Source organism: Tyto alba, unplaced genomic scaffold (genome assembly GCF_018691265.1).
Source record: "Tyto alba isolate M040663 unplaced genomic scaffold, T.alba_DEE_v4.0 Super-Scaffold_27, whole genome shotgun sequence".
In the NCBI taxonomy this organism is placed as follows: Eukaryota; Metazoa; Chordata; class Aves; order Strigiformes; family Tytonidae; genus Tyto; species Tyto alba.
Window position 1 is genome coordinate 3,790,095 of NW_024881301.1, and position 105,960 is coordinate 3,896,054.

The following is a 105,960-nucleotide window of genomic DNA, read 5'->3' on the forward strand; positions in this document are numbered from 1 at the left end:
TAGCTTCTGATTTGAATAAGGCAGTACTGACCTTGAGAATTTGCCTGACATCTAAACCAGCACAAATAAATTAAACAAAAGCAAGCAGCTAAACATTGTCACCACAGGTCTGTTTTGCACTGCTCCCTGCACCATCTCGATGCTGCACTTCGTCCATGATCCCAGATCATCCACTTGGCTTGGGAACATCCAGGCTAGGGAAGCCCTCACATCGCACTGCTCATACGCTGGTTGCCTTTGGCTGTCTCCAACTTGTCTCAAACGGGCACAGAGACAGCGAGACATACCCCTCAGCTGCCCCTCAATTCTGTTGAAATGTAAGTCCAAATATTTCTTTTCAAGCAGTGTCCAAGTCTTTTTTACTTCACCTCTTGGGGGACTTGCAAAAGCTCATTTGAACTCCAGTGTCCCTGTACCGGTGCAGTGGCCAGTGAATGCTTTATGTTACAGGCACATGCTGCCTCTCAATGTAAAAGTGGAATCCTTTCTGCAGAAATTTCCATATACCATGAAGCTGGAAAAGCATGGCCAATATAGAGCAAATAAATCTATCTGCATGTGGACTTTGACTGGTATCAAACTGGCTCATTTATTGCCACAACTCTTTGCTGGGAGACTTTTGTTCTGCTGTAGAGCTGCTAAATTCCCCTTGAGTACTATTAGTGTTGCTGCTTTTTATGTCTCTCTCCATGACACTACTCAATGAAAGTTATAATTAACTCAGAGGAAGTAGAAGGGGATGGACTCTGTCTGTTTAGGGGGAGACGGGTGCAGAACGGGAAAAGATAATGCTAAATAACCTTTGGGCTTTCTAGTATCCCCTGAACACTTGGTCCTTGATTATTTTTTAGACCTCACCTGTCTACTGAGAGGCAGCCCAAAGCCTGTTGCCAGCTGCAAACAACAGCAATCAGGACTAATTTTCAGGGCTGAGGGAGGACTTGAATAATTTGACTTGTAAGACCTTTGTGCTGGCCTTCTGCACAAGACTGGTTTTTAGCCTTGGAGAACTGCAGAAGCCACCCCTGGCTGAGATCCTAGTATCAGAGGTGAAAATGTGTCTGCTTTCCAGTAACGCTGGTCAAGCCAGAGAAAAATTTATTGCTTAACTATTAGAGATTTAAATGTCAGATGCAGGACCTATCCTGACTCCCAGTGACTCCCACATTTGTGTATACGCAGATAAACTGGAGGGTTAGTATACAGCTGAGGCATGCAAAGGCAGGCTGAGAGAGGGTAGCACAGCATTTCTGAAGGTGCATGCCCATAGACAGGATCCTGGAAAGATTTCTTACATTTTTTAAAGTATTGCGTTGTAGAAGAAGAAAAGGGTTGAAAAACTAGCAAACTAGTGATCACATTGCACGTGCTTTGGACACGGAAATTATTCCTCTAGCAGCAAACAGTGAATGCTAATAGGATCTTAGTGATCTGCTCACAGAATCTTTGGAAGTCATCAAGAAAAAATAAAGTGTCCTTACTGACTTTGACAACTCTCCTGCAGGTACTCACAGCCATGAGTAACTTTATACAGCTGAGTAAACCTACCGAGTTCAGCAGGACCACTCACATATGCACATTACTCACCTGGGTCTCAGTAATGTAAGCTCACAGTCTAAATAGTTCATAGTTCTGAACTATTCAAAAGTGAGTTTCTGAACCAAGAAGCCATTTGAATAACTAGCGTGCTATTTTGATCTGCATTCTAATTTGAAAACTCATCATTATTTACATGATAAACATAAATGGTGCATTTGGAGTTGTTATAGTCCATCATGTAAATCCGTATTTAAGCATTATGAAAAAGAGGATTTGTGACTCAGTAGATCATATTAACTGTAGAGCAGATATTGCTGTTGATCAAATCTATTTTCTTACTGCCCAACGTGCATCAAGTCCATGTGATAAAAAATCCTTATGACATATTTACTGCTCTGTGAAATGATGTGGTCATTTTTAATTTCTTTGTATTTTTCCTATAATATTCTAAGCAGCTTGGCATTCTCTGAGGAGAACAGCAGTCTTACTCTAGATGGCCCTGCTTTGATCTCAGCTAGGTGATTGTGAGTGATGAGCTCCCAATGGTTTAACAAAGGTTCCCACAAATATTTTGCCTGCCCCTCACTCAGTGATGCCTGTGATGTTCTTTGGCCATGTCCTCCTCACAGAAAAACATGTCATCTCCATATACTCCTTTCCCAGCCAGAAAACATCAGCTCCATACTCCCATTTCCCCTGTTCTGAGCCATTATCCCACTGATCCATCACACTTGCTCATCTCAATAACCTGGTAGCATTTAGAGCTGGTCTCATTGCTCAGCAACTGTTTTCCAAAGACGATTCAGTAGAAATTAAATTGGTGGTCTCTTGTCACCACTGCTCCCTGGGGCACTTAGTTCTCCTGCTAACACTAACCCTACAGTGGTGGCTCAGACAACTGCTGGGTCTGCCCTGCCACAGGAATAGGTTGTCAAGAGGCAGACTCATTTTTCCTTCTGTTCCTCAGGTTGACAGTCCCATGGAGGCAGATACAGTTATCTCCCAAATGCCAGAAAGATCTTTACAGCTGATGCTGAAGGGAGAGACAACAGGTCTTCTGTCTTATGCATGGCAGTACACGTTTTTCTTGCTTCATGCTGGGCCAAAAAGACCAATTTCATTCTTCTTGATGCTGCTGTCAATGCTGCATCAACTACATGTGCATTCAGACAGGGCTTTACATGAGAGATCAGCCTTAGCATTTGGCCATGAGCTGGAAACTTTCCTTCTTGTTTTCACTTCAGGTGCAATCAAAAGATATCTGCAATTCCTGTGACTTTATTTATATGGCACAAAATTTTTAGGAACTGATAGTGAGCTAATGTTTTCAGGATACTCTTAACCACCGCCATGTTGTGTATATTCTCCAAGTGTGCTTAGAAGGGGGATAGAGGCAGATTTTTATCCCCTCAGCCTCCCGCAGCAGAAGGGATCTCGATTCTTTCCACTCTCTCCACTTAGGTCACATTTTTAAGGCTTGTTTTGCCAACTAAGGGGAAACAAACTTCAGTCCAGATCATCAAAGATTTCTAGAAACCAATATACTTATGAAAACCGATGCTTTGTTATTAAAATTGAGATTATCTTTACAAAGTCCCAGTGGTTGGTGCTGGTAGTCAAAGTCTGTAGAAGACCCGACAAATCCCGTTTTCATTTTTGGTGAGGACAGCAAACAGTGGGGTCCCACCCCATGTGCTGCTGTGGTTTTTTTACCTTCTTGGGTGAAATCCCAGTCCAAAACTGGGAGATGAGTCAGAGAGAACTGAAGGAACAAGGAAAAGGTAAAACAAATGAAATGGCAAAATAAGGGCAACATTCTGCCTAGCAGATGTTCAGTATTCCTACAGTCTCATTACCTTTGTTTAAATGTTTGAATCAATGCTTTTAGTTTAATAAACAAAACAGATGCAAAATTTGCAGCTAAGTGTTAGGAGTGAATGTCAAGGCACAGCGAGCAATCTGCATGTCCCCTGGGACTGTGTTTTTTGGTCCAGGATGGGAAACCTGTTGTTAGAATTGTTCCCAGATTATATCCCACTGGCCCTGATTACCTTGATGTTGGGGAAATGTCTCGAGGGACGTGAATTGCCTAGAATCATTTGCAACAGCTGCCAGCAACTGCGATTCTATGTTATTACAAAAGCAATCTCCCTTCCTGGGAATTTGATTTGCAAAAATAGAAGAATTAATAGAAATAGAAAGAAAGGTTTTAAAATAAGATCGGTTTCCAAAAACCAGGCACCCTTTTTGACACAAGTATCCCTTATGCTCTCAAATGGGAATAATTACAGAAGTGACTGTCACAAGATGGTACCTGCTTATGAAAAATAAATCTCTCCCTTGAATTTAGGCAGGCTCGAGTCAATATTTCTTGCAGAAGAAATCTCTCCTTTAAGCTCAGTATATTTTCTGGAACAATGGATATTGAATTGTGTCTGTTAATATAATCACTTGACATCTACCGTTTTGTATATTTCGTGTTCCAGTGAAACCTTCTCTGTATTGCTAATGAAATAATTTTTTTATGTTCTCAATAATCATTATTCTCTTTAATGAAAAGTTAGGGCAGATCTTTCAGTCCTTACATGTGGGAATAATTTCTACCCTCACATTACTTTCTTGAGTAACTTAAGCTGACTTGAGTGAATTAAAGTTTTGTAGGGATGGCTTGTTCATAACTTAAGTGCTAATTGACATCTATTTCAGAACATGACATTCCGGAATAAACCCTACTTTAAGACATTAATGCAATTACAGTTTTTATAACAATGAGTATAATTATGTTTTGGGTAATAACTAATAAGTCATTGCAGTGGAATGTAAGATAATGTCTCCTGCCAGCTGCCTTCAAAAATCCTCTGTCAGAGACAGTGAGAAAGATCTGTCCTGAGTCACATAAAGCATCTCCCACAAACATGGTGAAATAAAAGAACAAGAGACACAATACTTCTGTCTTTTAATTTTGAGGCACTACTCATTCTAGTGCTTGGAAATTTTTGAGTTCTAGTATCACAAATGAAACAAATTGTTTCATTTCAATGCCTTTGCATCAGAAAAAGAGTCAGGTCCAGATGCAGCGGTCAGTCTAATAAGTGATTAATAGTTAAAGTGAGCCGCTAGTACTTTATTTCCTATCCCCTGCTCTGCCTCCTCTTTAACACTCAGGTAACTGTCAGAAAGGGACCCAGCTATTACAGATGACAAGGGGTAAATGCCTTCATGTTGTCCTCCAAAGGTTAAGGTTTACCAACCTCAGTTGGAAGCCACAATCTCCAATAACCATTAATCCACTAAACTCCAGTACGAGTGAACATATTTATGGCTGCAGTCACTAAAGGGTGAAATAAAGATTAGTTTTTAGTTAGGAACGCAAAGCTTTTTAGATCAATACAGACCCACTGCTGAAATCAATCTAAAGTTTGGAATTTTTAAGTAAAGATTTACTGGGCTTCCTTGTACAGTTAATTTTCCAGAGGGGGAATAGTCTCAGCAATGTTACATAGTAATCAAATTGAGTAAACACTAGTCAGTTCGTAAACTGACCTCAGTTATGCGCATAGCAAATGAGTGTACAGCAATAAAAATACCCATAATGTGGATAGTAAATTTTCCAATAAACAGGTAAAGCCAAAATGCACATATAGACTAACATGATAAAATATTAGTAGCTACATTTGCCTATTTGAAAACATAAATAATCAATAGACATTAATAATGAAGTTGTTCGTGCGTTTCTTTATTACTGTGCATATTAAGTGTTTCAATTATTTCTACTTAGTTTGATAGATAAATGTATATGCACATTTTATGCCTTGAAAAGAATATAGGATTACTCTTCAAAACAAAAGCTACTGTTTAGATGAAAGAACAAGTGGACTGGAAATACACAGCTTGTTATACCCCTCTGCTGTTCATGTTTGATGCATGTATACAATTTATTATGCAATTTCTTGAGATTTGACAAAGTAATTGTCTGGCAAACCATAGCTTTAATGATGGTTTTTCTGCTTCTTACAAAAGGTCTGAAGGTAGTGTAGGAAAATGACTTAATAGATCAGTGTCTATAAATGCTGTTAATGCGTATTATATATATATATGTGCGATGGTAACCCAAGTTATTTTCTGAGTTACCGCACAATATGTTGTGAGATTCCATGTGGTAAATTCGTTTTTTGTCATCAGAGCTACTGCGTGAAATCTTATATGTTGAGCTGTAACTTCCAAAATAACTCGGGTCACTGCCCCAGCTTTAGTCTTGGTGTCTGTCACTGGGAGCTCTTGACGGTGGACCAAGGGCTGTGAAGAAGCTGGGATGTTATAATAGCGCCATGGTATCTTAAAAAAGGCAGAATTTCCATTGTTAATCCCATTTTAAAGGGCCTGTCGCTTGGCAGTTAAAATCCATTCAGGTCTGAAACCAAAGTCAAGGTGCAATATATAAATTTCCTTTTAATCATACTCGCTTTAAATCATGGAGGCTATTCTTGAGATAAGGAGCACAGAAATCCTAAAGTTTTATTATTTTGAACACTTTTGCAGTCTGTTGTAACTAAAATATGTCTAATTTTAAGAAATGAAATTTCTCAGCAGAGGGATGTTCTTCATTTCACCTGTCTCCCTGTTTTATCATCGGTAAAAGACTATTGGCCAGATTCATAGCTTGTGTGAGCAAGTACTGGGTCCACCAGGACTGTCCCTTTACATCACCAACGAACCTTTGTCTCTGCTGATGAGCTATACTCAAATGAGGTTAAAATAGAAACCTTTTTTCATTTTTCTCCGGTGTCATTTCTCAGCCCTAGGATATTTGGGATGTTTATTTATATCTTGGTGTAAATGAATATGAGGCATTGGGCTGACAGGAAGATGTTATCTCATGAGTAATAGGTACCTGCAAATCACCCAGGCAACTTGAGCCAAAGAAGAAAAAAAAGAGATAAAGTTCTGGTGACTGGACTCTGCCATCAAGTATCACTTTATTCTATTTCATCTCAATTTTTCAGAATTAATGATATCTTTTTTGCCTCCCATATACAGCTCATGAATGAGTTTGTTGATAACAGGGAAGACTAAAGTCTCCTCTTAAACCTCTGGTACAACAGAAATAGAGCTCTTATTGATTTCCTCACATTTCCCATTTGGCATTATGGAAATACTTGAAAAGGTGAGGAGGGAACAATTTCCAGGTTGGCATATCCTTCACACCAAAGCAGACCACAGATGATCTGCTCGGATTCCAAGGCAATGTCACTCAGAGACAAATGCAAGGACATTTTTATTATGCGAACTAGATGCTGGCCTGAAACAGCTGGTTGGTGACACAGAGCCCTGCCAGCCTTTCAGTGATGACTTCTTTTTGGTTTCTACTGCCTGGGCCAGATTCGAACCAAGAAGCTGGACACAACTGTCCACTTTGCTGAAAAGCAGAGAAACACTTCAGCAAAGGAAAGGGGTTCTTTTTCTGCTCCCATTTTCTCCCCATTTAGAGTATCTGCTACCAAAGTTATATCTTCCCTGATGAAAAAAATATAATTTTGACAATGCTTCATCAACCTCAAGTTGCTCATTTGCAGTTGGACCTAGTGGAGACAAAACAGAAGTCCTTGTTTATCTGGGTAGCTAGTCAGATTAAGTCGGGGCCACTACTGGATTTTACCAAACTCACCCTCACCAGCTAATGAGGGTCAACATCAACTAGGTGAATAATGCTTGACTTTCACTGGCTACATAAAGTTAAAGATTACCTGGTTTTAATCTCACAAAGCCCTGTCTCCATACTTTGTGTTTCGTTTTTTTGTTTGTTTGTGGTTTCTTTTTTTTTTTTTTTTCTCTCAGCAAACTGGCTATCTTGAGTGAGCAGGTTCTGACTTTAAAATATACAGTTTGGAATATGGGAGAGAAACACACATTGACTATTCCACAATGGTGAATAGCTCTGGTTACTGAGAAAGCAATGATACATGATCTCCGGAGGGGGATCACCTTTTTCCCCTCTGCAGCAGAACAAGCCTGTACTATGTAAGCACAGCCCTACCATTTAAGCAGCCAGGTCGGAAGGTGCTCTGTGTTATCTTAGAAAGATGGCGTAAAGCAAGGGGAGACTGCAAACCTTAACTCACATTTCCTTTGCTTTTTTATACTTATGTTTAACTCACGCCCCCAAAATTATGTTAATGAATAAGTATCTTGGTAGTCCAAGTTAATGCCACATTTTATTTTACATCATTATTTCCTCACAAGGGAGTTGACATCCAGTGAGTCCTCTCTGCTACATCCAAAGGGAGAAGACAATCTTGGGACAGTTGAAATAGAGCACTACAGGGAAGATTTCTGTCCCCAGAGCATTTAGATGTGATGGAGAACAAAAGTCTTTGTCAGCAAACTGTGCTTGAAAGAGAATTAAAAATTTTTTCGCAACTCCTCTCCCTTAAAAACTGTTAGTGCTCCCTTGGGCTTTGTGAGAGCCATGTTAAACCTATGGATTATGCTTTACTTCAGTACAAAAATGTACTCTAAATTTAGCTACTGCAATCCAGCTAGTTCCCATTGCTCTGAAGCTCACCCCTTCCCCTGTGTGTTTCAAAATGCTGCCTCAAGAAACCAAGCAACTGGGGTGAAGCACTCTCCCACTTGGAGATGGCCCCTTTCAAAGCTTGACTGTGACTTTAGAGAAAACATGGTGTTATTTGCCACCAACGTATCCTCCTCCTAGATTTGCAATGAGTCCTGTGTTCACCAGGCTGGGAGAATTCAGCCAAACTGAATGGTAAATGCAGACATATGTCCCACATCAGGAAAGCATTCCCTTTCAAGAGAGCACTTAAGGATATGCTTTAAGAAATGCTTAAATGCTTTCCTGAACAGAAATGGACTTAAGCACAAGAAAGTATCCCTTAATTGGGAGTATGGTGCAGACACAATCACTAAAGCTCGTATTATGTGCCTGAAAATCGAGTCCCGGAGCGTAAGCTTTTCCGAGTGATGGTTAGAAGGTTCCTAGGTTGTAGCATGGTTCTGTACAGAAGGATTTGCTTAATCCACCTTGCTTTTAGATTGCAATTTCCCCAAGCTTAGCTGCTTCTTTTAACAGTTCTGAGTTCTGCCCCCCCAAAGTTATTTTAATAACGCTTTCAGAGGCAATACCTTATATTTTGATTTTTCAGCAGCTAGTGGTTTTCCATGAACTTTATTCATGTCATCTTGATTGCACAGCATTGCATTGAATGACTTTTTTATTTTTTATGTAGTTTACCCTATTGCCTTTTTGGGGACTGTGAGAGGAGGAAAAACGGTTTGTTTTTTGGTGCTCTTAGGATCACTCATTTAGAGCCCTATTTAGCAGCTCCCAGACCACTCCCATCAGAGCTTGGGGTAAGCAGGGCAAAAGTCTGAATACTTAATGGCATTATGACTCTTTGTTACAGAAAAATTTCCATTCTGTATACATTCAGGCACAGAAACAATACTTCTCAATATGCCTGTGTATATAAACAAAATCAGTCAGTATTCCTGGAGGAATCTCAAAGCACTGGGCAAACATGGATTAACCAGGACAAAACACAGGTGATCGGGATGCTTGTGACACCTCGGGGGCCAGTTGTGACAGTCCCTAGAGCCACACAGTTGCAGCAGCGACTAGCATAGCAAGCACAATAGTAGCATTCAAAAAATACCCAGCTGGGGTTGGAGCTGGGCAGATGTGCTCAGCAGGTCCAATGGACCACAAGCTGGGAGAGCCTTGGACCACACTAATGAAAACCCTTTTTAGCATTTGTTAACTGAAGCACAGAGATATTAAAGGATGCACCTGGGTCAAGGTTGTTACCATCTATATTATTAGACCCAAGAAAACTTTTGATTTCAGATCTCTCTCCCTCCCAGCTCCTTGCAATGCCTCACATCTCAGTTTCCAGGGAAAGGGCCTCCTCAGGGAACAACAAGGCACCAGTGAGCTTTGTATGGTTCTCAGGCCCTAACCCCGAAGCGCACAAGCCAGTGTAGGTACAACCACTGTGGGAATCCAGACGTCCAGGCTCATGGGCCCTGGATCTAACAACCACCGCTGCAACCTCCAGAAATCTTCCACTCCTGCCCTACTCCTAGGCTGAGACTACCTGGCAATGGATGAAGTGAAGTAGTTCATCTGTACTCCAGGAACAGTGAGGCTGTGATGCCAGGTCTACCTTCAGAAGAGTGAGCCTACAAGCTTCCACGTCAAAAACTTCAGGATGGATTATACAACAATCTTCAGCATGAGTAGCAACGTTATTGGTAACACCCAATACTGCTGTTGCTCATCTATTTGCATAGTGCTTGTGCATAGTGCAAAAGGGACCCATGTTATCAGATCTGTCCAAACAACTGGTATGGCATGTTGCCCAACAAAACCGATCCAGCTTACCTCTAGTCTTTACCCATCTGGAAGGCTCCCAAGAGAACTTTCTTTTCCTGAGGTGAGGGATCCCATCCACATAAAGGTGACTCCGGTGAGCACTATCATCTCTGTTCTACCCTTTGAAATGCAACAGTGGCAGAAATGTAGACTGTTGAGAGAGTTCAGCAGGCCAGACAACATGCTCATAGGCAACTTCTGTGTCTCAAACAGCGGGGGCAGCTGAAACTCTGTTTCTGACAGCAGTATCAATGACAAAGAGGCAGGTATTCAGAATTGATACTTATTCTTAATAATTAAGATACTGTGCATGTAACTTAATTTCTGAGCTGTGCCAGTATATCAGTGTGTTTTGTTTGCAACAACAAAATATGCAAAAAAATCCCAAAACATCAGTTGTGCAGGGGTATGTTTCATATTACAAGCACAGAAAAGAAAGGAGTTCTAAATTTCTCTTTTTTATATAATTACTCTTACTGCAAAGTATTTACCTTGCTTATGTACCAAGTTTGTTTCCTTGGATTTTAATGACAATGCCTTATACTGTCTTGATGAAGGCCTCCTCTGCATGAGGACTTCTTAAGTTGCAAGATGTGACTCGGTTCCTTGTGCAGTATTGACCTCCCTACTACAAGTCTCTGCAATGAGGCTTCAGTAAGTTGAGAGGTCTGCAGAGATGGAAACGGATGAGCTAAAGGAAATCAAGTAAAAGCATGACATCTACGAACCTTTGGCTTTGAAAAGATGAAACCATGGGATACTGCCTGCTGTTCTCTGGAAATTCTGCTTATGGATAGAGCCCTGTACTCACAATAGGGAAGGCTTGGGAGTTAGTACGTGTTCAGTGCCTTGGGGGAGACGTTCTTCACTCCCAGTGGTTTCCCTGAAGTCTGTGATGGCTTTAGGCTTATAAACTAGACATGAAGTCGCTATTTAAACCATGTGGCAAGTACATCTAGTTTTGCTCCAAATCAAAAACCAGGTAATTTTACATGGTGCAGGTCTAGAAGTAACTGCAGATGAAAGGAAACACACAGTATTTTCTGCAGACAGCTGCCATTTGTAAGAGATGAACTTTAATTTTCTACTTTGCAGATAAAATGTGTAAAATTTTGAAAAGCATCCAAGAGAGTTAGAAACTTTGAAGTCTCCCTTCAAAAGTGTGCAAGTCCATTTAGAAAATACCATACCGTGGACTTTTGGAAATATTTGTCTAATGTAATTCATAAGTGACCACAGTTCAAATACATAAGTAAGACTGAACTTTATTTCAACTTCAGTTAGTGTAGCAAAGTTAAATAAAAATTAACCAGATCTTTTCACTAATGAACAAAACATACCAGTATGCTAGTCTCAGAAACTTGCTACACATTGGCATAGAGGTATTTTGGCAGCTTACAATGGTATAAGAGTGTCTGACACATCAGTCACTGAAAACTGATACAAACCCCCATGGGGATTATTTACAGCCATTACAGCAGTAAAGTTCAGCAGCACAATGATGTAAAAATTGTTCTTCCCATCTACTACAGTTGGGAGACAACACGCATCACTGAAGACACCAGATACTATTGAAATGGAAGCATCTTATAACTCATGTTTCTCTTCACCTGAACAGAATCAAAATCTGGGTGGCCAGCAGGGTACAACTGGGAGGAAGGGGAAGAACAGTGGGAGCAAAACAATGAAAATGGTTTTAGAAGTGGCATATGATGGTGTCATTATTCTTTTGGGAAGAACACCATGCCCTAAAACACCAGCTGCCTAATTTCTCTTGGTAATTTCTTGCAGAAGTAATTGATGTCCAAGGGAGGAGGAAGGGAGCTATATGGTGAAGAAAACCAGAAAGGTATGACAGAACTTCTTCTTTTAAGGTCACCAGAAAATAAATAAAAGCAAAAACTGCCGTGATGCCTTTCAGTTCCAGTCCTTTGCATTCCTGAGCAATCTGACTCCAGCTCTGTAAATGCACTGGCATCCTTAGCCAAGTCAAAGAGAAAGACCATGAGACCTGGCAATCAGAGTCCCACTCCTGGTGTGTATTTTAATTAAGGAGAGCCTGAGTATTATCTGGGAAAGGGGATGGGGCTCGTCGATTTCACACCAGGTAAAACTTTCTGTAAGTGCTCGCTCCAGTCTCCCTTCATGAGCATTTCATTCAAGGGCATACATTCTACCTTTTTCTTCTTTTCCTTTTTTTTTTTTTTTTTTTTTTTTTTTTGACAATTGGAGGTTTGACGACAGAACAGAGCTATAAATGTGAGGGTGCAATATATCATGAGATAAAGTGTGGTGACTATGTCCTCTACCAAAATGCCCCTTGGTGGAAAGAAAAAGCTCAAAATGCCTACAACGAGAATTCCTTCTGCTTCTTAAAACCATAAGGGAGCAAAAACCAAAACAAAGCCCCAACCTATGAGCTGTGCTGTGCGTGTTTCCAGGGTATCAGCTCTGGCAGAAAGTTGAAAGGTTACATTTGAGAAATAGCAGCTGCTTTTCTGCCATTTGATTCAGGCTTCTGCATTGCAAAGTCTCGAAACCGAAAGACAAATCTGACAATATGCTAATCTTCCAATAAAAAAAAAAAAAAAAAAATGTGACTTCTGAACCCTTATCTGTTGAAGAGCTGACAGTGAAGTTCAGAGACGGTTGTCTAACCAGACAAAACGATAGAGAAAATATGCCTTCAAACAAGATCATAAATCTTGAACAGTGCAGGGGAACAAATGTAAAGGGAACGTTTTACCACTAACACCATTTAGTGGCCTCACTTTCTTTCTCTCCCCTCCAGCCTCATCATACTTGCAAGGAAGGAGGATGTATCCTGTCAAAGCAATAATATAAATACAAGGGGGGTGGGGTGGGGGTGACAATATATTGGGTACTGAAATCAAACATTATTTCCATCAGACCCAGTGTGTGTGGGGGGAGCAGAGACACAAAACAAATACTGTGCAACCTGAATACAACAGAATTATTCCCCCCCCCCCGCCCCCCCCAGCAACACACACACATTCGCACACAAAAAGTTTGCATATTGCACAGGGCGCTTGAAGATCATAAATCTATGCATGAGAAAGATGTAGTGGAAATTTTTGGGGGGATTAGAGTTTATTTTTGTCATCTCTGTGAGACAGCTACTCATTCATCCAGATCACAGCTAAGAAAAAAGCTGGTCACAGAAATTAGCAGTTTCAGCTCAGCAGCAAAGTCGCCAGCCTGTGAAGGCAGAGAGAAATTGACTAATTAGCAATGCGCACTAAAACTTGACGGTTCTTTATAGAGAGAGAGAAGAGAGAGGGAGAGCGAGAGGGAGGGAGGCGGGGGGGGGGGGGGGGGGGGGGCCTCGCTTTTTCCCCTTCTTTCTTCCAAAGATGTTTGAAATCGCAGTCATTTACGCTCGACAATTTTTACAATAGCCTTGAGCCATAATTTTGCGAGTCTCTCCAGCATCCATCCCCCTGTATGGTCTCTCTCCACTGGCCATGCACGACCGTTTCTCTCCCCAACCGTGGATTTCCTATTACTCTCGTTACGACTCACTGAGCCCCAGGCCCAAGGATAATGATGTGTTGTTTCTTGGTAGCATAATTTGTCACACGTACATTTTTTCTTCTTCTTCTCTTGCAGAAAGCTCTGCGCTCTCTCTCTCTCTCTCTCTTTCTCTCTCTCTCCTTCTCTCTCTCGTACATTTTCTTGCTGTTGCTAATTCATGGTGATCAAATGATGTACGACAAAATAAATTGTAAAGAGTGACTGCTCCGAGTTGGGAACCAGAAGGTTTTTTTTTTTTCTTTCTTTCTTTTCTCTCCCCCCCTTTTTCTTTTTTTTTTTTTTTTTTTTTTTTTTTTTTTGGAAGGAGCAAGCAAACCTTTAAAAAGGAAGGACAATTGATTTTTTGGGGGGGAGCTTAAGTGAACCTTTACTTTGGCAGCTGGTTGTGGAGCAGGTAAGTTTCTGGCCTTGTGTCTAACCGTCTCTGTGCATTTTCTTGTGTCTCCTGATTTGTTTGTTGTTGGGGGAGAGGAAAGGGGTGTCTGTGTGTGCGGGTGTGTGCGCTGGAAGTGTGTGCGGGGGGGTGGGGGGCAGTTGTGTAACGAACGCGTTTGCAGAATAAACTCCGATTGCAAGAAATGGGCAAAACGAGGAAGAAAGAAGGGGAGGGAGAAAGAGGAGGAGTGTGTGTGTATGTATGCGTGTGTGTGTGTGTGTGTGTGCATGTATGTATGTCTGTGTGTGCGCGGTGGGGAGGGGGGGATTGACCGGGTCCACTTAAAGGGAGAGGCTCCGGGAGGTTTCTGTAGCCGGCGGCGGGGCGCGGAGCGGGGCTGAGCGGCGCCGGGGCAGGGGAAGCGGCTGGAGGGAGCCCCTTGCTGTGCCGATAAATGGGGCGGGGGAGGGGGGGGGACGGGGGGGGGTGTGAAGGGAGGCAGAGGAAGCCCAGCGCTGGCGAGGAGCGACTGAGCGCGCTGCAATGGCAGGAGCAGGTCTCGGCGGGATCCCGCTGAGGAGGAGGAGGAGGAGGAGGAGGAAGAGCGGCGGCGGCGCTCGGCGGCGGGGCGGGATGCGGCCAGCGCGGGTCGGTGGCTGCGCAACCCCCGCAGGTGCGGCCGCAGGTCGGGGCTGCCCTGCCGACCCCCCCCCCCCTCCCCCCGGGCCGGGCAACGGGGTCGGAGGAATTGGGGGGGGGGGGGGGGGAGGTTGGGGGGAGGGGGTGCAGCGGGGCCCGGTCGCACCGAGGGTTCGCCGGGCAGGGCCCTGCTCCCCGCCCGCCCTCCCCCCCCCCCCCCCCCCCCCCGGCCTTCCCCCAACTTGAACTTCACGTAGTTACCGGAGTTACGGCAGCGGCACCGTCTGCTGCGAGGAGAAGCGAGTCGGGCAGGACAGCAGCGGACGGCCGCTCCTCGGGCCCGGGGCTGCCGCCTCTCTCCCGCCCACCCCCCCCCCGCCTACCCCGGGGTGCGAAGTATTGCAACACCCCCCCCGCCCCGCCGCCCCCTCCCCCGCTGGGGCGGAGAATGGGGGCTCGACTTCGGTGCCGGCCAGCCCCCGCCCCGGGCACTCCGCACCCGGCCCCCCCCGCTTCGCGGGGACGAAGCGGGTCCCGGCGCCGCCGAGTTGCCGAAGCGGGCGGGAGGGGGGTCGGGGGCTGGCGGCGGGCAGGGCGGCAGGGCTGCTCGCCTTCCCGGCAGAGTTTCAGACACTTGGTAGTTTCTCTGGGCACCGCGGAGTTTGCGGGGGGGGGGAGCTTATTTTATATGTGATTGCTTGCTTCGGTGTTTGGTGGTCTTGTTTTTTTTTTTTTTTTTTGGGGGGGGGGGGCTCAGCTTTCAAAACGTCCCCGGCCTCCTCGCTCCTCCCCTGGAGAGCAGCCTGGTTTGCACCGAGGAGGGAGGAGAAAGGGGTGGTGTATGTATGGTGAGGGGGGGCAGGGGGGAAGGCCAAAAAAATAAACCTCCTCCAGCCCTCCCAAGTTGCGGCCCCTCCGAGCGAGCCCGTCCGCGCTCGGGGCGGGGGGGGGGGGAGGCTCGGCGGGCAGAGGGGAGCCCGTCCCCCGGCTGCTCCCCCCGCCACCCCTGCGCACACACGGCCGGGATGCTCCCTCCGGGCCTCTAAAAGCTCTGTGTTTATTGTTGTGTCGTCCCGTGTGTGTGTACCCCCCCCCCCCCCCTTCTCCTCCCCACCCCTCTGCCCAGGTTGGAGGAGGGTTTAAAAGGCAGGTGTGTCGGCGGCCGCTCGCCATGTCCAGATCCGGGGACAGGACCTCCACCTTCGACCCCAGCCACAGCGACAACCTGCTGCACGGCCTCAACCTGCTGTGGAGGAAGCAGCTCTTCTGCGACGTGACCCTGACGGCCCAGGGCCAGCAGTTCCACTGCCACAAGGCCGTGCTGGCCTCCTGCTCCCAGTACTTCCGATCCCTCTTCTCCAGCGGCGGCGGGAGCGGCGGGCACCCCCACGCCCTGGGGCTGGGGCCCGGCGCCCAGGACGGGCTGGGGGGCCCGCCGAAGGAGCCCCCGCCGCCGCAGCCGCAGGAGGAGCCCGGCACCCCGTCCTCCTCACCGGAGGACAAGCTGCTGGCCAGCCCGCGGGCCATCAACAACCTGGTGCTGCAGGGCTGCTCGTCCATCGGGCTGCGGCTGGTGCTGGAGTACCTGTACACGGCCAACGTGACCCTCTCGCTGGACACGGTGGAGGAGGTGCTGTCGGTCAGCAAGATCCTGCACATCCCGCAGGTCACCAAGCTGTGCGTGCAGTTCCTCAACGACCAGATCTCGGTGCAGAACTACAAGCAGGTGTGCAAGATCGCCGCCCTGCACGGCCTGGAGGAGACCAAGAAGCTGGCCAACAAGTACCTGGTGGAGGACGTGCTGCTGCTCAACTTCGAGGAGATGCGCGCCCTGCTCGACTCGCTGCCCCCCCCCGTCGAGTCGGAGCTGGCGCTCTTCCAGATGTCCGTGCTCTGGCTGGAGCACGACCGGGAGACCCGCATGCAGTACGCCCCGGACCTGATGAAGCGCCTCCGCTTCGCCCTCATCCCGGCGCCGGAGCTGGTGGAGAGGGTCCAGTCGGTGGATTTCATGCGCACCGACCCCGTCTGCCAGAAGCTGCTGCTGGACGCCATGAACTACCACCTGATGCCCTTCAGGCAGCACTGCCGGCAGAGCCTGGCCAGCAGGTGAGGGGATGGGGGGGGGGGGAGGGGGCCTTCCCCCACAGACGCCCCCCTCGGCGGCTTTTGGCCGCGGGAGTCCCCGCGGGGGGTGGCGGCGGCGGCGGGCAGGGACCCCGCGGGGGCCGGGGCGGGGGGGGGCGGCCGCGGCCCGGGCGGCGGGGCCGAGCTGCCCGCCCCCAGCGCCGCCAAACTTTCCGTTCCCCGTCCCCTCGGCCCGGTGGCGGGGCCGCTGCGGCCGGGGGTGGGGTGGCGGTGGGGTGCGTGTGAGGGGGGGGCGGTTGTTGGCGCCCTCCCGCCCTCAGGCGTTGCGCGGGGAGCCGGCCCGGGCAGGGGCGCGCCGAGGCCTCCTCGGGGGCGGCCGGCTCGGCCAGCGGCCGAGGCCGCGGGTCCCTCCCGCGGCGTGGGGCCCCCGGCTGCGGCCCCGCGTGGAGAGCGGGCCCGCCCCGCTGCCCGGCCTCCCGGCGTGCCTGGTCCGTGTGGGGCTGGCGGGTGAGACGTGAGGCTTCGCCGTGAGAGCGGGAGCCCGCGCCTTGGGAACCTGTTGTGATTAATTATTACGTGCCATCTTTATTTATTCCCCCCTCAGTGTTACTCCTTAACAAGGAGTTGCATCTTCAGGGTGTTTTGAGCTGTAATAGCTAAGTCCTAAGTCTAATCAATTATTTTCATAAAGAACTGCATCGTTCGTGCACACCCTGGTATTGCTGATGTTTGGGTGATGCCCATATCGTGCGTGGAAACTTGTGACTTCGTAGTCCTTACGTCTATGGCATGTCAGTTATTTTCGTTTAATAAGGTAATGAATCATGATGTCAAAGATTGACAATATGAGGTTGGTGTTAGGAACTGAAAGCACAGCATGTAGTTTAATGAGCAGTAAATATACCCGAAATGAAGGGGGATATTTTTCTCCTGAAATATGTTTATACTTCATCTAATTCAAAAATGGAAAGATAATACCATCTCTTAAGTACAGTGGCACGGTAGCACAGAAATAAAAGCACACTTTGTATTATTCAGCTTTTTAACTAATAGATGGATATTATTAATGACTTAACAGCAGCAAGAAAAACTAGAACATCATTAAATATTTTAGGTAATACACTCTGTTAGCACTAATGCAGAATATTCTTTATATCTTCATGTAATGGGTATCCTGATGATTTAACTTTGGAAATGCTGTGCCTTCTTTTATTATCTCTGGCTAGCTCACTCTGTTAGTGTTTTGTTGTGCTTATCACCTTGCTGTCTAACCAGTCCTCACTCCGAAATCCTACAGTAGAAAATAAATACCAGCATTTTGCAGCGTAAACTATTTTTGAGACGCCCCCGTTGTAGCTGGTGCGTACCTTTTGCATTTCAATATTCAAAACTGTTGACTTTCAAAAAATGCAAACCCCACCACCTCCTTCTCAGTCGAGACTCTGCACGCCGCCTGGGGCATGCCGGGGCTCGTGTCCTGGTGGATTGCTGAGATACCAGCCGGCTTGGTTCAGTGAAGATACCTTCCAGCTTCACTGGTCCATGTCATTTGAAGGATATGTAGTGGTGTTCTGACCACTGAATGCTTACAAGTGTCATGGATGCTGCAAGAATCTGATACTCCTGGTGCTGGGAGCTGGCGTTCCCTGTAAGCGGGAGTGTACACAAAAGGATTGCACTTTAGGTAGACCCAGATTAGATTCTAAGTTGCGCTTAGTTAATGACTTGGGGGATTCCAGATACCGCAAATACCATTTTTTTTTTTTATTTGTAGTAGGACTGCACATCTGTGCAGACAGTGGTATTTCAGAAACCCTTAACTCTAGTGGGTGAAAACGTACCGTCACCACCTCAACTTTATCATGTGTTTAATGACAGCATTGTAACTAGCTTATCTTGATTGGGTTCTCTGGTGGTGGTGAAATCGAAGCAAAAACATTTAGATTTCTCTTATTTATAAACAGGCATTAGAACTTACTCAAAATGTTGGAGATGTTGCAATATTCTGTGATACAGAATGCAGTTGGTATATTTTCATTTTTGGTCTTGGATAACATTCCTGGGAATTCATGAAGGTCATGAAGGCCCATCTTTGAACCTTAATCACCTTAAGATTTCATCAGTCTGGCTAAGTGTACCAATGCCTTCTTAAACATGAATGAAGAAACAAAAGAAACATGCCCAAAACTATAGACATTTCCAGACTTGTCCTTGTTACTTATAGTTCCTCTAAAGTTGACGTTTTAACAGACTGACATTCATTCAGTAATTTTTTTTTTAAGGGAGAAAATCTACAGAGAGTTCCTTAAGTTATTATTTTGCAGAAGGGAATCTTAAAAAGTAACTGACAGTGAAGTATGTTTGCAAATAGATAAGAATTATTACACAGAAAAGGACATAAAAACTTTGATTACCTTTTCTGTGAGCAATGGTGACCTTGATAATTTAGAATTCAAAGTTTAATGAAAGGTCATTCACAACAGACTTATATGTCTTTAGAAAGAGATTAACTATTCCTCTTGTGCAGTGTGATACATACTGCACAGTACTGTATGGGTTGGTGAGAAATACGAGCAGCACAGTGCCATAGCCACCTGGTTACTGTGTAGTGAAGAAGTTAGGAGAATTGCTCTCAGAATTAGAACTTGCCAGTAACCTTTCTGCATTTTTAAGAAGAACATACTTTTTTTTGTAACACGCTACTTAAAGAAAGTATGTACACATATGTGCGTACATATCCATATGTGCATTACCACTTTGGAGTACTTTGGAGTCCGGGCTACTTAAATTGCTTAAACAAAACAAGTCTAATGGGAAGCTCAAAATGTGTTGATTCTCCTGTAAAATGTAACTGTAAAAATAGCACTGGTTGTTTCTTTAAGTTTGTTCTTTATGTGGTAAATCACAGGTGCTCGCTTTTCAGACAAACTCAAGTTTTTGCTGTTGTCAGGGCTGGAGGAAAGCAATTTTGGATTGTTAGAGCCAGTCTGTGCACTATGAGCAGAGTTATTTATAAAGTTTGTGCTACAAATGCAGATTCTGCAGTGCAGGTGATGCTGGGGCTAGTAGGTACCTGGGTTGTCTTTTGTGCTGCAGTGAAAAATACTGTTTACCTGCAGGGAGAGCAAACTTTTTTTTTCATGAAATTTCCTGAGAGAAGGTAACGCTTGAATGCCCTCATGCATTTTTGCAAAATGGTTTTTCAAAGTACAACAACTAAATGATCATCTTTTAAAAACTTGAGGAATTACTTTCTTGACTTGAGAACCAGTCTGAGGCTTAGGACTTTACCACAGGGGGCGGGTGTCTTGGCTCTGATCTGGCATTTAATCAGGTGCTCAACTAAGCAAAGTTAGTAATTCTGTTGACTTTGATCTCCCTTTTCCAGGTTAGTGCTGGACCTTTCTGGCCTCTCTGATCCTCACCTACAGTAGGGCGTCCACACACAAGCCACTATTAAAGGCTCTCGAGGCATAGTCAGTTTTGACATCAGTAGGAAAAATCCCACTTACTTTCAGCGTGGAACAGGTTGGCTCCATTATAGTGACCCTGAACTTTAGTCGTAAAAGGTGTTTGTCTGTCCCGGAGAGACACAGGTAACTCTGTGCTGTGTCATGTTTTCTGTAGTTCTGGGAAGAAAACGCATTTAGATAGAGGAATGCTTGTCTTCCCATTATTTATTTGACTCTTGCGACTTTGCTAGAGTATTGAGTTGACTAAAATGTCTCTGTGCTTTATTGTGTAATACAATATATTTTATATAATACATGGTATGTGTTTTCAATTTTTAAAAAGTTCTGGGTTAGAGCATTACCATGATTCTGGAAAGAATTTCACATTTTAAGATCAGTGAGCGAGTGAGAATTATTATTGCTTCCATGTTTACTTGCAACAGTGAAAATGGTTAAAAACACATCATTGCTATGAAACGCCTAGCTTTTAACTTTAATTTTGCTTGTGCTAATGCACAATATAGCTGTAGACAGAGAATGGAGCATTATAGAAAAAATATTCAAATTATGGGGCTTATTATTAAACGTTTTACCAAAATATTGTTGCCTTTTTATAGAACATTGCCATGATTTTATGGTTTTGCTCGCCCGTAAGTATTTGCAGTGACTTCTGTTCCAGACAGACATGAGAAGGTAGGCTGGGTGGGAAGAGGCAGCCCCTTACTGCCTGGGAGGTGTTTGTCGGCTGCAGGACACACGCAGCTTCTCTTGGCACCAGTGGCAGTTTGGGGTGGTCAGCTCCTTCCCAGATTTGCCGGCAGAGCAGCAGTTAGATGTCTGTGCAGCTGCATCAGGTACCCTAAGGCAGAGGGGAGTGAGGAGACTAAAGCTGGGAGAAAGGGGAAAATGCAGAGAAAGAAAGGAATTGAGATACCCCAGGGGAGAAACAGGGTGTAAGTAGTGGAAGCAGAGAAGTACAAATGAGTGAAAAGGGGAGAGAAGAACAGTTTTGAAGGGAGAAAAGTGTACGAATAGGATGCCAGACAGGAAAGGAGACAAGCAAAACAGAAAAGACCCTGGGCGGATAAATAGAAGAGAGGGAATGAAACAAAAGGAAAAAAAAAAAAACCTAATTCTTGGCAGAAACAGTGTCTGTTGTCAATAACAGCTGAGTGTTTCAGTTTGTGGAAAAGCTGTTTCAGATGTGGGGGAGGAAAAATGGACAGGGATGAACCAACTGACCTGAGATGGGAAAAGTCATAGGCAGGAAGTATGGAATTAAAGAGCAAAAGAAAAAGGAGGAAAATAAAAAGACAAAGAGATAAGAAGGGTAAGCCTGACCATGCTGTTTTCTGGGTTCAGCAAAGTCCCAGCATGTACAGACCCAGCTGTTTTTCTGTACTTCAGTTCCCTGGACTGCTAGACCTTGGGGAGATTAGAAGTGCAAATTCTGGTCCTGCTGAAGCTAATTGTAGAGGTTTTTATTTGTCTTTAATTTCAGCAGGGAGAGAGTGTCGTCCAGACTGTTTGGTGTTAGGTAAATGTTAGTGAAAGTGACAGCAAATTAAACAGTGATGGGTGATGAAGATGGTATGACCAGTTTCACTTATTAGGAAGGTGGTAACTGCTGATGAAGAAGGAAAATGTAAAGTGATGAACAGTGTGAGACGCTAGCATTTATGTGGAAGACATATATACCCAGTCTGTTTTACTTTCTACAGAAGAGATTAAAAATTTGAAGAAACTGGTTACATCTCTTGGCAATTAAATAGTTTCCTTCTTTAATACACTATTTGTCTACAAATCTCGCAGACTGTAATTCAATTTGACTTCTTTTTCTGCTAAGATTTTTGTACGTTCTCAGTAGGGCATGTTTGGTGGTTGTAAAAAAATGTGCTTGTTTTTTGACTGAAATACATTGTTGTCTGTTCTAATAACAGCCACCTGCCTGTCTGCTTGTGATCCTGACCCCAATATTTGGATTTTTAACTAATATTCATACTCATGGTTAATTGTGAGAAATATTTCAAACCCCAAATTAACGTCCAGATAAAAACATGCCTTAAAACATATGTGAATTACTAACATTTGCATTACAGTGTGGATGAAGTGAATGTGAGCCTCCGGTTTATTTCAGTGGGGTTTAGATCAGGTCTTACGTGCCTGAATTAATATCAGGAAATTGTGCTTGTGCCAGGAGTCTCTCAGCTGAGCTGCAGAAGGGAGACTGACACATTAGAGGCTGTGGGGAAGTGAACCAGAGACCTGTAGTCAGTTTAATCCTAGTTAGTCTCACCTACTTGCCTTACTTGCCTTACGTGCATTCATTTGCCTCTGGAGACAGGCTAGTGCTGAAGTGTAAATGGAGAGATGTCGAGTATCCAAGAGGGAGGGAGAGCCTGGAGCTCAGGTTACTGCCCAAGACACAGCATCCTTGTCCTAAAAGGACCTCTGTGGGCCAGGACAGTCCTTGGAGGCTTCTTAAAGACACATACATCCTGACTAGTAAAATTCTTGAGAGCTGTGGTGGCATAGGTGATAGCCAGTTTCTTGGCCCAGGTATAGTTCTCGTGAGGAGAAACATAATTTATGAAGAGCATTTAATCACCTTATGGGCATCTGCCTTTCCAACAGCTGTAGATGAAGAAGGGCTGCCAAGTACCATGTGCAGGTACTCCCCTTCCCCTGCAAGCCAGTGTCCCGGTCAGAGGTACTAGTTGGGATGGTCTCCTTTGTGAGCTGCCACCCTCTCCTGATTTATGTCCTTAGGTGACACATAGTCCCAATACCGCCAGCTCCTTCCCCACCTCCCTTCCTCTTTTGCTCCAGAACTTCATTTTTCTCAAATTCCACTACTTCAAAGCCTTTTGAATGTACAAACTACTAATTTTCCCTTACAGTCTGCCTCATAGGCTCCTCCTTGCTCCCAGGACAACCAGACAGTGCTTTTCCCCAGACCCAACCTTCCTGAGCTTCACCTTTGCCTGTCTCTTCTTTTGAACTCTCTGGTACCATGTCCCTGGCCCCTCAGTGCCCCTTCCCCCAGGCTCCCTGCCTCACACACCAGTGCTGACTGCTCCAGACCTCTCAGCATGGATCTCCAGGGGCTGCTGCAGTTGGTTGGGCTGTGCTGCTCCTCGGCTTTCCGTCACCCTGCCCCTTTTAGCACTTGAAGCCGCTTTAAGTATCTGCATCTTCAAACTCTTTTTCCAAGAGGGGAAATCTTTTGCTGGATTTCAAGCGGTCTTGTTCTAGAGGGAAAATGAAGTTTAAAAAAGTAATCTTACTAAGCCACTCAAACTAAGGGCAAAGTGCTTGGGAAAATGGGAACTTCTTTCTCAAATGCTGTACTTGTGAAAAAATGCCCCTTTCAACCACCTGCGACAGTCTGTGCAGCTCATTAGAAAGCCTGTAGGTCCCTAAAAGAAAGGGGCTGTCTCCCATGAGGTCCTGTGCTCTTCTTGCTCATGCTTTGGTGACACAGTCCAGGACTGTCCTGTCAGGGAGAACGTAGGTCAGAGGTGGTGCAGAGCCTCCTAGATGAGGAAGTTCCATCTCAAACAAAGTCCTCCTGGTATGATTTATACTTAGGGTGTACCTTTTTCAAATGGAGTGCTGTAGGATCATGGTGAGCATCACACACACTATCTTGGCCGCCTGTGTGTCCTATCTGAGGCTTTTCTGTTCACTCTTGGCCTGATGTATGTCCCCTTCATGTGGAGAGAGGAGTTAGGAAGGAGAAGGTCTCTGAAGGCACGTTGTGATCTGGGGTCACTATAGTTTTTTCCTTATAGCAGAAGAATACATAGGTGCTGAGCAGTAAATGGAACAGAGCTGTGATGGTGTAATTGCTTCGATTTGTACTTGAAGAGAAAGTACAGTGAGCCTTGGGGGCAAGGGGAGAGAGGAGAGCAAGCGTAGAACACAAAATCAACAGAAAGTAGTTTGCCAGGTAAAAAGCTTTGGTTCTGTTAAACTCATGTTACGGAAAAAATCCTCATAATCTGTAAAAACACTGTTTTATCTTTTCAAACAACTCCTATGTTTTAAAAATCAGAGTAGTTTTCTAAATCAGAGCAGAGTTTCTTATTATCCTTTGCAAAGTATGACCTGAAGAGATCAAGCAGCTAAGTTAATAGAAATACTGAATGGAAGTTTTGACCTGGACTCCACTGCTCTGTAAAGTTCTCTGATGTTGGTTTTGTTGAAACAGAACCTGTCTGGTGTTACAGGTTTATCAAAGGACTATCTAAAGAAGTTAAAGAATAGAGGAAGTTAAAATCTGTTGGTAGATACTCCCTGGCATCATTTTTCATACCTGCTGCCACTGTGAAATTTTCTTTAAAGACCATCATGCCTAGTACTTAGTAGTCAACACTTCTTGCTATATTCTTGGAAAGCAGACAATAAACTTAGAGCAAATATTATCAGCTGCCAAGTTCAATGGAAGCAGACTGTTTGCAGCGAAGCTGGAAGTAAATAGAAATTGATGCCACAGTTGGTTCTTCCTGCCTTCCCTGACTGCCACCTCCTTTCAGAAAAAAAAAAAAAAAAAACACAAAAAAAAAGGCAGTGGAAAAGGTAGCCAGTTATAGCTTGGGTGAGATGGCAGCAAGTTTCCAAGTTTTATTTCTTCTCGGTTTCCTACAGAAAAGGAGACTCAGCTGGGGAGAACACAGCCTCTGATGTAGAGTCCTCCTGTCCTCATGGATATCCAATAAAGAATCAAACAAAAAAAGGACCTTCTTGACTTTTCAGTCTGAAAATTGAAAAGGAGAGTTGATTGAAATTTCCTAGGGAAAAAATTAGGATTTTAGCACCATGAAGCAGTCTATAAACATTTCCATTTTACCAGCTTTGTCTAAAACAATAACAAAAAAAAAAGGATATGGGAAAGGTAAAGCAAATTGCAAAAGCATCTAGCTTTGACATTTTCTTTAGATTTATTTTTAAAAGTATTCACGTTCAAGGGAAATTTTTTGTTTTTTTCAGAACTTCCAACAATATGGAAAATCATTTGTTGGCAGTAAGATTCATGACACCATGTGTTTTGTGACTCATTGACCAGTATAAGCTTTGCTAGTAGAATTCCTTTGATTCAAATCCCTTATAATGCTTCAGGTACTCACTATGTGACTAGTAAGGATAGCTTTAACATGCAGATCTCAGTGAATTTAAAGGCTTGTGTTCAAATGATCTATTTGTGTAGTTATTGTCACTATAGAAGTACTGTTTATGATCTCATATAGGCAACACATCTATTAAAGCCTGTCTTAAGCTATAAGAAGCAACAGTGTTGTGTACAAACACAGCAACCTTGTCAGGACTCTATATGGGAAAGCTACTGAGCATCTTTCTGGGGAACTGTACCAGTCTCCTGTCAACATGAAGAATAAGCTGGTAATGCAGGGAGACAAAGATGAGATGGACATTCCTGTGTGTTCCCCCCAAAGGGGAACGCTGGTGGTAGATGGCACTGTTTCAGGATAGTTGCCCACCCCTAAGCTACCTGTTAGTTCAGAGGCTCTTAGCTCAAAAGGAAGGGACATTCACTTTAAAAATCTTCCAAATAAAAAACCACCATAACTCTTGAAGATTTATTTAGAGACCACTCTAAACTAGTAACAGCAGTGGGATTGGATTCGTAAAGAAAAATCAGGCATTCAGAGCTCCAAACAGAGACTTTAAATTATTTTAATCCAGGGAATAGAAAATTCTCTGACACTGTAGAAATAAAGGAAACTTTAACTTGTCAGGTAACTTTGTAACAGTTAAGTATGGCCTGTGAGACAAAACATTCACTTAGGCTTTTGCTTTTTAGCTAGAAGCAAAAAAGGAAAGAGTGTTGTTGGAGCAAACAGTGACTTTCCTTTTTTTGTATGCATTTATTAAAAAAAAATGCATTGGACAAAAAAAAATGCTAGTACATTCAGAGGACAAAACCAACAATCAACGTCTGCAGCAAATCATTCCCAACTTACTTTTTGCGTTCCTAAACTTCAATCTGTCAATGGTCAGCAACATGTATTAAATGAGCAGGAGGGGTGTTTCTTGGGCATCACTGAACCTCTTCAGTGAATGCTACGGTGAGATCTGCTGCAATGGAAACTTGTACTCAGGGCCTTCTGCTAAGCATGCCCACATTGAGAATGAAAAGGTGGAAAACAAAATCTTCATGGCACTAAAGTGAATGATAAGACCGGTTTTCAAGTACGGTATTAATAGAAAGTTTTTTCACATTCTTTCAAGTGTGCCTTGGACAATAGGTGTGCCTTAGAAGAGTCAGAAAAATCCATTCATAAAGCAGCATTCGTACATTCAGTATATTTCTGAACATTTTTGAACCTAAGAACTAAATCATTTCTTGGTCATAATTTACAAGAGACCTCAGCATGCTTTAGGTTTTCACAAAATCAAGATACTCTTATGTCTGTACTTTGCCCATATGGAGAAAGGTATTTTTGAAGGGTCAGAGGTCCAGCAGAAGTCTGATCTGAAGGACTTGATCTGGCGACTGTGGGAGCTCAGATCCTTCCCCTGGCAGTGCTCTTGGGTTAGAAAGAGATTCTGGCTGCCTATTTACCTGTAGGCCGTGATGTTCATTAATTCATTTTCTGTGATAACAAAACCTCACAAAATTTCTCCGTCCAAAATAAATTTTACATTGTATCTTATGGCTTTCATCAAGTTCATAGTTAAACTCATGGATAATGATATTTTCTCTCTATTAAACATGTGTTGCTAATCATGGCTATCTTTGCAGTCAACTGCGGAAGCCAAAATCCATTGAAATAAGCAGTTTTCATATGACACCTTTGTTGCACTGAAATGCCTATCCAGGAGCAGGGGAGGTAATTGTCAAAGATCTCATCGCATGTTCTGTGTTGGCAAAACAGATTCTTCAGTCACGGGCAAATGGATGCCTGCAGCATCAGTTCAGATTTGCAGACTGCAACTAGATTCTCCATTACATTATTGTTGGACACAAGATCCTTCAGATGCCTTCTAAGAAGAAAAGAGTTGCTAAGGACCCTTCTGGTTTCTGAAGATTAAATTAAGTCTTTAGTGTTAACAAGCAAAAGTTCTGCAACTGAAATGCTGATTGGTACAGTGTATTTATCTCTTTGTCTCTTGAGGTTGGTATTTAAACCTGACCGCAGTATTTTGTTTCTGCTGCAGGTTAATGCAGCCACTTTTTCTGAGATTCTTGCTACTTGTTTTGACAACATCACCACGTGTCGGCCTCCAGTTTCTCAAATCCTTTGATGTAATGAGATTTGTGGATGTCAGTAGAATTCACCACCTATTCACCTGCTCTGGTGGCTGTCTTCTGTCTGTTTTCGTTGGCACCTGAGTTCAGTGAGCAAAAATGTTAAGTTGGATTTGGCTTTGCTGCTTTTAGGGTTAGCACTCAAGCAGGTCCCTGGTCTGAAGATCCACCTAGCTCACTCCATGCTCAAAGCCATCATGACAGTTTATATTAAAAGAGAATTAATGATCCAGGTTTTTAGTCCTGAGTTAAGAGGAAAGTATAGTAGGATAGTTGTTTGTCTGTTTGTATATTGATTACCATGATCACCTGTATGTATAAGATGCAGTTTTCTTTCTGATGTGCAACACTACACCAAATTCATTAAGAACCACAGGATTGCCACTTCATTGTTGCATTCTTTCCCGTTCTTTGCATTCACTAATGCAGAGAAGGGAGCCTTATTGCATTGTTTAAAAACTGGAGCAAACCTGTTGTCCCTGGGACTTGTTTTCTTGCCAGGCTGGGTAGAATGAACTTCTACTAACTGTCCAGATAAGGAAAACCCATCAGTGCAAGATTGATGGATATGCTAATAAAGAAAAACAATGTACAAGAAGAGTATTTCCCATCCGTGTGTTTTACATTAACATGAGACTATCAAGGTAGCAAAAGAGCTTTGGGTGGGAGTGGTTGTCAGGAGTACTGAGGTCTGTTACTGTCTTTACTGATTCTTTATGAGTTTATAAATGCTCTTGGGCTCAGCATTTTGTCTTCTGTATTCATGGTTAGTTCAGGCTGTGGACTAGTGACCTGAGTTTTAGAGCTGATGCACATCTGCTGCTGCCTTTGAAGTGGGTAGGATTTAGGTAAGTTGATGGATATTCAACATCTCTGAAAATGAAGCTGCATGTATGAGTTCTCAGCTTCCTAGGTTTGTGTGCCTGAAGGAAAGGATACAAGTTTGGAAATGTTGGCTTTAAAATATACTTTCGTTTCCAGTCTTGTAAGCAGACAAAATACATTTCACACCACATGGGGTACCCAGGAACTTAATTAAGGTGAATTAAGTGTTTTAAAATCTTTGCAGAACAGAAGCTGCAAAGTGTGTGCAGAATAATAACAACATGTGTATGTTCGTCAATGAGAACTAGAGTTCTAGATATAAGAAATGCTTTTGGGATAAGATATGGCTAAGTTTTATCTCATCTTTTTGCCATGACATCAGCCTGCCTGGTCACAGTTAGCATTATTTTAGCCTTCCCTGACCAGGACCTACTACTGTTAATTGAACACAAGATGATCATAATAGCCTTGTTAGGGACACTGTGAACCACAGTATGTAACTGAATAGTATATTACACTGTGAAACGAGGACTATGAAAAGAGAGTGTCTCAGATATAATGCAGAGCATTTCACATGGTAATCTTGAGTTAACCAGATAGCAAACACGTAGTAATACAAGAAAGGGGGAAACTTTTTCTTGCTAAGGTATTACACATTTTTCAAAATCTTGCCTTGATCATAGTGTTTCACTGAATTACATTTTTATTAATATTTGGAAAAGTCTTCTGCATATAAGCAGTGATCATTTCCGTGTCTTTCATATTTTAGAATGTATTTTAAGATTTTAGCAGTACTGCTCAGTGCAATATGAAACACAAATACACTGTAAGATTTTTTTTTTTCAAAACCTGAAACATACCAATTCACACCAAAACTTAAAAGGCAGAATTGGCTCCAAGAAAACACATCAGTTTAAAACATGCATATCTCTAGTCACTGCATTATCTTTACTTGGTTCACTGGAAGAGCTCTCAGTACAGATGAATTAGATACTTTTGAGTAAAAGAGCCCATCTCTTCCTTGCCATGTGAGAGTTCCCTGTGCTTTTAGTAGAGACTGTGCTGTCAGTTAAGTTCTTACTAACCTTTTATTAAGGACTTCTGTTCATGCCGCTTCCCATCTTAAACATGTGAAAATACTAAATACTTTCTAAACTTTCCTAAATAACAGGGCTGCTCCTTCTCAAGAAACAGTAGCTGCTCAGATTGTTTAGCTGAAAAAGTAATGTTAAGGATAGTTGCAGCTGCCAAAGTCTGGAAACTCAGAGTTATATCTGACATTTCATTCTTCACCTTAACTATTGAGCCTTGGCCATTCGTTGTTTTTTCACAGTGCTTTGGAGTTAGAAGGGAGTTTTACAGATGAAAGATGAAAATCAAAATAAACTCCTTTATCAAGTAAACCTTGCAAGGGCATTTTGAATTTTACAACACACAGGGAGTTGATTGTGATATAACATACAACACAAGAGGGTTGGAATAAACAATTTATTCTCTATTGTTAGGGATGGCCATGCATAACTGACTTATGGCTTTGGTTTGCTCTGCCACTTGTTACGTGTGCAGTCATCCCTAACTCATACCAAAAATAGTTTATCAAAGTCCTGTGTTGCATAGTTTTTATCAGATGTTCTCTCATTAAAAACTTTACCTGGGAGATCGAACATTTCAAGAGACTGGCAGTGCTTACGAAGGCTTTTCCCAGAGCTTGGTCTCACTGAGTGGAGTCTGTGCCAACAGTGATCATGAGACAGGTCCTGATGCCCTACACAGATTCAGGTAACAGTCATCATTTGACAGTACGTAGCATGTTCAGTGCAGAGGTCAAAGGCTGTCTTGTCAGAAAGACTGATGGACCACAGGGTCTCCCCGCAAGTCCGGAGCGAAGCAGCAGGGTAGGACAGCATGGGACAGTGTCACCGCCCCCGCGGCGTGGCTCCTGCCCCTGCAGTGAGGGTTTTGTTTCCTCCACTGTCAATTCAGGACCTTCTCTGAGCCCTAAATCCATTTAAAAATGAGCAAGGACATCTGCCAGTTAATTCTCTGGCCATCCTTGTGATAGATGTATCTGCATTCTGTAGTTGTCTTTTGGATAGCCATTTGACAGTTTTTATTCCTCAGCATCATGTGGATCAAGCCTTTGGCTGCGTACTCCCTTCCTGAAGGAGGTTCCTTTCGGGTAGCACGTGTCTACAGCGCAACCTAGTTCATCTTGCCTAATCTTCTCAAGGGAGGATGCAATCCTGATATAAATGTAAATTGGCGGCTCCCCGCCACACTCACTCTGGGTAGTAGTTGGAGCTAAGCCATGGGTGTGCTCTCAGTAGTAAAGCACCCGTGCCGGAGTCCACTGCTGAGATTGGAGCTCATGGGCAGTGGTTTGACCCCTTGGTGTGCAGTCGTGGTGGTGGGCTTTGGTTTGTGGCATTCTGTACCTTTCTTGGCCAGGAATGTTTGCCGCCGACTGATGTACAGATTGCTGCAGTGGTGTCAGGCTTGGAAAAACGTTGGTGTTGGGCAAGGGTGCTTTCCACCAAATGCATGGACCCCCTGCACATTCGTTCATATCTGCGTTTTTTCCAGGCTACGTCACCTTCCTACTTCATGGGAACATTTTGAGCATAGACCTTTATTCAGCGCTATCACACCCAAGCTTAGTATAACTGATGAAAGTTCAATTATATGCGAAGTGACTATTAAAGCATCAGGGCTCATCTGGGGGTCTGGGCCTCCCCTCCCCTTTTCACTTACAGTTGTGCTGAATCCCTTAATGTTGCAACGAAATCGTGCATTCATCAGGTGGAGCGTTGGAGGCCAGGGTGCAGATAACCGCTTTTACTGCATATGAGACATTGCAGTCCTGTTCTTAAGAACTGCCAGGCAGATTGGGAATCACGGTCACGGTTAATAGCAGCGAATTGCCAGCTCTTGATGGGTGGGTAGTCACTCCTTTCAGTGGTTGCCCCCTGGGGGAGAAGGTAGAAAAACAGAGGGAGGGAATTAGAGTGACTTTGCACAGTTGAGCAGGTTCATGCCGCTGGATCAGTGGCAAGCATTGGCAGGGCTCCACTCTGGGGAGGCTCACAACAACATCACAGTCTCATTTTTACCAATTGGTGTTGCTATAGCCAGTGGTGCACAGGGGGAGAGCAAAGAGAAGGGGGGCAGCCGGGGGGGAAAGTGAAAGCAAGAGTCTGGACTAAATTAAACAAACAAAAGTGCTTGTAAGTAGCATTTAACCCATAACCATTAGCCCAGTGCTGCTAATTGTACTAAACTATATATCTGAAGTTCAGTGTGTGATTAAAGAGTTGGCTCACAAACTCTCTGCATAACCTTAATTTTTTCAAGGTTCTTTGAGTGTAGAATGGCTTATAATAATGATTTTGACTAATACGATTTTTGACATGCAACTTTAATGCTTAACCTTAGTACAACTCCAGAGCATTTCATGTGTATTCAGCTGTAAAGAGTGATGATTTAAAGGGATAATATAAGAAAAAGGTCGTTCTAGAATGAACCTCTAACAAATTGCATAAAGGAAGCTTATTATTCCATGAGTAGAGAGATATGCAGCTTTTCTGATCATTTTTCTGCTTGGTTCAAAAAATTGTTGAGACATGATTGGGAAAAGAAACACAAAAAATGAAATAGAAAACTGCAAGCAGTGAACATTCTTTTGATGGTTATGATTTTGTTGCCACTAAAAATACTCCTCAGTAATGTGGTTGTTCATCTTTCCTCTTGTTTTGGGTGAAGAATTCGTTCCAATAAGAAAATGCTGTTATTGGTTGGAGGATTGCCTCCCGGACCTGACCGGCTACCCAGCAATTTGGTTCAGTATTATGATGATGAAAAGAAGACGTGGAAAATACTGACAAGTAAGTGGTTTATTTTTGTACAGTTGTCTTGATGAATTTAAAAACATGGTTAATCAAATTAGACACTTTATTGATTTGTTTCTCTTCAGAGATTTGTTTATGTATCACAAGGGGCTTCACAATGGAGCAATAAATTGAGATTGCAGAAGATGCTAATTTTATAATAGGATCGGCCTAAATTAACATTGGCTTAAAATCATTCCAGTAAGTTTTTTAAGTGAACTTGTAAGTCTTTCATACTGCAACATGAATACATGCATATTTATGCACATATGAATAAAATCTGATTTAGGGAGAAAAGCAAAAGGCAATGTTCAAGACAGTTTTCTCAGAGTCAGATCCCTGGTAAGTCATAGTACTAGAGCACACCTTTGATTCTCTTTTGCATTTTCATTTCCTTCTTCCAGCTTTATCTGTTGTCCACAATCATTAAAGAAAGGTTTCCTCTGTACTGCTCTGCGTCCATTGCTGACAGAAGCATTGGTGGAATATATCAGCTACAATAAACAGTGCATGGAGGCTCCTATCACAAAATTCTTTCCCACCTTCTTTTAAAGGTTGATTGTGTTTTAGAGTAAGTATTTTGCCTTGAGCATCGAGATTTGGAACTTATTGTTATGTTGGTTGCGATTCCCAGTCTGACTTGGTCATGGAATCAAATCATAGCTTCTTGAGTGCAGCAGGCTGTGTGTGCATTAGTCCCCTTGTGGCTAAACTGGCTGCACTGGTCAATAAAACTAAATTTTAACTGTCAAAATTGCCCAAAGCAGTATAGATAAAATAATAAATGATCAATTTTGATCCATAAATCAAAGCCAAACTTCTAAAACTGGACAACTGGTAAAACCCAGATTTCCTAATAGATCTGAATTTTTCCCCCCGTAAAACAGATTTTACAGAATTCTGTTCTTCATCCCTTATCCAAAGCCCTTTAGTGGGATACATCCACATTAATGTTGTATGCACAGGTTAGGATGAAAAAAGAATTAAAAAGACTGCTATGATGCAGGACTTGAAATTATGCCTTTTCAAATTGCTTTCTTCTATGGAAAATTTAGGAGCCTTTCTCAGAGTGCTGCAACATAAAGACTGCTTAGGTATAGATGCCCTGGACTAATAGTTGAGGGTATTGTATAAGAATGGCAATTACAAAAGGTTATTATGAACCATACGTTAGAAAAGTGTACACCATCTGTACCATGGAACATACTAAGCTTCACATTTTTCAGATTAGTGAGATATGATACCTCTGTACGCTACTTCTAAGAAAATTCTGAAGATGGTAAGTCAGTGAAAAACGAATGATACTACATAAGGCAGAAGTGTTCAGGTTTTTTGAATTTGTTGTGTTTAATCCAGCGTCTCACCAGAAGAGGCAGGAGAAATGGATGTCTTGCTTCAAGATCTGAACTTTCTACTGTATTAAAGTAAAAAACTTTATTCCATATCTTCCTTATCTGTAGATATGTCAGATTTTGTAAGAATGAAATTTACTCAGTTCTTGGTTACTTACATTGTGATGCTGTCTCCAAGACTGTGAGAAACTGGATCAACAGACATGATACTCAAATGCTCTGGTTAAAAGTCCATCACTAATATTTGAGTAGCAGGACCATCTATGATGATGTTGAGAGATGTTTCTGAATAATTTTATGCTATTTTATGAAATGAATGTAGTCTTTTCTATGTTACCTCTAACAAGTAGTAAACAAAAACTCTCATTCTGCTCTGGTTAATGCACTTCTGTGCTGTGATTAAAAGGTAATGCATCTGTTACAGTCCTAGCTAGTTCATGTTCAAGCACTTGGTGCTCAGCACTGGAAGGTCCTGGTCCTGAAGGTCCCAGGATCTGTCTCAGTGTCGGCTGAAACAATAGCTGTCAGATACACAACCTTCCTGTGACATGAGTAATCCTGTTCTTACAAAACCTGCTAGAAATTGATGCCCTCTTGTCCTGGACTACTGTTCAAGGAACACGGGAGAATGCTTGTCTTTTCACACTGAAAAAGACTAGATGTTAACAAGAATGATTTCTTAGCAAATATTATTACTACTCAACAAATGGTAGCAATAATTATTTTTTTAAAAAAGTTGAAATGAAAGTTTCAAGTATCTCCTGCTTTATTTTCTGATTTATTATAAGAGAGGATGGGAAGTGGAGAGAAGTTGGAGTAGAACTTTTGTCCTGTCCTTTCTGTAAAACGTTGAAGGACTCTCTAGCATAGGTGTGCAGGGGCTTGAAGAACTGTGACTGAGCAGTTTTAGGGAATACCACAAACTAATCACCTTATGATGATAGTTCAGTGCAGTCATGGTGGTGTATCAACATTTACTGTGTGTGAGAATTTAAGGACATTGTTCTATCTCTATTTTTCAAGTACTTTTTGTAATTTAAGAAGCACATTTATTTCCTTCCTTTACCCTTTCACCTCTCTCCCAGTCCACAGTTTTGCAGAATAATTGGTCTGCTTATTCTTACCAGAAATGTACAATCAGCAGCAAAGGAGGAAGATTTTTTTTCTGTTTCTTTCTCACCTGTTTAGACAGTGATGTCAGTCCTGAGGTTGCTGTTCACCCCCAACTCATCAGTGCAAATGAGGAGTTTGTTCCCTAGTGAACAGGGACAGACCAAAAGCCTTGTCCTGCTTGTGAGGTTTTGTGATGGGAAGAATCTCAGTCCTTGTAGTCTGGTATTTAAGTGTTCTATCTTCTTATTGCCTTAGGTGTATTTGATTCCCTCCTGTATTAGCAGATGTTTACAAAAGCTTTTCTTTAACCTTCTGCCCTCCAGTAGACTCCTCCACGCACCAACAAAAGGCCAGGTTTTTTACTTAGAGTCTTACTGATCCAATGTAAATGTGCACAGAAATTCCTCTTTCCCTCCTCCAAACCCATCTACATTACTTGTTCTCTGCTCTCTGTGCCTGTGGCATTTGGAGGTCAGGAAGGTGGGAAAGAAGCTTGCAAACACTGTGTGCGGTGTCAGGGCCACTGAGGAGGAGATGGATGAGAGGAGACCAAACCTCCTCTTGTCACCCTCCACTGAGAGAGGCCTCAGAAGTTACTCAGCAGGGCCTGCAAACCCATTTGAGAGGGAGCTGCTCGCCTCTTGCCTTTTTCCTTCTCAGCGTGGAGAGTGGCTGTTGCAACCACTCGGTTGCTTAGGGCTCTGTGTTCTGCCTTGTGTGATGCATAAGGAACAGGAGAAGATCAACCATCAGAAACTACTGACTCCATGTAAGCCACGGTGCTGCAGTTGGAGCTATGAAGACAGTTGCAGGTGGAACAGCACAAGCTATCGAGTATGACAGCTCAGCAGAGTAGCAATCTCATTTTATTCCTGCGACAAGACTAGATCTATTGGCAGGGTATACTGCCCACCTCTCTCTGCCTGGCTACCCAAAGCACCAAATGCATCAGTACTAATGGGAGTAATTCTAAAGGTATCAAGAAAACAACTTGCCTTGTTCATAGATCCAGAAGAGGAGGGGAAGCATGCACTCATTTCCAATTTTTAATGTCATCATCTATAGGCAAGAATGCTATGGCTCAAGGGATCGGTAGATTTTTCATAGTCTGGTATTACTGCATATTTTTCCTGTCTGGTATTTCTCTAAGAGTTTTTTTTTTCTATGTTGGCAACAAAGAATAGAGGCAGAATAAAGAAAAAAAAAATAGAAAGTAAGTGGCATTTTACAAACATTTTCTGCCACCTAATTTTACTTGATGTGGGCACTCCTGATCTGAGATTTGTAATGTGCATGTTGCTGTTTAATTTGAAACACTACTTATTGCACAGTTGTGCCTGAGTGCAGTAGAGGCTTTTCTAGACTGTATGGCAAAGTACAGCGAACAGATCTTCACTGCCTGGTTTCTTTCCAGACGTGCCTACACGTGCACAAATACCAGTTCATTTTTTAACTGGGTACTACCTATGTCACGTAGCAGCAACAGGCTACCACTGCCCAATGACACAAACTGAATGGCTGATGGGTGTTCGACAGACCTTAGTAACAGCCAAAGTTCTGCTCTGTTAATGGGCTTTCATCATTCCACGGTATTTCGCAGTCTTCATAACTACTAAGGATGTGGGGCAGCGGGGGTGTCTCCATGTCATCACCTCATACCTCACTGCTCAGAACCAGCCACTGCTGCTTCAGTTTTAATTACCATCTACAGTCCTGCCAGGAGTCCTTTTTTAATTGTAGAACTCCTTTTGGTTGTTTGTTTTAACTGCAACATTTAAGATTAATTAAACTTTAAGGGAGTGAAACAATGTTTTGTTTGTTAGAATTATTCTATAATAATTGCAAGTTTCAAAATCCAGAGCCTATAAAGATTTTTTGTGTTCAGAATTGCATAGCTCTCCCAAAAACCCTACTGCTAAGGCAATGATGTATTACTTTCACTTTCATTATATGTTTTTAATCAGAGCGTGACTTCACACTAGACAAAGCGATGCTTTATGCATGGTCTCACTTGTTTTTTACTAAAATCTTTTGACATGATTAATTTTACTTTAATGCTTTTGTCTTGTTGTAATAGTAAGGATGATGGGTATAAACCAGGGCAAAAAAATACATGCTTTTCTGTCATAATGCCTCTAAGCATTTAAAAAATATATTAAATGAAAGAAAAAAATATCACAAGAGACTGATCCAACTGGAATTAAATTTCTTGCTACGTGAACAGAGAATGCAAGAAATAAATAAAAATGATGCAGTCATTGTTTTAGTTTTTTTTTTTTTTTTTCCATAGCAATGTATCCATCTGTCTGATTAAAAGCAATGAGTAGGAGAGAAATTGTGTCTTATAGAATTCTAGGTATACAGCAAATCCTCCTTTCAATGCAAAATTCCTTTTTATTTAAAGCATAAAAGGGTAAAATACTGAAAACGTTACAGAACTTTTTACATGGCACATTCCAGCCACGTGAAGCTGCAGCTGCAGCAGATCTTTCTTTCATATTGGTACTTTGTTTTTCAATAAGATGCTAATTGTAACATTCCTTAACCTCCCTAGTTAACCACAGCATCTTGGTAAACCACAGAGAGGATTCAATGTGCATCAGAGTGGTGGCAAATACATGTATGGGCAATAATGCGTTTATGCTTAGGGTTTTGCACTAGGTTTGAATTTTAATCCAATGCAAAAGCCAACATCATTGTCCAATCAGAAGTATGACACAGGTGATAGATTTGGATAGGAAAGACAGGGAAATGTCACTAGACTGGAGAGCAGCACCTCATTTCTGGTTACCTCTTTTCCTAGTTACCCCTTAGTCTTATTTTAGTTATCTTGACCTTCCTGCCCTTTGCTAGGTATATTCAAGTCTGCTGTGTTTGGTCAATGTGGAAGGACAAACAATGAATCAGATACTTAGATTTCCTTCTCCATCCTTCTCCTTCATGCCAGCAGTAATCACACCATATCAAGGAGTTGTCATTTATTTGTCTTCCTCTGACTCACGATCATAACAAGCAGCCGGTAACCTTTTCATCCTTGATGCTCTGATAAAGGTGGTTGGCCTTCTCCTTCCTTCCCCAGCTTGGCTGTGCTTTCATTTCTGCATGAGGCAATCTACACTGCAGGTAGTCTAGTCTGAATACAACATCTTTTTATTTCTGTCATTTTGACTTTTTAAATTTCACTTGAATATGTTCTGTGACAGTACAGCCTCCTGTACAGCAGTCCTGCATCTTCAGTAACAACATTTTGAATGTCAGCCAGCACTTAGGCATACTGGTGGTTCTAGAAACCCTTTCAGCATCATTATGTATTTTATCCACAGGAGAGTAAGTAAAAGGAAGGTAGAATGGTTTGCTTCATATCATAGTCAGCATCAGAGAACCTGGGTCACTCCACTCCCCAGCCTACATGGTTTCTGCTGGAATAGGTTATACTTTTCTCTTCTGTTTTCTTTGGTAATTCTGTGGTGCTCAGTTGTATCAGCTTTTCCTATACAGAATGATACTTCGAATAGAAGAAGTGGTGTTTGCAAAAAGTGAGTCAAGTCAGATGGAGAGGTTAAATCTCTTGACACATGCCAGTTACAGTTTCTTCCCCCTTGTTTTTGTCACTTGTGAGAATAGTGCACACTTAGATTAACTGAATATGTGTCTTGATGAACACTTCGCAGCCCTGACAAACTTCATCTCTTACTCCGTTTATCCAGCAGTTGGGGATGCTGCGGCTACTGCTTCAGTGCTGTGTTGAGGATGGTTTCAGCACTGCATTGAAAAGCTTGAGCAAGCATTAGCGTATTGCTAAGGCATAAGTCTTGATATTATCCACTAAACAGATTTAATAAATGTTTAATAAATGGATGTAGAAGTTGTACAAGTACATGTATACACATGCTCATATGTATCCTCCTTAAATAAAGACACTGATTGCATTAAATGCTCATTTTAGACATAAATTCCATCTATATTTCCCATTCTTGTATTAAGACCATTTTAAAAGGTTCAAAACCAGGAAAATACATTCACAAAAGGAGAGAGATTCATACACAGAAAAGTTGACTGATCAGTATGACTATCCAACTTTAAGCCTGGATTTAGGAGATTTAGTCAGTGTGGTCAGACACATTGCCAGTAAGCCACGTGCTTTACACATACAGGAAAGTGAGAAACAGAAATATAGCGAAGAGTATTTTTTTACATGTGACATACTAGAGGTTAGCCACAACTCCCATTCGGAGGATGATGCATGGGAATTCAACCATGCAGGTGCCATTAATGGTGCACGCCTGCGCATTTAGGAGCAAGACAAATCTCTAAGAAAGGGTGAAAATGTAGCATGTTCTCACAGCGAATGCTGTATTTGTGCCTTAAACATTGCTTGCTTCTGCACTACCATTTGAGATAACTTCCAAGAAGTGTCAGCTCTCTGTGCATTTTTCTTTTTGATTACAATGTTGTTAGCTTCTGATTTTACACAGGTGTAACTTGACTGTGTGTATCTTTTGTGATGACCTCTATACTCTGTGCCTGGCTTGACTAAGCAACCTGTTCACTTAACCTCTGAGAATAAAAGGCTAGTGTAAGTAAATTAGTCAATTTTTTTTTTTTTAATAATTTCAGTTGAGTCTTTCTGCTTATTTATAAAGCAGATTGTTCTGCATATTCCCGTCTTATTTGTAAATGTGATGTATTATAGATTCTGGATAGCTTTCTCTTCCTGTATTACCAGTCATTTTATATCTTGCTATGCTGTGTCTTTGAAATGGCCTGTCTTATCACTGCATTCAGTCTGTTTGTGCTGAAGCCCCCAGTAGTCTCTCAGCTTCTCTTGGATACTTTCTGCCCTTTGTTATGGGTTTGTGAACACCCACCTCTCTAGAAATCAGGCTGTTCATTTTCTTCCGCATATACAAATGTGCCTGAATCTACTCACCTTTATCCTCAGAAAATCCACTGGCAAACAGTTACTCTCAGGTAGAGTCCAGAAGTGTTACCCAAATGTCCTGTTCCCTGCCTGTGCTCAGCCAGGACCCATTTGTGGTTGAAAACCCACGTGGGACAAGAGAACAAGGCACAGCTCCGTTCCAAGTCGCCCTCAGGCAGGGCACCGAAACAGTGCAGAGGTGAGCCATGGGTGGCCTCACGTAAGAAGGCGGCAGGTGTAAGACAGGTGAGTTTTCAGACAGTCTGTGCCATTTCCACAGCAAATGCTGATGTCGGGCTTCTGTGGAGACATCTTACAAAGCAAGCTGCTGGTTTCTGGAGATGCCGCTCCCTGCTATATCCTTGCAGGTACATCAAAACCTTTGACTCAAAAACTTTCTCCTGGATCACAGAATTCACCATTTCCTACCTCATCTTTCAACTTGAGTTACATATCTTTACAGATGGCTTGAGGATGACCGTTCCATTTTGCAGGAACCTCTGCAGCTTTGTTCCAAGGCAAAATGAAAACAAATTCCTTCAAATGTTTTTGGAAAACCAGTGTTGTATCAGAATGTCCCTTTTCATCTCAACAACTCTGGTGGGGTGGGGAAGAGGCAGGCAGCTGAGGTTCAAGTCCCTGCTTTGCTCAAGTCAGAGTACAATCTTTTAACTTAGGAATGAATCCCTCATGTGTGTCCTAGTGGGTATTTCACAGCCCTACCAAAGGCAGTTTTGCCCAGCATTGCAAGGCTAACTGCAAACCAGAAACTGTGTAGCTACAAATAACAAGTTGCCATAATTGCAATGGTAAACCCAGGTGAGCAACAGAGCATAGATACTTGGGCTTAATGCAGTCCTAAAGGACCTGCAACGTTTCGAGTCATCTTAGCCTATGGGCGTTGTGTGTCTGCTATGAACACGCATAGCCTGGTGCAGTAGAAACTGGGAGCTGCCTGTCTCCTGTCTTACCCAGCAAGATACAGATTTCGGTAAAGTCGCATCATTTCTAGTGAAAGGAAAAATTGTCAAAAATGTTCTCACCAGATCTGTTTGCGTAGGTCCCTTAATGCTGTTTGGCCACTGTCTCTAAAATAACTTCTATGCAAAATTATGTGTCATTGTGTGAATTTAGTGCTTGCTGCAAACATGGCTTTCTGTTTCTTAGGTGATTTCAGGTAAAATTTACGTGTTTATTCTTATCTAGTTGCTCTGGGATTTATGTAGCATTAATGAGAGCTAGGCATGTATGGAGATAAAAATGAACTCTGGTGTGTTCCTAGTTGCTTACTTTAGAAACCATTCCCTTTTTTCAGTATCCAATGTGACATTTTATTTATGTACAAATGGGTTGCAAGCAGGATGGCAAAGCACTGCTAGCTGGACAAAATGTAATCATGAAAAATTCTCATAGAAACCTTTAGACATTTTTGAGAAATTGATACATGGTTTATAAATTTTCTCCTTTCAAATCTTCCTAAAACATAAGGCAGTTTCCTTCTAAGAAGTGTTTTGTACACAGCTATTTGCAATACAGATTTCAGAAGCCTGCCTTCGCTATCTCAGTTTTGTAAGTGCTATTAATGGCAAGAGGAGCACATTTTGCATACTCAACTTTATTTGCTACTATATGTCCTTATTGCGTTGTGGTGGCTCATTGTTTGTAGTAAGTCATTCTCTTTTCAATTCTACTCTATTTTCTCACAGCTTGATTAAGTTCCTTTCTCCCGTTCCTTCCACATCCCTTCCCCTTTCCCTAGCCACCCCCCTACTCCTGTACCTTCCCTCTGTTTATGACAGAAATAAAATTTATTATGAACTTGAGAGGGTTTTTTTTCTAGGCTTTCTGTCTAATACCAGGTGTTGTATGAGCTACTGCTTTCATTTAACTGAATGCTGGAGTAAGTAACTGCAGGAACAGACTAATACATCTTTACGGGGATGTTTTTTGGTATGTTTTTTTGTCATATTTATATATTGTGATTCTGTTCCCAAATGGAGATTGTGCTACTATGGGGTATGCAACTGCAGATTGACTGTTCACACCGAGAAAAAAAGTGTTAACAAATTGAATAGTAATGAATTAACCTGCAGAAAAAGCATTTTGCCCTAGTACACAGAAACCCTGCATAACTAGAGCATATAATTTTAAATGAAGCAGACTCTAGGAATGCCTCAATGGGTGTGATGTCGACAGTAGCTCATAATTCATGGATATGAATTATGGCTGAATATCAGGAAAAAACTTCCTGACATTGAGATCTATTAGGTAGTGGAATAATCTCCCGTGGGAAATGGTGGAAATTCCATTGCTTAAGATCAGACTGAGTACTGGGAAAGGTAAAAATCCTGGCCTGGCCTCAGTCTTTTAGGACAAATGAATTAATTGCTTTAACATATGCCTTTCTGTCAATCTAAACAAGCGATTCCCTCTAGTATTTGCTGGGCAGGAGCAACAAAAGCAGCTGTAATACAAGCTACCCTACCTTGCCCCCATGCCTGTGCCCCCTCTGCTTGTGAATAGGTTAGCCCCAAGGGTAAAAAAAAAAAAAAAAAAGGGTGACTTTGAGCCCCCCAGAGAGCTGCCCTGGAACATGGCTGTGCTAGCTTCATGGGGGCCTTGGCTTGGGACCTGGGCTCCCTGCTCAGCTTGCAGCTCTGCTGCCGGGGGGCTGGATGCCTCCGGGACTCCCCCTGGATCTCCTCCAGTGCTGCCCTAAAACTCCTACTGGGCTTGGGGGGTACCTTAAGTTAACGTGCGTGAAGGGGCGGGAGGTGCTGTCACGGTCTCCCAGAGCAGTCTCTTTAGAACGGGACGCCAAGGCAGGGTGTCCAGTGCACTAAGTCATGTCACAAGAGTGTTTGAGGGTGCAAGGCCTGAGCCGGTGGTGCCGGTGGGCTGGGAGGGGTGGCAAAAGCTCAACGTGGGGTGGCCTTGTCCGTAGAGCCTGCGGGGAGCTGTGTGTGAAATAAGCCGGGCTGGTTTTTTTTGGCATGGAGGGGGGGTGGCTGATTTCTGGCTGAGGTGCCTCGAGCTAACCTGGCATCCCCGTGAACTGCGCGTGAGGGCTGAGGCGTAGGAGCGAGCCCGGCACCCCGGCCGTTTGGCAGGAGAAGCCCCCCACTCAGGATTCCTGGGAGCTGGTGAGAGGGTCAGCAAAATGGAATTGGGATCTTTTCCACCATGTGTACTCCTGTTACCCAGGAAGCTGGGTAGGCCTACCCAGACGCTCACTGAGCTCAGCAAACACCCAGAGCTTCCAGTGGCTGATGTGAGCCTGTCATTTTCAGTAACAAATTATCTGTGACTGAATCATTTTAAAATTTCCCATTTTGTTACAAGTTGATAATGTATTTAATGCACACAATTTAGCTTTAATTTAGAGGGGAAAAATGTCTTCAACTCTGAGGTGGCTACAGCTACAGCTATTAAATCATGCTTGTTTCCTTGTGAGTAAAAACTAGATAAATGCAAGTGACATGGCAGTTTTGCAGTGATGACAATAACCAGCACCTTAATTTATACGGTTAGTCCAGTGCTTTGAGTTCTGATTATTTTAAAAAAAAAAAGAAGAAAAAAGAGAAAAAAAAGGCTGACTCCAAAACTTGAAACTAGGAGATGGTAAATGCTCCTCCCTGGGTTAAGTGGGAAAGGAAAAATTAAGAGAGATGCGCTTTCATCACTTTCAGGTAGGGAGGCTTGGCAAATTATGTTATTAGAAATCATTAAAATAGATTCAAATAGAATTACCATGATAAGTGATGTAAGAACCATGTTTCTTCTCTCCCCCAAGTTTTACACGCAGAAGAAACAGTGTATGGCTCCAGTCTGTACTCACCAGCAGCTGCTTGCTCGCTGGTCAAGAATTACAGCTGCTGTATGTGCACAGTCTTACCAAACATATATAGCATATGTAAAAGATACTTCTGTGATTGAAGTGACATGAAGGGAGTGTCAAGGAGCTGCCAGATCAGAAAGAAAGAACCAGATTTTTTTTTTTCCTTGACGAATCATTAAAGACTAACAAAAAAGAAGTCCAATTAAAGGTCATGGAGCAGTCCTCTGCCCTCATGCATGTGAAAGGCATTGTGCAGGCATAACTAAGGCAGAATTTGACTCCCAAATTAACTCATTTGCTGAATGCAAAACTGAAAGAAAATCCTTATGACCAGCTTATAAGTGTATATAATGAAAAATTACAACAGCAGAAAAATGTATTCCTATCATATCTCTAATTCAGCAAAGTATTAATCACACTGATGTTCAGCAGTGTGTTTAAATACATGCTTAAGTACTTTACTAAGTACTGCCTGTAAACAACTCTATATGACGGTACGTTAACATAGGGCAGAGTTTATATACTCTCTCCAGAGAAGTACAGTTATTTTAAAGCATTTTTAAGCACTGTGGCAGCCAGTAGCACAGTGCCTGGATGATCTGTGGTGCCCAGCCTTCTGTCTAGTCCCCCTGCAGTCCTTGTCTCCCAACTGCATTACCACTAATGTCCGCACAAGCTCGTTTAAACTTTGTTTTATGCAGCAGAATCACAACAGCTGGAATCAGCTGGTCATTTACTGGCTCCCATTAACTTCAGCTCCAGGAAGGAAAGATATGTCCAGGGCAGAGGTGTCCCCTGTAGGGGCTTATACAGAGCTCAGGCCTCCAACTTAAGTCTTGTTAACATGCAGGCTGTTTCAGGGGCTTTCTGCACTGGGGCACATTTCACCCAGCAAGGTTAGAGCCACTGTCCTCCTGTCAGCTCTTGGGCTGTCTCCAGCACAGCTCCAAGAAATGATCATTTCAGTATTCAGAAGTTTGATTTTTCTTAACTGCAAAGATTTACAACAGCAATAAAGCCCTGACATAACGTCCCTTTTCCTGAAGCCATGATTTGGCTTCAATCCAGCTGCTTGATTTTAACAGCCTGGCCTCCTCTCAGAGAGGCAGGGCTGCTGTGGAAAGGGGTTTCCCCCCAAGTGAAACAGCACTGGCACCCACCTGAAGCAATTGCAGTCACTTGAGGGCTTTCCTTTGAAACTTTCAATATTGGAAAATAATTCATTGTCCTCAGGGAAAATAACTGATTCCTTAGATAAAAGCCTTCTGGCTTTACATGGCACAAAACAGTAGTGTTCAACAGGAATGAAGATACATCTTTAAATAATAGAAGACTTTGTTTGAATAATGCTAAACCTGCTGTTTCAGGAGAAAATGATTTTATACAGAAAACTTCTGTTGATCTATCACCTTGCATTGATTTTCACCAAAAAAATTCCTCCAGGGCTGGCCATTTAACCGTATGACACCACGGTTATTTGCCTCTGCTTCTGAAGTCACTAATTACCTTTTTGTAGTATGCAGAAAGTGTTCCTGAGACCTCTGCGTTTCCCCTGATGCTCAGTGGCTTTGTGGGGTGCTGCAGGGGTTAGGTAGCAGCGGGATGCTGGAGCTGCCTACGGGCGCAGAGCCGGGGATGAAAAGCCTCTTCCTCTTCGCAGAAGCAAGGCTGCAGGGGTAACACCAAAGTACTGGGAGACTAACAACTGCGCCCTGATTCTGGGTATAAGGAACCCCACGGAGGGTGCAGGCGGGGTGAAGGGGTGTCTGGTTTTGGTTGGTTGGGTTCGCTGGAGGTTGCAGAGTTGGACAAGGAGGGCAGACGCCAGAGCTGCTCACTGGGTCCACAGCTGGAATTTGTCCTGGGTGGGTTCCAGAGGCTGGTGCAAACATGTCATGCAGCTGTCGCAGGAAAAAAAAACACAAGCAAAGGAGAGTCTGGACTATTAGAAGTAAGAAAAATGTGTGGACCAAATTCATACCGCTTCATGAAATCTATGGATGAAATCTATTACGAATTTAATGCCCTTTTGACTTCAAAATGATTTGTAGTTGTCCATTAGAGCAACCCACAGACAGATGCTAAAAATCTGGAAAGAAGTATTTGATTTATCCATTTGTTAATTGCTTCAAAATGCCTTTTTAACATGTTGTTTCCTGCCACCGGTGGATACAGCACCTGCTGAACTCGGGCCCTGGACCAACCGAGACCATTAAAACAAAAGAGAACCTGAGAGTACACCAGTTGGGGCTAAGTCAGTAGCATGAAGTTAGTTCAGGTATCACTCTACCATACCGTAACAATTTTGGTACTCACAGTTCTACCCTGGGACTGTCCCCTCAGAGCGCAACAATAATACTGCCCTTTGTCATGTGTCTAAGTAAAGCCTGAGTACCTAATTCTGATTACTTCAGAGAAGTTGCTGCAGAGTTATATAGCAGCATTGCCAACAATTTTATCTCTGATCTTGCACATTTAGTATATTAAGACAAAGCTTTGTGAGTCAACTGATTATTTTTTAAATGGGAGGTTTTGATCTTATGGTTGAAAATTAAAAGTAAATTGAAAGTAAATTGAAGAAAGTAAATTGAAGGGGCATCAAGCATATGTAGTGTCTTGGGTTTAGTGTATTGGATTGTAATTTTTGAAAATGTTTTGGGTTATCAGCACTTGTACAATAGAGTAGGGAGCAACTAACTGAGCCCACAAGATTTGTAATATGATTTGAAGACAAGATTTTTGCAAAAATGCTTAGTATTCATGTTTATCAAAACTATGTTTATGCACCCTCGTACTTCAGTAGGAAGGAATGTATTTGTGAACCTCCAGTGACATGGATCTCTGCAAGTGTCCCAAACAGATTTTTGTAATTGCTCAGAGGTTCTACATACTGCAGAACACCAAAAAGTACTTCTTTATGTCAGAAAACAAAACAAATCAGAGGACGTATAATTTGAAAGCCTGCATACAGCTGATCATATGGAGCTGTCTTTGCAGGCTCAGTGTCTAAAGTTCAGCTTTAAGGACTCTACAGAATTTTAACTAAGCTATATCTCTAATAAAAACACCATGCTGCTGCTTGGGTTATGTATAGTCAGTGCAAAATTTCAGTGTTTTTTTTACTGTGTAAATAAGGTACACCAACATAAAGAGTAGTCTGATTTCACCAGCTCATTTTGCAGGTAGTTGTTATTATTGTTTGTTTGTCATCTGTGGAATTTTTTGAGTTTAAGTCTTTTATAAATGTGTTATGGTCAAAGGATTGCAAGAGATGCGGCTCATCTACTTTTCTCCAAGGTAGCACCCACTAGTTGAGCCACAATGCCTACTAGTGCTCATGTTCCTAGGTGGTTACACATATAAGGTAAAAAGTGCTCTTTTAAACAATCTAATCAGTGCTTTAAGGTAGTTTAATCTAGTGGCTTTCTCTAATTGTAAGAAACTAGAAGCAATTACTGCAGCCCAGCTCATAAGTGGTGACTTTCACAAGCACGGTGGTAAACCAAAGCAATTGCATTGATCATCTGTTTGTGCTCTGTAGTATGAATCAAAACTGTTTGTATCAGTGGTTACCTAATTTGTGTAAAATACCATGTATTTTAGCCAGATGTGGATCAGCAGTGTCCATATGAAAATATATGGTAAAATGCACTGCGTTTGTGATTATATTCTGTCTTTATTAATTTATAGGAAGACTGAAAACTCCTCAGACGGGATCGGTCTGTATTCACATCCAGTAATGATGCACTACTCATTTTGTCCGTGTTTTTGCAATAAATTAAAAAAAATGAACTCCTCAAGTGCACTTTTTAATTTTATTTCCTTTGTGTTTCTTTTTCTGCCACGTTTTTCTCATCTGTTTCTCTTTGGAAAATCCAAATTCATCAGGAATGAAGGTTGAATTTTCACCTGCAGGATACGTGACAGGACATACTGTAGGGCAGCACGAATCTGCCTGCCCATGCTCGTCTCCCAGTTCACAGCTGAGATGTAATCCCACCTAACCAAATGCTGCATTGCCACTTGGGTGTGCAGCTCTTTCAAGATGGCTTTTGAGACACTAGCAGGGATATAGGCCTGTGCAACACCAGCTGTGACAGGCTGCAAAATGCAAGTTATCCCATTGTTGGGGTAAAGAGAACTGAGGGTGTGCATACCTCTGGCAGTACTGCTGCTCCGTGTTGGGAGCATCCCCAGCAGCTGCCCTCAGGTTGTAGTCTTCCTCTGCAGGGCGGGAAGAGGGCTTTCTCTACCCATACCAGGAAAGAAAAATAAAAGACTGACTTCAAAATGATCCTGGCTTTTTGCTATCCTTCTCTTGGCCATGAAGAAGAGGAGTGTGCAGGAGCTTACAAGGCTGGGCCAGGTTGTGAGAGGGAGCTGTATAGGGGATCTAGGATATCTGTGTTTTCATAGGAGGCTGGAAGAAGCTGGATGTTGGGAAGGAGTGCTTGGCTGTACCTTATATACAGGTTTAATAGTAAGTAGTATTACTGGGATGGATGGTGCCTTGAGAGGGACAGTTCCTCTTGTAAGCAGTCGGGAAAGAGTAAGAGGTGGTGTAATTCGGCAGTGGTGCGTACACAGGTAAATAACAGTCCCTTCCTGCATTCCTGATGGAATAGGCACGCTTCAGCGTCTGTGTGCCTTCCCCAGAAAACTGTTCTTCAGGGGGACGAGAAAAGAGCTGTAATCTGGCTGCCTTTATGCAGTTCATTTTGGGATTAACTTTGAGTAAAACACTGTGTTTCCACTGGAAAGGAATGACTATTTATTAGAAAGGATTCGTTTTGGTTTGGTTTGTTTTTTCCTTTAATTCTGTAGGTTATTTTTTTGCATCGCAGTTTCCTCGCGTCCTCTTTCCCCTTCCTTACCCCTGTAATGAAGAAGCATGCTCTTTGTCAAGAGCGAGCATGTTGTCTTACCCAGCTTCCAGATCATTATTAGGAGAGAGAAGGAGAGAGATTTGGCGGCGTATTGGTGAGGAAGGGAACTGTGCCTGCTGTATTTTGCTGGGACTGGCGCATGGAGTAGAAAAGCAGATGTGTGTGGACTGCCAGAGAAATCGCTGACTGATCCTCGCGCAGTCTGGGTTCGGGGAGCTGAGACAAGACGAGGCAAAGCAGGTATGACTGATAATGGTGCCAAAACCTGAGCACCCGCCGTGCCCATTGCAGGCGGCGGGAGCCGGGGGGGGCTCAGCATCCGCCAGGATTGATGCGCCGAGCGTTCGCTGGGGTTTGTGTACTCCGTTTGATTTCTTCCCTTTCACACCGAACACGAGGAACAAGCAGAAGTTAACTGCTTGGGAGGAAGCTGGCTATGTCTTTTTTTGTGCTGCGTTTCACCTCTTTGTTTTTTGGTTGGCTGCAAAACCTGAAGCCAAAAGATGATTGAAATGCCTCTCCCGGGGGAGGGGGGAGCCGAGCACACCGCACCCCATCTAGTGGCTTAGCCTCAAACTGCCGGCGAGAAGGAAGTGCGGCAGGAGGAGGAGGAGGAGGAAGGAGGAAGGCTCCTGCAAGTCCTGCCATGGGCTCGGTAGACTTCGGACTCCAGAGCACCTAGGTGTGTGATTCAGAGATGCTGAAGCAGCTGCAGGGTAAGGCAGGCGATTGCTGCCTGGCAGACCCAGGGTGGGTCACACGCGAGGGACTTGCACCAAGCCTGAAAAGAGCGTTAGACAGACGGCAATACCGAGCCTTCCGGAGTTAGGAAATGTGAGAATTAAGCTGCTTCTGTAACCTTAATTTGGCCTTTGTTTGCATAAGCAGTAAGATACAATCTCTAATGATATCACACGCTATTCTTTGTCACATATCAGTGCACAGGAGGGACTGTGCTGAATTTCTGCTCGCAGTATTTCTTCTCTGTTGTTCAGCAAGTAGATCCCGTCTGTCACACGCTACTAAAATCTTCTGAAGACAGAATTTTTTCACAAGGTTTCCTTCACAGACTTCACAACAACAGGGGCCAACTGCTTCATTGGCATTTGTTGTGGTATTTTTGCACTGTGCTCTTTGTGAGGAGCATAGTCTGTCATTGTTCCCATTTTGCAGATGAGGAACAGAGATGCAATGAAGTTAAAGTCAAAGGTAGCCTTAATTTTGGGGTGCCCATTTCAAGACCCCTTAGACCATGCTTTCCAGACTGCCTCTCCCACCTACTTCATTTACAGGAGTGAGCACAGAGCGCTCCTGGGTATCAGACAAAAGGATCAGATCAATCAGATCAGGCTCTCCAGAAATGAAGCACACATAATTAATGTTCTCAAAACAGGGGGAATGGGTAGCTGTGGAAAAGATTAGCTTGAGTGACTTGTCTAGCACCATAGTAAAATTGCGTGGCAAAGGCAGGGACAGGATCCCGGCCTCCAGCTCAGGGCACAGCTGCTTTAACTGTCAGAAATCCCATCTGCTCCTGCAGTCCCCAGCCTCTCCCTACACACCTTCCAGAAGTGAAGCAACCTCTTGCACTTAGAGGTCTTGTTCACTGCTGCCTGCTTCATTCATAGGGTGGCTTCATCCCCTGCTCGGGGCCTGTGGCCATATGGTAGATGAAGCTGTTGCTGTTGTTTCAAGTTCCTTTCCACCCAAACCCCATCCCGTGGTCTTGTCTCCTTCTTCATGTCAGTGCTGGAACACATTTGACTCCTGGGTGAGCCCCGTTTCAGCTCAGGCCTCTTGTTTTCTGGGTTATTTTTCCACCAGATTATTGTTCTGTAATGGCCCACTGAGGGGTGCTGAGGAGAGAGTGTGCTGGCATGAAGAGGGGCCTGGGTTGCTGTGCTGTGAGAGGGACAGGGCCACAGCGACGCTGGGTTAGACCCATTTAAATGGTTTGGTATCACATGCTGAGGTTGTTTCACAATTACGATAAGCTGATGCATGCTGGCACTGCTGCTGATACGTCAGTCCTTCCCTTCTTCTCATGGCCTCGCTCTCCTGCTCACTTCAATTTGTGAGGCCAGGCAGGGAAGCTTAGTGGGGAACAGATCTGGATTAAATTCAATGCACCTTAAAGAAAACAGTGGGTTTCTTGCTTGCTTACTGCTTGGCTGCATGCATGCATCAGCCATCACAAGGAGTGATGGGACCTGGGACAAGAAAGGGCAGAAATGTTTCTTGCAGTGACAGCTTCTGCAGGTCTCCGGTGTTCATGGGACTGAACCTACAAGAAGATGGTCAGCTGGGAAGTATCATGGTCAGCTGTTTAAGGACCATACTAGCATAAATAGAGAGGTGTCAGAGGAGATGTGCACTGCAGCCTCTCATAATGGCAGTCCATGACTTCTGAATGTCACACATCTCCTCAGCATTTTCATAGACTTAGAAGTGAAACTGCCTTTTCAAGGTATTGCTGAGAAACAGTGTCATGTAGGCTGGCCTTGTAGGTCTGCTGTACACATCTCTGTCTTTCGAATTCAGGCGGTTGCTGGTGACAGTGAAGGATATGTGTCCTGAGAACCAGGGGGTGTAAACGGCACAGGCTTCCACCTAGATGGGCTGACAACACAGGAGTGTGAAGAGTGCAGGACTTGGGGCTCTGGATCAGTATGTGCTGCTGTGTTCACAAATCTTGCCATCTATTCCTCCAGTCCCGGTCCTTTCAGCCACGTCCCCTCTGACCTGACCTGATGCATCCCTGTCTTTTCATTTCAGTTTCATTCCCTTCTTGAATTCAGTCTCTCCCAGAACTTGATCCAAGCCACAGTTACTAGCACAGCGAGTCCCAGTTTCACACGCAGACTGTGTCTCGGTCCTCGCTTCCCTTCACCTAACTAACTGAAAATGATGTTTAATGAACAATAATGTTTGAAAAATCAACTTCTTAAACAAAAAATGCAAGCCAGTTGTGGATATTTAGTTATGTATAATTTAAGTATTTCGGACTGATCACAGCAACTTTCATTTACTCTACTATACATTTTGAATCCTGCAGTCCTGGCATGGTCACTGATTTAAATTAACCTGACCTTTCATCCTGTTTGTCAGCAGTCCACTTCCATGCACTAGGGTGTGATTTGTGAATTATTTGTGATTCTGTGTGAACATGGTTCAGCCCATGAATTTTGACACTGCTTGATTTAAATAGCAGCTGCTTGTGCTATGCTACTCAGCTTGGTATTCAGTTTTGAGAAATATGGGTTTGCTTCTATTTCCTGACTTGATGTTGCTAAATCCACAGAAAGTTTTTGAGAAGACAGAGCAAAGTTTCTGGTATAAATGCTTATATGGAGTGAATTTTTCTGATTGTTATGATTAGGCATCACAACACAGTTTTCATAGCAGTTTTTCTGGGAAAAAAAAAAAAAAAAGTAACAGTACTAACAACTATTAAACAGTACTGTCATTATAGAAAGCAGAAGAAAATTCACATAATTTTAGTGAAATTTTGTAATGGATTATTTCAGATATATGTTCTCATTTCATCTTCTGTGTATAGATTTACAAAGTAAGTGATCTGTGCCAATTTTACCTAAGCATGTGGTTTTGCTGCCCAGGTCAAATTTCTTTCCCCAGATTTGAAATTTGTCTGTGGGTCTGCTATTTCCCATCCTTGGGAGCCTGTTTGTGGGGAGAGGTCTAGAAGAGCAACATTTCTGACTGGTTTCTGTTGGAGAAACCAGTCTTTTGTGCTACCTAATTTATGTGGATTGATTCCTGTGTTTCCTTCTGTATTTGTTTGCCTAGTGGTTAGTACGTTTTAGAGTGGGCTCTTACTGTCCATCCTGAGCAAAGAGAATATTATAAAATATATTTAATTCTGTCCATCATGGAAAAGCTGTGTTGTATTGATATTCACTAAAAATACATAAGACACTTGTTTCCCGGTACTTGGAGTGACCATTTTGGTGGTGATAAGAACGTTAAGCAATGCCAGGGCATCTCCAAATGTATTTCTTTCTCAGGGTGCTGGTAGGGACATGCAGAGTTGATGTAAATTCTGGGCTGCAGTCCTCACTCAGACAGCAATGTTCCCACCTATGGGTATATGTTAGGGCTTGGTGGGGCACACCCCCTCCTCCATGTAGAATTTTCCAGATGCAAAATCACATTTTTCTTCTTCTTCTGGAATGACTTCAAGACTTAGTGGGAAGAAAAAAAACTTTTGGTTGCTCTAAAATAGTATGTTAGTCAAGAGCAGAGAGCAGGATAGGGAGTAGTGAGACTGAGAGAGAAAATAGTGAAAGATTCAACTTTTGGGGCTGTGGGGGCCAGTTAAGATCTTGATGCATGTGATGAATTCTCTTAAAGACATGGGTCCCTGAGCAGCACTGACAGGATCCGGGCAGGAAAATGCAAAGAGTGATTGTGGTTGTCCTGAGCTTGAAAGGTTTCCTTCAGAAAAGAACAGGAGAATGCGTGCATCTGAAGGTCAGGTAGAAGTTGAGACACAAATGGATGCAACTGGTCAGAAGCAGTTGGGTGTTAACGCACCACGCCTGGTCGGGGTCTTCCATCCATTGTTACTGTTAGAAAAGGGAATGCATGTCCTTGAGCTGATGTCTTGGAGGATCTGAAAGCCTCCAGTGGGACAAAATAGTATTTCTTTATGCAACTTTCTGGCAACTGGGCAGTGGGTTTCTCCCATCAAGGACTATTAATCATTTCCTCCCTGAGGATATTTTGTTGTGCAAGACGTCATACATGAATGTTTCATCATGAGTCTGTTACGATGTGACGAGATGTGACACCCCAGTAATATATGTTGGGCTCTACTTGAGAGACCATCAGTCCAGACCTGAGTAGGTACACAGCATACTCTACTGGGAAGCAACCATCACTGAGGTAACGTTGCATAACTCACAGTGGTGGACAAGAAGTGTCTCCTGATAAATTATCCGTGGGAATCGGCGGGACATCTGGGTGGCTGGGGCAGCCTTCAGCAGGTTGGTGGGTAAGTAGGGGATAACAAAACAAGAGGAATTGTCGCTTTGAACCTTCCTACGGGACTGTGCACTACATCCCCCTGCCCTGCGTCGTGCCAAGATGTTTGGTGTATCCACTGACATTTGATTTGGTGCTTCTCAGACACTGTGTCTGCAGCTGGGCTGCACAGAGTCATTTTCATGGGGAAGGCAGCAGCAGGGCACAGCAGGGCCTGCATAGGTTTGCTGTACACTGCACAGGGAGGATTGTGTCAGGATTTTGGTGCAGGAACATCAGTTTTTAAGGTGGGAGTGCAGTATTTTCCTACTTTATTCAGACACTGTTGATCCGAGTAGGCAGCTTTATTTTATTCAAATGAAATCCAAATGGGTGCTTGCAGCTTTCAACATAAATGGGTAAAAATAGCTCTTGCAAACAGACAAATGTACATGTTGCTGAAAACCCAATAGAACATTCTGCCATAGGGTGAATTTCACCCATGGAAGCAGACAGGCCTGTACTCAGAACTTGCATCCAAGTAACTTCAAAACAATTTATTTCAGGGGGGAGCTGAGCATGCCAGCTATTCCTGATGTTACGTTTGCCTGATCTGGTGCGTCAGCATGAATTTGAATGTCTTATTTTAGATGCTTACATATGAAAAATTTAGCCCATTAAAACAACTGCACTAAAGACCCTGCTGAAAAAGCCTGGCTGATGTTATCCCAGAGAATGTATCAAAAGAATAACTTCTGACATTTGAATGAAAAAAATATTTTAATTCATACGAAATATCTTCGTAATGTGAAATAATGAATATGAAATATCTTAAATATATGAAATGCCATTCACTGTGTTGCAAAGGATGCCAAGGACTTTAATTTGCTCAGATGACCTTTTCTTAGTGCTTATGTTATCTTGAATTGAAGGTAGGTTTGGGGTGGCATTTTACCTTTGCTTACCTGCAGCCTCAGTTGAAATAGGAGCTGTGTCCTACATGAAATCCATTGCCCTGTGTCCATCCTACCTGTGATGGCTTGAACGGAGTTGCCGCAAAGCTGGGACAGGGATGAAGAGGCTGTGAAGTTTCTAGCTGAGCTGATGGAGTTCTCTGTGGTGCAGCTGGAACAGAGCTGTACCAGTTATTTGTTGTCAAAGGTGACTTTGAGGCACAGTGCTTTATCTGAGGATTTTGTGCTTACAGTGACTGCTGTTGGATTGTCCCAGGCTTCCCCCACTGAGTTGAGCTCAGACTCATGATTAGCATTGGTGTGTTACTAGAAAAAAAAACTTCACAAGTATTTTAATGAATTTGAGGTGACAGGGTACAGGTTGGTCATAAGAATGTTAACAGAGGTATTTACCATCTACTGTTGATTATTATCCTCTTTGAACTTTGTTTCATTATCTTTTAAGCAGAAAATACCAGTGAGTGAAAACCCAATGCATTTAAAGTCAATGGCAAAACTTCCACCATGTTCACAGAGGCTAGAATTTCATACTTATTGTGGTCAGTTTTTCCCCACAGTTATTAAATAACAAACAATTGAAGTGAACAATTCACAGAGGAATCCTAGCGTTTATTTATATAACCTCCTTGGTGAGAAATAACAAGTAGCATTCAGTAATAAATGCATAGTCTTCCTGCAAATGATGTATGAACCCAAGAAAGGTGAACAGTATCTGATATTCTGTTCTCAAGAAGTAATTGGACCAGCTGTGGTCTGGCTAGCATTTTGCGGAGAGGGTTGGAAATAAAATGAATATTGTGTCTCTGCCATGAGCAAATCACAGTCTTCTGGAGTGAGTTTGTAGGTGCTTTCTGTACTGGAAAGAGACATCATCTCACCTTACTCTGCCCTCTGGAGAGCCATGGAAATAACCAGTTTTCAAGTAGAAGTAGTTAAATATTATGTAGCTAACAGGTTAGTCTGTTGATACTATGGAAGGTCATTACAGGCTCCCTATGTCTTATGGTAATGACATCCTGGTTCTGGAAACACACTCTTCTCTTACGTCATCTGCCCAAGTTATTGGAGATAATAAACATGATTTTGTGGTGTGTACTGAGTCTTGAAGGGGCTATGCTTAAGCTGTGCAGTAACTGAGGAAGAGATTTCTTGGCTTTCCTCATGTTACCTCCTGTAACCCTAGCACCTGAACAGTTCTGGGCAGTGAAAAAATCTATGGATTTTTTTTTTTTTTTAACTTCGAGTAGAAGAATCAAGTCCAGTTTCTCCAAGGAGTTTTTAGCAGAGCATAGGAATGGCGTTGGGCTCTATCACAGTTTTCAGATCTCATGGGACCAGAGCTCATCCCTCCTCCTGTCTTGAGAAATGCCATTGCTGTTCCCTTCTTCCCCGCTAGTTAGTGTTGAAGTGTTGATAGACAGGAGAAGGTGTAAAGAGGAGGAACTGATGACCCCTTGATTAATGTATGGAGAACAATCAGATGCTGTTTCTTAAATGTGCAATTGTTGGCAGAAACTAAGCAAAACTGGGTAAGACGAACAGCACACATTATTGTTTGTTAGGTTAGTGAGGTGTGTCACTGCCACCTCCGTACAAAAGTTGGAGGAGCCTTTGGAGCATCCTTGCACCCAGCCAACCTCATAGGCATTATGGTTGAGAGTGTTTGGTTTCATGAGTGTTTGGCTATAAGCTCTAGACTCTGTTTAGGACTCTCTCTGTTCTAAACAGTCTACTCTGAAAGCAGGTCTCAGAATGTTACCTGGTGCCTTTCATTAACTAAGGTTTGGCATATGTGAGTTTTTGCTGGGTTTCTGTGGCACAGTTTATTTCGGTGGTGAGGGAGGGGCCTACAGCAGTGGCCCCTGTGAGAAGCTTCTTGAAGCTCCCCCAGCTCCAAGTCAGAGCTGCCTCTGTCCAAGGCTGAGCCCATCAGCGATGGTGGTTGTGCCTCTGTGATAACCTATCTAAGAAGGGGAACCTGAGAGGGGGTTGGGACTTGCGAGGGGGAGTTGTGAGAAGGACAAACACCCAGGTCAGTGGAAGGAGAAGAGATGTGGAGGAGGTGGACTGGAGCAGAGACACCTGTATCCCATGGTGAGACAGCACGGCTGCCCACCCTGCTACCCGTGGAGGTCCACGGTGGATTAGAGGTCAGCCTGAAGCCTGAGGAGAAAGCCACTCCAAAACAGGCAGCTGTGCTTAAAATAGGCCGGGACCCTGAGGGGAGATGTGGCCCCCGCTGTTGTGGTTTGGCACTGGGAGGACTCCAACACGCAGGGGTGACCCATGCTGGAGCAGCACGGGAACAGCTGTGGCCCGTGGGGAGGACTCACTCCAGAGGAGGTTCAAGGAGGGCTGTCCCCGGTGGGAGGGGAGCCCCATGGAGCAGGGGAGGGATGGGCAGCGTTCACCCCACCTCCTGAGAAGGAAAAAGCGGCGAGTTGGCTGTAACGCCCATCCCCTGCCCCCTGCGCCGCTGGGGGAGGAGGTAGAGAGATCCAGAGCAGAGCTGAGCCCGAGAACAAGGGATGTGTGAGGGGAGGTGTTTTTGCATGTGGTGGCATTTCTCACTGTCCCCACCTTGTCTGTTAAGTGTTGTCTTTGGTAGCATTTGAATTAAAGTGATGTTTTCTTTTTCTTCCCCTAACCAGTCTGTCTTTTGCCTGTGACAATAAGGGGTGACCTACTCCTCCCTGTCCTTAAATGGTTACATCTCCCCACCCCACCTCTGATGGAGGAAGGAGTGAGTGAGTAGCTGTGTGGTGCTCAGTTGCCCTCTGGGCCTGAACCATGACAGACAGCTGTCCTCATGTGCACAGTGCTGCTGTGTCTTCCACCTGTGTCTGCGTCTGAAGAACATCCATGAGTGTCACCTCCTCCACAATGTCACTGATGTCGGTGTAGTGAAGTATTTCTTAGCAAACACCACTGCAGTCTTGGACTCTGCTGCCTTCCAGATCATTCTCAAGTATAAATCACCCATTTGGTTTGGGTGAAAAATCACCTAGAAAGCTCTGCATGTTACATATCTGTGCCTGAGTAATTGCTTTCCACCTTGCAGAGGGTCTGCTACCAATCATACATAAATTGCATGGGAAGCGGGCTGGTGGGGGTGTTGTCTTCTGCAGGGCTGCTTGAACTCGTTTGTGCTCTTGGTCCAGGAAAGCACAAGCTTTTTAACCATGGGCCTCCCAGGCTGTGGGAAGTGTGTGTGAGGGGTACAGGCTTAGACGAGGTGCCTTCTGCCTGCTCCGACTGATCTGTTTATATCTGTCCATCTCACATAATTCTCTGGCACCTCTTACTGTGGTAGCTAAGCATGTTTCTAGATGACCATGGCTTTTTTTCATCTTCTCCTCTTTTTAATAGTCTTTTCTCCTTTCTTTTAAATCGGTCTTTAATAAAGTTGAGAATTCTTGCACAGGGTTTTATAAACATGTGTTATTAAATTTTAAATCTGTTTTGAAAGTGCCTCTATCCTACTCCCTCCTAGTAAAGTGACCTTTTTAAATGGAGGGAAGTGGGTTTAGATGACAGTCATGATAAATGCGGTCATGTTCACTCAATAAAATAAGGCCCAGTGCATTTGAGGATAAATCAGTGAAATGTACAGCCCCACCTGTCTGTCTCCATCATTCATTTCCACTGTCACTTTCACAGTGGCTGATGGATCACAGTTGCTGTAAAATTAGACAGCCTTTAATCTCATTTCATCCTGATTAGCTTCTCCTTACCCTTTCCCTCTAACTCACTGACTGACACGCTAAAAACTCACACTGGGCTGTGTTTGAGCGTGGCGTACAAACTTCTCTTCAAATACCCTTTTTGTGGGGCAGGCAGGTGTTCCACCAAGTTGAAATCAAAAAATCAGAAGATGGGATTTTCACATTATTAAAGTGAAACAGCAGACAAAGACTTGTATAGAATTAATGAAAGCAGCAGCCCGGCCAGACTGTGTGTTGGGACAAATTCTTCCTGTTACACCCTGGCAAGCCCAGTGAGTTTGAGAAGATCGTTCCTACTAGAGGCTGAATTTAGCATGCTCATTGCCATGTAATTTTGACTGTATTAGTTAGGTCCTATATAAATGTGTGTTTCTAAGGATTTAGGGTTTACAGCACAAGTTTTTTGGTGCTTTCAAGGGGCGTTATATAGTGGGGAAAAATTAATTGCCATAGTTTTAATTTCTGTGTATAACTCATGATTCTGAGGAACCCTGAAAACGGTCAGGGAGAAAGATTGCGATGTTGGAAATTTCAGTTTCAGTGCCAAAACTCACTCCCTCTTAGATGTCCACAGTATTGCTCCATCCTCCCTGTTTTGTCCAGCTCCCTCCAGACCCGTGGACAGATTCATGAGACCAAGAACAGTTTTCCCCCAAAGCCCTGTGAGAAACAAAGGTCATAGTAAAGGTGTGCAGTGTTTTATTGTAGTCACCTTTCCTTCTGAAGCCCAAATACTACCCTCCTTTCTAAGGCAAGCTTCCCTTTAGCTTCCCTGTGAGTTACGGATGGTAGTTTGGGTCATTTGGGCCCAATCCCGTATCAGTGGGAATGTTGCCATCAAGTTAAGTAGGCGCCAGGATTAAGCCCTTAGTTTTCAAGGTTTAATTATCATCATAAGTGTGGGAGTCTTATTGCATAGTTTATATGCATGGGAACGGCAGAAAAGCTTAAAATATAATTTCTTCCTCTACTGGCCCTGTTTGTGTCAATATGGAGGATAAATAAACAGAAGTGTTCGCAAAAATGAAAACACAGTGTGAAAAATGTTCATGTGTGCTGCCTGCAGACACTTCTTTTGATAAATGCGAGATCTCTCCAGATTGACCAACGCAAGAGGCTGGTTGAGGGTACAACCACTGGCTTGGACCTAATTGGAAATGGTAATAGAGCATTAGATTAGGTAAGAATTGAAGCCCCTGCATCCTGGGGTATTTCTTCTTGAGAGGAGGGGTCCCAAAAAGCATCTAAGGAAGACAGCAAATTTCCTGTGGGAGACCCAGACTCATTATGTAGTACAAGCATCCACAAAATTAAGGAGAGTGATGGGTTTTGAGAGAGAAGATTTTAAAATAAGAAAATGTCTGAGATTAAAGAATGAGATAAATATGACATGGGGGCTAAGAAGATAACAAACATCTTTTTAATTCTTTCATCCCACTGTAGGAATCTCTAGGTAGTATAAAATCTTACACAGTGCCTAGTATAGGATTACTTCCCAGTTATATAAAGCATACTAGTAACAAATAACCTTAATTAATGAACTTTCACTGTACCTGGCTGCCCAATTTAAGAACTAACTGCGTCACTTATATGACTTGTAAGAACACAGACTATGAAAATGATATTCGACCTTTACTAGAAACTAAAAACATACCTTACTTATTCATCATTGCCTTGGCAAAAACTTCAGTAAGAAGCTTAAATGAGCCCCCTTGATCTTTAAGAAAATGTATCCTAAATAACAAAGCTGTACGTATTTCTTCTTATTATTATTTGCATATGCTATACTGCACAACTGCATTCTGAGAAAAATAAAAGATAATAAAACAAATGAAATGAGAGATATATCACCCAAAATAATCCAAGTGTGAGATAGGCTGCCTTTTTTTTTTTTTTTTTTGGCATTGGCAAAAGAGCACAAAGTAAGAGCTGGCCCTGAGTCATATTGATTTCCCACTGCACTGGTTTCCTAAGTGCTCTGTTGATCCGTGTCAAGCAATAAGTTCCCTGCCTGTACATGCACATCACCTCCCCATTTGTCCTCACCTAGATTTAAGGTGCCCATATGATGAGCTGAACAAGGACATCATTTTTCCTACTGGTGTCACTGGGCCAAAACTACTCTATGTGGTACGATAACTAATGCTGTGTAAGTTTACATTTACCGTATAATACCACAATAGTGCTGTATGGCATACCGCAATAATATGTGCATATTATGTAAATATAAGTTCTTATTTTTGTGTCTTAGCATTTGCAGTGGAAAATGTACATGTGAAAAAATAGATCATTGCGGCTGTGGTTGGTCCATACTAATCACAACATCTCCAAAAAAAAGGGATATTGCAAACCTAATGCCACAGTTTTGATCTTTGTTAACAAAGGGCTTCCTGATTAGATGAATAGAAAATGTGTGATTGTGCTGCTAATGACATTGTACAGGAAATTAAGCGTATACATTTGGAAAAGGCATTAAATCAGCAGGACCTTAATTTAAAAACTTAAAACTGTATGGAAATGCAGCTTGTTCATTGCTGTGTAATAGAAAGCTACTGAACATACTGACTCTTCTTGTGGAAACATTGCCAGCAGAACAAAGCTGGGCTGAGGTTTTTTTAATGTTTCATAGCATACTAGAATTCCTAGCATCTGCTTATTTGCAAGGAAATATCAAGCAACTTCACCCCTTTTTACAAATTGTTTTTAGAGCAGCATATACGGCACTTGGGCAGGTGGGGGGCTGCTGAGGGACCGGAATTTCAGCTTTTTTCCTCAATTATTTGCAAGATTGAATAGCATAAGATTACTAATAAGCGGCCTTGTCTTCTGCTAGGTCAGTGGCCATACATACTTGGGGTGATGCATTCCCCTGTTATTTCATATAGATGTAATCTCAGTGTTGTATTTTGTGCTTTTGAAAATATTTGGTGGAATCAGTGCCCTGAGCTGACAAAGAATTCTTGCTTTACTTGCAGTTATGCCATATAACAGCGCCCATCACTGTGTCGTGGAAGTGGAAAACTTTTTGTTCGTGCTGGGAGGAGAAGACCAGTGGAACCCTAATGGTATGTATAGAATATTTAAAGGCAGAGGCAGCATCTGCCTTCCTGTGTCTGTCTGTCAGGTCAGCTGATGTAGAGATTAGCAAGGGATTCTGAGGACCCTCAGCCTAATTGTTGAACCTAGTAAAGGCTACTTTTAGTTATTGATGCAATAAATATCTCATACTTTAGCATTAGCATCTCCGTCATTCATCAGCTCCCACATCCCTTGAGAAATGCCACAGGCAGCAGAACAGACTCTTTCAAGTGCATGCACCAAGCAGCAGCTGTTAAGAATTTTAACCTTCATTTCCAGTCTCCTTCCAGTCATAATATAATAACGCAATTGCAGTAGATGAATGCTTCTTTTCTATTGTCAAACAAGATACTCGCAGCTAAAGTTGTTAATGTGTTAATTATCTAGACTCTGAGATTCTTAAACTGGTCCTTTTTTTAGTCTTGTGCAAGAGCTTCTCATATAGATTATCTGCTGCTACCTTCTTTGATTTGATTACTTCATAAATTTACCGCAAAGAGAAATTAAACAATTTAACAGGCTTCTGAGCAAAGCAAAAGGAGAATACCATGCCTTGCAAAATTCACAAAATTGTCAAGACATTGTTAAAAAGCTTGCACACGAAGAAAGAGTTGTAGTTGTAGCAGTCTGTGTAACAGAGATAATTATGACTGAGAAACCATAAAACAGCTTGCAGGTACACATTTTTACTTTAAAACACCAGAGGATCCAGCTGAAATTACATATACTGCATATATTTTATTGTGAATGCCCCATTTCAGCATCTGCACTAAACCAAATTATAGAAGATTGTTACATCTGTTCACTTCCTAAAACCTGAGACAAACAATCTAGTCCACCCTGTAAGTATATTTCCGGTTTAGTTAAAAATACCACTAAATGTCTTAGGAGAAGAGCCCTTTAGTTCTATTGTTGAATCTCCTTTATAATAAACAGGAGATAGTGTGGTATCATTAATGACGATTATTATTAGGCCCATCAACCACATCCAGCAACTGAGGGCCCCCGTTGTGCCTGGTGGTAGGCATGTGGATAATAGGACGCAGACCTTGTTCCAGAAACTTTATAATTAAATGGCCATGTCACAGGAAGGATAAAAAAAAAAAAAAAAAGAAGTACAATTACCCACAATTTGAAGATACGGAAACTGAGTCACAAGGTGATAGAGAGGTGTTAGGAGGGGTGCATATCCTGCATCTGAGGTAGGAGTCGAGCACCACTGTTTGTGAGATGGATAGTATGCCTAGATCAACTCCTGAGCTGAAGATGATGCTGGAGACACCTAACAGCTTCCTTGTTCTGTGAATACCAGTGCTGTGATTTTTCTGTAGAGAGGATAAGAATAAAAGAGGTAGGAACATTGCTGATACTGATCTCTTTAAAAATTTACCCCGAGAGAAATGGACCTTACTTGTCACAAAAAGTGGACCTGAAATGATAACCTACATCCTATGCTGTTGCTGGGCTAGTCCTTTCTTGGAGCTGATTTGCTCTAATGTGCAGCTACATGGGAACTGCTTGCACATACCTGCTTGAATTAATGTAATGGCCCTTGTCTGCTATACTCATGGCACAGAAGGGACTTCAGATGGACCTAGCTGGAGCTGTCTTGACATTCGAGCATTATGAGACTTTCAAGTTGAATAAAAATGTGCCAGGTGTTTTTTCCAGTGAAAAGACTTGTCCTTGAGATGGGGGCAGTGGAAGGAGCACCATGCGTTTCTTTAGCTATCAGACCAGCAGATTCTCAAGAAGCTGGGTGGACCCCGAGGAGCACCAATGTCCCCTCCGTGCTGCTCCTGTGACTTCCTGACATTTTTTCTCTCTTTTTTACATCATCCCATGGCAATGCCTTTCCAGTTTACAAGGGATCCCCGCACAAATAAACGCTGATGAGACCAGGTTGTAGAACACAGGCATGGATTTAAGACCAACATTCATAAACTTCAGAGTCCTTCATCTTTTAGCATGCCTGCAAAGACCTTCCCGTAGAGAGCAGAGAGCAGCATCTGCCTTCTTTTGTCCCATCATCCTGATTTGCTAATTCTGATTTCTGATCACTTGTCACAGTTTCTACGTTCTGACAGTTGCTTCCTAACATGTAACCTCCTGACTGATGAGCTAATAGATACAGTTGTCTTTCCAGCTGAAGTCCAAACTTAAACTGGAGTCAGACCAGTTGCACCAGGAAGCTTAAGTAGTCTTCATCAAGTCTTTTTCTGTCCGTCACAGGCATCATATAGTCCCATTTTGTAAATTTTCTAAGCTGCATTGGAAAAGCAGTTGTATTTTTAGCCCCCACTACTCGTGTTGGAAAGCTGTTACAGAATCCAATTGCGCTAAATGACTAGGAGCCTAATTTCCAGTAAAATGTATTCTTTGTCTGTCTGAATCACCTTGTTCTCATGCCAAAGTTGGCCTGTAGCTTAATAGTTTTTCCCTTCCTGGAGATTTGTTCCTCTGATGTATTATAGACAATGCTCCTATCCACTTTCAGCTTTTGTTTTCTGAGGTACGACAAGCCAAGTCCTGACATAAGGTAAACTTTCTGTTCCTCCTGTCACCATAGCAGCTCTTCTTTGTTCTTGTTCTAGTTTGATTTCATCTCCCTTCCTGGGAAGTGACCAGATTTGTATCCTGCATTCCTACTCTAGGCTCACTAAACCCTTCTCTTTCTACCCTGCACTATACAACCTTCTACATATGTGGCATTTTGTAGTGAATTATGTGTATGACGCAGGTTACGTTAGGAGGCCAAGGTCCCCGCATCATAGGTTTGTATGGCTACAATTAAAAAGCTGCTATATAACCAGTGACCACTGAAGTCCCCAGTAGCTCTGAAAGATGTAGTGAATACAGCAGCATTAAAACCTCCTACTAGAAGTCCAGACTTATGATTAATACTTACATTGTTTTGAAATCCTGCTTTTTGAAATAGAGATAGATTAATAAATGCCCTAGGTAGTGAAACCTAGAGACAGTTAGATGCCTGCTGTTACTGTTTTACTGTTTATTGAATCTATAACTCTCAAGACCTCTTTTTCTAAATTGTATAGACTAAGGGAATTCATATAGGGCCCAAGAGCAAAGCCTCACTTCACTAAACCCGGTGGCAAAATGACCAGTTGCCCTTAGTATATGGAGATCTCACCCTGTGTCTTGAGATGTATTTAAGCAGTGCTCAGCATAAAAGGTCCTTGTTAGGCAGGCACCACACTGGATTTGAAGGGAAATGCTGCATTACTCACCAGTCCTCTGCTTTACTCTCCTCATATAGAACGTGCTTATAACAAGGTGAGGGAATGAGCTTGCTTCCAGGTGGAGTGGTCAACATGGTTTCTTTCTCTGTTTTCTTGTAGAACATGATCTTAAATTATTACAAATATAAATTCTAGCTGTATCGTTACTCTTCTCTACAATCTTGATGGTCTGTTTACACATGCTGAAGTAACTGTGGAATGAAACAAGCAAAGCAAGCCAATCCTACAGAGGCTTGTCCGATGCAAAAATATTCACCTTGTAGACTACCCAGTGACCATTTGTAGAACTGTGACATATGCAGTTGGGTTATTCTGCTGGCCTGTGAAGCCTCTAATTCAATTTTTTAGTCACACATACATAAACAAAGGTTTCTGTTTCTGAGATTCTCATCTGTTGAAGTCTCAGGTGTTACAGGAAATTGCCATACACTCTCTTGCTTCAGTTTTCTTGCTTTGATGTCAATCTGCATGTAAAATAAGGTGAAATCTTAATATCGTGAAGACATGAATACAGTTCTTGGGCTTGACAGCAGGGATAAGCTAGTTAGCTGGTGTCTGTTGCTCCTGTTTCATATTTTAGCTAACACACTTGGAATAAAACTCTTAAGAGTGTGTTCCCTTCGATGCACATGTGCAATTCCTTCTAACTTACATGGAAAGTACATGGTAGAATAAACCATCTACTGCAAACACTGCATAGCCCATGCTGATGGCTTATGCAGCTCCTGGTTATTTGCACAAGGTTTTTTTAATGTGTTTCTCACAGAGATGATGTGAGGAGAAAGAAACATGTTCTCCATTTAATTTTTTACCTGACACAAAATACTCTAGTCATAAAAATACCACGGGGATGCCCTCTTTTGGGCAGTAATTTTGTTTAGTGCTGTGATTTATTGTGGCTGTGAAAGTACCACAGCGTCTATAAGTAAATTTAAATACACATTTTCAAGATCTTATTATAGAGAGCAAGAATAATCTCTATCTGCTTTTACTGCTAGCAATTGCTAATTCAAACCTTGCAGTGCCCCATTTGTTGAATTATTACTGTACACATAGTATAATCATACATTGTTGTAAAAGGGGGAACCCTTCATAAAAGCTGTCAACTTGTGAAGTATATGTAATATATATTACAATCATGATGTTAAATACATGAAACAAACAGCTGAGTGTCAAAATAATCTATCTTTACAGGGAAACACAGTACAAACTTTGTTAGCCGATACGATCCCAGGTTTAACAGCTGGATACAACTTCCACCCATGCAAGAGAGGTAAAAACCTGCTATGTGTTTTTCAATATATGTTTTATCATCCTAGGAGCAGCTGAAGTTTGGCTTAGTTCTGGGAGTAAGGAGGCCTGCAGAAGCATTGAAAATACTGAATTAAAATTGCAGCATGCAGTTGTGTCCCATTTGTCTCCTAATTTTTTTAAACTTTCCAAATTCAAAACTCCAAATGCCAAATCCTGCAGTGCTAACTCATGCAAAATAGCCATGGACTTTGTGCAATTACTGGTTGCCTGAGTACGATCTGAAGGATTTTTCTGAAGTCTCTGTAGTGTCCTGTCATGTTCCCTGACTGAAGTGTCATGATGAGTTTGCAGTAAACGAGCAGTAATTATAGTCAGATACCTTATAGGGAACTGAAACCTTCACATGTTGACTCCATCCTGTTTCACCATGCCAGCCATGAAAGCTCTCCTGAAAATGTCTTCCCTTGTCAGAGGACCCTTAATCCTAGGTGGTCTTTGAGTGAAGTTGCTGTCAGCTAATGCATGTTAGAGTAGCTCATGTTTTAATCTTACTCTCTACCAAAGAGCAGAGGTGCATGTGGACTTGAGCAATGACCCAGTAAAGATGACATAAACTTAACTCTGGATCTCAAATCTTACCCTGGCAGGAAAATAGTCCCCCAAACCTGACCTGAATGATGTATGTTTCATAAGAAGAATCTCAAAGGCAGATGATCCAAAGTTGCGTTTTATGAAAAGACATTCAGTGTCTGTCCTTCAGTTCAACACCCATCTTCTCATGGATCCAATGTACAAGAGATCTCACAGTGTCTTCCTAAGACACCTTCCTTATTCCATGTGTTGTCAGTATTATAGCTCTTTTTCTGTTGGCTGTCCACAGTGTTAAGGTGTCTGGCAGTCATAAATATATTGAACTCAGTGAAACCTTGCAATTCAAGGTGTGTATTACAAGGTGCATGGAAATATGGCTGTCTTTTCAAATTTCCAGAGGTAAAATGTAAGTCTGTAGAGTTTTTGAAGGGCCTTTGTTCAGCATTCACTTCGACTGACCTAAATCCATGTGCAGACCTGTGCGCGATGCTTGTCACCAAAGAATACTGCATTGTACCAGTGTGTAAAAAAGCACAAGTGGAACAAATCTGAGTAGGTTCCCTGTTGGAGCTGAGTGAACTGATAAAATTAGCCATATAAATAGAGATAAATAAGAGCATCACACTTCATTATAGTTTCTGGCTTTGTTAATAACGTCATCCTCTCCTTTAAAAATCCTTTACTCTAATTCCTTTGTCATTATTAGCTGTTAATAGAGCTAGTCCAACAGCAGGCTTTAGCTAAAGAGGTGGCCCTGCTTTGGCAGCCCCCAGCCTTCCTCCACACTTCTGGCAGCTCTGTAGGCTAACCCCACAACTGGGTTATTTGCCATAAAACAGAGGGACGCCTTCCCTTCTGGTTCAGCTCCCTGGACTGAGTCTCCGCCGGCTCTGGTGTTGTGGCAGGGGGAGGCAGGAGGTGTGTGTGAGATTGTGCATCGCCATGCAGGTCATCCTCAATGAACCGGGAGGCTGCCTAGTGTTTGTACCGAGCCTGAAGCTCTTCTGTGGAGCCTAATCGTTGTCCTAATTAGGCCCTCTGGGTATCTGCAAGCAAAACCCCTGAGAGGCATGTGTGACTGCCTGAACGGTTGGGTTTATTTGGCTGACAAAGCTCAGAAGGCAGAAGTAGGTAGCAGAGGGCTGGAGAAAGCAGACAGTAGGAGTTTCTCCGCCTCCACAGCGGCCAGTTGTGTTTCACTAGAAAATCAGTTTGTAATCGCAGGTGTGGAATATGACTTGCCCTGTGCCCTGGTGAAAGCTGCTGCCCTCAGCCAAGAGTCAGAAACTCTGCTGTGAGTTGTGATTGCTTAGCAGCTGCCCGGTAATAAACTGTAATGTCTTAGCATATCAGCTTCTTACGGTGTTATTTAAATGTAATGGTCTGCTCATACATAGTTCCTTCTGCAAGGGATTTTGCTATGACAACATTAATTGTCACCTCTTTTGTTCAGGATACATAGATCATAGGCTTGCCCATTATTTTTCTTTAAAGACTCTTAAGCGCTGGGGCTATTGTTGGAAAACAGGGGATTTCACTTTCTAAAATGTTTTTAATGGTTTATTTGCTCATCCCTAATGACTTCCTCAGAGGTGTTGCAGCCTTTAGAGGCAGGGTCTGGCCCAGTTTTTAGAAGATCACACAAAAAAAAAGAGAGCGCTTTTATGCAGTTTCCTTTCCCAGTGCCTTTAGTCAGATAAAGTTCCCATTAAAGTCAACAGACTATTTTTTCCCCCCCTTGGAGTACAGGGTCACGCCCTGTCTCTGCTGGCATAATGCAGGCACCATTGACAAGACAGACTGTTTAATGTTATTTTCTGAGTCATTATGGTCCATCAAGTCAAAACCTACTTAGGAATTTTAGTCTGAGAATAATTGGCTGGATAGACTATAATAGATCCTTTGAAACGACTGCCAGGTAAATGTGGGTCTCATTCACAGGCAGTATATTCTCAAGTTGAAAATCTGTATGAAATATTTGATGAGTAAACTTTTATCTCATATGCTAAAATCTATATCTGATTGATTTTACTGTATGAGCTATAAAGAAAAGTCTAATCCTGTTATGGATTCAGAGCCATCAGTGTATTTTCTTTAAAGCCAAGTTTGGTTTCTTTTCATTTGAAGAACATCTCAAAAATATATGCTTTTGAAAAGTATGTACTATTTGCCGGTGTGCATTGTTTAGAGAAGCAGCAAATGACTCAGAAGCTTTTGAAATGCACATCTGCCTGATGATGCAGCAACAACGGGATGCTTTTTGGAGAGCAGTTCAGTTAGACTAACATGCCTTCTGAAGGAGTGGTCTTTGTAGCAGACGTATCTGAACTTGTGGCATGAGCCTCAGTTGGGCACCTCCGTCAGTACTGTTGCATCTTGCCAGCTCAGCCCAGGGCTGGACAAGGTGTGTGCAACATAATAACATTTAAAACACCTTATTTTTTCGTATCTTCCCAGTAAAAAGTTTTTGTTTAAAGACCAGCAAAATATATGGCATTGTACCAGGGCCTGAAGAAGCACAAGTGGAAGTAAACAGGTCAGTGTCCTCACTGAGGCCAGGTGAACTGAGAAAAGAAGCCACAGAAAAAGAGATAAAACCATTTCACATTTTATTTTAGTCTTTGACTTTTATAATAATAATAATGATGTTAACCCTTATTAAGATTACTTTAGTTTTATAAAGCAAAGCATACACTCTAAAAGTGACTCTGAAGTCAGGTCTAGATATTGTGATGATCAGTAATAAATAGCATTGGTAGTTTTAAACCTCAGACTGGTAGTTGTATTTCTTGTTTCAGGGCATAAATTCATCATCTGTGGGTACCAGAAATAAATTCTTCCCTTTTTATGTGTGTGTACTTATGACAGGAAGTTAGTTGGGTTGATGACTGAGTAAAGGGGTGTGAAGGAAAAAGCATTTCAGAGACCAGTGAACATCAAGTACTTGCAAGTCCTGAAGAAAACCACAAAATAATTGTCTTATTGTCCATATTCAGATCCTGAGGCATATTCCGGTTACCTGATTAGAATGGATAGTTTCTTCCCAGTTTTGCGGGGAAAGTTTCCATGCAAAGATTGCTGTATTATATTTTAATCTGAATCATATTTTACAGCAGTTTAAAAAGTCATCACTTAGCAGCATGCCCCTTACGCACTGTATCACTGAAAAGTAAAAAGCCAAAAAGCTTAAAATATTTGTGACAGGAGTTACTGAGTGAATATTCACATCCAAGGAGAAGACTGAAGCGTGCTGACGCTTTCATTTTTGCTCCTTATAGTGACACTGTGTGGATGAAACCAGGAGTACATGTACAGAATAACGTCAGTGAAATCTTAGTTAAGAGAATAATGCCTGCCCATTGTACCTACCTCTGTTTTTTAAACCTGAGCAAAAAAAACCCACCACGCTGAGAGTAGTTCATTAACAGGTTCATCAGAGGAGGTACATGAGGACAGGCAAGCGGGCGCGTGAGCACCCCGAGCACTGACAACAGGCACCCTGCGGGCTTTGCCTTGCAGCTGCAGACACGGGAGGGTCAGAGCACGTGTGCCTGCCTGTGCAGGTTCTCGGATGTCTAATAGGATGTGACCTCTACAGCTTTTCCTACATTTGGGGCTGCTACGGGCTGTCTTGCCTCCGGCCTGTCACATACTCTCAGGAAGCATATAAGCACTTGATTGCCTGTAATACCTATACCCTCTGTCAAATTAGAGTAAAATCAGCCAGCAGGTTTTTGTTGAGGAGACAACACTCAAGCAGACACGGGTACACGTACAGTGTAATCAAATAAGCTTTGTTTCCATAGAAAATCAGGCTAAAAACATAGATGCACAATTTGCTGCCCGACCATGCAGAGCAATATATGCCATCAGCTTCTATCTGCCCATTGACAGATAAATTAAATGCTTTTATTTAATTCCTCAGCTGAGCTGGAGACGCTTAGCAGTATTCCTGTCCTCCTCTTTGCATCATTTTTTTTCAGTAGCCTTATCCTTGTGGTGGTGTTCCCACTCAACAAGAGGTGCTGTCCTGCACCGTCCCAGCTGCCTATGTGCAGGCGAGGTGAAATAAAGAGGTAGACAGGAGGTGCTCAGTGACCCTTGCTGGTGAAAAGCCGTGTCAGGCAGACACCAAATCCAAAAAGTAAGGCCAGAAACCGATAGTGTTGCATCAGATCTGCTCCCTGAATGCCCAGCCAGCCCTGCTGTTCCCGTGGCTGTACCGTCGTGTCTGACCTCTCCTCCAGCTTGTAAACCATCAGCCAGTCTCAGCCACATTTAACAAGGAGGGAAATTTCTCTGGAATGTTAAAGCATATCACAGATTTTGTGAAAACAGGGAGCTGAGTAAAGGAGAGATCTTATCCCTGCCTTCACTGAAGGAAATGCTGCTGAGCATGAGCCTGGTTAGATGGCAGGTCGGGGACGTGGCACACCAGGCTTTGCTAGCAAGGGATGACTGTAGGGAAGCCTGGGGAGGAACTGGGACATACAAGAGCTGCTCCTTGCAGGGTGTTGTGCTCTGTACGTGGACCACTGCTCATCCCCAGTGCTTTGCAGGATCAAGCCCCTGATGGTGCAGGTGACTATCGAGCCCCCAAGATTTACCATGCGATTCAGGAGTGCGATATGCAGCTGCTCCCAGATGCAAATTCTGGTGCTGGGGCAGGAACCGGAGCGCATTGTGTCAGCCACGGAGCAGGGTTAGGCAAGCTGCAGCCACACTCCAGTGTGCCTGCTTTGCAGGAGCTGTCAGAGCTAGACCTTGCCATGCCTGACCTGCCTGCTTGCCTCTGGGCTCCCATGCCACTCTGGTTTCACCCAGGAGAATATTTTAGGCTTGGGACCGACAATTCTTGTCATTCAATATTTTGTACAAGTCTTCATCCTAGCCTAGCTGTGCTCTTTTGCAATTTTCTTTCTTATATCATTGCAGCTTAAAATTATTACACCAAACAGGGTTCTCTCAAAATCGTCTACTGCTCAATTTTTACTTCAGCAACAGGCAATCGCTGTCAATTTTGGAGTCACAAGGAAGAAAACAAATAAATGCCTGGAAGTCCTGGCCAGAAAAATTAATTTGTTTCCTACATAGCTGAATTGCACATGAAAGCAGACAGGTGGCTAAAACTTTTCTCAGAGTTAGTTGGATGGAGACAGACCTTTTTTGAGTTAAAGGGTGGAAATGTAATATTGTGTCTGGTGTAAGGAAAGTTGTTCTGTTTGCAGTACTGCAGAAAGAAGAAAAAAATTATAATTGAAGAAAAATTTTGATGATGTGGTTCTCTTAATAAATTGGGAACAATGACCCTTGAAGGACCATAAAGAAAGTGAATGTCAAGATAATTCATTATTGTTACATTATCTACCTCATTTTTCACTTTGTCTTACTGAGTTGTTATATCCCTTACAAGGTAATGCCCCAAACATTAATAAGCACCTTTTTCTTTTTCATGGGTGTGAAAAACCAACAAACAGCTTTGAAAAGAGGTATTTTCTGCCAGGTTTCTGTGTGCTTAATTGTTTTGACGCTAAAAGCCACGCATTTATTTGATGTGGAGCATGTATTTGATTAGCAAAACAGCCACAGTCTCTAGGATAGCTGTTAGCATGTGAAGCTCCTGGACACTTCTCTCTGAAGTAGCCTTTGAAGAAGCAGCTGTCTTAGTTCAGGGAGTCAGCTTGAGAGGGAAAAGAAATCGTTGACATGGCTAATTGGTTTGTTGTTGGCTTGTTTTGTTTTGTTCTGCCCTGTCCTCCAGGAGAGCCAGTTTCTACGCCTGTCGCCTTGACAAGAACTTGTACGTAATCGGTGGAAGAAACGAAACTGGCTACTTGTCCAGCGTGGAGTGCTACAATCTGGAGACAAACGAGTGGCGTTACGTGTCTTCACTACCACAGCCTTTGGCAGCCCATGCAGGAGCCGTTCACAATGGCAAGATATATATTTCAGGCCAGTGTCTTTGATAATTCCTGCTATGTAGCAAAAAAACAACCCAAAATCACCACCACCAAAAAAAAAAAAAAAAAAACCAACCCTCCAACAACAAAAACATAGAGCTAAATTCCTGCTGCAGCACAATGTCTTTATTTACATTGATTAACAGAAGTGTATTTGCTTTGCAGGAGGTGTTCACAATGGAGAATATGTCCCCTGGCTGTACTGCTATGACCCTGTGATGGACGTCTGGGCCCGAAAACAGGACATGAACACAAAGCGAGCAATCCACACTTTGGCTGTAATGAATGATCGACTGTATGCAATTGGAGGAAACCATTTGAAAGGTCACATTTTTAATAGCAAAAAAGCATTTCAGTGTCCCTCATCTCCCGATAAAGAATATTTTTGTTAGACAGTCGTTGTTAAATACATTAAAAACCAGGCAACATAATTTAACAGGACACTTGAGCCAGCAATTTTAAAAACATTTTATGCAAATTATTTTAAAATTATAACAGTACATTAAATATATGAGTAATGAGTGCTTTAGATAATAAAAATGGGAGCTTCCATTACTCAAAGGCATGGACAATTTGTCATTACCAAGAATTCAATGAAACAAACAGATTATTCTTTGACCCGAAAGTACCAGCAATATTTTCCTCTGTAAATCATTTTCCAAAATGTGCAGTTAGAGAGAGCTTTATTCAGAGCAACACACAAAAAACAAGCTCCTGATTTAATGAAGAGGAAAAAAAAAAAAAACTCCAGCCATTAAATATTAGGACTAGGCTCTTTAGATCTCTTTTTAGTATTAAATGTAGCTTGTTAATTATAAATCTTTTTAGAGGTCTCTTGTTTTCATCTTTTGAAAAGGTCTCATATTAAAATAACTACTGCTTAGGCATCTGGTATTTTTGTCTTAATACCTACATGCTGTTGCTATTACTGCTAAAGAGATTCTGCCTAATCCAGCCACTTAGACAAAAAGCACAGCTCCTGCTCCTTTGTCCCGTGACAAATATTTGACAGTTTATATTCACATTTTTTTCTTCTTTCTCCTTTCTTGCTTACCAAAAAAAAAAAAAAAAAAAGAAAAGAAATAAAAAGAAAAAAAGCCTCGCAGCAACAAAAAAGAAAATTGTAATGCAGAAGAAAAAATGATGTTAAGTGCCAGTAACACCAGGCCATGCTCCTGGATGACTCTGACACCCGAACCCCCGCGAGGCTCTGAAGCCACATGCTGCTTTTGAAGACCTGAGTGTCTGTGGAGCATGTAGGGGACAAAACCTCAAATGTAAATTTTCCCTGGTAAATAGTGCTGGTGCATAAACCCCTGTAGCCAGGTGCAGGGCTGTGGTGCCTCTGCTCCCCACCCCCAGGTGTGATGGGTGTTCCTGGACTGGACCTCACAGGGTGAAGGGGGTAAAAGCTGCCTGTGCACGTGCACCTGCAAATTTTGTAGAACTTGCAGAGCTCCACAGTGTTGGCTTTTTCTCCTGCAAAAGTAAAAGTTAACATGTCAGAGCTCTCCTATAGCTAAAGCACATGCTTTGGTTAACATATGCTTGAATTGCTTCCATCCTGCCTTCTCCTTCTTTCTTTTCACCCAGTTTCATCCACCATCCCCTGGGAAGGAAGGAACGTCTAATAAACATTGCATTTTTGCCTCTACAACTGTTGCCCTAGGTGCCTTTGTTATGTATGAATCGCTCACTGTTGTCAGAGGTATTTAACATTTGGGCTTCTGGAGAGCTGCGGCTGTCTGGTACAAGGGCTTTTTGGAAAACTGCTTTCTTCTGTACAGAGAAACAAAAGGAGGAACTGCAAGGAAAGGGAGGAGGGAAAGGACTGAACCGAATGCTACAAATGAAATGCTACAATTTCTCCACCCTGGGGCGGGGGGAATAGCAGAGCTCCATGGCAAAGCCCTGCTTTGTGAAGCTGGATCTGCATACTTGTGTTAGCAGTGCGTTTGCTGCATCACAGCTAGTCATGTGCATACTGCAGTTTATTACGGAGCTTTTGACAGATTCTGGGCGCGCTGCGGTGGCCTTTCTGTGGCCCCTTGACGACTTTACAGCAACGAAAAAGTATTTCATCGTAGCTATTCATTCCTGACATAAATAATACTCTATTAAGCAGCATCATTGTAAAGTACCAATATCACCAAATGCCCTTTTCCAGAAAATCTAACTTCTCTTTTCTGTCATACTTTGATGGAGAAGACAGTAATGTCAAATAAAGCATCCCAGCATATTAAGAAAGCCATCATTTTACTGTGGTGCTCTGATAAAGAAGATGGTTTGAGATAGGGAAATGCTTAACTATTGGAGCAGGAACCAGGACTCCTAGGCTCTGTGTCTGTGTTCATCTCACTTAATTGGTACTGACTGATACAGCTTAAGAGTCATGAGCTGAGGCCCATCTGCCCTTTGGTGATGACAGAGCTGCAGTTATATGGAGCCTTTTTCGGCCTGTCAGGGAAGGATGGGACCACAGCTTTTATTTGGTTACATTTTCTGCTGCCTTAGAGACTTTGTCACATCACAGCTGCATGCTTAGGGTGCACCTTAGATCAGCTTGAAAATTGAAATTGGTCCTGGACATCACGTCCGTTGTGTTAAGAACCTTGTCCCTCAGGAACCAAGTGGCGTCGGTGGTCTCAGTTCTACCTCGACTCGTTAGACATTGATTTCTGAGTGAGATTTAATCTGATGATTTTTGAATAGGTTAGATCTGCTGACCTTTGAGGAAGACTGCCAGGACAGCCTTTTCCTACATGTTCAAACTCTCATTGGCACTGATAGATGAGGAGGAACCTGCTTGCATCATTGATAGGTTATTACTGAGTGTTACCTTCTGATCTGTTCAGGTTTTATATGTACCTGTGATTTGTAGAAGACTGTAGAACTAATGGGAAGAGCTTTCAACAGAGTTATTTGAGCTGAAATAATGAGACATTAACGTTACAGAAGGTGGCTTAAATGTATATGGCAGTATTTTCTAGAAGAAAGTTTAACAATGATGTTATAATTGTAACAATAAAATTGTAATTTAATAAACTTAACAGTAAAACAAATAATAAAACCGTATGTCTTAACACACGTTCTCTTTTCTCACTGCCTTCTTCCAGGTTTCTCCCATCTCGATGTGATGCTTGTGGAATGCTACGATCCAAAAGGTGACCAGTGGAATATCCTCCAGACTCCTATTCTGGAGGGTCGCAGTGGCCCTGGGTGCGCAGTCCTTGATGACAGTATTTACCTTGTAGGAGGCTACAGCTGGAGTATGGTGTGTATCTGCTTTCTGCAATGACCCTTCCATTCCTTCTGAGTTCTTGCGGCCAGTCTGTGTGTTACTCAGATGGAATAGAGAGGAGACGAGGGATGAAGTACCTGCAGGAGCAAGCTTTGTTTTGGTTTTCAGCTTGCGGAGAACATGGAGTATTTTTTCACCTTTGTGCTTTTCTATTTAGATGAGTTATTATCATACTGTATTCACTGATATGGAGTAATGTACAAATCAGATGAAATTTGGCAAAGGTGATTGATGGGAGTATATGCTTACAGCTCTGCTTATAAGGCTCTTGCAAAGGAGCCTGATTTGCAGAGGCTGGGTGCTCAGCCCATATGAAAACTAAACCCCCCGAAGAGCTCCTACATTAGAGCTCAAAACCATGAGTCACTTCTGAACCTCTTTAAAGCTGATGTGTGACTTGCATTTTACCAAAGCCACATTTAATATGACTTTTTGTTCTACTACAGGGAGCCTACAAATCTTCTACTATTTGCTATAGTCCTGAGAAAGGGACTTGGACAGAACTAGAAGGAGATGTTGCTGAGCCACTTGCAGGGCCTGCTTGTTCAACTGTCATATTGCCAGCCTGCGTACCGTACAACAAATGATAGTCACGGAGCACTGACACGAACACTGATTGCATTGGGGAAAATAATGACGGGTGACGTAAATATTTTATTAGAACAGGATTCCTGCTAAAACAAATCTACCATAATTGACCCCTTATTCCATATTTATGCTTTAGGAGCAAACTAAAAGAAAACAAAAACCACGTGTTGCCCCATCTCAGATAGATGCCGGTGTCTTATGAAGCAAGTAGCTAAAACACACCGAACATTACATGCTGACAGACTGCCATTTCAGACTGATTTTAACTTTTTCCTGCTGCAGAGATATTCCTCACGTCAAATTTAACTTAAAAAAAAAAAAAAAAAATGAAGGCTAACTGTTCAAATACAGCCTGAAGAGACAAGATCAGTATTGTGCATTGTATCTACCTGCATGTGATCTGTGTTGAAGTCATGAGGATGTTGTTTTCATGAATGCTTCAGAATTCAGATAGTGAAAAGCTCACACTGCATTGCAGGATAGTCTCCTCCTCTGTAATCCTAACCTACAGCTACTTCACATGCTCTGCAAGCAACACAGCATCAGAAGATTACAAAAGGTAAAGAAATACCATTCAGTTTTTGCACAGCTTGGCAACTAATACACTCTGCCTTCAAAGTCCCCACGTGTAAGTGCAGCGGAAAGCAGACTACAATGAAAGCCATGCTTTACAGAGCACTTCTTGCAATAGCAGTTTAGGGATTAGGATCAAATTCTTCTAATCACACTTGTGTAAAGTCAGAGTCATTTCACTGAAATCACATGGAATGACTGTTTTTACATTGGTATAACAGAAATTTGGTCCTACACCTTAAATTTTGGGTTTGTAAAGTAAGTTATTTCTGTGACCACTTAAGGAAGCACCAGAACCCTTACTTACTTTTCACTGACCTGTTAGACAGGAGCATCTGTGCGAGTTGCTTCCAAAGACAGGAAGACTGCATTTAACTATAAATGTATTACTTTGGACTCTTAAATGATTATTCACGATTTTGGAGAGACACTGGTAAGTAGTTAAAACACTCCTGTGTAGTTGATCTGCAGAGGTACTCTGAAAGATTTTTACTATTGATCCAAACTAATATGAGGCTGGACTCTCCACTGCCTTACAGCCTGTGTAATTATTTACACATGGCAAAACGAGTTCAGAATGCTACCGCACGGGACCAGTAGCATTTAGTACTCCCTTCATGAACTCATAGTTGCTTGCACAAATCATGCTGTGTTTTAAGCTTATGTCTTTCTGTCCCGGCTTTGCAAAAGCAGTGACAAAATCTGAGCCCAGTTCTTCACCACCTTGCAGTTAACATAATCATCTACACCTCAGTGAAGCGTATGCATAATTCTTCCATTGTGGTTGACTGGTGCTGCATCCATTACCCTCAGGATCGTCCTCTTCGCTGGTATAAACTGACATTGCTCCGTTGAAGCCAACGGATCTACATTGGTTTATGTCAGCTAAGAATCTGGCCTTTAATTTGCCTAGTTGTAACAGGCTGCACCAGATAAAAAGCAAAGGAGACTCAGATCCTGCGTTTTCAAGCCTGCACGTATCTTTCACGATAGGGCTTAATGCTGGTGCATTAAGCAAGGAGCAGACAACTACTGGAGGCTGGTTTCTGCTGCAGAGGCAATAGATGGGAGAAAGATTTCATTATTTGTTCTGCAAAATAGAAAGAGGGCGAATGTACACAGAAATTACACTATATATTGATGCTTGAGAGCAATATAAATAATGGAGAGAAAATACCACGGGACTGTTTCTCTCTGGCATCAGTCCAGTCTTATTGCAGTGCAACTCCCTTGCTTGCAGCAGAATTACACAGTTGTAAAATCGGAGTAATGCAGTAAAGACTGATACCATACAAATGCAATAACACAACTGATGAGGTAGCTGCACGCCTGGAAAAAAAATGTTCAAACAGAATAATTATCTGAAGATGCTAATATTTGAATGTGCCGTTAGAGAGTTTTCCAGTGAGCATCACTAAGGAACTCATAAAGGTGGAGTGTATATCCTGAAATCTCAATCCATTTCTACTATATAGTGCAATCTTAGTTGGTTTTGTATTTATTTATATTGTTCAGATCCAAGGGATCCCTTGTAAAATACATTTGGTGCAATCATGACTTTTTTTTTCCTTTCCTGTTGAAAGTATATAAATATAAATATATATAAAAAGGAAGCTGTTAAGATACTAAATGAGGAAATCTTGAATGACGTTTAAGATCAGGATAAGGTCTGCCATTAAACACTGACTGTCACCTGTCTCTACTAAAACGTACCATTTTTAAAGGACATTTGTTGTCCTTTTAAGTGGTTCTTTTTTTTAACCAAGATAATTTAAAGATTTATGAGGACTGTATGTAAATCTTTCTATCTTTCAGGAAGGCATGACCAAGGAAAGTGCTAACTGAATAAGTCACAAAAAGAATGTAAATTTTGTACAGTACTAGACTGTGTAAATGAAGCTTGCTTGTAGGGGGGAAACTTTAAATAAAACTTTATGTACTAATTCAACTGTCTGCCATATTCCTACTTATAAAGTGTATGTATAAATAATATCTACATTAAATTCTTTGGAACTTTTTTTATCATGTAGATGTGTAAACTTCTTTTTATTTTGTGGCCGCACGTAACGGCCTCGTTGCTCTCCAGGTGTCCTTACTCAGTGCTTGCAAACGCAGGAGAAGGTAGCGAGTCAGAGCCTTCCCCTGGGCGCAGGTGCCTGGCCCACGCTTCCAGCGGGGAAAGCCAACGGCTGCGATCGGACGCCTGCGAAACGCCTCTGCCTTGCGCTGCCCCTGCCCCTGCCCCTGCCCCCTGGTACGGGGGGTGAGAAAGGACCCGGCTCTGTTAAACGCAGGCTTGCTTTGGGGAGTTTAGTGCCAGCTGAGGCCATTTCCTCCCTCTTCAAAATGTCCCTCCTGTGGCGATTGACCCTTCTAACGGTGGGTACGTCCGCTCGTGGAGGGGAAGTGCTGGCTGGGGTGAGCAGTAGAGGCGTCGGGACCGGAGGCATTGCCAGGCTGAGAAGACGAGGTAGAGGCAGGGGTTTTACCGGGAAGCAGAATCATTACCCACCCCAGTTACTATACTACATGTATTATTTATTCATGCCTACCAACCTTTGTCAAGGACCAGAACCTTCCTGTGCAAACCAGGTGGGTGCACTGAGCACAGAAAAAGGCAGTCCCTGTCCCCTGTGCTTATAGCAAGTGTGAGCTGTGCTGGGGAGGCGGGGGGGTGAGGGCACATTGAAAGAGTCTGCTCGAACGAGAGGGGATCAGTCCTGTTCAAATCTTTATGAGGAAGGGAAAGGTGAGCCAGCAACAACTACGGTAAGATACCACAATGAATAGGACTGTTTATTAATTAGTTTATTTCAGAAGAGAAAGCAAGGAAGATAGATTTATGCCTATTTTTTTAAAGTAATGCAGGAGAAGAAGGAAGAGAAGAAGCTGGATGCAGTGGGCACAGATATAATTTATAAAGGAAAGGAACGAAGCGAGGAAGAGGTAAGAATGAAAGGAAAAAACAGAAAGCCTGCAAGAGGTGAAAGGGAGAAGTTCTTGTGGATCAAGGGCACAGAGAAAGTAAGGGCTGGAGTAATGAGGAAGGCAAAGATGGTTTCTGAGAAACACTCATCAGAGCAAGCCTGGGAAGAAATGACAGGAGAGGCGATACGAAGAGCAGAAGAGAAACAGGAGAAAATGCAATAAAAGAGAACATGAAATAAACATGAAACTAAATAAGCACTTGGTGATGGTACGGCTCCTATTTGCTTCAGCTAATCATTTACAGCGGTCTAGCTGTCAAGCAGAAGGATCAAATCAGCAGAGTCCTTAGGTGTTGCAGCGTTCAGGCTTTCAACGCACAGACTTCAGCACAGCAAAAATCGTGAGAGAGATGCCCGGCGGCCCCTGGGCAGTGCCTGGGCTGCGGCCAGCACCCAGCTACAGCCACGCCAGTGGCAGGGGAGGAGAGCTGCTGCTGCTGCTGCTGCTGCTGCTGCTGCCGCTGCTGCTGCTGCTGCTGCTGCTGCTGCTGCTGCTGCTGCTGGGCATGAGGAGCACAAGAAGAGCTGATGGGTCTCAGGTCCCCGTCCCCGCTGGGCTGGCAGGAAACGTCTTTTCCCTTTCTGATCCGCAGATGAGAGTCGTCTTTGGGAGTTGGACACCTGGACTGTTCCTCCATTCTCCTCTGCTGTCCTTTCCTGCCAAGCATTAATCTTCTCTTTGTCCTCAGCATTACAAACTTGCCTAGATATTTCTGTGGAGCTGGGCCTGGAAAGCAACAGACCAGCGAATGGAGCTGTTTCCCCGGTCCCATCCACTGCCTGGGAAGTGGGAGAAGGCTGGCTTGCGTGCCCTTAAGGAGGGCAAAGATGGTGTTTCAGAAATACGCTTTTCTCTGATTACAGCACTGCCTTCAGAGGCACTGTGCACCCACCTCCCAAATCTGGCATTCCTTTCCTACACGTGTTTGTCCTCCTTCCTGCTTTTAATATAAATATTTAGTCTGCTAGCTGCATCTGCGAGCCCATTTCTGAGAAAAATCCCTGCCAAACCTCGTTATATATACTGGTTTGTATTGTATTATAATCACTCACCAATACAGTACTCTAGTTCTCTTGCTTTTAAGGGACAGACCATGTTTCAATTTAAATGGAGCTTCCTGGGTACAGACAAAGGAGACAGAAATCCCAGACAGTGCTAAAGAGGCCAAGGCAGTAATTGGCAACATAGAAACTCCTGATCAGTTTAAGATACACGTTCTCAATTCTGTTGTCAGTGTGGCAGCAGAAAAGAGTCAGTGTTTCTGCCGCTGGGGTCCAGCCCAAAGAAGCAGCGACAGCAGTGCTGGAGGTCAGAGTGGATGGCGGGAAGGGAAAGTACACTAATGAATTCTGGAGGGCTTGTAATGCCATAAAAGATTCAGTTAATCTGCAGCATAGATGTTGATCAGCGAAACTGAACCTAACTCTCTGGACCTTGTCAGATGTATTCTGTGCATGTCAGTGTTCCACACCAATTACAGATTTTAGAAGATGCTCTCATGCAAAACTATGTGCCCTAATATATAAGCCAGCTCAGATGTAACTAAAATTAAAATCTGACTGTGGCAAATCTCTGTGATCCTGATATATGAAAATCCAAATAAATGATTTGTTTCCAAAAATGAAAAATAACTTCAGCAGGAAATTTCAAAATTACTTATGCAGGATTAATCCAGTTCAATGAATGCATCTTGCGTTGATTAATAAAGCAATCCTGAATTGCAAAGTAAAACGAGAGGAGACTTCTGGTGCTGATATATTTGTGTATTTCTGAAGCTCGAGAGAAATGCACACTTCCAAGAGATGTGGTCAACCGGTATAAATAGAGATTGAATACAAATGGTGATTTTCTAATTGTCTCTTTTCTCCCTGCAGCAGAAAACTACCTTTGTGTCATTGATCCTTTCTTGAAGAACACAGGTACTGTGTTATCTGCCACAATACTGAATGAGAACAGGGCATCTAACACGATTGTACAATGACTCCAATTAGCATCCAGATGACATCTGCAGTCTTATCTAGCAAAGGAAAGCAAAACGTGAGGTACTTTCTGTTGATTTTCTTGCCACACAGAGTAGAAATTTTGGTCAAGTCACATTAACTTTTGTGATCTGCTGCCCTTGAATTTAATTGGGCTTAGAGGTGAACAGATACAGGGAACCTATTTAGAAATCAAAAACAAGAGAAGGAGCTTTAAACATATGTAGCATTTTCCCAAATTTTTCTTCAGCGTTCACACACACACAAAAAATCAACTGAATTTATTTAAAGTGGTTCCATCACTTGATCTAAAAACCTGTTCTTCAGTTTGGAGAACTACCTTCAATCATTTCAGTGTTTTCAAAAGGGATATTTATTAATGGTTGAGGTATTTTGCAAAATGCCTTTAAAATCCTTATGGTTTTATCTTTGATAAATGGTTTCCTCATATCACCCTTAAGCATCTTCCAGAAAACTACACTGGAAGGATCGTATTTGTAAAGCTTGCTTAGTAATTCGGTAGCTCTTGTGGTATTCAGTTCCCAATCCTTTGTTTCCATTTTTGTTTGCATTTGTGCAAAACAATTCCATTTTCAAAAAACTGGCAGATCAAGAATATTTTGTGTGAATGGAAAGTGAACTTTAAACATCGCCGTGAATAGTGAATACCAAGAATGATGATCCACTGCATAAGCAGTAACAGAAATATTGTTGCTTCCTGTGTATTTAGGGGTTTTGAGAAAAGTGTATAAATACACACGTACACATTTCTCCCTCAAAAATGTCAGGTTCATAGGTCATAACAAAGACTGCTGTGCCATTGTTTTTGCTAAAGCAGTAAACTTGGTAACAGCACTGAAACTTGGATGTTTTTCTTTAAAAACCACCTCTTTAACTGCAAAGATGCCATTAGTCACAGCAGGGAGCATAACCAGAAGGAGGATGTCTGTGACTATAGCATGAGAGCACATTAAACTGTAGGTCAAAATCACGACTGACTGATTGCCTTCAGGGTGAAAGTATATCTGCAGACTTGCTGGCGTAATAGGAAACAGGACTGGCCGGGGTTTGCCGAGGTCATGCCCTGCCTCCCCCACGCCACGGCGGGGTCGGCGATGCCCAGCGCTCTCCCAGCAGATGTTTGCTGACTCTCCTAACCCTCACAGCGATGTGTGATGGGACGTAGTCATCGTCAACATTAGAAAATGCTTCCTAATGTCGAGCTTAAATGTCTCATTTGTTTAAAGAGATGATCCCAGGAAAAACCTAAAAGAGAAAACAAATATTTTCCAAAAATTCAAGTCCACAATTAAATAATCTAAAACTGTCACAAATGACAGAACCTTCAAAGCTGCTTTTCCTTCTCCTGCTCTCAGTGGATAAGGAGAACTGTTTATTCCCACGCTTTTTGCAGCAGCTTGTTTTTTCAAACCCGGAGACCACCAGTCTTCACTTTTCTCTATGCCTGTGGCTTAATCTCTCCTCCCTGACTATGGATTTTACATCCACCAGCAGTCTGATTTTCCTGTTTTTAGCTGATCTCCAGCTGGCCCACATCTTCAGCTGCGCTTTGATCAGTGCAGAGGGAACCAGCAGATTTCTGTCTAACTTGCCATAATGCAGTGCAGGGTTGCAATGGACTGAAGCTTTGCGGTGAGGTCTTCCCTTTATTAGTAAGCCTCCCTGTAACTGTAACTTGCCAGGGTCAGAGCTGATCGGACAGATATTTTGGCACTATTGAAGATGAAGCATCCTCTTCTTAACAGCACTTCCACTGACGATAAAGATCAAAGCCATAATCTGACTGTGCACTGTTCAGGTACAAAGTCCAGTGAAATAAGCTCTAGTGAATGGAGTTTACATACAGGACTGCATAAAGATTAATTAACCTGCTGTAGGAAAGTGTGGTACTTTTATCAGTGGCTGGGCACTCAGAAAAAAATTACTGTTGTCTTTTAAGCTCTTTTGCTTCTTTTGTGGAATAAAATGAAAGACATTTGTGAAGAATTATGTCTGGCACACCACCGCCTCTTGTGAATTATTCTCCAAGCATTCCCTTTTGCCATGATATATTCCACTGGTTTCAAGAGCTACTGAGCGCTGCCAGTACCTGAAATGAAAAGATAAAACATTTCTCCAACAGTGGTCTGTTTTGACAAGCACAAAGGTGTCATGCTCTGGATTCCTTCCTCTTCTTTTTAGAGGGTGGCTTGAGGCAGAACAATTTTCATAGCTATATGTATTCATGCTTCCAATCACAAAAACAACAGCTTGTGAAAAAATGTCATTGGTCATCAACTTCAGTTGATTCCAGTGTGGTTATTGACTCTGAGCGCATTTACCATCCCCGTGTCCATCCCTGTCCCTGTAGTTCAAAGTTTAATCAGAAAACCTTTTGTTGCAATCCTTAGTGATACTGGGTGTGGTTCCTGAGTCTTTGCATTCAGGGTTGAAATAACACTGGCCTTTCCTCTTACAGTGGGGGGAAAAAAAAAAAAAAAAAAAAAAAAGAAAAGAAAAAGAAAGGGTTGTAGCTTTGGCCTGCAAAGTGAATTGTGTATTAGACTCCATGCCTAGTCCAGCCCAGAATGACGGTGAGTGAAGCCTCAGACTAGCCTATGCCCCGGCCACTATAAACCTCGCATTTGTATGCCAGGGGCTGTGTGGCTTCACTCCCTCCTCTCTCCTCCATTCCCTGGAAATGTGCAAAGACTCATCCAAGCACCCCCTGGGTGCCCACCCCCAGCACAAAATATTCTGCGGTCTGTGCCCAAGCCTTGCCTTCCCGAGGGCCCGTGATATCAGCCACGTGTCAGGGACTGTCACTGTGCCCTGACCCCGGCCCTGTTTCAGATGAAGCAATTAAACTACGCTGTTTTAGGGAATTAACTGTGCAAACATTTTGAGACCCAGCTGCAGAACAGAACTGGCACCCTCATACTTTATCAGAGAACACTTAGTGATAGCTATGGAGAGGACTCATAAAATAATTTTTTAGACTTGGAACAACACTTAGTAGATGAGAAAAAGAGTCTTCATTCTGTACCCATTGGTTCCAATTAGGGGATGAACTGTCCCCTGTTTTCCAAAGCATGTTTAATTTTGAATGCATTTCTCATGGATGGTGGGCTACCATAGGCAAACCTCATTTTGACAAGTACTAATTATGGACAACACAGTGGCAGACTGTAATCTCTGTCATGAGAGCTATCAAGAGGGGTGCAGCGAAGGCTTTAACAGTGGGTGGCAGTACTCTGGGTCAAATTAATCACCACCATAATGACAATGAAATCAGTAGAGCTTTGGGATGTTAAGTTTGATAAAAGAAGCCACTCTGTTCTCTGTCTAGCTATTTACATTGCAGCCTGGCCTCAGCTTGAGCTAATCCTTTGTCATGGTGTTCAGGGCTGGCTTTTTTTGGCATGGGGGAGAGAGAGCAGAGAGCAGCCCCCCTTGCAAAAGCAATGTTTTCACGTCCAGACCTGAGTTGCTGCAAGTGGATTACCTAAGTGTGAAGAAGGCAGCCCCAGATTTGCACAGGCTGCTGTTCTGAGGCATGTAAAAGGCCTCAAAAATATGAGTGGAATTTTGGGGGGATGCAACCTCAGAAGTGCTGATGTGCGTGAAGTCGGCTGTGTTTGGCTTTGGCTTTTGTCAGAGAGTTTTAGGAAGGTCTGTTCTTCCTCCTTTGCCTCCTTTTGCCATGGCCACAGGGCTTAGAGGTCTGGACAAGTGCCCTGTTAGAGCATGACGTAGGCAGCTGGCAGACAAAGAGACAGGCAGTGCTTGGAGATATAGCTTAAAAAAAAAAAAAAAAAGACGTTTCTAGGAATAACCAGGTGAGCCGATTCCACGTGCAGTGATGCTACACCAAACTGTGTCAAATTTTAGCCCAAGTCAGCCCTGCCCTACAGCTGTGGGCTTGCTCACCAAGAGTGCTTCACACTGCTTTGTTCTGCTTTAGATACGTGTTTCAGGCTCTGCTGCGAATGGCTGCTTCTATAATACTGAGCCTTGGAACACTTCTCAGCACCCATCCCGATGTGCAAGCTCCCTCTGGACCCCCAGACGGGACACGTGCAGGGGCGGGACAGGAGCTGACGCCTTCCCAAACAGCTCTTCAGGCTGCACAACCGCTGCAGAACAGCCCAAGGCATCGTCCCGTGCATCCCAGAAGGTTCGTGCGGGCTCAGACCCCGAGGTAGGCTGTGCAGCTGGTGTACCAGTGTGGCACAAACACTAAATGCCTCCTCATTTTGCCACGCAGGCCTCCACCAGCCCCTGCCCTACCCTACTCGGGGTCACCTCCCCGTGTCCTCTGCGTCTTCTGACAACCTATCAAATACTGCTTTGATGGGTGTGATGTAGCCAAGCTTTTTTGTCTGGGGCTACAACGGAGAGTTTTCATTCCTACATCCGCAGTCTCATATAATAGGAAGAATCAAATGTAAAACAATGTCTTTCCACTCATCTGTTTAGTACGAGACTGGTCACAAAAATATATAACTACCCTAAAATCCAAATAAACTGCCAACCATCTGTTTTGGATCCATTTTGTAACTATGCAGAATAATCTATTATTTTATTAGAGTGGTTAAAGGAGATTTAGAGGGGGGAAAGAGCATGGTGACTTCCAAGGGAAGAGTGAGTGATTCGGTGCAAAAAGGGTAAATTTCATCTGCACATTCTTAACTGCTAGGACATTCTGCACATCTCAGGAGTGCACTAAGTGGTGCAGTAAACCAGTAAATTAGAAGAATGTAAATTCTTTAGTAGGAATTGCACGCAAGGGAAAAATGCTTCCTCATGCTCATATTTGTTTTTATGAAAATAATGTACACTCTTCCTAAAATCATACTGGTACAGAGCTGAGTAAGACATCAAAACCAGTAATAGATATTACACTGGACTAAGAAATGGCAATGACACAATTATCTTCCGCGTTTCTGATGATCATTGCGATAATGCGAGGAGCTGGTGTATTTAGAGCCTGGCACCAAGTAGGGAGCCTTGTAGCTCCCTTCTCCTCTCACTCTGTCTGTCTTATTTATCTCTCATTAAACTAAATTGTATTCTTATTGGCTGACTGACCTCTGATATTGTTATTAATTGATTTATATAGTGCCTTTTGCAAGCCTCAAGGCACTTGAGAGAATTGCAAATATATATATATATACAGGGATCACTTCACCAGTCATGTAAGTGCAGCCACCTTTGGGGTAGAAACCAGTGGCCACTGCAGTGGCACTGGAAAGACTTTGGGTTAGAAAAGAAGGCAGACTAGTGGAGCCAGCACTTCCAGCTGCCTTGAAAACAGACTGGAAGGGTTGGAAATCTCTAAGAAAAAAAGACCAGTTCTGTCAAATGATGAGTCAACAGAGCATGTTCAAAACCAAGCGTGAGGCAGAATACTTTTGTGGTGAATTCAGTGCCCGAGTCATGATAAGGCCTATATTCTTTCACAAGGTCCTGATGACCACAGAACCCTCCCAGGATTTCCAACTGGAGACTGGGGTCTGAGCCGTGTTTAGCTCAGGACCCAAAATATCCCAGAGAGTGCACGATGGCTGCTAGCACCACTTCTGCATTTCCTTGATGCCTACGCCATTATGAGTGATGAAGAGATAAAGTAGGCCAACACCTGCACAGCGGGTGGCTACCAAGAAAGGGAGGGATTGCACACGCCAAAAAATGGTGCTAATCTTCTCCACAGAAGGGCACCCGCCCCTCCTTTCCTTACCCTTGGCAGCGAATCCCAGCAGCACAGCAGGACCACATCTGTGGTCCCTGTGAGCATCGGTGCTGACTTCTTGAATGTGGGGAGACTGTAGTTTTTCAGTGTAAGAGCTCGAGCATTCTCAATAAACATTTTTAATACTTTCCCATCAATTATAGATGAGAGGGCTTTGTGTTTTTTCAGAATATTATAGTTTTGTCTTCATTTGAAACATCTGAATGCCTCTAATTAAAAAAAAAAAAAAAAAAAAAGGCTCTCTGAAGGTGCAAACGTAGCAGAGAATATTAGAAATATCTTTGTTATGTTAGGTCATTAAAGCTACTTAGACCTGAATGAAATGCATTGTATAGATCTGAAGGTTTTGAACCCTTCCCCATTAAAACAAACCCTGAATATGAAAAAGTGCACCCCCTTTCCAAAGTAGAATTCATTTCACTGGCTCCATTAACAAGCAGGTCTGCTCTTGTCTTATCTTTCAAGAATTCTATGCCTGATTGCATTTATGTTCTCATTTAGCATCTCAAAATGGGCACTTCCTTTCAAGAAGGGTTAGTGCATGACTCACCCGCTTAGTTAATCTGACTAATTAGCATACTGTCGCCCATTAACAGCATTAGAACAACAACTGTAGCTCTCACTCCCTCACTGTCTGGAAAACGGACCTCTTCTAGTCTGCAAGGACATTGGTTGCTCCCCATCTTTTGGTAACCGTGTGGTTATTTATCACAGTAGCCCAGGATTTGCAGATATCTCTGCAAGAGGCACTATAATTATTTATATCCTTCAAAAACCTTCAGCCCATAATCTTTCCTGGTGACTTATTAGAAATTATTATAAAATTAAGTCTTTAACTCTGCAAGAAACCTCTCTGGCATCCAAGCTGCTCCTGTGCACTTCTTCAAACTTCATTGAAAGAAACTGATGGTGGAAATTAAAGAAGATTTTCTTATGCATACGTCATAATAAGTGTATCGATATTAAAATCTTTCACATTTCAACCAGCCACGGCAGTCTTGGCCTTATTTCCCACAGCTATTATAGGTATCTCAAGCCATGCTCAGATAGAAATAAGATTTGTGGGTCCTTAGAAGAGTAATTTTCCGGGAAGCATGCCTTGCAAACCAGGAACGTTTTTATTCATGGGGGTGACTCTGGGAACAGCAGGTTAAAAGACTGAACTAGGGAGGCCAAGCCAGCAACTGCCAAAGCTCCTTAAGACAACTGCTGAGTGCCTACGGTACTCCAGGAGATTTACACACCTAATTTCAGCCTGCCCCAAACAGGCTGAAAAGCTGTAGGACCCAGGTAGGTGTGAATTTCTATTATTTATCTCAAAGCGCTGTTCATGGGAAGCCTAATTATGGTCACTTAAATGCCAGGACAGTTAATCTTTTAGCCGCTGCTCACCGTACCAGAAATACCGATCATCTCACAGGCTTCCTCTGTGTCACCGGTCCGCAGGTGAAACCCACTGGTGCCACAGACCTTCACACCACGCTCCCGAGGAATAAACCTGCAGCCTGTGGAGCCCAGCGCTACCTGCGCAGCCCTCGGGCGGCCCTCAAAGGGCGACGGGAAGCGTTTCATCTCCCTTGCTGCTCGCATGGAGCTGTTGGGCGCTGGTGTTTGGCCGGGTTACTCGAGTGATGCTGGCTTCGTTGAGTGCCTCGGAGCCAGAGCCGGCAGCAGCAGGGTGTGCCCAGAGGTTTTGTAAGTAGGGCTTCTCGTCTCCTCCTCAGCCAGCAGTGGGAATCAGCAGACGCAATAGTTAAAAACATGGGTTTTCAACACGATATCACAAGCTTTAGGAATCTGAAAAGTTTAGTGGACCTGCAGGTTTTACCTGATGGGAATGTCACTGTTCGACAACAGCAAACCCACTCACTAGGGAGGCTCGCGTTGGCCAGAGCTCACGCTGAGTGAAGTTTCCATCTGCTTTGAGTAAAAGCTGAGCATCAGATCCCCTGACCAAAAATCCCTCGCAGAGCGCTGGTCCCCGCAGGAGGTGCCGCTGCTTGTACACCCCTCCCGCGGCGCAGTCATGCCACTGCCACTCGTAATGACTGTCCCTGACACAGCTGAGGCTGAAAAGCGAGAGCTCCTAGCACAGATGGAACACTACCAAAACGCCTCAAGAATCCAAGCCTTGGTTTCAAAGTGCCCCTGATGGTACCAGCAACGATTTTGTCCAACTCACATTAACAGCTAAACTAGTTTCAGGACCAGTGGAGGGCAATATTGCTTTGGCTTCCTAGAATGAAGGGACCCACGCACTAGCTGGGGCACTGAGCTGGTGTGTGCAAGGCAAAGCCCTTACTCTGGGCACAGGATGACTCTTTCTGCTCCACAAAAAACAGTCCCCGGGGCATATGGCTGCTGGAACACCAGCATGGCCTTTGTGAAATGCCTCGTTTCCTGGACACCAGCTTGAGGTAGAAATCAATGCTTTTGTACAGGCACCATGACCCCAGACCAGTGCACAGGGAAAGACAGGTGGGAACAGCTCCAGGGTGAAACAGATTCTCTGTATGTACCATTCCTCTTACGACTTCTGTTATTTTCCTTATTATGAGCTTGACTCAGCATTTAAAAATTTACCAGTTCCTCATTTAGCGCAAGTTCACGTCTAAGTAAATATATAAAGGAGTTCAAAAAAGGGGTACTTAAGCCATATTTTGTGGAAATACAGTCTAGTTAATGCAGGAACTGAAGTACTTCTGGTCTTGAGCAAACTATTCAGAGGGTGAAGTCACCAAGCCTGCAGAAGTAGCAGGTGACTCAATATCTTTGCCCTTTTTAAAAATAGTTCTTACACTCCTTTTGTAATATTAAATCCCTTGTTTTAACATTAAGGAGAAATGTTCATATTTTGTGTTGCCACTCAGCACTTTTGAACTGACCTTGCAGTGACGTGATTTATTCTGCTCTAATTTACCTCTCCTGTTTGCGGCTGATTTATTAAGCATTTCCCTGGAAAGAAGAGCTTTGAACTTGTGCTCAGTGAAGAGCTGTGGTGTTCCTCCATTTTGGGAGGAACCCTTTGGGGTGCTGGAGGGCCGAGGGGAAATTAAAGCCTGATGGGGGTCGCAGGGTAGAGGCAGGCTTTGTGGGGCAAATGGTGAGGTTTTCCCCTTCCTTGTGCCACTCACCTCCAGCTGCTGCATCCCTGCCTTGTCCCGATTCTGCCGTGTCCGGGGGGGACCGCAGTCCCCACGGAGGCTCCCACAGCAGGTGCCGGCACAGCCCTGGCACATAGCACCAGCAAGCACTGAGGAGTCCTGCCGTCCAGGCTGCAGCGGGGCAGATCTGTCAGAAGGGATGGTGTCTTTGGTTAAACCCACTGATGTGGCTGTAAAAACATAGACAAGCTTTCTAGTTTTTTCTCCCTGCAGAGAAGTTTGTGCCTGAAAACTTGGCTATTTTTCCAGTTATGTCGGTTGCTCCACGAAAAACAAAACAAACAAACAAACAAAAAGGTATCACTTCTTCCTGCAGTCTGTGTCTGTCATATCTATAGACCATTACAACTACAACAAGATTAGGAATTTAGCACATGCCGTTCAGTGTGGGCTGCAGATCTGTGCCTGATGAAATGCTGTCCAAGAGTCAGAAGCGTGCACTTCAGACCATTTTTGAATTGTGACCTGTATGTGTTCAACCTTGCCTTTACAGGGAGCAGAATTTATTTACACAGCACAGAAAGTGATAGAAGATTGGAACTGAAGCCTGGAGAGCCTTAACATGCTATTGGGGTTCCTTTTTGCATGAGAGAAGCATCTATATTATTTATATATATTTATTAATGATAGGATAACAGAAAAGATAAGTGACTCAGTAGAGGCTAAGTAATTTCTCAAAAAACATGGATTGACAGAAAATATGTCCACTTCATCTTTAACATGTGACTGCAAAGAACAGGTTGGCAATGCAAAAATTATTCTTCTTATTGATCCATTATACATCCATCTTTCTGAGAGTTCTGATGTTAGAAATATTATTGAAGGCTTCATTGAAAACCTGAAATCTTTAATCACCAAATAGGTCCTTCAAAAACCTGAAATCAATTTGGGCTTTGAACTTTTTGTCTTGTGATTCCATCAGGGGCCCAGTGGAACCACGGAAGTTCAGCTGCTTTTTTATCCTTCGCTGTAATATTTCTGTCCTAAGGAGTCCTATATTATTGCATTGCATGTATCATGTTTCTGGCTCCAGAAGACAGGAGGAAACTCTGTTGAAAAGCAAGAGGAGCTCAATGCTCAGTGATTCTAGACTTCAAGAAAAAAGTTTACTGTACTTATGAAGACTTGCACCCCTGCATATCCACAACTCTGTTCAAAATGGGGGAACGCAAAGAGACTGTACGGTTATATGACTGTTGGCACATCGCACGGCACAAGAATGTGTTGGTTTTACTGTACTAATGATACCAGTTAGTGTCTCCTGTAAATCCATGCCTGCCCATCTGCTTAAACTCACATACTTGCCAACAGCCCTGCTGAAGTCAGGCTAAGCATGCAGGCAGGAGTTTGCAGGGTTAGTCTAACCCATCTGTGACAGCTGAGAAAGAAGACATTTTTCTCTTCTACTACATTTAGTGTTACATTAACAAAAATACTGAATTAGATCTTTATTTAGATAGAATTATTAATTGTTACATGGATCTTTATCTCATTTTATCAGTGCATCCAATTATCTTCAATTCACAATCCAGTTGGCTCATAACACACGATCACAGGCAAGGACTTCACATCTGTATGCCCTAGACAAAGGTGACTTTAGTGAAAGAATTGCGAAAATTTTGGCTGCTGAGAAAGTCAGAGAGTGAAAGTTTATTGGGAATGGTATCGCCCTCTTCTGTGAAGCTGGCACATGCTTCTCAACAGGGTGAGCAACATACAAGCATATTTCTACTCCTGCCTCAGGGTCTTGGTTTGGGCTGAAATAGAGTTAATATTCCTTTTCAGGGACTAGATGAGTGCTGTGTTTTGGATTTAGCTTTGGGTTTGGTATGGGAAAAATGCTGATAGCACACTGATGTTTTCAGCCGCTACTGAGACTTCAAGGACTCTCCGACTCCCCATGTCCTGCCCGTGCGCAAGAAGCAGGGAGGGAGCATGGACAGAGCACCAGACCCAAATTGGCCAGTGAAATATTCCATATCATGGCACGTCATGCTCACTGTATAGAGGAGGGGTGGTGGGGAAGGAGCTCTCTCTTTCTCTCTCACTTCCGGGATTGCGATTGTGGGATCTTGGTATCTTGGGGTCTCTGGCCGGGAACGGGCTGGATATTGGTTAGCGGGTGGTGAGCAAGTACGCTGTACATTGCCTATTTATATATTTCTTTTTGTTTTCCCCCTATCATCATTATTGTTCTCATTTTATTGCCATTATTAAACTGTTCTTATCTCAGCCTGGGAGTCTCCCTTCACCCCCTCTAATCCCCTCCCCCATTCCCAGGTGGGGAGGGGGAAGGAAGGGTGATTAGCTGCGGGGGTTGGTTGCTGATCAGGCCCAAACCACAACACTCAGGAAAAGCAAAAGGAAAGAAAAGGACAGTGATGGACTGAAGCCAAGGTGTTGGTACAACCTCTTCTTCCACAGGGTAAAGATGATGCTCCTGGGAAGGGCCCTTCACCCCTGCATGAGTTCAGTCTACCTACCTTGCCCTTCTTAGTGTGGCTTCCTGGGCTCTGGGGTGAGCAGCACAGAGAGCAGGACTGTGCTGTTTTTCTGGGCTCGGTGATCTGATAGTTTTTCCAGATGCCTACACTGCCTGTGCAAAGGGTCAGTTCCCTCTCTACTTTGCCGAGAACAGGAAATTACAACACTGATGTTCTGATACTGAAATCCTATTATCACATTTAGCAGCTGAAGACTGTTTTGAGTTTCTTTTATTATGATGAAATTTAATCCAACACATACACAGAGTCACTGTAAACAGGAAGGGACTTGGAAAGACCATCTATCCACTCGTCAGCTATACCTAATCTTTCCTGAGCAGTGTTTGCTAGCCAGATCCTGACCCTAACAATGAAGATGCCAGCATCTGTCTAGATAATCCATAATAGTGCTTCATTGCTGTTGCTCTTAGACATTCTTAATGTCTAAACTAAATCTCTCCTGGTGCAATGTCGACTCCTTACTGCTTGTTGACAGGTTATTGTTGTCCTCTTTGAGATTATTGCTGTTCTCTTTGCTTTTTTTTTTTTTTTTTTTTTTTTTTTTTTTTTTTTTTGAAAATGGTTAATCTGTCTGCTTCAATTTCTCTCTTCTTTAAACAAGCCCAATTCCTTTAATCTTGCCAGAGTTTAGTGGAGAATAAAGAAAATGGCCAGATCCACCTTACTTCACCTCCCTTTTCTTTAAGTGCTCAAAGTATTCAAAACCAGACACTGTTCTCCAGCCGAACACCACGCCTGCCCTGAGCAGAGGAAGAAAACATCATGGATGTTGTGGACAAAGTGCCTTTTTTTATACAGCCCAGTACAATGTTTACTTTTTGCCAAATCACTAACTCATATTCACTATACCTTCCAGATCTTCTCCATGATTTTTATGCTGTTTCAGCTATTCTCAGTTTTGTGGGGTTTGGAGTGCAGATTCTCCTTGCTGAGCGTAGATTTTTCCGTATGAACTTGCACACTATTTTGCTCTTATTGCCTTCTCCAAGATACCGGGTATAGTCTGGATCCTAATTCTGCCTTTCAGAGTGTGTGCAGCTCTCTCAGCTTCTGCATATTTAACAAACAAGCTCTTTATTTAATCAGCAATGATGTTGTTACTGAAATTTACTCCGAATGAATTTTCAGCACTTAGTATTACCAGGTCCATGACAGACCTCTGGGACATTCGCCCTTGAAACATCCTCCAGTGTGACAGTGATCTACTAATTATTCCCTTTAGTTTTTGAAGTGGTTTTGGATTGATGTATCCAGCCTGTATTTCCCTTCCTTGTTCATGGGGATTCCACATGTAACTGTGACAAAATTCTCCCCAAATTCGTGATTTATGGACTCTTATTCCTTCTTCCTTAATCCACAAGGCCTGTTATCCTGTCATAGAAGGAAATTAGGCTGGTTTAATACAATTTGTACTTGACAAATCCAATTTGTCCTTGCAGCTAGTTTGATTATTTGTTCCATGAGTCTCAGGCTCTTCCTTTCCCTGCTTTCTAAAGATACTCATTAGGCTTCCAGTTTTCCAGGGTTATCCCATTTAACTTATCTGCCACACGTTTCATTACTTGTTTTCATCTCTAGCTTCTTCTGAAGGTGAGATTTGGTCAACTTCACTGGTCATCAAGCAGCACTCTTTTAAGCTGACACACGCCTATGCGGTTTGCAATGTGTGTGGTCAGTGGCTCCAGAAGAACTTTGGAGCACTCCCTCAGTGCCACCCACCCTTATTTCGGAGAAAATATTGATGCTCACACCGGTGGATAAACTACAGCCTCAGCTGCCTCAGCCTCCACAACCACAGCACCGCCGCCGGCTTGTCAGCTGTTTTGGTTAGCCACAGCCTGCAGCAGTCTGAAGTAATTTTGTTCCTCAACATAAACAACTACAAACTCCAAATTTCAACAAAGTTGTCTTTGAGGCAGGTCACTTCTCGGATCCTGATTTAAGAAAAGTCATGCCCCCAGTATAGCACAAACAACTGTAGTCGGTAAAGGACAGAATAGTCAAGTTTCACAGTTTGCTTCAATTTTCTCTCTAACAACTCACCAGCCCTCGTGCCCCCCATCCTGGCTTCTCCCACCTCTTTGGTCCTCCCATTACACCTGGTCCTACTTACACCTCCTGAAGCGCAGTATTGGAGAGACAGGCAAGGTGGGAACCCCAGGAAGGGTGTGGGAGATGATGGATGAGGCAGATGTGAAAACAGGGCAAGCGGAGTTGTACAGAGTAGCATATGGGGAAAAAGGGAGCTGCGTGCGTGACTGGGCAGCACATCATCAGCTCCCTCAGCCACACTCCTTCAAGAAGTCCTAGTAGTGACTCCAAAATTTCTGGTGTACCAATAACCAGGGAAAGTTAACAAAAATAGTATTGAGCGGAGCAGTGTTCCCTGAGAAAGTGCCAGTTTCATACTGTTGGATTGTTCTGTGGCAATATTAAAAGTTTCCAGGCAAACTGCGAACAGACATATTTTAGAAATGCAAAATTTATTATTTACTTTCTGTTGGAAGGAGAAGCAAGTTTGTCACGCAGGTGTACAACCTGTGTGTCCCACTGCAGGAGTCTGTTTTGCTAAAAAAGGCGCGTGGGCCTTTCTCAACATTTTTTTTACCATTTCTCCACATGACATTCAATTGCTTGATCTATATTTCAAACGATGTGCCTAATTGCTCTTTCACATTTGTGTGTGTGTGTGGACCTGGATAGAAGTTTGATTTGTTTTAACTGTAAATCAAAAAAAAAAAGTTCTTGATTTAAAACAGAGCTTTTACTTAAGGGAGGGATGTCTTCAAGAGCATTAGGCTGAGTTAGAACTAAGCACTGATCATTTCATACCTTTGGGGCACAACTGCATCCTCTGTTATGTCTCTCTTCAATGGGTGCTAAACATTCATGTTCATATAGCTTCGCTCTCTTCCCCACTTTCCCCAAGATTTTGTAACTTTTTTTTTAGAGGGGAAGGGGAAGATATCATTCATGTTGTTTAGGAAGCTGTAGAGGCCAAAAGACAATTTATTTATTCCTGGTTGTTCTACAGTTACTGTTCTAATAGCTCATCAGAGGGTGTGAGCTACTTAATTACATTTCACCTTCACAAAGCGTTTTATTTCAAGGAACAGCACAAGAATGCTAATCCCCAAATTATGGCTAACCAGCTTTGTGAATCAATGATGTCACCAAAAATTAAAGCATGGGATAAACCATCAAATTTTCTCAGGTATCTTCCACCCTAAAGGCACATTTCAGGCGCATTTGCTCCAGATTCCCAAGGAGCAGTAACCAAACCGATGGTGGGAATAAGACACTTCACATCAGCGGGCAGCTGGCCAGTGCTGATGGCCAGGGCTCGGCTGTGCTCCCCCTCTCCAGTGTCCAGACCACTCATGCAAGCTCCCCTAGCTCATGTTAAAACCCTTAACCTCTATCCAGATTATCCTGGGGAAAAAAAAAAATGAAATAAAATGTTTTCTGTGGGTGCGTGTGGGCAAAAATATTTTCTTTCACCAGGGCAGGATGGAAGCCATCTACCATCCCAGACTCCAGCACCAACTAACCTGCAGCTGCGTAAGTGGGAGAAAGCAGAAAAGATGCTGTGACCACCACGACCCTCTCGGCCCTTACAGCTGCACCGTATGGGCTCAGCAGTCTCTGACCGGATCCGGGTCCCGAGACCTTTGATCCTGGCAGAAATTCCAAGCACAAGGAAACCCCCCACACTTGCGTTGCTCCCTTGAGGCAATACATCACTATCCAAGATGCAGAAAGCTACATTAAAATTTTTTTAAACTTTCAGCACATTTAAATTACTTCTAAAAACTTGTAGCCCTAAGTCGTAACACAAATTTTAAAAAAGATTCTAAGGCAGTATCTTAACACCTTGAAATTATTATTAAACATTTTACAATTTTGTAAAGCTTGAATACTGTGATTTAGTGAATAGTTTTATCTGCTTTCAAAGGTAGCTTTAAATAAAAACTACATAAAAACTGAATAATAATTTAAAAAGCACTAAAGCCTCCTTCACAAATACTTACGACTCAAAGTGGTTTCAGTGGAAATATTATTATATAAGAAATAAATAGATTGCATTTGTTCATACTAACAAGACATTGTCTCAGAAACACTTGTTGTCCAAATGGTGCAGGCAGTGGTAACAGGAAAAAGAGAACTTCCAACAGTCAGGCTAAGCCAAGGAAAACTAGGAAGGAAGGGAGAAAATAGCAAAATGAAAAGCAGAGGAAGAGATAAGGAATTGAATATATCCCACAAAAATCCCGTGTTTTAAGGGCTGAAGTTCTCATGTCTAGAACATCTGCTTCAGACCAGTGAGGAACAACTGAGGGATATAACAGGGGTGCTGCACCAGAGTTAATTTCTACCTTTCTAGCAGATTATAATTTCATTTTTAAAGAACTGTCAGGTTCTTCAGCTTCTTCTGTGTTGACAAAATATACTTCTGTTCAGCTGAATCATGCATTACAATCCCAATATGTCTTCTTTCCAGGGCTGCTTTCTGCAGCCAATGCTTTTATGGGACTTAGATGAGTTTTTGGTGATTCATAGTACTTAAACTACCCAAGAGCACTTTTTCAATTGGAAAATTCACTTGAAGTAAATGCATCATCAGCATGATTGTCCATGCATGAAAGAACTACAAGCAAAACAATGAGCACCATTTTTTAAAACCTACACTTAAGCCAAGAAAAACAGTTATCATGAACTATTAAAAGACCTTATTTTTCAGTTTCCATGAATCTCTCATGGAAAACATGGGTTACCCTTGTCTCTGCATCCCTTATTCTGAGAATCCCAAATTGCAAATGAAAAAAAAATATAATGTGCACATTGTTTTAGAGTCGTTAACATGATACATAGCAACATAAATTATATCATCTACAACAGATTAAGCTACTACTGATTTAGCCTTATTCTTGTAGCAGTCTTTTTCCAGGAAGAGGCCTATAAGATCTAGGCATCAAATACTGTTATTGTATTATACTCTTTTGTGCTTTCAGAATTCTAAATATAAATAAATTGCTATTTAAATCTTTTAGGGATTAATGGAAGATGCTCTGGTATCTGCCAAGCGCACTGTGGATTTGAAGAATATGTCAGATAATTAAATGAAAACGGATGCCTGCGTTTTTGACATTTATCTGATGGAAAACATACTATCTGTGGGTTATGTGTGTGCATGTGCCTATATGGCATTTTCACAGATGATTTGATAGTGGCACTTCCAAAATATTTCTAAGCTGCACCCATGCAATCTTTCACTCTTACTCCATTGTGACAGTATTTATTTATTTATTCACTTAAACAGATTTATATGATACATAAAAAGGTCTATCCACTACTCTGCATGGTTTTGATATATAGGAAAATATAGTCAGACTGGTGAAAACAAGTATAAAACCAGCAACCTCCATTAAATCAGAAAACAGTCACTGAAAAACAAATTAAAGACTATTCCCTGCTCCTGAGAGCCATTCAGATAACCTGCACTAACCAACACCACGAGGGCAATTTGAGAAGGTGACTTCAAATCGTAAGAGCCTTTGAAAAAGGGGCGCACCAAGCCCCCAGCTCAGCGTGCACCCAGCCCAGTCCCAGCCTTGTGCCCTGTGGCCAGCGGGGCTGGAGATGGGTCCAGCCGACCTGAAGGCCAGAGGGACCGGGCGATTCCACAGCGGAGCGGTACAGTCCCAATGGGAGAGCTCCTCGCCCAGAGCTCCCTGCCAGCATCACTTGTTCCTGACGGAAAACGAGAAGATGTGTGCTCCTGTTGCCCTTTGGGTAGGGTTTAGGCACAGCTGGGTTCTCCTGGGCATGGAAGAGGAGTCCTGCCCCAGAAGACTGACCGGTCTGGGGAGTTGCCAGCTGCTGCACAGTTTGCTAATCCAGGCTCAGAGGATTATATGCCACCACCAGCGGACACCGGTGGCTCTCCTCCAAAAACAACGCTCCGCTGCAGGCAGCGTGGCTGCGGTCTCAATTCCACCTGTGATGGGGTGACAGCCACCTCCGGTTGGAGTGGCAAGTCCAGACGTGGAAGAGGAGCATCCGGCATGGGAACTAGTGGGACCAGCCGTGGCAGGACACATGGAGACAGGAGCAAGCTGGTCAGTGACAGCCAGGGGAGGTGAGCTAACGCCTACAGGGTAGGTGGAGCATCTTCAATGGTTTACTCCTCCAGCAGCTTTGCTTGGTGAACTTGAACTGAAATATGGGTATTTCTACTAAAGGCGATACAGATGTAGCGTGGGTGTTCTCAGGCTCATCTATAAGTAGATTGCTTGCATGGTTTCCTCTATTTCCATCACTAGGTAAAAAAGTAATGTGAAGAGTAAGTAAAAGCTTCCCATCAAAGCTGTCTGTCATGGCCACTTGGCCTGTGGTATGTGACCTCTCTAAGCCACATACTGCATTCTGATCTTCTAAAAGTGCTGTAGGAAATCATTTCCATAAACTGTGCCTACAGGCCCCTGTGAGGATAAATTCAGTTCTTCACCTCTGTATCTGCTCCAATTTTCTATTCCCTGCCCCCCTGATTTGGAGATCAATCAGCCCCCTTAGTCTACACTGCCCCTGACACTACAGATGCTAAGAAAAATCAGAGTAAGCACATGTACTTAGTATCCTCCTCCTAGTCCTTATATCTTGACGATAATGTATCTTTCCACCTTCTCTGCCTATACTATGATTCTTTTTGTGATGTTAAAATGCTTCCCAATTTGTGTTTTTTTTTTTTTTTTTTGTTTTGTTTTTTTTTGGTTGATTGGTTGGTTGGTTGTTTTTTTTTCAAAAATATAGATTCCTGTGGCAGACCCCCGCAGACCTGTTTTTCACAGGAAAAGAACAGGGTAGGTGATTAGATGGCTGCTGTTTCCAGCCATTCGTTGTATTTTGTCTGACCTGTCCAGCTGAGGAGGGAAAGTGATAGAGTGGCTTTGGTGGGCACCTGGTGTCCATTCAGGGTCAACCCATCGCACCGTCACTTCAGGAGATATGGGAGGTAAACATGGGAAATAATTTTCAATGTGAAAACCAGAATAAAGCATAATTTTAGCCCTAATTTATCTTTTATAATACACACACATCAGCATAAATTCTGCTAGAAAAAAAATTGAATTCTTCCATAGTTGTCCGAGTCCAAGGGCTTCCCATGGCTACAGATGACTCATACTATACCTTAAGCTAACTTTGCATTTTGAAATGTCCATGAAGCCTAACTAGAGCAACTTGAGGCCATAAAAATCTCAGTATGGAGATTAATGTCATGATGTGTATAACAAATGTATAAAACTTAACTTTTTTTTCCATTTTTGTTTTCTGTGTCTGGTGATGCTACAAATGTAGTACCTTTTTAGCTTGTGTGATGCAGTACCTTTACTGGGGCAGGAGAAGCCAAGGCAGGCAAAGAAGGAAAGAGGAGAGGGAAGGAAGAAGGAAGAAGATTGGGAAGTCACTGAAAAGGCTGGTTTGTACAAATATTGTGTGCCTCTCCTTCCTGTACATCGGTCTTCTCAAACTAGCCAGATACCTGAGAAATAAAGAAATGTTACTTCTTTCTCTGCAATGTCTCAGAATCAATCCTTCCTAGTTGTCTCTGTAACTAAAATATTTCTCTCTGCCACAACCGCCTCTCACTCTGTTTACAGAAATATTCCCATCTTTCATTTAGTCATCTTACTTCTCTTTAATCAGCTGAAATTACCTGTTACTGTGACCACTGTGCTGCCTCTTTCAAACATACTGAGAACTTGTTTTCCACGGTTTATCAGCTTTGGTTTCTTGACTTTGCCATGGCAGAACCAGCCGGTGTTTCTCACTTGCCCTGTTCTCACGGCCCTTCCCACCACCGCCAGCACCACTTTCTGCAGAAAATATTCTCCCTTCTCCAGCTCATTAAGCCATGGACCTACCAAACCTCTCCTGAAATAATCACTGCTTTCACTACGGCCAAAGAGACATATGAATAGCCCACAGATTTTTTAATACCACTTGCTGGTCCCTCTGAACCCAAGGCAAAGAGCCCCCGCTGCCCCCGGCCCCGGCTGCTGCGAGCGCGCCGCGTGGTTGTGCCTCCTGTACACCACAGCCCCTTGCCTCTGCCTCTTGCCCTGTACACTCTCCCAATCCCGAGAAGTGTTTATTTACATTTTTCTTGTCGAGATGATCGCATTCTCAACACGAAGGAAATAATATCAATGTGCACTGCATGCCTTTTGCAGAGCCAGCCTGCGTTCCCTGCATTGAACCATTTTATCTACTCAGATTCATCTGCCTTCAGACTAAATATTTTCTAAAGTCTTGCAGCAATGTTTCTGATAGGAATATAGCGCCTGACCTCTCCCTAGTTTTGAGCCGATATAATTTATTTCACCATTGAATAACATCACTATAATAAAGAATCAGGACTCTGATACTCATTGAACAGAACATACATGTTTTGTTAAAAACTTAATCCCTTTTTTCTCAATTTGTCATGGTAACACATAGTTTTGTAAATAATAGTTGAATAACTGACTTTGAGTTTTCTCTTACAGTCATCTCCTTATTCAAATAATAATAGTCAAGATTAATATAATCCTGGAAATACACAAAAGAAACCCTGCATCAAAAAAATAATTTTAGCATTTTTCCACTGAAAAGATGCTTTCTCCCATCAAACTAACAACCGTATAATTTTTAAGGTGTGGCTGTTCCAAATGAATCCCATTCTTATTACAGTATGTTTCGAGTATTGCTGCAGAGAGCCACAAAATGCTTATTCAGTAATTCATAACAAAACACTTCATTTTTATTACATTCAGAGAAGAGGCTGCAGGCCACAGGAGGGACAACTTCCTGGAAATCGAGAAAAAAACAGGAGCTGCTAACTTGCATCCCACAGATGGTCAAAGCATTTATCTAAAAAGAGGCTAAGAGTGAAATTGCTAAATTATAGACAAGTGGCCTGCTGTCAACACCCAAAAAGACAGGGATAAATATTTTTTTAGTAAACTCACAGAGGTGAAAACCTAGTCTTGGCGAAGATGAGTCATATCAAACCTAATCTCCTTTTGTCCCAGGGTAACCGTCTGCTTAGACGGGAGGCACCTTAGACTACGCTGTCTGCAATTTTGTGGTTTTATGTGCATTCTGATGGCTTTTAAATGGCAAAAAATGCAAATATAATATAAGTAAGAGGTACAATGAGACACCTGAAACACTTCTGAGCGGTGTGGAAACTCCCAAGCGTGCAGCTGGAGGTGTTCACCCGGGCTGCCCCGCGTCTGCTGCAGGAGTTCACTCCCCATGGCCAGTAACTGACTGCCCAAAGACTTCTTCTCGGTGCTCCCCTCCGCACAGATAACTACCAGCAACCTAGCGCGTAGAATATTTCAAACATTTCTATCTGATAAAAACACATTAGAGTAATCTTTATGAAATATCTGGAGGGTAAATGGATCTTTTAAAGAATTAGCTTCTAATTTCTTATTTTCTAAAGCTATACGTAGGCAACAAAATTAATTAGTAAATTTCTGAGGGTCTAGCAGTTTCCATTTAGCATTTGTGCAGCTAGATAACTTCTTTAATTCCTGTGTAATAATTTAGAAATGTAACACTGAATAGCGCTTTTGAAAAATCTTGACCAGATAATTAAGCAAGCAACCCAAAGAAAGCACAGTTTTGAGGAATGGGGAAGCCAAAGCGACTCTGGGAGGAGTGTATGTATTTAAAACTCGTACTTCTCAGGTGGTTCAGTGAACAAGGCTGAGAGGGAGTGACTGACAGCAGTAGACCACTCAGATACTAGAACTAGTCAAAAGTTTGGTTTTACAGAAATTTCAGTTTGCATTTATGGTGTACTGGTACTTCAGTAATAGAGATGAGGCAGGGTCAAGCTAGGGGAGCAAATAATATTTGTGACCATGCCATAAATGTGAATTTTTCTGAGTGAACTTCAGGTGTAATCACAATTTTAGTAACGATACAGATGGCAGTCAGCATGGTTTCTTAAAACAGCCCTTCTTTCTGCTGCTCCAGATTCAGAAAAAAATCATACTTTGCAAAAGGAGCTGCAGGAGAACTGATACGGGAATTATAATATTTTTTATTTTTGAAAAGCGTTCTTAAAGTTGCTGAGTGACATTTTTGGTAGCAAACTACTAAATATTCATAGCTAACCATTTCTGTGGGTCCAAGAGCAATGATGTTGAGACAGGGCTGAGGGCAACACTTGCTTGGTCACCTTGTTGGTCTCAATTCTAGGTTTTTGAAGGGGTCAGGACCCCTGATGTAAGCTTTGGATTTCTTCAGTTTGTTCTGCTAATATTTGTCTTCCTTATCAGTAGGTCAGAAATATGACTTTTAATCCAGAAGTATCAAGGGATATTCTAACTGAAAATAACCCAGTAAGCAATGATGACTTCTGTTATCAAGTAAAATAAAATTAAAAGCCCCCACAACTCCAAACCAGGTCATGAGCAGGTACAGACAATGGGTACCTCATCGCAATCACTTTTCAACAGTTTTTGTCAGTACCCCCACATTTGAGCCATTCTGACTCAGAGAGGTGCCCTGTTCTCTCTTGAAATCTTGAAATATTAAAAATTATATTCAATTTCAACAGTGAATCCTGTCTCTTAAATAACTAAAATACTTTACAGTTGGCCCAGAAATTTCATTTAAGGATTAGTGAACCCTGTTTTCCCTGTTTTAAATCCCAATTAAACCTCGCTCCTTCTTCTCATTCCCATTTTTAGCTTATAACTTCAGCTCAGGAAAACTTGCATGAATATGCCGCTAATATCTGTAATTGCATTAGTGTTCTAATATTCCATCAAAATAATTTCAAATGGAAATACGTTGAACCTCTTTGCAGTATTTTGTAAGCTTTATTTCATTAAGGAGGCTGTGGCATCTGTAACAGTACCATTACATTTCAGAAACAGGGCTATGCTGTTTCTTCATCCTTATAGTTACATTTATCTCAACTGTTGGGGTTTTTTTATAATGGTTGCTTGCAAAAATGTCCAAAGCAGGCTTAGTGACAAGACTGTGCTGGATGTTTTGCATGAAACATGATGCTGTGAAAGTCTCTGGTTCCTTCCTGCATTCAGAGTAATTTACAGTGCTTTCTGTAACTGGTGTGAAGAGTTAGCCCACATTTTGCAGGGCTTTGGCTTTATGAAAAATCAGCTGCTATAAAAATTCCTGACTCATCAGGAGAGATTGGAGTAATATGCCACACTAAAGCAAACCAGGCGGTGAATCCTCAAACTCGTGAGCACTCTGAGAATTCAAAAATATGGCATTATCTTCTTTGCCCCAAGTCCTCCAGTACTCTGAGAATAAACTGAGCAGTTATTCCTAAACTAAACATTTCAGATCAGAAGCAAAAATGTATCAGATCTTTAAAAGTAACACTAATAACTTACAAGTATTCAATGAAAATTAATACGATGTTGTAATAATGCAACTTTTTATAAAATTAAATTCTAATAATTCTAGTCATTTTTCTGTGTGAAAATGAAAAGGTGTCCCACTAGAATGCTATTAAATAATATGTAATTATTATTATTACTATTTATCATGCTGTTGGAAAGATAGAGTCAAAGAAATGGAAGTGAGCAATCAAAAAAGTTGAATGAGAGGCAAAGACATCCTTTTCCACGGATATCTCAATGAAAATCATAGAAACTTTGGTTTGTGCTTTGCACTGATTGTCTTGTAGCCACACAGTCATTATTTTCAACTCATTAGCTTCATTAAACTAACTTCACTTATGATTAGCTCTGTAAATACAGTAACATCATATAGTTTACAAAGATCTGGAACTTTTTTTGAAGCATGAAACATATATTTTAAAGAAAAATTAAATTTCATTCAATGAATGGTAGAATTTCAAGGAGCTAACTTTTAAATGGTTTCAGTCGGTGGTAAGAGATGGAAAGACTGTCCTCTTGTGGATAGGAATATGAGGAAAGTAATACTGTAACTCCCTGATTGCAGCGGTAGCCCTGGGCATTTGGAGTTCCCTTAAGAAATCAGCTAGAATCCCGCCTTGTGCATTGCTCGTAAATTAACACCGGAATGTACAAGATACAATGGGGAGCCTTTTCATTTAAATTGGCTGGCCTGACAGGCAACAGAGGGTAAAGACTGAGCTAACGTAGCATCATTGCTAACACCCATCAGTCCAGGCCACCACCTCAGTCTAACTGCTGCAGACAGCTGCAGTGCTGTCCTCATTTGAAGCAAGCTATTTTGTGAAGAACAGCTTCAGCGTGGAGAAGGGGAGAAGGCTCCACCATAAAAAATGGAAGTCTTACAGTGTGTCTATAAACCAACGTGCTGCCCACATGCATGCGTGTGCCAAAGCTGTGCTGGAGCACCCGTCTATAGGACAAAGCAGCAGCCTTGTCCTCGCTCCTGCAGCCGCGCTGACGGAGGGACCGGAGCAGGACGCTGGCTGGAGACACCCGCCCGTTGCGGCAGATGTTAGGTTATCCGTAAGTGTCACAGATTCCCTGTACACATCGTCACCTCTGATTCGTGAAGAACTACCAGAAGATGCTAGCACTTCATCGTTGCTCACATCAGGGATAATCAACGGTAGCTTCAAATTTCTGTACAGGGAAGCAGAACTTCATGGGGCTGCTGAGACAGCAGGGGATGTTTCTCATAGGAAGTGTTCTGGTTTATGAAGTCCAGCCCTTCCCTCTTGCAGGTGGTTACAGCCTCTTTAACAAATTCTTCTTGTTCCGCCTTTATTAAGATTTTTCTCCCAGCTACCTCAATTGTAAGAATTTTCTGAAGTATCATTAGAAACCTCAAAATTTTTAGCTCAGCCATTATCATGGCCAGTGTACATCTATTCACACTATTAGCCTTTTGTTTAAGCAGCTTTTTTATCCTCCTTATCATTTAATCACTGACAGAGAGTAGTCATATCCCCTCCTAGCCTTTGTTTTGTTGAACTAAACAAGCCACATGCCTGCAACTTTAATGTACAGGACAGGTTCACCAAATGCTTTCATAATGTGATATGCCAGCTGAAAATGTCCTGTAGGGCCAGCTTCTTCCACCAACAGTCATTACAGAATGTATTCAGTCTCATCAATACACAGCTTTTTTCCGTCCCTAATGGAAACATTTTGACTGATGCCTT

General features: G+C 42.7%; 1 protein-coding gene and 1 long non-coding RNA gene across 3 annotated transcripts; one reads left to right on the forward strand and one right to left on the reverse strand.

The window, feature by feature from the left end:
• Positions 1 to 13,023: 13,023 nt before the first annotated feature.
• On the reverse strand, positions 13,024 to 14,872 carry LOC122153946. Its single transcript, XR_006165806.1, has 2 exons — positions 14,763 to 14,872; positions 13,024 to 13,150 (listed from the first exon to the last, which is right to left on the reverse strand). It is a non-coding gene; the product is annotated as an uncharacterized LOC122153946 (long non-coding RNA).
• Positions 13,145 to 78,443, forward strand: KLHL14 (kelch like family member 14). 2 transcript variants are annotated; one of them, XM_042798214.1, is made up of 9 exons: positions 13,145 to 14,535; positions 15,628 to 16,610; positions 31,896 to 32,017; positions 60,788 to 60,877; positions 65,345 to 65,423; positions 71,757 to 71,947; positions 72,121 to 72,279; positions 75,072 to 75,229; positions 75,703 to 78,443. In XM_042798214.1, exons 2-9 carry the CDS (start codon positions 15,673 to 15,675, stop codon positions 75,841 to 75,843), a joined length of 1,878 nt encoding a protein of 625 aa, XP_042654148.1. In that variant the 5' UTR covers positions 13,145 to 14,535; positions 15,628 to 15,672; the 3' UTR covers positions 75,844 to 78,443. The 2 variants fall into 2 exon arrangements, with proteins under 2 accessions (XP_042654148.1, XP_032857037.2); XM_033001146.2 differs by having other exon boundaries at positions 13,145 to 13,880.
• The last annotated feature ends 27,517 nt before the right edge of the window (positions 78,444 to 105,960 follow it).

Excerpts from the sequence above, each read along its gene's own strand:
- KLHL14 (XM_042798214.1), top strand. The coding sequence starts at position 15,673 with ATGTCCAGATCCGGGGACAGGACCTCCACCTTCGACCCCAGCCACAGC. Across the intron at positions 72,280-75,071 it reads TGGAGGAAACCATTTGAAAG|GTTTCTCCCATCTCGATGTG; the intron begins GTCACATTTTTA and ends GCCTTCTTCCAG. Across the intron at positions 75,230-75,702 it reads GAGGCTACAGCTGGAGTATG|GGAGCCTACAAATCTTCTAC; the intron begins GTGTGTATCTGC and ends GTTCTACTACAG.